This window comes from Lynx canadensis, chromosome A3 (genome assembly GCF_007474595.2).
Source record: "Lynx canadensis isolate LIC74 chromosome A3, mLynCan4.pri.v2, whole genome shotgun sequence".
Classification (NCBI taxonomy): domain Eukaryota; kingdom Metazoa; phylum Chordata; class Mammalia; order Carnivora; family Felidae; genus Lynx; species Lynx canadensis.
The window spans coordinates 132726553-132870731 of NC_044305.1; the positions used below are offsets into that span (position 1 = coordinate 132726553).

At 45.4% G+C, this 144179-nt stretch overlaps 1 protein-coding gene and 1 non-coding gene across 3 annotated transcripts; one reads left to right on the top strand and one right to left on the bottom strand.

Moving 5' to 3' along the window:
- Positions 1 to 8503: 8503 nt before the first annotated feature.
- On the bottom strand, positions 8504 to 82818 carry TAF1B (TATA-box binding protein associated factor, RNA polymerase I subunit B). Of its 2 annotated transcripts, none has more exons than XM_030311664.2 (15): positions 82766 to 82818; positions 81092 to 81190; positions 78000 to 78087; positions 74672 to 74769; positions 71724 to 71813; positions 66790 to 66943; positions 59806 to 59962; positions 53798 to 53897; positions 26271 to 26418; positions 24054 to 24231; positions 23440 to 23486; positions 20438 to 20528; positions 15831 to 15901; positions 14935 to 15157; positions 8504 to 8935 (listed from the first exon to the last, which is right to left on the bottom strand). In XM_030311664.2, exons 1-15 carry the CDS (start codon positions 82781 to 82783, stop codon positions 8731 to 8733), a joined length of 1767 nt encoding a protein of 588 aa, XP_030167524.1. In that variant the 5' UTR covers positions 82784 to 82818; the 3' UTR covers positions 8504 to 8730. The 2 variants fall into 2 exon arrangements, with proteins under 2 accessions (XP_030167524.1, XP_030167523.1); XM_030311663.1 differs by lacking the exon at positions 82766 to 82818 and adding an exon at positions 82018 to 82330 and having other exon boundaries at positions 8528 to 8935.
- TRNAQ-UUG lies at positions 55216 to 55300 on the top strand. The gene has a single exon. It is a non-coding gene; the product is annotated as a tRNA-Gln (tRNA).
- Positions 82819 to 144179: the final 61361 nt, after the last annotated feature.

Below are 144179 nucleotides of genomic sequence, written 5' to 3' on the forward strand. Positions count from 1 at the left end.
CTCGGGGTTCATGAGTTGGAGCCCCGAGTTGGGCTCTGTGCTGATAGCGCGGGGCCCGGAGCCTGCTTTGAGTTCTGTGTCTCCCTCTCTCTCTCTGCCCTTCCCTCTCTGTCTCTGTCTCTGTCTCTCTCTCTCTAAAATGAATACACATAAAAAAAAAAAAAAAGAACTTCTCAATGTCTTTATTTGTCGAATAACACAGTACTGCATCATGGGACCAGTCAGGGGATTAGTAGAGGTGGTTCGTGTAAATTGCTGAGACCACGGCCTGGAATATTCTGAGCACTCCAGAGATACGTGCTATCTGTGTGGTATGGCCACAGGTACACCTTGAGCAAAAGAGATGCCCGTTCTCCCCTTCTGTTTTAAAAATGCTTCGGGGGCACCTGGGTGGCTCCCCGGTTAAGTGTCTGACTCTTGATGTCGGCTCCGGTCATGATCTCATGGTGTGTGGGTTCGAGTCCCGTGTTGGGCCCCCGCCCCCACCCCGTGCCGGGCTCTGCTTGGGATTCTCTCCCTCTCTCCCTGCCCCTCCTGTGCTCTCTCTCTCAAAATAAATAACGAAACTCCTAAAAAAAATAAAAACACTTCTTTTTGGTTCCAAACCAACATTTGCAAGGCAGACAACCAGGTGCGATAGTGAAGCGGGGATCCTTGCGGTGCATAGCTGATGAGAAAGTAGGAAGGTTTTCGCGACCTTTTCCCTTTTTACCATCACTCCTTCCATCGGAGGCGTCTCCTGAACATCCGTGGAATGTAGGGTTCCAGACGGAGCATGAGAAATGGCCCCCAGTGTCAGAGGCTCACCGCCTGGCTCGGACAATAGGACACGTGCGGAAGTAGGTTTCAGACAGAGGACGTGCTGTGGGTCCCGAGGAGCAAGAAGACCCCTCCCTGACGCTGTGGAAGGACCCGAGGGCCCTTTCAGATGGAGGGAGGATGAAATCAGTCTGAGGGACAGAGCGAGCTGGGGGCTGGGAGGCGGGGACCAGGTGGGAGAACAGAGAGGGGGCCGGGGGGTGCCAGGTGATGAAAGGCAGGCTCTGGGGCCACCCCACCTGCTCTGACCCTCGGGCTGTGGTGGGGAGGGGGGCAGGCAGGGGAGTCGGGAAGGGTCTGAACTTGATCAGACGCAGATCCCTGGGCTGCCCTTGGAGAAACTCGGTGGGTAGACAGGGAGGCGTGGAGAGGGGGTGACATGTGCAAGGTGTTTTGACATCACGGCCAAGCGGTGAGTGGGGGGGGGAGACAGCGCCCAAGCAAGGTGACCGAGGACCCCAGGCGGAGGAGAACTTCCCTGGTGTGGATTTTGTCCCGGTGTGAATTTCTAAGGAGAGAAAGGTAAAAATAAGTGAACATGTTTACGATATTTTCTTCTCCTCCAACGTGGTAAAGAACACGTTTTTCCTACTTCTGGCCCTGGAGTTAAATTCAGAGACCACCTTTTTCATTTTAGGTAATGTTTAACTTCATCACTGAATCTGAATTAATGTAGACAACAATGGTGACAAAAGGTAATTACATTTAAGTGGCATTCTAACTTAAAAATTCTTTTGGAAATATCTGTGAGTCACCCAGTTCAACGCAAATATCCATAAAACATGCACTAATCGTTCTAGAAGGAAATAATTGTAGCAGAAGGGCAAAAGGCCAAGTGAGCTGAGAAATACCAGGTTCTTAATTTATAAAGTCAATAAAAGCACTCTTTTGTAAGTCCTCCTCAAGTCATGGCGCATTATCAGGTAAGTCTGGCACTAACATCACTTTATGCTTAAATACTTCACAAGGACACGGAACAAGGGAACGTACCCTGAGAGCTTCTCGAAAACATTTTGTGACAGACTTCATACGGTGTGAACTTACTCAGCTTTCAAGAATACAGAGGCACTGTAAATGGAAAAAAAAAAAATGTCACTGGCTATATGCCCAACATGAAAACACATGCTTTTAACTCGCGGTGTATAATAATTCACAGAGCTTTGGAAATTCTACTCAAAGTTTTCCTTAAGTCTTGGAAATAATGCGCCTTCTCCCCTATGCAATATAGCTTTCTGTGTAAATACAGGGTTGAATTCATAGTGCTTTTTTTTCTCGGCTTTGTGCCAATGGAGGAAAAAAAAAACAACAAAAAACAACCCAAAGAGCTAACAAAGAACTACACACTCTCCCCGGGGTGAACGTGCTGCCCCTGCTGGCCCCGGCCCTGGGCTCTCCTCCTTCCTCTGGGCTATAGAAGGCTCCATCCACTTTCTGTGTCTCACTCTCTCTTTGCCTTGTCCCTGCTAGCACTCTGTCCTCTCTCAAAATGAAATAAACATGACATTTTTTTTTAATTTTTTTAACGTTTATTTATTTTTGAGACAGAGAGAGACAGAGCATGAACGGGGGAGGGGCAGAGAGAGGGAGACACAGAATCGGAAGCAGGCTCCAGGCTCTGAGCCATCAGCCCAGAGCCCGACGCGGGGCTCGAACTCGCAGACCGCGAGATCGTGACCTGTGCTGAAGTCGGACGCTTAACCGACTGAGCCACCCAGGCGCCCCTACAGTTTTTTTTTAAATACCCAAACCAAGGGAGGGAGCATGGGCCAAATGGGTAAGGGGCATTAAGAAATCTACTCCTGAAATCATTATTGCACTATATGCTAACTAATTTGGATGTAAATAAAAGATAAAATTAAATTAAAAATAATAAAAAAACATTAAAAAATAAATAAATAAATATAAATAAATAACCCAAACCAAAAATGTATGTTCAAAATTTGTGATATCTTTGTAGATTAACAAAATATTTAGGTCAATGTTCTATATTCTCAGGAGAAAAGATCCTCATCGCACCTCCCTGAATTAATTTTTTAATTAAAAAACTTTAGAGGTTTTTTTTAATGTTAATCTTCTAGATCAGACTTTGAATCGCTACAGATATGGATGGATAGATTTATCTCAATATAGTAAATAAGAAAACAGGTGGGTAGGTGTGGAATAAACATACTCGCAGCTGTTTTCCACGATGTTCTGATGATCCAAGTTTGATACTCCAGACAACGAAGAACAGGAAATTCACTCAACTTCAGTACATATATGCTATATTTGCATGGCTATGAGCTCAGATGGATCACTGACAGACAAAACAGTTTAAAGACTTTTTTTTTTTTCTTTCCGGAAGTACCTATTACATTCTATTTTCACCCCCTGGAAGTGTCTGATTTCTCACTGTCACAATAGTTACTGGAGATGAGACCACGTGAAATTTTACTTGGTTTTATTTCCCTTTAGGGTGGTCACCTCATCTGCAAAATTATATTTCACTGGAGTGGTAAGGTATTTAATTTTTTAAAAAAAACATAAAATAAGTTTTGTTCGTAAAAGAGATTCCACCCAAATCAACAAGTATCACAAGTCTGTCTCCTGGCAAAATAATTTATTGCTTCCCCTGAAAGGAGGTGAAAAACCTGATTCCTGCTCCAGGTGGGGGAAGCCTGGGAACTGGGCACCCCTCCCTGGGCACCCAGCCCTTCCATGCTGCCCCTGCCAGCTCTGAGTTCCTCTATGCTCCTACTGGGCTCTATTTGAATTTTTTTTTTTTAATGTGTATTTATTTTTGCGACAGAGAGAGAGCATGAGTGGGGATGGGCAGAGAGAGAGGGAGACACAGAATCCGAAGCAGGCTCCAGGCTCCGAGCTGTCAGCACAGAGCCCAACGCGGGGCTCGAACCCACGAGCCGTGAGATCGTGACCTGAGCGGTAGTCAGACGCCCAACCGACTGAGCCACCCAGGCGCCCCTACTGGGCTCTATTACATCCATTATGGCACTTCGTCTACTTCTGCCTTATTTCATAACCGCGTACCTTTTTAGTTTAGAAATAGCTGAGGCAAGTATTCAAACAGAGCTAGGCCTTGAGGAGACCAGGGTGTCCTGTGCCCATGTGGGGGGACTGCAGCAGAGAAGTAATGGCCATCCACTCCAAGGGGCACCCACTGTACTAAGGCACGCCTGAGCGTGGAAGGGGTCCAGAGGCACCTTCGCTCTCCCCGCCAGAACATGGGAGGCAGCTGGGGGAGCTGGGGGCTGTCATTCCTCGTGGACACCCCGAGCCTGTGGGAGCTGAGCGGAGCGATCAGCACCCACGACCATCTGTATCAGAGAGCTGGCAAGGACCTTGAGGACACACGTAGGGTGAGGGCTCTTTCTCCATCTCACCCTTGAACCCAGAGGCCATCTAGGGAAGGAGACAGATTGGTAAAACAGCCCTGATCACTTTACTAAATATTTATCCCAAAGTGGTCGTTTTAACCCTGAAGAGACGAAGATGTCTTTAATTGGTAAGACTAAAGGTCCAAAGCTGTATCTTTGCTGCCCTCCAGCCCTACCCAACAGGATGGAGACGAGGGAAAAGTTACAGATAACAAAATCAAGGGACATAATTTTTGTGTATTGAATGTGGCCAAATACATTTTGACTCTGTTGGGGCGCCTGGCTGTCTCGGTGGGGCGCGTAACTTTTCATCTCAGGACGGTGAGTTCGAGTCCCATGTTGGGCATAGCGATTACCTAAAAATAAAAATCTTAATAAAAAAAATGAGGCTCTGCTAATACTGTAAGCTTTGGGGAGGCAAAAGCTGTTTAAGTCTCAGGAGAGACAGTGTAGTTCAGCAATTTATTCTAGACTGCCTGTGTGACTTTGGGCAAGGTATTCAACCTCCCCCATGTCTCAGGTTCCCCATCTGTAAAATGGAATAATAGTACCTACATCATGTAGTTGTTGTGAGGGATAAACTAATAACTCATTTATTAATTTAACTCCATTAACATATATGAAAAAATACGGAACATTTAGAAAAACATCTGGCACATAACAGACCTTATGCAAGCATTTACTATTAGGTCATTCTCTAAGACTAGAACAAAGCTGGATGCTAATAGTTATAAAGTATCTAACAGAATGTCCTGGTGGTAGACGATCAACAGGTGTTAGGAATTAGTTTACTCGTAATACCCTAGCATCATAGTTTGCACGTATAAGTTGTGAAGACTTTGAACTTGAGAGAAAAGACCGCAATGAGATATTGCTCATTGCCTGTCAACAGACGGTCCCCCCACCTTTCCCTGTTAATAGTACCCAAACTTTGCTCAAATGTTAAAGAAAGATCCTTAATCCTGGGGAAGGTAGGAATGCAACAGACAGCCCGCTCCCCCGACCTTTCTCTGTTAATAGTACCCTAATTTTGCTCAAGTATTAAAGAAAGACCCTTAATCCCAGGGAAGGTACGAATGCATCACGGTCATCTAAACCAGTCATGGTAATCCTATCCCCCTTTGCTAGTTATGGTGCAGTTCTGGCCAATGGAGGTAAAGAACACTCTACCAGGGGGCTTCTAGAAAAGGTTTTCTCCCCCAGAGAGATTCTTGAGAAAGTGTTTAGTCATATTCCCTCTTTGTACCAGGATTTGTCTGTGTGGAATTGTAGCATCCATCTTGTGACCCTGAAGTAGCAAGCTGGAGAACAAAAGGCCACCATGCTTCAAACCACCCGAGCACAAACAGTCTGGGTCCCTGATGGGATTGCTGGGCCCCTGAACCATATCTGGAACCACTTACTTCCAGAGCTTTCATGAGGTGTTAAAAGAAAAAACAAATTACCTCTGATTTAACAGTTAGGGATTCTGTTCATTGCAGCCTAAAAGCATTTGCTTACCTCCCATTCCCTGTCATTTATTTTTGAACTTTACCGATACGTGATACACCTGTGGTTCTCACATTAGTGTGCACAGAATCACCTGGAGGGCTCCACGCCGAGTTTACAAATCGGCAGATCAGGGATAGGGCCTGGACTTCTGCATTTCTAATAAGTTTCCAGGTGATGTCAATGTTGTTGGTCCAAGGATCCCACTTTGAGAACCACTGTGTAGATATGCGAGGCGTTTTTATTGAAATAAATGTACAGAAATATCCACGAATCTTCTTCCTGGCAGTGGAGAAAAGAAAGCTACTGAACAACATTTCCTATGAACACAGATGCAAAACCTCTTAATAGTTCAGCAAAATAAATTCAACAATATGTAAAATGGATGATAGATCATGACCAAGTAGGGTTTATACTAGGAACGCAAGGTTGGTTTCACATTTGAAACTCAATTGAACTTCAAATGTGAAACCACATTAACTGGCTAAGAGAAAATGGGGACGCCTGGGCGGCTCAGTCAGTTAAGCATCTGACTTTGGCTCAGGTCATGAGCTCACGGTTCGTGGGTTCAAGCCCCGTGTCAGGCTCCGTGCTTGTAGCACAGAGCCTGCTTGGGATTCTCTCTCTCCCTCTCTTTCTCTACCCCTCCCCCAAAATATATAAACCAAAAAAAAAAAAAAGAATCAAGTAGACAAAAAATAAAACAAGAATTAAAAAAAAAGAGAGAGAAAATGTACCATTATCTCAAAGTTGCAGGAAAAGCATCTGAAAAAAAAAAAAAAAAAAACAACCAACATGAATTCCCGATTAAAAAAAAAAAAAATTCTGCAATCTAGGAGTAGAAGGGAACTTGCTGAACTGCCAACAGCATATCCATGGAGAGCTCTATCTATACAAACCCTCTAGGAGATCCCATCTGGCCCCGCAATTTTTAAATATTACTTATATTCTGGTGTTTTCCTACATTGCCATGACCCCAGACCTCTGAACCACAGACCGCCCCCCAGCTTCGTCCTTTGACATGTCTCCAGTGTCTGATCAGCATCTCAAACTCAACGTGCCCCAAACGGAACAGATTTCCCGATCCCCCCTCTTCTGAGTTCCCCTGTGGTATGCAGCCTAAAATTAAGGCCCAATACCATGTGGTGTCCTGACGTCTGGTGAAACTGGGAGGGCCCCAAGTGGCCTAACGGCAACTTCCCCTCCCTACTCTGCTCCGTGGATCGGGTCCCCTAATCAAACACACCTCATGAAGAAGACCAAGGGGCTGCTGAGTACCAGGTTTGAGCTCCCCGCTGCCCATCGGATTATTCAAATAAGCCAATGACACCCTCGGGCAGGGACCAGGGGTCACTCCTTCCCCCTGATACTGCAGAGCCTGCCTCCCACGCTCCCTGGTTGTTCCCCGTTCCCAAGTGTGCCCGCCCCCCCTCCGCCTTGGCCCTATGTTGTGTGCTGCGTCCTCTCCCGGGTGGTTAAGTACCTACGATCCATAAACTGCTGTCAACCTCATGTATTCAATGTCAGGTACAGTGTGTTTGGCTAGTCCCACAACCTTCTAACCCAGCGGTTAACTTCCCTCACACACAGGGGGAACAGCAGGAAATTAAAGGAGCCCAGGAACCAGGACAGTAGGCTCTAATGAGGCCTCTACCTCTGCACCGTGTATTCACCACAGGGCAAAGCGGGCCTTCTAGGACACAGGCTTGATCACATCACTCTTTTGCTCAAAATTTTCTAATGGCTTCCTATGACACCTTTGGGATAAAACCCAAAGCCCTTACCGGGGCCTTGAATGCAAATTCTTCCATTTCGTGTGCTATTAATCTCCCTTTCAACCATAACATTCCAGCTGCCCCGGACCACATGGTATTCCTTGAATCCATCAAGCATACCCCTGCCTCAGAGCCTTTGCACGTTTCCTCTGCCTGGAATAACCTTCCCCTGGAAGGCTATTAAGCTCCATGGCTTAGGCCTTTGGTTGTACTTCACAGCAGTTGATCTCTGCTCAAGGTCACCTCCCAGGGGCCTTCCTCAATCTCCTTTGATAAAAAGGCCCACCCTGATCACCCTTGCCTTGCTTTTTCTTCATTGTATTTCCTTAGCCCAACTATTATATATTTGGTTACTACCTGCCCCCACCCAATTAGAGTAGAAGATCCTTCAAGGCAGGGACCTTGTTTAATGCTGTTATCTCCAGTGCCTGGAATGTGCCCGGAACACAGAAGTTGCTCAGCATTGCATGAATAACCTGTGAACAAGAATGCCTGACTTTCCAATATCCTCACCAGACAGTCGAAACCTTTACAAATCTTTGGCAATCTAACATGTGGGAAATAGTATCTATTTTAATTTGTATTTCTTTAATATGACCGAGGTGGAGTATCCTATCATTTTTTGGCTTGGCCTTTGTATTTCTTTTTTCCAGAAAGCTATCTTTTCATACCTCTTGCTCAGTTTGTCTTTTTTCTGTTGCTTTGCAAGAGCTATTGATACATTAAAGAAATTAGTCCTGTGTCCGTCATGTGCTGCAAATATATTTTCCTAACGTGCCATTTGCCTGTGGCTTTGTAGTCTTTCCCTTTTGGCTTCTGCTTTTGGGGCATGCTCAGAAAGTCCTTCTGCACTCCAAGATCACCCAGACAGCTATACTCGTTTACTTCTAACACTGTAACGTATATGTGGATGTAAAGGTTATGACGTTCAGATCTTTGATCCATCCGGGATTTCCTCTGGGGCATAACGAATAAGGAAGCGATCTAGTTCGGAAAGCAAATTTAGCTTTAAAATACAATGAATACAAATTTCCAGGTATTATTTATAAAACTTATTTTAATTTTGTCAAGGAACATTCATAATTTAAAAAATAATACAGAGTTCACTTGTTTTCCAATACATGTTTTTATAAGCACATTTGCTACATATGTGTGTCTATGTAAGCATGTATATGTGATAAAATTCTACTTTCCACGATTCTCTGGAATATTATAATTTGACATTATTGTCACTATTGAGATATTTTCCCAAGAGAGTTTCGATTTCATTTTTCTCAGTATTTTCTCCCTTTCCTGGATCTTGAAGATTTCTTTTTCGTTTTACTGTATTTTGTTTTGAAAAGTCTCTTTTCAATTAAGCTCACTTCTTCATGGAGAAAAGAGGTCTTTATTCTTAGCAGGAAGGCGAAGAGGTTTATTATAAACTGATAACTCAGAGAAAAATTTGATTCTTCATAGGTCGTCACATGTTTACAATAGCTAGAAAGGGAAGAAAAAGGAAGAGTTATCTTAAAATGGCCATTTGGAAATGTATGCACCTATCCCTGACACATCCACTAAACAACCTAGCAAATATATTCGGTTTGGCTTAAAACAGTACTCTGAGTTGGGAGGAAACTTGGAACACTGGCAAATCTCCTTAATTTTAGAGGACAAGAGGTCAGCACCACCCATAGCTACCAGGCCAGGGTACCGGACGCCCCAGAGCCAGGCCTCACAATTCCTCGCCCAGACGTCCTTCCGTCCCAGGTGGGCTGCTCTCCTTATCCCGCTCGAGGCAAACGACGGCACACAGGAAGGGATTCTGGGCATATTTTTTAAAATAAAAGAAAATAAATAATCCCTAATCCCCACCCAAAATAAGACACCAGCCTTGATAATGTAGCCCGCAATCTTGTGCCTATTACAGAAACAAGAGTGTACAAAGCAATTTCGCTGATCTTAAAAAGTAGTAGAACCTGAATCTGAGCAAATCTCCAACTACCACCAAATCTCTAATTACGGACCCCTAACTCACTCTAACTCTCCATCTCTAACTATACCAAGGTGTAGGCAATCCAGGGCACAGACGAACTAGTCTCAGGGGCTGTGATCAGCAAAATGCAGGCTATGGGAAATTACACAGAACAAAAGGCCTGGGTTCTTCAACAAGTAATTTTTCCCTGCAAGGGGTAAAAAAAAAAAAAAAAAAAAGACATACAAGGGGAATTTACGAACGAAAACACTCAAGGAACACCTTAGCTACTTGCAGTGTATAGGCCTTATTTGGATTGAATTCTATTAAAAATTTCGTAGCAATTGGAAAAATCTAAACATTGGCTGCATGTTTGATAGTATTGCAGAATTACTATTAGTTTTTAAATGTCTGATTAATGCTATTATGGTTTTGTTTTTAAAAATATTATGACATTTGAGATATGCTTCCAGATAATCTGGGGGTGGGGGTGAGGAGGGAGTCGGCGTGGGTGAAGCAAGTCCAGTCATGCTAACGGCAGTTAAAGCCGAGTGACAGGTACAGGGAGGAGGGTTCATTAAACTAGTCTCTCTATTTTTTAATATACTTGACATTTTCCATAATAAGAAGCTTAAAAAACAAGTAAACAACATACACAGGATATGCGCTTTTAGGATTTATCTAACATATATGATCCTCGGTTCCTGAAAGAAAGTTAATGTTTGCCCCACAAAACTCTGCCCCCATCAGTTGTGACTACGGACAACTATACTCGGTTCTCTGACCTGTAAAATAGGAAAAAATAACAGTGCCTGCCGCCGAGAGTAGACAAAAGCATTGAATGAGAACATATATTAAGCACTTAACCCTCTGGTTGGCACCTAGCAGGGGCTCGAAAATGCTCACTTCCACTATACTCCTTTAAAATTGATTTTTGTTTTCACTTAAAGTCTTAAGACTACTCGAATGATGATATACAACAAAGCCAACCTCCTACCATATTCACTAAGAGGAAATTTAAAAGCCTCAACTATTCATTGATTGGTTTAACAGAAATCAAATATAAGCCATTTACATGAATTCTCACAAAGTGGTGCCCTCTTTTCTTTTAAATTTCAGCTATTGTGAGAGAGATTCTTTCAGACAGTTACAACAAAAAGGGTTGTTACCTTGCGAGGCCCTACCTCTATACCAGAAAGATAACAAAAGGCATACAAATTATTTGCTCCCATAAGGGCTTTTATTTTTAAGCTGAATCCCTAGGAATACCTTCTAAGGATTATATTCTTTATCACAAACTCAGAAAACTATCCTAGAGTTATAAGCCATCAAACTGAATATAACATACAACAGTTTGTTATTGCCAAGTATTCTGCTGTGAGAAGAACATGGGCCAACTGATGTTCCTTGATCTCTGACACGGAAAATAAATGAGTGTGGCAAATGGATGCTATAAGAATATGCTTACACAAACAATTTTATGTGAAGGGATGAAGTATAGGTTTACATTTATTTTTTTTTTATTTTTTATTTTCTCAACGTTTTTATTTATTTTTGGGACAGAGAGAGACAGAGCATGAAAGGGGGAGGGGCAGAGAGAGAGGGAGACACAGAATCGGAAACAGGCTCCAGGCTCTGAGCCATCAGCCCAGAGCCCGACGCGGGGCTCGAACTCACGGACCGCGAGATCGTGACCTGGCTGAAGTCGGACGCTTAACCGACTGCGCCACCCAGGCGCCCCTAGGTTTACATTTAAAAGAGGGGGCAGTCAGTGTAAAGGTACATTTGAACTTCCTCACAAGAGCTTCCTTGAAAGAAGTTCAAACGTCTGCAAAAAGAATAGTTTCGCAAGTCTGTATACGTACAAAAATAAACCTGCTAACACGATTTAATGTTTTGGTGGTCTGAAATAGGTTCAAATTTGGCATGTGACATATTTGAGTACTTTTTTTTTTTTTACTATAGTTTAAAATACTAGTTAAAATTAAAATTTTTATATATTTTAAAAAGTTTTTTAAATATTTACTTATTTTTGAGAGAGAGAGAGACAGACAGACAGACAGGCAGACAGACACAGCGTGAAGGGGAGAGGGGCAGAGAGAGAGGGAGACACAGAATCTCTCGGGTCCAGGCTCTGAGCTGTCGGCACAGAACCTGATATGGGGCTTGAACTCATGAACTGTGAAGTCATGACCAAAGTTGGATGCTTAACTGAAACCCTAACCGGATGCCTCTAAAATAAAAAATTTTAAATTCAAATAAGACTTTTGTGGGAGCAAAAAAAAAAAAAAAAAAAAAAGTGGGTGTGTGTGGGTGTGTGGGGGTGTGGGTGTGCATCCAAAGCGTCTCCATTTCCCATGGGTGGCAACTTGAAATACCATGGCTGTTCCTCTTCCTGCGGAAGGGGAGAGGAACCACCGGCTCGTCTCGGGGAGGTCAAGGGGAGACACCTGATTAGCCAGTGCCTCCAACAGGCCTTCACACCGAGCTAACTGCCAGCGACTGGCCTACTTACAGACGGGCACTTGTGGCAACTGAGGAGTATGAAGGGCATTTTGATTCATGAAGACGGCTGGCTCCGCCTCAGGTAAGAAGGATAAACGGCCTCTCGTCGAGAGGTGCTCTTGTCCTCCTTGCCTAGTCCTCCAGGCCTGAGAGTTCGCACAAGATTTTACAGACGCGAGTCTTCCGTGTGACAAAATTCTCTACACAGCTGAAGATCTGCTCTCCTCAGCATCAGAACACTTCATTTTGACCATTTTGTACGGACACCTTTTAAAACTGAATGATTCGTGACTCGGTTATCTTAAACAGAGCACATTCAATATAATGTGTTTTAGCCTTTACAATTATATTGTTGCCGGCTGTCCATTTTTACTGTAAAAATACTAGAAAATACGGCTAAGAAAAACAAACGCAAAGAGAATGCACACGGCATGTGGGTCTTGCTCTGTGTTCAAGCGGAGACCCCATCAGGCTTATCTTGTGGCGAGGAGGGACCGGACCGTGTGTCATGAATGAGCTTCAGACCGCTGTAATGTGAATTCTTCTGTCTGCTTCTGCTTCTGCTTCTGATGCCGGCTCCTCTACCATTTACCGGGTGGGTGTCACTTACGTTTGCTGTCAAGATGATCATCAGCACAGCCCTTTTCGGTGTCCCTCCTACTTTGTTTCTTTTGACGATGCGGAGTTTGGAAATCAGACAACTCAGCCTGACAGAAATACACCCGAAGGCAGAGTAAGCAGGCTGTGAGCGAGGGGCCGAGGGGCTTTCTGAGAAAAGTGCATCAGCTCTAGTCCTGGACCCTGGGGCATTTTTATTGGTGCGCTGAAGCCTTTTTTGCTTACCCTCTGGTTCTAGGCTACGGTCGAAATAGGCAAGGTTGAGAGAGTTTTGGCGCATAAAGTCACAGTATCACTGATGCTTCGTCTATAGGTTATAATTTTTAGCCTTAACAGTTGACGCAGAGAGAAAAAAGACCTCCGCTGTTTCAACTCTGACTATACCAAGGTCTCTTTGTAACTGTCTTCTATCACCGTATGACATCTGTGAAGAACGTCTAGAAATACACTGACTGCGCCACGGGAAAAGCATAAAGGTACGATGAGCGCCTCCCTCCCTCACTCAGGACTGACCCTGCAGGTGGACGAGACAGAAGGGCGCCAGATCACCACTTCCTAACGTGCTGGTCTCACGCGGGGGCTCCTCACTGGCCGGGACGACGACCTTTCCTCTTCCTTTTGATGAAATCTGAAAACCTGAAAGAGTCGTTGCTCTGACCACTGCAAAGGAATGTATCACCTCAGACACGGAGCTGACCCGGGGGTCGGGATTCCAGCATTTCCCCGTTGCTGCTAAGACGGCGGCACCCCAGTCATTCTAGACTCTGCTCAGCCTTTCTTAAGTAGCGAATTTTAATGCAGATGACTTCATTTTGTTATTTACTTTTGGATTTTCTACAGTTTACTTACCTTTGATTGCTACTCAACTTAGGAAGAGAAACTCTTTAACGGAAAATTAGGTTTACTGAAAACAATGATCATAGTTATCATTTACTGAGATTTACTAGGTGCCAGACACCCAACATCTCATTTAATTCTCATCTCTATTTTCCATTCATTCATTCAACGAATAATTGGCGAGCACCCAGGCCCCATTTTAGCCTCTGGGAGTTTTCACTAATTCATTAAGACAGAGTCCCTGCACTCAAGGACCTTACAGTCTATTCCAGTGTGAGAAGGCAGGCAAGTAAGCAAATATAATAACAATCTAGTCAATAGTGACAGAAGCTATAAGAAAGAAAAAATAGGCAAGGGGAACAGGGGGTGATGAGGTGTGTGTGTGTATGTGTGTGTGTGGGGGGGTAGCTGGTGCTAGTTTAGACAGGATGGTGAAGGGAAACTGGAGCAAACACCTGACAGAAGTGAGCCCTTGAGGACACAGGGAGGAAGACCACTCCGGGCTGGGGGCTCAACAGGTGCAAAGGCCGGCGTGGGGAGGGTGCTTGGCCAGCTCGAGCCACGGCCAGGAGGCCGGCTTGAGCAAAGGCAGTGAACACGGAGAAAAGGAGGGAAGCAGGGAAGGTCAGAGAGCTCTGGAGGGTCTTCGGACTTTCCTGTGAGTGGGAGGGGAGCCCCTGGAGGTGTCGAGAAGAGGGCAAAGATCGGCATCACGCGCTGTTTGCGCCACGGGAAAAACAAAGGACGTGAGCCCCCCCCTCACTCGCGCAAACGCTGGTTTTGCAACTGGGGCCACAGAGCCGTAGAGCGGGAAGTGACCTGCTCGCTGTGGGCAGAGCGGAGCCGGGGGACGGACAGCCGGCTGCACTGGCACATCCTCTCTACGGGGAGACTGCCGGACAGACGGTTTCTATGCATCGAGACTGAGATTAGTATCGGATGAGCTTGGTGTAAAAATACAAAGTCACAACGAGAAAAGTCTTTATATCCTAAAACTCTTTTCAGCTTTGTTGAGATAGTATCGACACGACGTATGTTAAGTTCACGGCGTGCGACGTACATGTCGTGAAAGGATTATCGCAGTAAAGTGAGTTAACACCTCCACCCCTAAAACTCTTAAACGGGACTCAATGCATTAATTCCAATTTTCTTGATCTAAGCCCAACATCATCTTCTTCTTTTTTTTTTTTAATTTTTTAACGTTTATTCATTTTTCAGAGATGGAGAGAAACAGAGCATGAGCAGGGGAGGGGCAGAGAGAGGGGGAGACACAGAATCCGAAGCAGGTTCCAGGCTCTGAGCTGTCAGCACAGAGCCCGATGCGGGGCTCGAACCCACGGACCGTGAGATCATGACCTGAGCTGACATCGGAAGGTTAACCAACTGAGCCACCCAGGCGCCCCGCCCAACATCTTCCTAATTCCAACAAATGACCTATCTGGTCCTCACGACAGCTCTAATTTTAGGTGACTTTTTGAATTAGAAAAGAATACTGCTTCATGCCAAACGAGGGATTTCATGATTTTTTTTTTTTATCCTTTGATTTTTTAAAAGCATCACATACCTTCTACAGAATTTCTGTGTACTTAGCCAGTAGAGTGAGTTCTTGGTTGTCAGTGACTGGCCTTTGTTCTTCAGGATCCCCTGGAGGCTGTGTCCGTGGAAACAGGTTCTAGCCGCGTCTCCTTCAGCCCAGTTGAACTGAAAACTTGAAGGCTTTTTTCTTCCAACAGCTGGTGTTGAATCAACCAATGTGCTAAATTGTTTTTGTAGATCCACCACCATTTCTGGAAATGGGAGGAAAAAAGGAAAGGAATAAAATGAAAACTAATGTTAAATCACAGATACTGCCTGTAGTTTACTTGTTAGTAACATACTAACGTCGGTTTCTGAGTTTTGATAAACGCACCAAGATAATGAAAGGCGAAAACAATAAGGCAAACTGAGACTGGATGAGGGACACTGGGGAACTACTTAAAAAAGACTAAAATGGTAAATTTTATATTATGTATTTTTACCACAATTAGGGGGGGAAAAATTAACAAGACAACCTAAAGGCAATTCTCCAAAGCAAAGAGTTCTGAGTGTCATAGAAAGATAGGATTTCAGATTTTGGTGGGAACTTAAGTTCTGTTTTAAAAAATGCAACGTTCCTGAAATAGATTCCCATGGAGATTTCTTGCAGATGATGATGTTTCTTTGGATGTGTATTGAAACGCTTGTTGAAGAAGTAAAAAAAAGTTCCTTCGGCACTCACTTTTTTTTTTTTTAACTATTTTTATTTATTTAACGCAATCTCTACACCCAAAGTGGGGCTCAAACTCACGACCCCCATATCAAGAGTAGCACGCTCTTCTGACTGAGCCAGCCAGGCACCCCTAGGCACGCCCTTTTCAAGTCAAGATATTTAGCTTTTCTCCATGGTGATGCTACGGGGCATTAACAGAAACCGCAACTCACCTCTTCTTTTAAATGCCACTGCTCTGTCAATGGATGAGTGGTAGAGTGGCTTTTCGCTTTTCCACAGATACCTGCATAACACAGAAAAACATGCGGAGTACGATGGAGAAGAAATGGACCTAAACACAGTTCAGAAAAGTTTCTCTGAAGCGATCTCTGAAATTCCTGCTGTTCAGTGTCGTACCTCTGCCTTGGAATGACCTACTGACACGGGTCTGTAGCACTTATGTCATAGATGTAAGTGAGGAGCGCTGAAGGTGACAGCAAGCCAACAGAATGACGTGCTCATCCCCAAACTCTCCCAGGTGTCATAAGGTCCTGAAGAAGCTATGAATTATATAAAAATGTAGAAATGGTTTCTTTCACCATAAAATTCTCTTGCTGTCTGTTCTCATAAAGTGAAACCACCTAAGAAACCACTGTTCTTTGTGCCTTGGCCAACTGCCCTTTTGCTGAGGATTAAATCAGAGGTGTCCTGATTCTGGTAACTCATACGAGGTGAACAGTCAGCACCAAGCTTCTGATGTAGTGATGCAATCGATGCTGATAAGTGACAGTTTTCCTGAAAATTATGTACGAACTAAATTTTAGTGAACCATACATTTAAAATATATCCGAGAGCTTGTCATTGAAACTTATGGGAAACAAGTTTGTGATTCTTTCAAATATCTTTTTTGTTATTTATTTTCTTAAATAATAAGCGTTAACAATGTACTCAGGGGGGAAAATAATAAAGAAGTTCCCTAAATGCTTTAATCCCAATCAGTGGATAAACCCGCTATTAAAAATTCCTTGTGGGGGCGCCTGGGTGGCTCAGTAGGTTGAGCGTCTGACTTTGGCTCAGGTCACGATCTCACGGTTCGTGAGTTCGAGCCCTGCATCGGGCTCTGTGCTGATAGCTCAGAGCCTGGAGCCTGCTTCGGATGCTGTGTCTCCCTCTCTCTCTGCCCCTCTCCCCACCTAAAATAAATAAACATTAAAAAATTAAGAAAAAAATTCCTTGTGATACCTAATCTAGATAGATTTTCTTATGCATTTATAATAAATGCCTCTACAGGTAGCAATTGTGCTATAATCAAGAAGGCATTATTTCCTTGGGGTCATACGCCTAGAAAATGGGAAAAGCGATGTAAAATGACATTTTAACTGTCTAAACACTCCTTCTTTAAATTTGTACTTTGCTTACCTCTTCCCCAAACTGTAAAAGCTACAAAAAACAGAGGCACGTCACAAAGTCCTAATGTTTTCTGTAGGAATCCTATATGCTTCCCACCAGTCTTCCCATTCTATTTCCCAACTATTAAAACCTAAGGTATAATTTACACACCCCCCCCTCCCCCCCCCAGCTCAGTGTACAGGTCGGCCGGCTCAGACACACACACACAGTGGCGTAACGACCACCATGGTGAGTATACAGAGCAGGCCTGTCAACCCAAGGTCTCCCGTGCCTCTTCACAGACAACCCCTCCCCACGCTCCCACGTCCCTGATCTCAGGCCACTACTGATGTTTTTCCATCTCTCGAATTTAGCCTTTCCCAGAATGCCATATAAAGGGAATCATACCACATGTCACCTTTGGGGACTTTTATTCAGCATAATGCATTTCAGTCATTCGTATTGTGGATGCATCCGAAGTCTGTTCCTTTCACTGCTGAACAGTATCTCATTGTACAGACATATTCCGCTTGGTTTATCCATTCACCTGCTGGAGGGCATTTGGGTAGTTGCCACTTTTTGGCCATTGTGAATGGAGCCCGTACAAACATTCGAATGGTGATTTTTACGTGAAGTTGTCATTTCACTTGGGTAAATATGTAAGAGTGAAATTACTACATAGTGTTATTAATGTTTAAATGTATGTTTAACATTATGAGAAATGGTCAAACTTCCAAAATGGCTGAACCATTTTGAATTCCCACATTTGGTATGGTCTTTTTTGTTCATGTCGCTTTGTTTTTGGCCATTCTAACTGGTGTGTAATGATATCTTGTTGTGGTTTTAATTTGCATTTCCCTATTAACTGATGATATTGAGCATCATTTCATACATCTTTAAAAAATTTTTTTAAATAAGGTCAGCTGCTTCTTCTTTTTTTTAATGTTTATTTATTTATTTTTGAAAGTGTGAGAGAGAGCGAGAGAGAGACCCCGTGTGTGTGCATAGGGGGAAGGGGCAGAGACAGAGGGAGACAGAGAATCCCAAGCCGGCTCTTTGTTCTCAGTGCAGAGCCCAACACGGGGCTTGAACTCACGAACCATAAGATCATAACCTGAGCCAAAATGAAGAGTCAGAAGCTTAACTGATTAAGCCACCCAGGGGCCCCATACATCTTCTTTAGTGAAGTATTTAGTGAAATTCAAATCTTTTGTCCATTTAAAAAATTGGGTTTTTTTGTCTGTTTTCTTACTGTATGAGAATGCTTAATATAATTCTAGATACGAATCTTTTATCAGGTATGTGATGTGCACATATTTTCTCCCACTGTATCGCTTCTCATTCTCTTAACAGTGTCTTTTGAGGATAGATATTCTTTCTTCTGATGAAGTCCAACTTATAATTTCTTTCTTCTATAGATCACACTTCTGTTATCATATCTACAGAATTGTGCCTCACCCAAAAGGCTGCAAAGATTTTCTGCACATGCTTTTAAATTTTCCTCCATGTTCTTCCCAGCATCTTCCGTAATAACTGGAAGTCATGAAGACAAACTCTTAAGCTGTGATTAGGCTTTCAACTACTGTTTATTAATGTTTTTCATGATCTCATAGTGACCTATACTTAGCTACAGGAGACGCTTTAACATTCCTCTGACAACATGGAAGATGATGTTCAGAATAACGGGAGAAAAAATTACAAATTTACGTCAACAATAGGGGTGGGGTAGGGTGAAACAGACAGGTAACAGATTGCACACACAGGGGCTGTGTGCCCAAGCACTGGTCAGTAGTGATTCACTTAGCTCAAAGCACCTACCCTATGAAGAAGGATTTTGGTAACGGATCCCCTGGACAGTCTCTTCCCTGGGCGCTGTTCTCCCAGCCATTTTGAGGATGCCATTTTGAAAACAGACATCCTCTCTTTGGTCAGTAAATTCTCCCCTAGAGTAGCTAAAAGTCAGTAAGTCTTTGATGTGCAATTGAAGGCTGAAATATCAGTTGGGGTTCTAATAGCTATGTCTGAAGTGTGAGTCGGTGCCTGGTTTGAGCTAATAAATGCCTAGTTACCACCGAGACGCCAAGTGGCATGGCCCCTGAATACCTAGCCTCTCAGGATCGGTCAGGACAGCCCGCTGGCACCATAAAAGGCCCGACGTCTGGTTCTCCAACATAACCTGAGACAACGGAACCAACTCCTGTTCTTGCTGCTAGTATTTTACCTGCTGAGACCCAATGACTGAGGAGACCTTCCTTCTCTGACAAGGAAGAGGAAGGACCCAGTTTCCTGGGTCCCACAGGCTGTCAGAAGAAGTTCCCGCCCCACCTCTTCTCTTCCATCACTGTGTCAAACCTGAATCTCAAGAAACTGCTACACCTCTCCCCTTTCTGGCAAGGATCCTCCTCCCCACAGGGCCTCATTCAGCTCCACAAGTCTGTTTCTCTATTTAAAAGCTCTCTTAAATGTAGATGAAAAATTCTACCTATGAAAAATTCTACCTGTGAAAAGTGAAATTTAGGTCTTAGAGCACAAAGCAGGCATTATTATCCCTATTTCATTGATGAGGAACCTGGAGTTGAATGAATTCTCATTTTAACTCATTTGAGGAGCCTTTATTTTTCTCAAAGTATACAAAATTAGTTGATCAAATGAGGGTTATTCTAAATTTACATACAATACACAGACATTAATTTTTTCTTCAAAGTCTTGTAAAGACTCAAAGTTCTAAGAATCGATACAAAACTCTTCAAACCAGAGATCAATAGAAATGTACTCTATGTTATATAAAATATAATGTCTACGAAAATTTACAAGCGATCCAAATTTCAGTGCACCAAGGCTAACAAATTAAGTAACTTGCCCACAGTCCCACAACTAGTCTGTATGCAATCAGGATTCAAACCCAGCACTGTCCGTCTCTACGGCTATGCTCTTTCCACTCTATTGCAGTGAACCTACATCAGAACGAGGGTTCAAAGTCAAATGGCGAGACCGACTGAATTAAATATCTTCTCTTTCAGTTTTCTTCTGTTTTGCTTTTTGTGGGGATCTTTATTTGGGGGAATATTCCAACTGCCTGTGTCAGACTGATACTGGAAAGCAGATGAAAAAAGTTCAACTTCGAGAAAGGGGAAGAAGGAGGAATATTAGAAATGGAGGTGAGACTCATGCAAATTATAAAAAGTTAATAACTGAGTACCATGTGGTGCTCTGGATTGGATCCCAGGTTAGAAATAGGACATTAATGGAAACACTGGTGAAATCCAAATAAAATCTGGAGTCGAGTTAATAGGAACACAAAAAACAAAGTTGATTAGGATATATGGGCTAGTATTTCTAGAAAAAAGTCACAGTGCTGATGAGTCTAACTAATGAAACTTCAGCTTTCAAATAGAAGGTAACGGACTTGGAAATCAAGTAGGTAAATCTAGAACTAGAAGAGATAACATACTTTGCCCTGGCTTCCTCCCATTCTTGTTTTTTCTCATCAATAGATTTCTTCATAACTTGGTACCATTTTCTGAAATCAAACCATGGCTTATCTGAAAGAAATGAAATCCATGATTAGTAACCAAATAAGTCACATTATAACCACATACCTCGTTCATTTGAGTCTTCATTCATTGACACAAATAAACACTATGGAGTCAACATTTTGGGGATTAAGGAGTCACTGTCTCTGTACTCCCACATGATTCCTGAGCAATCCGTCACTAAGTTCCTACCTATATTGTGGCCCTAACTAGATTATACTAAAACCTGTATATGCCTGTTTCTCCTACATTTGACTATCATCTCCTTGAGAAGAGAGGACATATTTTAGCTGTCACTACAATCATGACTCTTCTTCCCAACCCAACACCCAGCATAGCGTCCGGCACACGGTGAGGCTCCGATATGTCTGCGAATACTTTTCAATTAAGGAACAAATGACTGATAAATGTGCAAAATGGCACTGTAATAGTTGACTCCGGACTTCCAGTTTCATCAGTTCCTATTCCTGTTCTTCCCAATCTGAATCCAAATCCAGAGAATCTAGAGATAAGTAAGAAAGGGGATTGTACTGAAGAGCTGGGATGAGTGTGTGCTCAAGATGTCGAGGTTAGAGAGACAACAGAATTGAATGTAGTCAAATATAAGAATTCACTCCTCACTCTTTTACTCAATCCACATGGGGGGATGGGATGATTTCAGAGGGGAAAAAAAATAAAATTAAAGGTAAATCAGAAAAGAGGACTGTAGAGTGAGGGAATCAGAAGAAAGGAAAGGAAGATTATTTTAGTGTCTCTAACACCCAACATGGGGCTCGAACTCACGACTTTGAGATCAAGAGTTGCATGTTCTTTTGACTGAGCCATCCAGGTGCCCCAAGGCTGAATTTGTTTATATATTTTCTAATGAAGACAGTCTCCTTCAATGTGTACCTAAGAATCTTTTCAAATGGCCAGTATCATCATCACTGAATTCAATATGGCATCATAGACCATATTGCCACAGAGGAGCAGGAATTACCAAAATAGCTACAAGGACAGGGAAAAACTATAGTGATTCATACAACACAAAGTTCTGTGAACTTAAATAAGCCACAACTTCGTTAAACCTCAAGTTCCTCATCAATAATGTGGGGAGGCAGGGGATGGTGGACAGCAGGGAAGCAGAGAGAGTGGGGACGGCGACACTCGCCCCGCTGACAGCAGGGATTTATCTGGAGCATCACAGGGCAGATGATATATCAGAGCCCTCTGTTTACTCTAAATGTCTACACAGTCTATGATGGCCCTGTAGCCTGAGAAGGGACATTAGAAGACATTTTGTTCAACCTTCCACTCTGTGTTGAAACTGACATGAAGCTGGGGCGCCTGGGTGGCTCAGTCGGTTAAGTGGCCTACTTCGGCTCAGGTCATGATCTCACGGTCCGTGAGTTCGAGCCCCGCGTCGGGCTCTGTGCTGACAGCTCAGAGCCTGGAGCCTGTTTCCACTTCTGTGTCTCCCTCTCTCTGACCCTCCCCCGTTCATGCTCTGTCTCTCTCTGTCTCAAAAATAAATAAAAACATTAAAAAAAAAAAAAAAAGAAACTGACATGAAGCAATGTACAGAAAGAAGTATTCTGCACATATTCTGGAAAGAACTCACAAACTGATTTCTACCGTTAAATCCAAGCTCCTAACAAATGTATGTGCAATATTGGGAGGGGAAAAAAAAGGTCAAACTCTTAGAAACAGAGTAGAAAAGTAGTTTCCAGGGGCTGGGGGTGGGAGATGGGGAGAGGTTGGTAAAAGGGTACGAAGTTTTGGCTCTAAGATAAATAAGGTCTGAAAATCTAATGTAAAACATGGTGAGTGTAGTTGATTACACTGTATTGCATCATGGAAATCTGTTAAGGCAATAGGACTTAAATGTTCTCTCTCTCTCTCTCTCTCTCTCTCTGTCACACACACACACATACACACACACACACACACACACACACACACACACACACACACAGGATTAAAATGTGAGGTGATACATGTATTAATTAACCAAATGAGAGAATCCATTCACAGTGCTAACAAATATCAAATCACCATGATACACACTTTAAATATCTTACAATCTTACATGTCAATTATAACCCAATAATAAAGCTGAATTTTTTTTTTTAAAAAAACCAATGAACATAAATCCTAGTGAGGGAACTAAGAAACTAGAATTGAATTTAAGAATTCATATATTTTCCAAACTTCACTGAATTGCTCCCAGGCCAGACACTGTGTTAGGCACTAAAGATACATTTAAAAAAAAGAAGAAAGAAAGACGTGGTCCCTCCCTCTGGGAGCTCACAATCTACCTCTCTATCTTTCTATCGTTTATGTTGTCCTGACTCTCTGCCAGCTTTTCTTAGCACTTTACAGGTCCTGGCCATCTACCAGGGCTAGACATACCTTGTCCACCAGCTCTAGTTCACTGTGCGAAACCTCCAACAGAAGTTTGTTCGGGAGCGGTTTGGCAGGAGTGGTAAGTTCTGATTTGGGGAGTGGTGAGGTCACGAGCGGGTGTGAAGGGAAGGTAGAATTTTGGAGAATAAAGGTGGCTTTGCCAAGGGTTGGGGGAGGAGGGGGGTAGGAAGGAAAACATTTCAGGTAGAAGGACCAGTGTGAGCAAAGGCTGAGGCGTTAGAACAGATGGCATAGTCCCAGAAGTGCCAGCATCTTCGCGGTCTAGTGAGGAGAAGCTGGGACTAAAAAAGCTGGCTGGTGTTTACACACAGTAGGAAATCACTGAAGTTTAGTAGCCTAGATGTATAATTAGATAATTATATGAAGAAATAATTCTGGCGTAAGGTACAATTTGTATACATGTGTGTGTATGTGTGTCTTTGTATATTTTTCAAAGTTTCTTCCTTGCGTCTATTGCTTCTTTTAATCCATCACTTGCAATCACTTTGAAGTTGAATGATAAAAAGTTAAGTACCTTCTTTGTTGTTTTCATTATATTTCTCAGCAGTATTAGACAAAGACCTGGAAACACCAATAAGCAAGTCAATTCATTGAGAAATCACTTCTTCGAAGACAGTTGCATTTTGAATTCTTCTTAAAGAAAAGAAAAGTGTAGAACAGTACTTGGCACCGATGCCAACTTTTAATGGAGAAGCAAATCCCTACACACCCTGCCATTGTTTACGGGCATTCGGGAGGGGTGACACTTCAAGATTCCTTTACTTTCCGAAATAATCTTTGAAGACACACAGTGCCAGGAGCCTGCAGGCATACAGATAAAGTGCTACAAGATTCTTTAGGATCTGTGTATGATGATTTAAACTCCAGAATCAGTGAAGCAATGAGAACATGTGTATCTACCTAAAAATAGCAAGAAAACGCAAGGCAAATAACTTCCTAAGGTAGAATTAAATCTCTGACAACTGGCTGAGTCAAAATTCTTGTAAGAAGTAATTGTTGCTACTAGCCCGTGTTCCACAACAACTGAGAGGCTCTATTTTCTGTGCAGATAATATATGGAATCCTTTACCTCTGATAATTAGGTAAAAACAGTACGATTTTTTCCTCATAAAATCGATATACACTTACCATTCTAAATTGTCATCCAATAAAAAGAGCAGTTTCAATACTACTACAATAACGGCGACAGCTTGTACATCATATTTGACAGTTTTTGCCATTTTAGCTATGGGGTCAAATGTCAGAAAATCCACTTCTCCTACTCCAGTCATTTTTACCACTTGGCAGGTTAAATCATTCATTTCATCTGTTGAAGAGCAAAACAGCAAAATGTGAAATAAATTCTTTGCCTAACTAGACCACGCTAAACTGTACCTCTGTAAGACAAGTTTTATCATCTTAAGACACGGTACGATGCTAGAACTCAGAGGCACACATTTTGTGAAGAAAAGAAACGCAAAAATGATATCTGTACAGAAACACTAATGGCAGGATCCTGGCAAGGCGTAGCTTTTCCTATTTGGGCTTCCTAAGACATCTACTATTTATAGGACACATTCTGGTACCTAACTCACAGCCACACACTAGTTTTCTATCGTTTCATACAGGTTTCTTGTCTGTGTTTCTACAGCAATTTGTCACTTACTTGAAACTAACTCCCTTATAAGACCAAGCGCTTCTCTACGAGTATACACTCACTCGCTGGCTGACACCCTGGCTAGCACGCTAGAAGGTTGGATGCATATTGAACTTGATGTACTGCTTTCCCAAAGACATTATATGTTCAGTTTAGCCTTCACCTATCATTCGAAGCTGAATAATGTGGCACTTGAAACCAGACGGCCTAGCTAGGGCCTATATATTTAGGCTTTCCGATCATTACCTTTGTGACTCTGGATTAGTCACTTCCTCATTTGTAAAATGGGTTATGGGAGGATAAACTGAGATTAAGTAAGATAGTACAAGTGCACATACTTTGAAAACACTAAGTTACTAAACAAATTTCTTTTTTTTTTTTTTTTTTAATTTTTTTTTTTTTCAACGTTTATTTATTTTTGGGACAGAGAGAGACAGAGCATGAACGGGGGAGGGGCAGAGAGAGAGGGAGACACAGAATCGGAAACAGGCTCCAGGCTCTGAGCCATCAGCCCAGAGCCTGACGCGGGGCTCGAACTCACGGACCGCGAGATCGTGACCTGGCTGAAGTCGGACACTTAACCAACTGCGCCACCCAGGCGCCCCACTAAACAAATTTCTTTACTCGCTAAGTACATAAGATATGCAACATTCTACTTTAACTAATTTAAGCAGAATAGCTATTATTTATAAGAGCATAATAAATCGCAATGAATTAAATTGCAATTTGATGCATGCATTCAGTCGCCATTTCCTCTTCACTTTATTTCCCTCTCTATCCAACAGCAAGCCCATGAACCAGACGCTTGCCATGAGCCGACCTGTGTCAGTTACATTTTGGTAAGCCCCTCTATTCCTTCTATTACCTGGTGTAACATTTGTGCATATATTATGTTATGACATATTTATATTTATTTTTACCGTGAAAATTACACTACACACTTTTGAATATTGCTTTGTTCATGAACATATGCATTTTCCTTCCCCATTTAAAAACTATATTCAATCACATTTTTTATACTGCTCAAGCAATAGGATAGGCACACCATGTTTGTATTTTCTCTTAAGAACATTAAGTTCTGAATTTCTCACATTTCTAGTTTAGCAAGAAATTCAGGAACGGATTCCATTGGCAGATTCCATCGAGCTACCTGTGTCTCGGTATATTGTGAACAAGGCCTACCGGGGCTGTCTCCACATTTGTGTTTCACTGCCTCAGAGAGTTCACTGGGATCCTACCAGACTGATCTCCGTTTGTTTTAGGGACTGGAAATAGCATCATGTTACCAAACACTAAAAACATTACCATAGGTGAGCTTCTGGGGTTTTTTAAATTAGAATTCATTGTGTAATAATCATGCTTCACGTAAATGACAAAGCACTGTCTTTTTTTTTCGGGAGGGGGGCACCTAGGTCATTAATAACACATATTGAAACGTTCGTTACTTTAATCGCACTCAGCAAACTTACTGTAAAACCAAGCATATCCCTCGTATCAAAACAGAACTCTTTAATTTCTGAACAATGTCCTTTTAACCTTGTTACGTGGACTGAAATACTTTAAGAAAGGATTGTGAAATTAAGCTTCATGTTACTATGGACCCTGTCAGGTGGCTCTAATAGTCAGTGATTTGAGAGGATTCCGTATTTTGTTCATTATAATTCTACAATTCGATAACAGCTTCCTCACCACATACCCCACACACTTACCAGGGAGATTGACTTCCATCAAGTATTTCATACACAAGATGTTTGGATGAAGATAGCAGTCTTCAGTTATGTCTGGAAAACGTGGCAAATCTAAGAATTTGGCAATTTCAATCATCTTTTTATAGATATCCTCATAGGTAGGCCAAGACTGAAATAAAAGATAATCAAGGTAGCAACTTTTGCAACATAAATTACTTTTAGAAAATATTTTCTGATTTTAAAAGTAATACGTATTCACTGAATAAAATTTGGAATGTGGAGAAAAGCATTAAGAGGAAAACACCCACAAATCCTTACTATCCTCTTAGCAGTTTAAAACAGTAATAACGCTAAATAAAAAGGCCACTAAAATTCCATTTGGCTCATAAAACTCCTACTGGCCTTCCCCATGACAGAGAGAAATCCTTACTTCTTGTCAGTCACAGAAGAACCTGGGGGAAGGGACAAAGCTGTGACCCAAACCGGAGTTACAGAGCCATCGTGTCTGCTCTGCTGCACGATCTCCCTCCCACACCTCCTCACCACACCCTCTCATTCACCTTCAAATTCATGGCCACCAAGCTTAGCTTACTGTTTCACTATGTTCACATGCTTCTGCGTGGGCGGTAATACCAAGGCTTAAATCTAATAGGTAAAAATGCACAACTCAACTTCTCCCATATAACTGCATGTAAGATTCTCTTATAGAATTCAGGAAAATCTATGAGCTATTATTAAGAAATGCATGCTGTTCACTTTCAGGTCACCCCCGTAGTTTAATTGGTATGCTATTTTTATTTTTGCCATTTATAAACATCTTTGAAATTAATACTACATATAATTTTGCCTCATTTACTCATCCATTCACATAAAAACTGTTAAATCTAGAGTCTATGCGAGGTACTTTGGGAAAGGTAAAGATGAATAAAACAATGCCTTCAAGGAGTTTATAACCCAGAAAGGTGTGTGAAAGGTGTGTGAAAATAACCACAGTATAAAAATAGAAAGTTATCAAGTAACTCAAGTAAGATTTTTTTTTTTTTTAAGGCTTATGGAATTTCAGAGAAACTAACATTTCTGATACGGTAGGACCCTGTTAAAATAGGGCCTAAAGACAAACATTTTGGCAACCTGGTTGGCAGTGTTAAAGTTGAACATGTGCACATTCTTTGGTGAAGCAACTCCACTCCTAGCCACATATCCCCGACAGAAATGTACATGATGTCCACATAAAGACACATGCCAGAACATTCTTAATAACGCTATTTTCAAAAGCCCTAAGCTGGAAACTACCCAAATACCATTAACGATAAGTAAATTTTGATATAGTCTCATAAAGGAGCACTTTGCAGCAAGGAAACGAACGCTCTGCCTGCAACGACATGGATGAATCTTCAAGACATCACGTTAAAAGAAAAAAGCCAGATGCAGTAGAGAACGATCCATGCATATAAAGTACAGAACCCAGCAACTCGGCACCGTGCTTCTACGGAGTGAGAAGTCAGGACAGTGATCACTCTGGAGTGGGGGCGGGGGGAACGACTAGAGTGAACACAAGGGTGGAGTTACAGAGGTGCGAGTAATGCTGTCGCTCCCTGTAGCAGTGTTGCCTTTTCCGTTTTTTTTCAAATGTTGAGATAGAGTGATTCTACTTGTACACTGAAATATTGTAGATTGTATTCTAATCTGTGAATTTAAAAGAGAAAAAAGGAAATCAAATCTCATTGACCTTCGAGATGAACTGGTCTTTTTTCTTTATAAAATTACTTCATTTAGAACAGTTGCTTCATTTTGCACAAGATTTGAAGTATCTTTTCAAGTTAAGACAATTTTAACATTACCGACAAGATTTATGGCAATTCTAATCCTTTTAAATAATGCAGGCAGGATGTATAATTAAGCATTTTTATCTGCAAACAAAATAAACACCAGAGCAGTGAATGTTCCCCTTAGAAAAAAAATCATCTCAAAAAACCAATTTGATGTATGATAAATTCATGACTAGTATCATGTACGATAAGTTCATGACTGTAAGGTCCTTAATGAAAAGCAATCTGGGAAGCTAAGAAGATCTAACATATTTTCAAATGTCAACGCTAAAAGCTGGTAGGTCAAACTAAATATCTGGTGACAAATAGGCTACCGTTCTTTCACCTATGAACAGAGGGTAAAATAATTATTAATAATGCAAATCTACAGATTTATATTATAGCTTACAATTGATTCTAGATTCTCCTAATCTCCATTCCATAGGGCAGACTTCACTTTCAAGTTTTTCATTTATTTTTAAACAGACTTTTTCTTTTTGACTAACACTGAAAAGCTTTTTTCAAAAGGCGGCTAGACGGTTTTCAGTATCCTTCCACTTAATGTTTACCAATCTTCTACAACTGTTACACACATAGGTTGTTTCTAATTTTTACACTACTGTAAATAATGCCATGAATGTATTCTAGTAACACTTAAATTTGATTATAAAAATAATACATGCTCATTACAGAAAAGTTATGAAATATAAAATACTATAATAAAGACAATAAAAAATGCTCATAACTTAGGGAAAGCCACTGTTAGGATGTTGGAGGACTTTTCTCTCAGCCCTTTGGGGCATATTCACATTTATAACACCGGGATTTCAATTCGACAGCGTCTTTGACAACTCCGCTTGAGTATCTTTCCACTGTGTCAAATGTACACGCTCCAAACTGAGTTATTTCTCTTCCATACCCCTACTTTTAGTCCTCCATTGGTATCCCTTACCAAGCCACAAAAACCCAACATTTGGAACTCGTCCTTGACAGTTCCATTTCTTTTTTTTTTTTTTTTTTTTATTATTTATTTTTGGGACAGAGAGAGGCAGAGCATGAACGGGGGAGGGGCAAAGAGAGAGGGAGACACAGAATCGGAAGCAGGCTCCAGGCTCTGGGCCATCATCAGCCCAGAGCCCGACGCGGGGCTCGAACTCCCGGACCGCGAGATCGTGACCTGGCTGAAGTCGGACGCTCAACCGACTGCGCCACCCAGGCGCCCCGACAGTTCCATTTCTTACACACCACATGCACACAGACTCTTTGCCTCAAGGCTGGGTCTGGAATGCTGCTCGTCCCCATCCCTTCCATAACCACTACCCTCCTCTAAGCCTCCATCACCCCAGTCTGGGCTCCCAACCAAACGGTATCTCCATATCCGCCTTTATCTCTTTGAAACTAGCAGCAAGAGTGATATTTCAAAATGAAATCTGACATGTCACTCCTCTACTAAAATCTAATGGTTTACCTTGCTCTCAGGCTAAGCCCCCATCTGTCTGAGAACCTTTGTACAGACCGAATTAGCTGTATAAGTTTTGCCTCCTAAATTTTCACCTAACGTTGTATTTTGTGTGTATTTTCTAATGTCATGAGATAGGCTTTGAAAACATCAATTTAAGTCATTGGAAAGTATTCCCCTGTGAATCCAACATTTCCTTATTAATGGACATCTATGTTAGATATACGTTCCATGCATACATATTAAGCAGCTATTAAAAAGCAGCTATTGATTCTGGGAAGATGGCGGCGTAGGAGGACGCTGGGCTCACCGCGCGTCCTGCTGATCACTTAGATTCCACCTACACCTGCCTAAATAACCCAGAAAACCGCCAGAGGATTAGCAGAACAGAGTCACCGGACCCAAGTGCAGACGAGAGGCCCACGGAAGAGGGTAGGAAGGGCGGCGAGGCGGTGCGCGCTCCACGGACTGGCGGGAGGGAGCCGGGGCGGAGGGGCGGCTCGCCGGCCAAGCAGAGCCCCCGAGTCCGGCTTGCAAAAGCGGAGGGGCCTGACGGACTGTGTTCAGACAGCAAGCGCGACTTAGCGTCTGGGAGGTCATAAGTTAACAGCTCTGCTCGGAAAGCGGGAAGGCTGGAGGACAAAGGGAGGGTGAGCTGCGGAGCCCCCGGACGACAGAGCTCAGTTTGGCCGGGAACAAAGGCGCTAGCCAGCGCCATCTCCCCCGCCCATCCCCCAGCCAAAATCCCAAAGGGAACCGGCTCCGGCCAGGGAAATTGCTTGCTCCGCGCGAACACCCAACTCTGTGCTTCTGCGGAGCCAAACCTCCGGCAGCGATTTGACTCCCTCCGGCTGCCACAGGGCCCCTCCTGAAGTGGATCACCTAAGGAGAAGCGAGCTAAGCCTGCCCCCCCTCCCGCCGTGCACCTTGCCTTCCCACCCCAGCTAATACGCCAGATCCCCAGCATCACAAGCCTGGCAGTGTGCAAGTAGCCCAGACGGGCCACGCCACCCCACAGTGAATCCCGCCCCTAGGAGAGGGGAAGAGAAGGCACACACCAGTCTGACTGTGGCCCCAGCGGTGGGCTGGGGGCAGACATCAGGTCGGACTGCGGCCCCGCCCACCAACTCCAGTTATACACCACAGCACAGGGGAAGTGCCCTGCAGGCCCTCACCACACCAGGGACTATCCAAAATGACCAAGCGGAAGAATTCCCCTCAGAAGAATCTCCAGGAAATAACAACAGCTAATGAGCTGATCAAAAAGGATTTAAATAATATAACAGAAAGTGAATTTAGAATAATAGTCATAAAATTAATCGCTGGGCTGGAAAACAGCATACAGGACAGCAGAGAATCTCTTGCTACAGACATCAGGGGACTAAGGAACAGTCACGAGGAGCTGAAAAACGCTTTAAAGGAAATGGAAAACAAAATGCAAACCACCACGGCTCGGATGGAAGAGGCAGAGGAGAGAATAGGTGAACTAGAAGATAAAGTTATGGAAAAAGAGGAAGCTGAGAAAAAGAGAGATAAAAAAATCCAGGAGTATGAGGGGAAAATTAGAGAACTAAGTGATACACTAAAAAGAAATAATATACGCATAATTGGTATCCCAGAGGAGGAAGAGAGAGGGAAAGGTGCTGAAGGGGTACTTGAAGAAATAATAGCTGAGAACTTCCCTGAACTGGGGAAGGAAAAAGGCATTGAAATCCAAGAGGCACAGAGAACTCCCTTCAGACGTAACTTGAATCGATCTTCTGCACGACATATCATAGTGAAACTGGCAAAATACAAGGATAAAGAGAAAATTCTGAAAGCAGCAAGGGGTAAACGTGCCCTCACATATAAAGGGAGACCTATAAGACTCGTGACTGATCTCTCTTTTGAAACTTGGCAGGCCAGAAAGAATTGGCACGAGATTTTCAGGGTGCTAGATAGCAAAAATATGCAGCCCAGAATCCTTTATCCAGCAAGTCTGTCATTTAGAATAGAAGGAGAGATAAAGGTCTTCCCAAACAAACAAAAACTGAAGGAATTTGTCACCACTAAACCAGCCCTACAAGAGATCCTAAGGGGGACCCTGTGAGACAAAGTACCAGAGACATCACTACAAGCATAAAACATACAGACATCACAATGACTCTAAACCCGTATCTTTCTATAATAACACTGAATGTAAACGGACTAAATGCGCCAACCAAAAGACATAGGGTATCAGAATGGATAAAAAAACAAGACCCATCTATTTGCTGTCTACAAGAGACTCATTTTAGACCTGAGGACACCTTTAGATTCAGAGTGAGGGGATGGAGAACTATTTATCATGCTACTGGAAGCCAGAAGAAAGCTGGAGTAGCCATACTTATATCAGACAAACTAGACTTTAAATTAAAGGCTGTAACAAGAGATGAAGAAGGACATTATATAATAGTTACAGGGTCTATCCATCAGGAAGAGCTAACAATTATAAATGTCTATGCGCCGAATACCGGAGCCCCCAAATATATAAAACAATTACTCATAAACAGAAGCAACCTTATTGATAAGAATGTGGTAATTGCAGGGGACTTTAACACCCCACTTACAGAAATGGATAGATCATCTAGACACACAGTCAATAAAGAAACAAGGGCCCTGAATGAGACACTGGATCAGATGGACTTGACAGATATATTTAGAACTCTGCATCCCAAAGCAACAGAATATACTTTCTTCTCGAGTGCACATGGAACATTCTCCAAGATAGATCATATACTGGGTCACAAAACAGCCCTTCATAAGTTTACAAGAATTGAAATTATACCATGCATACTTTCAGACCACAATGCTATGAAGCTTGAAATCAACCACAGGAAAAAGTCTGGAAAACCTCCAAAAGCATGGAGGTTAAAGAACACCCTACTAACGAATGAGTGGGTCAACCAGGCAATTAGAGAAGAAATCAAAAAATATATGGAAACAAACGAAAATGAAAATACAACAATCCAAACGCTTTGGGACGCAGCGAAGGCAGTCCTGAGAGGAAAATACATTGCAATCCAGGCCTATCTCAAGAAACAAGAAAAATCCCAAATACAAAATCTAACAGCACACCTAAAGGAAATAGAAGCAGAACAGCAAAGGCAGCCTAAACCCAGCAGAAGAAGAGAAATAATAAAGATCAGAGCAGAAATAAACAATATAGAATCTAAAAAAACTGTAGAGCAGATCAACGAAACCAAGAGTTGGTTTTTTGAAAAAATAAACAAAATTGACAAACCTCTAGCCAGGCTTCTCAAAAAGAAAAGGGAGATGACCCAAATAGATAAAATCATGAATGAAAATGGAATTATTACAACCAATCCCTCAGAGATACAAACAATTATCAGGGAATACTATGAAAAATTATATGCCAACAAATTGGACAACCTGGAAGAAATGGACAAATTCCTAAACACCCACACTCTTCCAAAACTCAATCAGGAGGAAATAGAAAGCTTGAACAGACCCATAACCAGCGAAGAAATTGAATCGGTTATCAAAAATCTCCCAACAAATAAGAGTCCAGGACCAGATGGCTTCCCAGGGGAGTTCTACCAGACGTTTAAAGCAGAGATAATACCTATCCTTCTCAAGCTATTCCAAGAAATAGAAAGGGAAGGAAAACTTCCAGACTCATTCTATGAAGCCAGTATTACTTTGATTCCTAAACCAGACAGAGACCCAGTAAAAAAAGAGAACTACAGGCCAATATCCCTGATGAATATGGATGCAAAAATTCTCAATAAGATACTAGCAAATCGAATTCAACAGCATATAAAAAGAATTATTCACCATGATCAAGTGGGATTCATTCCTGGGATGCAGGGCTGGTTCAACATTCGCAAATCAATCAACGTGATACATCACATTAACAAAAAAAAAAGAGAAGAACCATATGATCCTGTCAATCGATGCAGAAAAGGCCTTTGACAAAATCCAGCACCCTTTCTTAATAAAAACCCTTGAGAAAGTCGGGATAGAAGGAACATACTTAAAGATCATAAAAGCCATTTATGAAAAGCCCACAGCTAACATCATCCTCAACGGGGAAAAACTGAGAGCTTTTCCCCTGAGATCAGGAACACGACAGGGATGCCCACTCTCACCGTTGTTGTTTAACATAGTGCTGGAAGTTCTAGCATCAGCAATCAGACAACAAAAGGAAATCAAAGGCATCAAAATTGGCAAAGATGAAGTCAAGCTTTCGCTTTTTGCAGATGACATGATATTATACATGGAAAATCCGATAGACTCCACCAAAAGTCTGCTAGAACTGATACATGAATTCAGCAAAGTTGCAGGATACAAAATCAATGTCCAGAAATCAGTTGCATTCTTATACACTAACAATGAAGCAACAGAAAGACAAATAAAGAAACTGATCCCATTTACAATTGCACCAAGAAGCATAAAATACCTAGGAATAAATCTAACCAAAGATGTAAAGGATCTGTATGCTGAAAACTATAGAAAGCTTATGAAGGCAATTGAAGAAGATTTAAAGAAATGGAAAGACATTCCCTACTCATGGATTGGAAAAATAAATATTGTCAAAATGTCAATACTACCCAAAGCTATCTACACATTCAATGCAATCCCAATCAAAATTGCACCAGCATTCTTCTCGAAACTAGAACAAGCAATCCTAAAATTCATATGGAACCACAAAAGGCCCCGAATAGCCAAAGGAATTTTGAAGAAGAAGACCAAAGCAGGAGGCATCACAATCCCAGACTTCAGCCTCTACTACAAAGCTGTCATCATCAAGACAGCATGGTATTGGCACAAAAACAGACACACAGACCAATGGAATAGAATAGAAACCCCAGAACTAGACCCACAAACATATGGCCAACTCATCTTTGACAAAGCAGGAAAGAACATCCAATGGAAAAAAGACAGCCTCTTTAACAAATGGTGCTGGGAGAACTGGACAGCAACATGCAGAAGGTTGAAACTAGACCACTTTCTCACACCATTTACAAAAATAAACTCAAAATGGATAAAGGACCTAAATGTGAGACAGGAAACCATCAGAACCTTAGAGGAGAAAGCAGGAAAAGACCTCTCTGACCTCAGCCGTAGCAATCTCTTACTTGACACATCCCCAAAGGCAAGGGAATTAAAAGCAAAAGTGAATTACTGGGACCTTATGAAGATAAAAAGCTTCTGCACAGCAAAGGAAACAACCAACAAAACGAAAAGGCAACCAACGGAATGGGAAAAGATATTTGCAAATGACATATCGGACAAAGGGCTAATATCTAAAATCTATAAAGAGCTCACCAAACTCCACACCCGAAAAACAAATAACCCAGTGAAGAAATGGGCAGAAAACATGAATAGACACTTCTCTAAAGAAGACATCCAGATGGCCAACAGGCACATGAAAAGATGTTCAGCGTCGCTCCTTATCAGGGAAATACAAATCAAAACCATACTCAGGTATCACCTCACGCCAGTCAGAGTGGCCAAAATGAACAAATCAGGAGACTATAGATGCTGGAGAGGATGTGGAGAAATGGGAACCCTCTTGCACTGTTGGTGGGAATGCAAATTGGTGCAGCCGCTCTGGAAAGCAGTGTGGAGGTTCCTCAGAAAATTAAAAATAGACCTACCCTATGACCCAGCAATAGCACTGCTAGGAATTTATCCAAGGGATACAGGAGTACTGATGCATAGGGGCACTTGTACCCCAATGTTCATAGCAGCACTCTCAACAATAGCCAAATTATGGAAAGAGCCTAAATGTCCATCAACTGATGAATGGATAAAGAAATTGTGGTTTATATACACAATGGAATACTACGTGGCAATGAGAAAAAATGAAATATGGCCTTTTGTAGCAACGTGGATGGAACTGGAGAGTGTGATGCTAAGTGAAATAAGCCATACAGAGAAAGACAGATACCATATGGTTTCACTCTTATGTGGATCCTGAGAAACTTAACAGGAACCCATGGGGGAGGGGAAGGAAAAAAAAAAAAAAAAAAAAAAAGGACGTTAGAGTGGGAGAGAGCCAAAGCATAAGAGACTGTTAAAAACTGAGAACAAACTGAGGGTTGATGGGGGGTGGGAGGGAGGGGCGGGTGGGTGATGGGTATTGAGGAGGGCACCTTTTGGGATGAGCACTGGGTGTTGTATGGAAACCAATTTGTCAATAAACTTCATAAAAAAAAAAAAAAAAAAAAAAAAAAAAAAAAAAAAAAAAAAAAAGCAGCTATTAAAAAGGCTTTTTAAAAGCTTTTTTCATAGGCTGTTCCATGACTTAGGAAAATATTCACAGTGCAATACTGAGTTTAAAAAAGCAAGAAAGAAATTTGTATGTAGTCTTCAATCCTAATTTTGCAAATATGTTAATGCACATTAAATAAGACAACTAAAATATAAATGTTAATGGCATCCGTGAGAAATTGGATTGTGGGTGATTTTTATCGCCTTCTTTATACATTTCATTGTTTTCTACATTTCTTTTAATCATTCTGAATATATTTCTTTCATAAGAAAAAAATAAATATTCAAAAACATATTACAGTAGTCTAAAAAATTACACATAGAATTACCATATGATAACGGCAACTGCGTTTCTGTGTAGATGTCTCAAAAGAACTGAAAGCAGGGACTCTAACAGATATTCGCCGCTAACATTCACAGTAGCATTATTCACTACAGCCAAAGGTGAAAACAACTCAAACGTCCAAGGATGAATGGACAAACAAAATGTAATATTATTTAGCCTTAAAAAGCAGGACGCCTGGGTGGCTCACTCGGTTAAGAGTCCGACTTCGGCTCTGGTCATGATCTCACCATCCGGGAGTTCGAGCCCCACGTGGGGCTCTGTGATGACAGCTCAGAGCCTGGAGCCTGCTTCGGAGTCTGTGTCTCCTTCTCTCTCTACCCCTCCCCCACTCACGCTCTCAAAAATGAATACACGTTAAAAAATTAAGGGGAACCTGGTTGGCTCAGTCGGTTAAGTGTCCGCTTTCGGCTTAGGTCACGATCTCACGGTCTATGAGTTCGAGCCCCGCGTCGGGCTCTGTGCTGACAGCTCAGAGCCTGGAGCCGGTTTCAGATTCTGTGTCTCCCTCTCTCTCTGCCCCTCCCCTGCTCACGCTGTCTCTCTGTCTCAAAAATAAATAGAAACATTAAAAAAAATTTTTTTTAAAGAAATTTTCATCTCTGACACACGCTACCGCTTGGATATACCTTAAAAACATTCTCCCATGTGAAATAAGTCAAACATAAAAAGACAAATACTGTATTGCTTCACTTCCGTGCAGTACTAGAAGAGTCAAATCCAGAGAGGCAGAGTACAGAACAGTGGCTCTCTACCCACCCTAATTGGGGCTGGGGGGCAGGGTGCAGTGGGGAGCTGCAGTTTAATGGGGGCAGAGTTTCAGCTTGTAAAGATGAGAAAGGTCCGGAGACGGGGATGGTGGTGGTGAGTGTACTTCATTCCGCTGAACTGCACACTTAAAAATGGTTTAAATGGTAAGTTTTAAGTTATTGTTGCCACAATTGTATTTTTTTTTTATAATTTTGAAGTATTTTTTAACGTTTATTTATTTATTTTGAGAGCAAGAGACGGAGCACAAGTGAGGGAGGGGCAGAGAGAGAGAGAGAAAGAGAGAGAGAGAGAATCCCAAGCAGGTTCCACATTATTAATGCGGAGCCCAACACAGGGCTTGATCTCCCGAACTGTGAATTCATGACCTGAGCCGAAATTAAAAGTCAGATGCTTAACCAACTCAGCCACCCAGATGCCCCTACAATTTTTAAGAAGTATAAAAAAGGAACCTAACTAACATCTGTCTAAAGGGAAAAAAAAAAAAAAAAAAAAAACCACAACATATTAGAGAGGTCATAATTAGAATTAGAAAGTTGAAGATTAAAAAAATCTATATATATAAAATCTACATTCAAAATCTATTACTACTTGCTATTTTCTACCTTTATTTTAAAATACCTTAACAACAAAATACCTTAACAATAGAACCCTACATGGGTGAGTTTATGAAGCTGTAATTACTAGATGTGTAACACTAAGGTATGGGTCTGCCTTTCCCTGAAGACAAAATTTACAGAGCAAAAAGAAAATACGGTAGCAGAATCTCTAGCTAAAAATGATCACTTCACGGTTCTAGTAGAATACGGAAGGGGACGGTCTTCTCAGCGTCTCAAACGAGGGAAGGTTAGAACTGAACGTGGCCACTGCACGCCATTCCTGTCCCAGAGGACGCCATCAAAAGGATCAGAATGCTCCCCTTTGCCTCCAAAGACACACGAAGTGCCTGCAGGGCTGGGCCGTGGACTAGCCTCCCCATACAGCCGTCTGCTCCCACTGCAACTAAGGCCAGTTGGCGGGGCCTGCGCGGCTCGCTCAGCAAAGAACCTTAGGCGGAAGGCTGGAGGCCCGGCTCCACGGCCCTGGTTTAGAGAACGAGACCACAGTGAAACCTGTTTGTTCCCGTCCCACTGTCCTCAGCCCACAGAAGACTTAATGAATCGACCTCTGACATCCAAAGAATCTTGTGCTTTATTTTATTACCTTTTGTCAAGATTTTATTTTTTAGTAATCTGCACCCAACATGAAACTTGAACCTACAACCCCGAGATCAAGAGTCACGACGCTCCACCAACTGAGCCGGCCAGGCACCCCAAAGAATCTGTACTTTGCACAAGTTCGCCAGGATATTCTTAGGCACCTCCCCCCCCCCCCCCCCAATAATAAAATGCAGTGGTTTTCCACCCTGATCCTTCTTGCAGCCTGGAAGAGTGCCTCGGATGCCGTTCCCCCACAAGCTTGAAAAGAGCAGTGTGCCCACGAGTCCCAGGGCCGGTCAGGATATCGTGGGAGGTCAGGAACAAAAGAAAGCCTCCGCCGGCCTCGGTCCACGCTGTGTGGCAGCAGTGACTCTGGGAGGAGTGGGAGTGAGGGAAACCGAGAACACCTGTTCTTCTTACACTCCCCCGAGCCCTTCGGCTGCACTGAAACCCGCCAGATTCTTCTTCTAACAAAGATTGCACAAGCAATCCCGAGAGCTACCTGTGGCCTACAGAGCGGGGGGGGGGGGGGGGGGGGTGCGCGGAGCTAGGGGGAAGCTGGAAGACCCGAACGCCTGCATCTGGAGCCGCTCCAGGAGTGTCTGACAGCTCTGGGCGGTCCTTTCCCTCCTCCAACCAACGGGGACCTAGTCTCACAAAGGGTGTTAAGACAGCTCGGAGGCAGGATGAATCATCTTGGCAAAGTGCCACTCAGTGGGTCTGGCCGAACTCGCATTACATCTTTTCTTTCTACTCATTCAGTCAGAGAGAAGATCAGAATGTTGCTGATCAACATTCAAAATACTGGAGATGTACTTCAGAACGAATTTCCAGTTTCCTCCTTATCCCTTCTTGCTGAGCCTAGCGAGGGATGACGAAATGCCTAATTCTTGAGAGGATTTAGAAACACTGTCAAGGAGCACAGCAGAATAACATGGGTATGACATACTCTCTGTGTAGAAACCGGTCTGTGGGTTTAACATCTAGAAAAATAAGGAAAAGCAGTGCAGAAAAGATGGACCACCCTACTGTCTCCCAAGTCCTCTGCAGAATAAACAGTATAACAGAGACAGGTATGTCTAGGCCCAGCTCCAGTTCAAGCGGCGATCTGATTATTTGGGGCTCTGCATCGAGAGGGTGTCCCTGGAAGAGACTACAGTTTAGCTTATTCCACCGGGAGAACTGAGAGACTTTTTCTAGAAGTAAACAATGCTTTGAATCAGCACCGTGCTCCAGAAACGTAAGTCAAACATCCAGCAGAAGAGGCAGAAGCAGAAAAAGGAGGAGGAGGTTATCTCTAAATTTATTAAATAAATAAGAGGAAAAGCCTATCTACCTGGAGTTGGGAATCACAACTCAGCAAGAGGAGACGGTGTGAAACACTAAAACTTAACTCGCACACCTTAACCTCTTCTGAGCTTTGCTCTTCAGGGAGGGTGACGGCAGGAAGAGTCAGGTGCTCCAAGTCTCCGGCTCGGAGAAAGAAAACAAACCACATCGACGGTCTCTGGGTTCTGGATTCTGTTCCCCCTGGTTTGAGTTCTGCCAGATTTGTCATTGTGGGGACACAGGGGCCCACTTAAAGGCCAACGGAACAACTTAATGGAGAAAAAGAGGTCACCTAGGATGAAGGTTTAAGGGTCTTTAAAGCTCTTTTCGGGACTGGTGGTTTGTTTTTAAGGTGTGCTCAACTGTCTAGAATAACAAAAACAAAACAAAACCAAACACAGAAGAAGAAACAGTCCCGGCAGCCCACACACAAAACACTGGCATTATCTCCAACGCCATCTCCTAGAACAATCGCACCTTTTGTCGTTGCTGGTGGAGGTACAGCTGCCGAAGGAGCCAAGACTTACTGGAGAAAGCTAAGACGTGGAAGGACGAAGGTAAATGCTTCCTTTGTTAACCAAAAGCCATTTCCATTGAAAAGTTTCAACATACTATGGAACAGTGAATGCACTTTTGTGAGCAAAGGCAAAGCGTACAATGAAGAAAAGCTGTCCGTCAATTAAATAAACAGTCATCTGAAGACATCCCAAATCTGCCCCCTTTTTCTTGAAAAAGGAGGCGACAGGAGAGAGGGAATGCGACGTATTGCCAGATGTGGCTGAAGATGCATCTCAAAGGTATAGCAATTGTGCTACGTAGGGCTTCCAGAGGGATACAAATTCACTTAATTACAAGAATAAGAAATCGCAAGGTTAATATGTTTTTTAAAAGGCCACAAAGCTATTAGAAATTCTTCTAGCATGCACTAAAAACAAAGTGCTTGGGAAAGCATTTTATTAAATTTCACAAATATTCCAGTGAGTTTATTTTCCTTCATGAAGCAATGCCTCCAGACAGGTAAGGACAAGCTAGAGTTTCTGTTACCCAACAGCAGGCTCTGGTGATAAACCTGATTACAATACCCTGTCAGAGGTGAACTTCCTACTTAGCTATTTAAAAAAAAAAAAAAAAAGAGTACAGTGCCTCACCCTTACTTATTATGGTTGTTTTGAAGCAAAGATTCAGCCGAGAAAAAGCTAATGCTACATGCACCTGTTAATCCAAACTTAAAACAAGACTTTCCATTACAGAGAAACACTAATAAGAAATAAAAGTAATGCCAGAAGTAATGACAAACACAGGAACATATCGTTGAAGGAGGAAGGCTAAAATGATTTCCACGGGTAATATGATTCACAAAACGGTTCACTTTGCATTTTTAGTCTGCTAACTGGTTGTAAATCTACCATGTAGTAACGTAAAAGACTTTTTTCTGTTCAAAGTCTAGTCTGGAAGTTTGTGGTGAACACATTACTTTATGTGAAACAGGGTCTTGGTCTGGGGGATGAGACTATTTTAGAAATATGTCGTCAACTTGCACAAAGACAGGCCTCATGAACAAATACAAATTTATGAACTGATAACCAATGAGGACTCGGCAAGTAAATGGAAAATAGCAATCTGTTATGGGCCCAGGATGAGAGCAGGGGAAAACCTGTTGGAGTCCTCCTTCTTAAGATGTGTCTGTTCTCCAAATATTCTCCTGATTGTTGCAAAGCAGCTAATGTTCAAATTTCACATATGTGTACTAAAGAAGGTTAAAAAGCCAGTATTCTGAAAAGCAGAGGACCCCAAAATTATTTCAGTTTGATTCTGGAAGAGTTATGTGATTATTTCTACAGCAGACTGACCTTACACCCAACGTGTAAAACCTGGGTACCATTTCTCTTCTCCCGGGAACTAGCGACGAGGGGAGACCTGGGCCAAGCATGCTGGGTACCGGGGGTACTGGCCGAGGATCAAACTAAATCACAGATAATCCACGTAAGTCACTAGTTTCACACGGCAAATATGAAGGATGACTTTCCAAAAAGAAGGGTCCTCAGTGTAGCCTCACACATGTCTTTTCTGACCAAAGTAATTCATTATTGGTTTCAGTATATTGGTGAATAGTACGAATTAACTGGTAAGATTATTTATCTCACGCACTGGTTTTCATGAGTGATACTGACACACCCATAACTGGCATTTTCGATGTCCTTGTTTATACATCAGAGTTACGTCCGTCATACACTTATTGCTAAAACATTAGTAGAATGCTTTCTTATTTTTTTTTCACCAAATGCCACTATTTAATGGCCTCCTCATATTTTATGTAATAAATACACCTGAAAGTTTCCTACTTGGGTGGAAAAAACTCCCCAACAGATCAATTTGAAATCCCCTGAAAATAAAGTATTTAAACGTATTCTGGCTTTAGCTATTTCAAATCATTTAATCAATAAACAGAGACTGAATCCTTACCATGTATACGGAATTATATTAGGTCTTATGGATAAAAAATAATAGAAGCATTAAAGATGGCTCAAAGAATAGTCAGGGATGCAGGACACATACAAACAAACCCATGTATCCCATATTGCCTTTTATTCCTGTTTGAGAAATTCTATTTGGACAACCTTTAAAGTCTGAAAAATACAAAAGAATACATGTAACACATTTGTAATCTTGAAGCCTGATAATAAAAAGAACACCCATGAATCCACTACCTGACTTAAGAACTAGAAAATCCCCAACACCGTTGTACCTACCGGTATATTCCTTCCCTCCCCTTCCACTGCCTCCCCTCCCTCTAGAGGCATAACTAGTATCCTGAAGTTGCTCATCACAAACTTGCTTTTTTTTTTAAATTTTTTTTAAGCTTTATTTATTTTTGAGAGAGAGAGAGAGAGAGACAGAGCGAGTGGGGGAGGGGCAGAGAGAGAGGGAGACACAGAATCCGAAGCAGGCTCCAGGCTCTGAGATGTCAGCACAGAGCCCGATGCGGGGCTCGAACCCACAAACCGCGAGATCATGACCTGAGCCGAAGTCAGACGCCTAACTGACTGAGCCACCCAGGCGCCCCTCAAACTTCCTTTTTAAAAAAATAATATCATACACATAAACATACTTAAATAAATATATTTATTTTACCTTCTTTTTAACTTAGTGCAAATGGCATCGCACTATGTGTAGTTTTCTGAATCTTGCCTTTGATACTCAAGAGAATGTTTTTTACATTCATTCATGTTGCTTGTGGCTGTAGCTGTTTAATATACCAGTGTGTGACTGTCACTTTTTATCCATTTTCCTGTTGACATTTAGATTGTTACTAGTTTTGTTTGCTTTGTTTTTTTCATTACCTAGCTGCCTTCTTTAGCCTTTTAGCACCAAATACAAAACTCCCATCAATAAAGAACTAGCTAAGTACAGGGTGCTTGGGTGGCTTAGTTGGTTAAGCGTTTCTTGATTTTGGCTCAGGTCGTGATCACGCCGTGGGATTGAGCCCCACATCAGGTTCTGTGCTGACAGCACGGAGCCCGCTTGGGATTCTCTCTCTCAACCTCACTCTCTGCCCCTCCCCCTTTCATGCTTGCTCTCTCTTGCTCAAAAATAAACAAATAAATAAACATTAAAAAAAATTTTTTTTAAATAAAGAACTAGTGGGGTGCCTGGGTGGCTCAGTCAGTGAAACATCAGACTTCGGCTCAGGTCATGATCTCACTGCTTACGAGTTCGAGCCCCGCGTCGGGCTCTGTGCTGACAGCTTGGAGCCTGCAGCTTGCTTCACATTCTGTCTCTGTCTCTCTACCCTTCCCCTGCTCACACTCTCTCTTTAATATAAATAAACATTAAAAAAATTAAAAACAAATAAAAAATAAAAACAAATAAACCGTGACATATTGTCTGGTTCAGTTCTTAGAAAAATGAAGAGTTAACTAAATTGTAGTTATGTAAAAGAATATCTCTCTTCTTAGAAAATATACACTAAAATATTTAGGGCTAATGGGCCATGATAGATATAACTTACCCTCAATGATTCAGATATAAAATTGCATAGGTAGGTAGCTAGACAGACAGTGAGAACAGCACAAATGATAAAACAAGTGGGATAAAATGTTAACAGCAGTTGAGGATACATGGGTGTTCTTTGTACTATTTTTATTTTTGCAACTTTTCTGTAAATCTAAAATTCTTCCAAAATAAAAAGTTTTCCAAAAAAATGTTCTCAATAGGAGCAAAAAAGGCAAAGTACCATGGTTATTGCTACCAAGACATAATCTCATATTATTTTTATGTTTACACTTTCCACCAAAATCTCTAAGAAATTACTCCCCTATCTTACCCCGTCCCCTCACTCAAGAGTAACTTAAAAACAGTCAACAAAAGAGATTATTTCTAGGGCAAGTATTTTGTGTAAACAAAAGCCTATAACCATGACCTTCCAATAACACAGTCCAGCTGGGTAAAAATTTTTAAACAAAGATCATACTAGTCATAACATTCATGAATAGAAATTATAATTTTGTTTAAAAATCCAAGAATGAATGAGCAGTGAGATACTTTAGGCATTCAAGTAAGAATTTTTTTAGGTAATGCTCATATAAAACACATTTGACTACTGAGTCTACTTGTAAATGTCTACAAATTAGTATCTGGCATACTTCCATTTCCACTCACCAAGGATTAAATACAATGGGAATTGACTTTCCACCATAAACACGGAAGTAGAAAAATCCATGAAATAACAGTTTCAGACAATGGACACAGGAAGCATAGGACTATAATCCCTGAAAGAAGAGAAGTGAAAGGCCCAGTTCACTGCCTGGAGACGGTCTCCAAGCTGCGGTGCAGGGAGTGGGGAGTGAGACAGAGCCCTGTGGTCTTGCTGAGTTGAGGAGACAGAGACTGGTGCTCCCGAGAGCCGAGGTGGCTATAATTTGCAGGCAGAGTACCAGCGAGGATAAAACCACACACAGAGAGAACTCTGGAGATCTGCAAAGAGGTCCTCTCAAGTCTTTGGCCGAGTGCTGATTCATGCATGTGTGAGGAAAAACCCAAGGCTGGTGGGGCGGGAATGGGGGGGGGTGTGGGGGAGAAATCACTGGATTTTTTCCCAATGAATCCAAATAATTCCCAGAGCTCATACAAGACACCAGCTGCAGTAGAAAGACTTCATAATACTGGGGGTACTGGATAGAACTTTCTGAGGGAGTATACCACAGTAGCAGGGTTAGGTTAGTCCCAGAATAAAGGCCTTAGACCAGCAATGAAAAAGCTTAAAAACAAGCTTCTAAAGGATCAAACTGATCTCTAAATTACCTAATTATACACCAAAACAAAGATCCAGTATTCAACAACATAAAATTCACAATGTCTGCATCCAGTCAAAAGTTACCAGGCATGAAAAGAAGGAAAATATGACACATAATGAAGAGACAAACCAATCAATAGAAACAGACCCAGCAATAACAGAGACAACAGAATAAGTAGACAAGAACCTTAAAATATCTATTATAAATACTGGCAATATACTCAAGGACGTAAAAGAAAACAAGCATAACAAGGGAAATGGAAAAAATAAAACTAAAGTGAAATTTCTAGAAATGAAAATAAGAAGGTTCTGAAATCAGAGCCACATTCATTGGGTTTAACAGCAGATTAGACATTCAAGAAGTAAAGATCAGGGAATTTGAAGACATGACCATATCCAAAACAAACACACTGGGAAAGAAGATATAAAAACCGAACAAACAAATAGACCAAGAGCCAGAAGCCTTAGTGAGCTGTGGACAATATTAAGTGGTCTAACATGGAATTGGCATCCAAAAAAAAAAAAAATCAAGGGGAGGGCAGAAAAAAATACGTAAAGAAATAATGACGGAAAAATTTCCAAATTTGATGCAAACTATACACCCACAGATCTAAGGTCAATGAACCTCAAGCATAAGAAACATAAAGAAAACCATGCCAAGGCACATCGTAATCCAACTGATGAAAAAAAGTGATAAAAAGAAAATCTTAAAAAGCAGCTAGAGGAAAAAAGACACATTACATAAAGAATAGAAAAGACAAGAATCAGAAATCAGGCAGGCCTATATGTGACAAACCCACAGCTAACAGCATACTCAATGATGAAAAGCTAAAACCTTTTCCTCTAAGATCAGGAACAAGACAAGGATGCCCGCTCTCACCACTTTTATTTCACATTATAGTAGAAGTCCTGGCTAAAACAATTAGGCAGGAAAAAGAAAGAAATTGCATCAGATCAGAAAGGAAGAAGTAAAGCCATCTCTATTTGCAGATGACATGGTACTATATATAGAAAACCCTAAAGCTTCCACCAAAAAACTATTAGAACGAGTAAAGAAATTCAGTAAATTGCAGGATACAAAATCAATATATGAAAAACAGTTGTGTTTCTATACACTAACAGAAAACTATCAGAAAGAAACGAGTTCTGTACACTGAAAACTATAAGACACTGATGAAAGAAAGTGAAGACACAAGTAAATGGAAAGATATGCTGTGCAACTGGGGTAGAAGGATTACTACTGTCAAAATGTCCATATACCCAAAGCAATCTACAGATTTAATGCAATTCGTATCAAAATTCCAATGTCATTTTTCACTGAAATAGAAAAAAAAACAATCCTAAAATTTGTATGGAACCACACAAGATCCCAAATAGGCAAAAACAATCTTTAGAAATAAGAACAAAGCTGAAGGCATCACACGTTCTGATTTCAAACTATGTAACAAAACCATAGTAATCAAAACAGTATGGTATTAGCATAAAGACAGACACACAGATCAAAGGAACAGAATAGAGGGCCCAGAAATAAACCCGTGCATATATGGTCAATTAATTTACAACCAAGGAGCCAAGAATATCTATGGGGAAAGGACAGTGTCTTCAATAAATGGTGCTGGGAAAATTGGAAAGCCACATGCACAAGAAGGAAACTGGACCACTATTTAACATCATACACAAAACTCAACTCAAAATGGATGAAAGACTTAAATTTAAGACCTGAAATCATGAAACTCCTAGAAGAAAACATAAGGGGTAAGCTCTTTGACTTCAATCTTGGCAATGACTTTTTGGGGTTGACAACACCCCTCCAAAAAAAAAAAGGTGCAAAAATAAACAAGTAGGACTACATTAAACTAAGAAGCTTCTACACAACAAAGGGAATCACCAACAAAGTGAAAAGGCAAGCTATGGAATGGGGAAAAAATATTTGCAAATCTTGTATCTGATGAGGGGTTAATATCCAAAAAAAATATAAAGAACTCACATACCTTCATAGCATAAACAAAAAAATCTGATTAAAAAAGGAGCAGAGGAACTGAACAGACATTTTTCCAAAGAAGATATACCAGTGAACACCAGGTACATGAACAGGTGCTCAACATCACTAATCATCAGGGAAATACAAACTAAAACCACAAGGAGATGTCACCTCACACCTGTTAGAGTGGTTACTATCAAAAAGACAAGGTAACAAATGTTGGCGAGATTGTGGAAGAAAAGGGGACACTTGTGCACTGTTGGTGGGAATGTAATTTGGTGCAGCCACTAAGAAAAATAGTATGGAGGTTCCTCGAAAAACTAAAACTATAACTACCATACGATCCGTCAATTCCATTTCTGGGCATACACGCACAGGAAATGAAAACACGGGGGCGCCCGGGGGGTCTCAGCTGGTTAAGCAACCAACTCTTGGTTTTGGCTCAGGTCACGGTTCATGGGATCGAGCCCTGCATCGGGCTCTGTGCTGACAGTGCAGAGCCTGCTTGGGGTCCTCTCTCTCCCTCTCTCTCTCTCTGCCCCTCCAGCGCTCGCTCTCTCTCGACATAAATAAATAAACTTAAAATAAAAAAGTACACTGGACACCAGAGAATGGGAGCAGGGAAGTACAACACATGAGGTGGACTGTGAGAAGCTGAAGATGAATATTAGGAGCTCTGGAACAATCTCACACATACAAAGCCCACAGAGCTACAGTTAATACACTGATGGTGGAGAATAGAATCATAAAAAAAAAAAAAGTCAATTCAAAGAAGGCAAGAGAACAAGGAAAAAAATAAAAACTAGCCGGGACAAATAACAGCAAGGTGGTAGACGTAAACCCAATCATATTTATAATTACATTAAATGTCAACGGTCTAAACGTAGAATTATTTTAAAAACATGTAATTATAAGGCAGAGAATATGAGACTACATAAAAAAAAATCACGACCACCACATACTGTCTACCGGGAAGCCACTTTAATTTTTTTTTTTTTTAAAGCACCAGCAGGCATGAGCGTGCATGGGAGAGAGAGAGAGAGAGAGAGAGAGAGAGAGAGAGAGAGCGCGCGCGCACAAGCAGGGGAGGGGCAGCGGAAGAGGGAGGGAGAGACTCCTAACCAGGCCCCGAGCTCAGCACAGAGCCAGATGTAGGGCTCAATCCCACAACTGTGTGATCATGACCTGAGCCTGGATAAAGAGCTGCATGCCCAACCAAGTGACCCATCCAGGCACTCCCCAGGAAGCCACTTTATTTGTTTGTTTGTTTGTTTGTTTTTAATATTTATTTCTGAGAGAGAGAGAGAGAGAGAGAGAGACAGAGCGTGAACAGGGCAGGGGTAGAGACAGGGAGAGACAGAATCCAAAGCAGGCTCCAGGCTCCAAGCTGTCAGCGCAGAGACTGACACAGGGCTCAAACCCACAAACCACGCAAGATCGTGACCTGAGCCGAAGTCGGGTGCTTAACTGACTGAGCCACCCAGGTGCCCCAGAAGCCACTTTAAAAATAAAGATGTAGAGAGGTTAAAAAATTTGTTTAAGATATATTAGGCAAATAATTTTTTTAAAAAATTGAACTGGCTATATTAACACTGAACAAGGTAGATATGAGAGCAATTATTATCAGGGGTGGGAGGGGTGGGAGAAAGGACGTTACATAGTGAAGAGTCAATTCATCAAGGCAAAATATCCTAGTTGTTATGCACCTAGTACCTGAGCTCCAAAATACTTGAAGCAAAAACTGATAGAACGTGAAAGAAAAGGTGGTCATCATGGTTTTAGATTTAAATACGCCTCTCATGGTAACTGATAGGATGAGTAAAAATTAGTCTCAGAGTAAAAGTAAAACGTGCAAGTAAACATTAACTCATTTTGCTTCTTTTAAAAAAATTGTTTTAATGTTTATTTTTTTGAGAGAGAGAGAGAGAATGCGAGTGGGGGATGGGGAAGAGAGAGAGGGAGACACAGAATCTGAAGCAGGCTCCGGGCTCTGAGCTGTCAGCACAGAGTCGGACACGGGGCTCGAACCCACGAACCGTGAGATCACGACCTGAGCCTTAAGTTAGACCCTTAACCGAGTGAGCCACCCAGGAGCCCCTCATTTTGCTTCTTAATTTACAAAATATTTATTAAGTCTCAAATTCTAAAAACTTAGGGGGTGCAGAGAACAGCCTAGATTTGATACAATAGTGAGAACATAATATTTCAGGCTGAAAACCCGAATCACCAGCGGATATAAACGTGGCTCTAACAGTTGCAGGCCATCCTTCCCACACTGCCTATGAGGGCAAAGCCACTCTTAGCTAAAGGCTTAAGCCGGTCTTCTGGGAAACGTAAGCCACACTGGCTACGACAACAGCAGTTTCTTGATTGTGGGCCCTGTCACTCTTGCAGTCATTTACACATTTGGCAATAAGGGGATCTATCACTATCCGAAAGGACAAGGTATATATTTTTCAAAATAATTATTTTTTATGGAGTGAAGTTCGAGTGTCTCTGTGAGTATAAAGTGAAACCGAATTTCTAAATTCGAAAGGAAATTGCTGGTTAGCCACCAGTCCCAAGCATATAAACTCAGCCCAGGGAGCAACATCCTCTGCCAGAAGCTGCATTTACGGTAACCGAAATTAGAAAACACTATGCGGAAAAGCAAGAATCATATCCGTGAGCTTCCTGGCGCCTCCTTTCAGAAAACGTAGACATGTGCATATTCAAAGTGGGTTTTGTTTTATTTATTTTTAACAGAGTTTTAAGATGAAAATTTTAATTTCCAAAAATGATACATTTTTTCCATCCCAGTAGCGTGAGGATAACTCTTCATCTTCTCCTCAGAGGAAAAGCTTTTCCATCCTGAGACCTAGAAGGTGTGTCCATTTCAACGTCTGTGATTCATCTGCACTTTGTTTTTTTTTTAAATTTTTTTTTCAACGTTTTTATTTATTTTTGGGACAGAGAGAGACCGAGCATGAACGGGGGAGGGGCAGAGAGAGAGGGAGACACAGAATCGGAAACAGGCTCCAGGCTCTGAGCCATCAGCCCAGAGCCTGACGCGGGGCTCGAACTCCCAGACCGCGAGATCGTGACCTGGCTGAAGTCGGACGCTTAACCGACTGCGCCACCCAGGCGCCCCTCACCTGCACTTTGAATAGACCATGTCAAATGATCCTCACGAAAACCCTAATGAAGTAGGTGTTTACTTATTCCCAAATCACATCTTTTCTTAGGCCTGTTTCCTTATTGAAAAACTAAGAAAAGTGGACTAAGTGATCTATAAATTTTCCTCCAGTTTTAATATTTCATGATCCATATAAAAGATCCCAGTGTCCATTTCTAAGAAGCTTACGATGTGGTTAGGGAGTTAAATACAAGTAAATAATTTTAGGCACTAGCAAAAAGTACAAATAACCTCAACCAAGCAAAATTATCGACATAACTTGAGTGGTGAATGGTTCTGAGAAATCAGGTTAAAGCCCAGTCAGTTAGGATGTAAGACACAGAACATACTGAAGATTAAGGAAGACAAGACAGAAAGGGAGAGGAGACGGAAAGAGGGGAGAAGCGGGGGGTAGGTGGAAAGAAGGGAGGGAAAGAGAAAGAGAATTTTTTATTACCCAAGACTACACTGAGGTGATTAATGCAAAAATGCTGAGTTCCATTGGTCCCTCTAGAAAAACCACACAAATATAAAGACACAGACTGAGAATTACCAAGCTAAATGTCTTTTCCTTTCAGTGGAACACTTGAACAAGGCTCAGAAAACTAACCATGAACAATTTTTTAGCAGTTAAATTTGAAATTACTAATTAATGAATTACACAGATTTTCAAATCAATTATTTTTTTGAGGTTTATTTATTTACTTTTGAGTGAGAGACAGAGAGAACAAGCAGGGGAGGGGCACAGAGACACAGAATCCAAAGCAGGCTCTGACAGCTCAGAGCCTGACACGGGGCTCAAACCCACGAACTGTGAGATCATGACCTGAGGTTTGTGGGTTCGAGTCCCACGCCGGGCTCTGTGCTGACAGCTCGGATTCTGTCTCCCTCCCTCTCTGCCCCTCCCCTGCTTCCTGCTTGTGTTCTCTCTCTCTCAAAAATAAATAAACGTTAACAACAACAACAACAACAAAAGATGAAAAACCCATCAACCTTGAGTGCAGGCTAGTTCTGAAACTAAAAACTTGAGACAAACAGGGCTCCTAAGGTGGTAGGAACATCTTCTACTTTGTAAATATCTCCTTGATTTTACTCAAGTTCAGTTCCTCCACCACACCTCTGGCAAATTAGCTGGGGTCCGGAGTGTGGACTGGAAAAACAGGATGTGTCCTCTTGTCCCCAGTCCTCTAAATAAATTACCACAACCCTCCAGTCACGGAATGAATAAGTCACAGGAAGAAACGTACAGCATAGGGACTACAGCCAGTGATATTGTAATAGTGCTGTAACGGGGCGCCCGGATGGCTCAGTCAGTTGGGCCTCTGACTTCGGCTCAGGTCATGGCCTCACGGTCCGTGGGTTCGAGCCCCGCGTCGGGCTCTGTGCTGACAGCTCGGAGCCTGGAGTCTGCTTCGGGTTCTGTGTCTCCCTCTCTCTCTGCCCCTCCCCCGCTCAAGCTCTGTCTCTGTCTCTCTCAAAAATAAACGTTAAAGAAAAATGTAATAGTGCTGTATGGTGACAGACGGCGGCTATGCTTGCGGTGAGCACCGCGAAATGGACAGACGTGCCAAATCACCACGCTGTATACCTGACACTAATGTCACACCGTATGTCAACTGTACTCAAATTTAAAATTTTTTTAAATTAAAAATAAAAATACGTGATCACAACCCCGCCCAATCGGAGAAACAGACTAACCTGCCTTTTCATAAAGACCTATCTCCCAGGAAGGCCACTCTGGCCGGCCAGCCTGTGCTTCGTGCCAGGACACATGACCCACACGGGCACTTCCAGCCCAGATCATCCTCCCGTCAGACCCCCTCTCCCCTGCCTTCCGGTTTCGGGTGCCATCTCCACCACAGGGCCACCTCTCGGTTTTGGTAACCAGTCCAGAGCTTCTTCGCTGCCTCAATGACCTACTTCCACTTCCTGTCCCCGCGTCTCATCCAATGCTCCCTGCGTGGCGGGGTCCCACATTTGTCTCGCTCCAAACTAAGGCTACCTTGGCCATGCTGGACTATGGTCAGAGTGAGAGTGCCAGGCAAGTTGCCTAATAGCTCTGTGCCTCAGTTTCCTCATCTGTAAAATCAGGGTAGTAATAATATGTACTTCACAGGATGGGCCTGAATAATCAAGGAGTTCATAAAATATGTAAAACGGGGCCTGGTACATAATAAGTGCTACCGCTATTATTATTTCTTCTTTGTCTCTTCCAGGTTCAGTGCTGGCTGCAACCATACCCTCCTTCCTTGTGCTGCCCGTGGACGCACACCACCGCAAGTCCAAGTGCACGAGGGACTCGTCTCCTCTCTCCTGGAGATGGAATAAACGGTGACGACACAGAGGCAGCACGGGGAACCCGCCTGCGAACTTGCTTCCTCTCTTTAAATCCACAGGACCTGCTCCTGCACAACTGGTGCTGAAAGTGGAGCCATTTCTGGTTTAAAACTCTAATGTTCCCTGCAGATCACTCGTAGTGACCAATATTCTAAATTCAATGCAGATGTAAAATGTTACGGTCTTGTGCAAGCTTGTTTATCTGCATTTCCAATCATCCATTCACTTCTGGCTCAATGCTTCAAAATCAGTACTTTACAGGGGCGCCTGGGTGGCGCAGTCGGTTAAGCGTCCGACTTCAGCCAGGTCACGATCTCCCGGTCCGGGAGTTCGAGCCCCGCATCAGGCTCTGGGCTGATGGCTCAGAGCCTGGAGCCTGTTTCTGATTCTGTGTCTCCCTCTCTCTCTGCCCCTCCCCCATTCATGCTCTGTCTCTCTCTGTCCCAAAAATAAATAAACGTTGAAAAAAAAAATTAAAAAAAAAAAAAATCAGTACTTTACATAATTGTGTTTTCATAGCACCTACTTCAGTGTTTCGAAGAACCAGTGTAAAAAGGAGGGCAGAGCGGCAGGCGAACAGAGCCCAAGATGACACAGTGAGGAAGAGGCTGCAAGTTCGGTAGCTCCAAGCCGGAGACTGCCGACTGTATGGCCTTGGCATTCGTTCTGTCTCCCCGAGCTGTTTGCTGAGATGTAAAATTGGGATGACAGTGAACCAGACTTATGCAGGGGTTTAGTAAGGATCACAAATGTCTCTTGAATGAAACCACAGACGATGTAAGGTGGTGAAGGTTGGGAAGGCTATAGCAATAATTCCTTAAGTGGGTAAACAGACGATAATAGTTATAGTTAGGATCCTGCAAACCTTCTGATGAAGAACAAAGAGAAGATAATCTGAGCACTATAAACAGTGATAAAGACTCCTAATTAAAGGGACAGAAGCCCTTCCACGGGAGACATCTGAAGACGGATCTAGAAAAAGACTAACAAGCAAAGGACTGAAAATTGCACCTCTTGAAACAAGATAACAGGGGCGCCTGGGTGGCGCAGTCGGTTGAGCGTCCGACTTCAGCCAGGTCACGATCTCGCGGTCCGTGAGTTCGAGCCCCGCGTCGGGCTCTGGGCTGATGGCTCAGAGCCTGGAGCCTGTTTCCGATTCTGTGTCTCCCTCTCTCTCTGCCCCTCCCCGTTCATGCTCTGTCTCTCTCTGTCCCAAAAATAAATAAACGTTGAAAAAAAAAATTAAAAAAAAAGAAACAAGATAATAACTTTCTTCTCTTTTTCTCAAAAGCAACATAGTATGCAAATAACAAAAAACATTTTTTTAACTTGAGATTACCTAAAGGTCTCTACATAACACTTCTAAAGTTCAGTCTTAACAATATACCTATTGGCAGTACGCACACCTCACACTATAGCTGTCTTTTCAGGATACCCTAAAGGATTAGAAGAAACCGCTCGAGGAAAATAAATTATGACAAACGGGCAGAACAAAAACTAGATGCCAGTTTTTAAAAAACTCCCGACACCAAAGAATAAGGCAGGAAAGGAATACAAATCACCATACTGTTTTTGTGTCTTATTAGTGACCATCAAGTAAAAAAAAGAAAATAACTTGCCTCTATAGCAAAGATTCCTTTGTCACGCCCATATAATTTCATCTCTTCTGGAAAATGCTGAAAAGCATTTATGTAAGGAATATGTCCCTCTTCAACAAATCTGTATTTTGGAAAAGAAAGCTTCAGTAAGGAGTATGTACTGATTTCGCAAAGTAGACAAAAGGGCCGAAAACATCGTATTTCAAAGACAAGGTAAGACTCAGTTGAGAACGTCGTTTCTGTCACAAGATGATCAATCTGAAAATGTCAACGATTCTCTGTGCCCACGTGTGGAGAAAGCATTTAGCCAATTCTCTAATGATATCTTAAGCTTCTAAATAGATTAAGTCTTTCTAAGAAGTATGTGTCCTACTTGTCAACTCACCACCAGGCTTGCAGACACGGCATCCTTCTACCCCTCGCTCCCCTCACAGGATTAGCATCTGCTCTTTTACGTTTTTTTTTTTTAATGTTTGTTTATTTTTGAGAGACAGAGGGAGACAGCATGAACGGGAGAAGGCAGAGAGAGAGGGAGGGAGACCCAGAATCGGAAGCAGGCTCCAGGCTCTGAACTGTCGGCACGGCGCGCAACACGGGGCTCGAACTCATGAGCTGTGAGATCATGACCTGAGCTGAAGTCGGACATTCAACCGACTGAGCCACCCGGGCGCCCCAGCATCTGCTCTTTTAAATCACTTCCTCAGGGAGACCTTCCTGGACCCATTTTCCTCATTAGAACAGCTCCCTTGTCTACCCTCCTGTCACCAGGACCTGCCACTGGAAATAATTAAGGGAAGGGACCTTGCCCATTTGCTTATCACTCCACCCCAATGTCCAGTACCCGGTAGCTGATCAAATATCTTGAGTAAATTATTGAGTTGAAGAAAATCGCACCTATATATGTATATAAATACACACACATATTTATTTACAATTCATTCATTAATTCAACAGAAATTTATCGAGAACTAAAACCCAGCACTATTCGAGGCTGTGGGCACATAGCAATGAACAAAACAGGAAAATACGCTTGTTCCCGAGGAGTTTTATGTCCCGTGAAAAGAGAGGACAAACAAAACAAACAAATGGGATCTACAGTCTGTCAAGTAGGAAAAGATGGTAAGGAGAAAACTAAAGCAGGGACGAGCGCAGAGTGAGGCCTGGGTTCTTGCAACCTGGGCCATATATACGTATGCACCTGTTAGACTTTTAAAATAGGAAAATGGTTAAGGAAAATAAGATAAAGACAGGAATAAATTAGTATACAAATGTTTTGGGTCAAAGTCTGCTGTTGCTAGAGCTAACCTGACATCTTTAGCCTTTTATGTGTTAAAGAATATTGATTCAACTTTAGTTTCAGATTAAAAATGTGATTTAACTTTTTAGTCTACTGAAAGTTGAGAATTAAGTAGTATGTAAAAACGGTGCTTTGTGGGGGTGCCCGGGTGGCTCAGTTGGTTGAGCGTCTGACTTTGGCTCAGGTCATGATCCCACGGTTCATGGGTTCGAGCCCCACGTCGGGCTCTGTGCTGACAGCTCGGAGCCTGCTTCGGATTCAATGTCTCCCCCTCTCTCTGCCCCTCCCCCACTCGTGTTCTCTTTCTTTCTCTCTCTCTCTCTCTCAAAAATAAATAAACATTTTAAAAAATGGTGTTTTGTGGAGTTTAATGATAAAGCAGGCTTCTTTGGAGCAGCTCTATAGGGAAAACCACCCTCACCTAGTGTTCCTTCATTTCTTTCATTTACAAAAAGTGTTTGTGCATAGTGATCGGTATTCAATTATTTTGGAACTACATTCTTGGTTTTTTATATACAGGGCATATTACATGCTTATCATTTTTATAACTATGTAGTATTCCATGATGTGAATATATTCTTAATTTATGTAGTCATCCCCGCTATGTGATAATACATTTACGACAGCCCCGGGTGAGGGTTAGTTCAGAGGGAATAAGACCTGAAGAGCCCCCACCATGGTCCTAGCAGGACAGACAGATGGCTGTGGATGAGCCAGTACGGACAGTGCCGCAGTGTCCTACAGAGGCACACGCTCAGTGCTGTAGGAGCACAGGAAGGAATATAAACCTGACCAGGGGAAACCGAGACATCCACACAGAGCAGGTTTTGGCCATCTGGGGTTTTAACAATCTTCACCATTTCTAAGAGTGCTGCTCATGACCTCTTTCCAAGTTTTGTGGGTTTTTAATTTTTTTTCTTTCAGAAAAATATAGAACTTTTCCAAAAAAAGAGTCTGAATCAATCCAGGAAGCTGACGGAGGAATTGCCAGAGACCCAAAGCCTCCCATATGCCCCTCCTGACCACGTTCGCTGAAAACAGAGTCTCTATTTATAGTTGGGAGGTGGTATTTTCCAAAAGTTTTAATCTGTGACAGGTTGGAAGTTTAACAAATTGGTTCTCCATCACAGATTATTTAAGAAGTAATGCATCGGCGTTAAGCCGGGTCCACCTGCAAAACATCCGGAGCCCATGCACCGTGTTCCATTTCTGTTGCCACCACCCTAATCCAAACCACTGTCTCTTGCTTGAAATACAGCAAAAGATCTCCCAGTCCCTCTGCTTCCACCTCTGCCTACCTAGAATCCATTTTCCTCAGAGCTGCCCGAACGGTCAGAAAACGTCTCCCCTGCTAAAATCTTCCAGGTGCTTGCTATCACACTTAAAAGCCAAATTCCTAATGAGTGTGGGGTTTCCTTCTAGAGTGACGATTATCCTCCGGAAATAGAGGTGATGGTTGCACAACCTTGTAAATATACTCAAAACCCCTGAATTGCACATTTAAAAGGGTGAACGTTATTGTATGTGAATAATACCTCAATTAAAAAGAAATCCCAAACTCCTACCCTGGCTTACAAAGATCTGGTCCCTGCTTATTATCTCCCTGTCTTCACCCTCCTACGACTCCTTCAAATTCTTACTCCCGTCACACGGGCCTCCTCTGCTCCTTAATCACACAGACCGTGCTCTTGCTTTGGGCCCTGGCACCGACGACCTCCCTCGACCTGGAGTTCTAGTATTTCTGATACTCACTGCTGCTCTACTCCCATTCAGAGCGCTTCTCAGTGAGGCCTTCCCTCACGGCCAGTCTACAGTAGCCATCATCTGACTGCAATCTTCCACACAGCACTTCACTCGTCATTTTTCATTTATTTCAATGCTCATCTATTTCCTCCTCTGGTCTCGAGCTTCACGAGAGCAGGGACTTGTTCTGTATGGCTCACAACTGTAATTCAAGGGTCTAGACTCTAGAATAACCCCTACGTCGAGTAGGCATTCAAGAAATATTTGTGGAATGAATGCATGTTGGCTATTTTTATTTATTACTATTGTTACCGCTGGGGGAGTAGGCAGGCTTCTTTAAAGGCTGCCTTAAGATTTATGAATTTATTCTAAGGACTACGGATGCTGCTAAAGGATTAAACCAAGCAGTGACACGTAGGACGAGTATCAGAAATATGGGTACTGGGGCCAGGCTAGTAATGTATTTCCTTCAAATCAATGTTCTTTAAATACTTTTCCAAGTTTGGCAGTAGTTCTCCAGCTTTAGCACCCATGAGACTCCCCAGGATGGCTTATTAAAACAGAGGCTACCAGGCCCTACCCCCAGAGTTTCTGATCCAGAAGGTTAGAATGGGTTAGAATTTGGTTAGAATTTGCATCCCTAACAAGTTCTCAGGTGATGCTGTTGCTGCCGGTCAAGGGACCACACTTTGAGAACCTGTGACTTGGAGCTCCTTCTCTGAGAAAAATAGAGAAAGAGGATCAGTGGCAGCTATCTCCTTTCCTGTTGCCCCAGGTAATTAGGCTCGGTTCCCAAATTTGTATGTCCCACAGAGCAAAATAAAAGCCCTCCAGCCAACTAGATCCAATCTCCTTGAAGGTACTTCAGAAATCTCCTTTAAGGGAGGGGAGGGAGGAGGGAGAATGAAGGAGGGAGAGGGAGAGAGACAAATGTGTAGGATCTTGCCCCCATCCTTCCAAACACATATAATATTCTCCCTAAGAAGAATTACCGGTGAGTACTATTTTCTACATCTTGTGAGATCTCTAGCAGTCTTGTTACTCCCTTATAGATTGCCCTGGGTAGCCGGACGGCCCCTTTACTCAACTGGGTAGCTGGACAGCCCCTTTATCCAACTGGGTAGTTGGACAGCTCCTTTACCCAAGGGGGTAGTTGGACAGCCCCTTCACCCAACTCTAGCGACGTGATTTGATTGTTGTTTCTGGGTTATCGAAAGGAAAATAGAGAGACTGTAGACACGGGACCCCCTTGGGAGGTTGCTAAGTAATCCAGGTGGATTCCAGAGGGGATGGGGAGAAATGTGGTTTCAAGTATGACTGACAGGATGTAATGACTGACTGCAGACGTGGAGAAAGGAAAGAGTCAAGGATTCTGAGGTTTCTGGATAGGAAGAAACGGAGTGCATGGTATTTACGAAGGAAGAAAACACGGAGAGAGAGCTGAATGAAAGACGAAACTCTTTCCGCCATGCTGATTTTGAGATACCGTAAAGACACCCCAGTAGTGTCCAACAGGCAACTGTATGTATGAACAGACGGGTCTGACCCTCGCTAGACAAGTCTGGGCTGCAGATATAAATTTGGGCGGTGGCATCATCATATAGATGGTAATTAAAGCCTTGAGAGAAGATGAGATCACCCAGTGAAGGCATATGGAGCAAGGTGAGGTTTTTAACTTAACAGTAAAATTCACTGAATAATGGACTATCTGCATGCAGAGTTAATCACCCCTGAGAAAAGCCTTGTTATTTGGTTGATGTGGCCAAACTCAAAGGCACTATCATCGTTTACTGGAGGCATTTTATTTAATCAAAGGGCCTAGTACCGATGATGGTGATGAAGACAACGAAACAATAATAACTAGCATTGAGTTCTTATTATGTGCCAGGCACTGTGGTGAGTGCTTTTCGTGGACTGCTCATTACTGGAAGTGGTTACAACTCTGTGAGGTAGATATTATTATTATTAGCTCCGTTTCACCAGTGATGAAACAGAGGCAAAGAAAATTTAATAATTTACTCAAGGTCACATATAAGCGGCATAGCCAGGATTCAAACCCAGGAGTCTGGTTCTAAACCTATGCTCTTAAAATCACTCTACACACGGATTAAACCTAGTGCTATTGTTTAGAATATATATATAGGGGGTGCCTGGGTGGCTCGGTCGGTTAAGCGTCAACTTCGGCTCAGGTCATGATCTCGTGGTCCGTGAGCTCCAACCCCGCATCGGGCTCTGTGTTGACAGCTCAGAGCCTGGAGCCTGCTTCGGATTCTGTGTCTCCCTCTCTCTCTGCCCCTCCCCTGCTCATGCTGTCTCTCTCTCCATCTCAAAACAAATAAATAAACATTAAAAAGAATAGAATATATATATAAAGCAAGAGAGATATTAACACGCTAATGATTTTCGCACATCCTCTATTTAATGAGAAAGGCTTACACACAATGCCCTAATTTACTCATTAACTATAAAACACTGTAAATTATCTTGAAAAATGTAAATACTGGCCATCTACTAACAGGTTTTCCTAGTAGTTTTGTTTTCAATTTATCTTATAAACACAGACAACCTATATTTTAGCTTTTGACGGCACCAATGTATGCGTTGGAGTAACTACTAGTAACCATATTCGCCAACGTAAAGGTCTTCTGCTCATCTTCTCTCTTAGAAATGCAAAATGCTTAATACCACTACTCAGGTACTGAAGTGTTACTTCTCATCTTCAAAGCATTCTACTCACAGTACATAATTAATTTTCCAACACACCGTGTAAGGTAAATACCATTATTTCACGTATATAAAGAAAGAAACGCAGGAGATGAGCCGCCGGCCCGGGGAGGGTTACAGTTCAGAATTGGAACCCAGGCTACCCAATCTTTCTGTTCTCTTCCTCAATTGAAGCCTCCTTGACAAATTCAAGATATCCAAAGGCTGTCCCCCCGTTCACACAGATAATCAGCAAAGACATCATCCTACGAGAGGCCCGGCTTACCTCAAAAGATCTGAGAGCGTAACTGTCTCTCTCTGCCACAGCAGTGACAGGTAGCAGAAGGCAAGTGTCCTCGGCACCGTCATCTTCACGATCCCCTTCTCCTTTCGCAGCGAATATTCCACTCCATCAAGAGATCCAGAACAGATGGATGCTGTTTCTTAAGAGATAAATGGAGATTTTTTTTTTTTTTTTAAAGAGCAAATAACTATTTGGACAGCCAAAGAAGAAAAACCACAAAAAAATCCGAAGGGGCATTTTCAATATCTTAAAATCAAATTATCATTGATACAATCTTTACAAAGAGCAACTGGCAAAAAAGAGCAATGATGGTTTAGAGAAAATTGGCTAAAAAGGTTAACAATTGTTGGTTCTTTATGGGAGTGGGATGGGCTGAGATTCTAAAGAGGGACTTGACCTGCTTGAATGTTTTCATAGTGAACTGGAACAATTTTTCAGATAAGTAAAAGGAAAAACAATTACAGAGCAAAGCAAAGCAAACACTGTATAAGTGCTTTGGTCCAGGCCCCAAGCTACGTGTCCCTTTTGTGTGAGGGGCTCTCCGAAACACCAGCCAGGACAGCACCTCCGCCCACTCCCATCCTCCAGGCACCCTTCCCCACAGGACGTTATCTGTCCTCGCTCCTTCCTTCAACACTCCCTCATCTCATTCTTTGTGCCCCTGTTCTAGGTCCGGGGAATGGACAGTGAACAGGGTCGCACATCGCTTGGAACTTAACATTCTGGCAACGGGAGATGGTTATTAAGGAGAAAAAAAAAACTGCAACTGACAGACGGTGGTAAGGGCCACACAGGAAAATGGCAATGCAGGGGCATACAAAGTGATGGGAAGACAAGAGACAGGTGCTACTTTACATGGATGATGAAAGAAACCTCTGGGGGAAGGTGGCATCTGAGCGGCGACGTGAATACATTCAGACAGGAAGTCTTGAGGAGCTCAGGAAGAACACTGTGTTCATCAGCAGGAGTGAACTCAAAGGAGCAGCAAGGAAGCCAGTGTGGCGAGAGCACCACGCGTGAAGGGAAAGTGGTAGGAAATGATAAGGAAGAAAGCGATAGGGGCGCCTGGGTGGCTCAGCTGGTGAAGTGCCTGACTCTTGATTTTGGCTCAGGTCATGATGATCTCACGGTTTTTGAGTTTGAGCCCCATATCGGGGTTCCACGCTGTCAGGAGCGGATTCTCTGTCTCCCTCTCTCTCTGCCCCTCCCCTGCTTGATCTCGCTCGCTCTCTCTCTCTCAAAATAAATAAATTTACACTTAAAAATATTTTTTTAAATATCACGCAGGGCTCGATAGGTCACGTTTTGTATTTTGGACATTATTCTGAGTATTATGAGGAGTTTCTGGAGAGTTTCAAACAGAGAAACCGCCTGATCCCATTCATGTCTCTAAAAAGCTCTCTCCGGCTGCCGCACGAAGAACGGAGCTGTCGGAGGGCAGGAGTGGACACAGGACACACCAGCCAGGACAGAGATGACGAGCACTTGGGCTGGGACAACAGCACTGCAGGTGGTGAGAAGTGGTGGGAATCTGGACATGTTTTGAAGGCAGAGTCAGAAGAATTTGTTGATGGACTGAACACGAAGTATGAGAGAAAAAGAGAAGACAAGGATGATTCTTAGAGTTCGGGCCTGAGCAACAGGAGAACGGAAATGCCATCTACTGAGACAAGGAAGGCGGCAGAAGTGCAAGTTTGACGAAAGAAAATTAAGGTTTCAGACTTACACGTGTTAAATGAAGGCCCTACTAACTGCACAAATGGAGATGTTGAGTAGGCAGATGAGTATAAAAATCTGTAGTTCAGAGAAGAACCTCGAGAGAGAAATTTCCGAGCCGTCATGATGCAGCTGGTGTTTAAAGCTGGAAGGAGGGTAAGTAGAAAGCGGGACTAAGAACGACCCCCCAAAACCCCACTTTCTTGGATAAAACTCTCCAAATTACTCCTCAAAATCCTTTTTTCCAACTCCTATAAATCCTCTCCTCATAGCATTTATCAGTAACTGAACTTTTTAATGAATGTGTGCATTTATTTCCAGCTCCTCCCACTACAATCTAAGCAGGTGGCTGACCTTGCTTGTCACCGGGTCCCCAGGGCCTCAAGCGGGCCCTAGCACAAAGGAGGAACCCAATAACTATTTGGTGGCAAACAGGCCAGCAGTTCAAGACTGTCATCCTAGTGAAATGATTTTTAGAACACGCAAAGACTCAAGGTCAGGGCACGTTGTGGCAGGACCGTCTATAATATGAAGCAAATTAAAAACCGCCTAAGTGACACGAATAGAAATTTAATTCCAGGCAATGGAATACTGCATGCCAATTTACTTAATGCTTCTGTCGATGGTTCTCAAAGTAGAGTCCCTAGACCAGCTGTTGGGCAGCTCAGTCAGTTAAGTGTTCGACTCTTGATTTCAGCCCAAGTCGTATCTCGCGGTTCATGAGTTCGAGCCCCGCCTCCGGTTCTGTGCTGACAGTGTGGTATCTGCTTGGGATGCGCGCTCTCTCTCTCTCTCTCTCCCCAACCCGTTGCTCTCGCTCTCAAAATAAAATAAACTTAAAAAAATATATATTTTTAATAAATAAAGTTTATTTAGTTTTGAGAGAGAAAAAGAGCTCGTGAGCGGGGGAGAGGTCGAGAGAGAGAATCCCAAGTGGACTCTGCACCGTCAGCATGGAGCCCGATGTGGGGCTCGAACTCATGAACCATGAGACCATGACCTGAGCCAAAGTTAAGAGTCAGACGCTTAACCGACTGAGCCACCTAGATGCCCCAGAAATAAAATTGTAAAAGCTGGAAAGCATATGGACAGGTGATTACTGCCCTGGCAGCGTCGAGAAAGCTGGATTCGAAACCAGCGATAGGGAGAACCATAAACCGATGTAACTTTTCCCTGGGGACCTCTAAAGAAAGCTCCAGAATCGGTTAAATCTTGGAAACCGGGTGAAGGTGGGTCTAACACCAGAAAGATTACTTGAAAGTCTGATTGAGAAGCAGTCAGACACTCAGAGTCATATGCCAACCCCATCTGGCAAATGCCTGCGCCTTCCCAATCTGGGCAGAAAATTGTTAAGTTTCTTCTCTGGAAAGAGTAAAATGAAGGGTCTCTGGAACAGGGCATATATCAGTCATACATACAGTTGAGAGCAGGATATTATGAAAAACAGCAGGATGAAGTGCAAGTGTACATACTGAGTACTGAGACAGCCCCCACCCCCACCCCACATTCCTCTCAGGCCTTCTTCCCACCCAGTTCCTAGAACAGCCAGGATCACACCCTCCAAACAGATGACTCAAAGAGATTTCTTTTGAAAATCCTATCAGCTCAGGGGGAAAAGATTTAAAGATGATAATGCTGGAGGCCTGCTAAGAAAATAATCCAGCTAGATCATGCACAGTGCAACTAGCAAAACTCACTATGGATACGAGGCTTTCACTCAATTTTTCAGTCTCTTTAAAAAAATTTTTTTTAATGTTTTTATTTATTATTTGAGAGAGAGAGAAAGAGAGCAAGCAGGGGAGGGGCAGAGAGAGAGAGAGAGAGAGAGATACAGAATCTGAAGCAGGCTCCAAGCTTTGACTGTCAGCACAGAGCCCAATGTGGGGCTCGAACTCATGAACCGTGAGATCATAACCTGAGACAAAGCCGGGTACTTAACCGACTGAGCCACCCAGGCGCCCCTTTCAGTCTCCATTCTTAAGAAGACCAGCCATATTAGCCTCATAAATATTTGAAGAAAACCTCTAATACAAGAAGCAGAGGACAAAACAAGTCGAGGTCAAATATTATCACTTATCATATCAATATCCTCAGGAAAATAAGAAAAGATGCTCCACAAAAACCAGGGAGTAAACCAGGAAAGATGAAATAGGGTCAAGGAAGTAAGGAACTTAACAAAAGGTAAGAGCATCTTCAGGATGGTGGTAAAGAGATCCCAAAGACAGCCTTGCATACGTTTAGGGATATTTCATTGTAGATTAGGGTGGGTCAGAAGCTCCACCAAGACTTCTTCTGAAGATGAAATTGGTAGAATATCTAAGAAATTGAGAGATTTTCAGAACTTGGAGGAAGTGTGGAGATACACTAATAATAAATTATAGATTAGTAATAAGTAAATAGAAAACTAAGCAAGTGACGACAATTATCAACTCTGAGGAAACCAAATGATCTATGAAAAGTATAATCATAGCAAGTTACATAGCTCACACTAAATGCTGGGCTAGGAAAAAATTATAATCGTATTGGAAGACAGAGAAAAAGAAATGCACGATCGTGTGCTGGTGACTACATGGGGAAGGTACAGTGAGAAAGGTGTGAAAGAGCCAAGATTTATCTTCTGTAGTTGGAATTTAACAGCTAACGTCCAAAAGCAGAAATCAAGATGTCATACCATAAGCATATGCTATAGAGATATGGAGGTTACAGGGGCACCTGGGTGGCTCAGTCGATTAAGCATCTGACTTCGGCTCAGATCATAATTTCACGGTTGGTGAGTTCAAGCCCCCCATCGGGCTCTGTGCTGACAGCTCAAAGCCTGGAGCCTACTTCAAATTCTGTGACTCCCTCTCTCTCTGCCCCTCCCCTGCTCACGCACTCTCTCTCTCTCAAAAATAAACTTTTTTTTTTTTTTTTTTGCGATATGGAGGTTGCAGAAGAGCTGAAAATGAATGTCTCTTGGGAACAGCATATTTAGGGGAAAAACAGACTACAATTTTTTTCATATCAAGCATTATAAATCTATTTGAATTACATGCATATAGAATTTTGATTAAAAATTTAAAGAATGTAGAAATAGTTTACATTTTCGCAAAAACAAAATACTACGTCTCCCTTTCTCTCTATGTATACATGAATAAAAAACTTTCTGGAATGATCTACAGCAAAGTAGTTTGGTTTTGGATGGCACAATAACTGATGATTTTCTTTGTGACGCTCCGTATTTTATAGTTGTGAAATAAAGGTTGTATTAGTAGTCACTTTACATGTAGAAACTAAAATAAAGCTCTAAGGATCACCATTTACTAAAAGCAAACACCAAAACAAAAACTCTTAACATAGAGAAATAATCTGGGGCACCTAGGTGGCTCAGTCGGTTAAACGTCCTACTTCAGCTCGGGTCATGATCTCACAGTTCGTAAGTTCGAGCCCCACATCGGGCTCTGTGCTGACAGCTCAGAGCCTGGAGCCTGCTTCACATTCTGTATCTCCCTCTCTCTCTGCCCCTCCCCTGCTCGTGCTCTGTCTCTCTCTCAAAAGTAAATAATGAACATTAAAAAAATTGTTTTTTAAATAAAAAAGACATAGGGAAACAATCATGGTACTCTAAAAGGCTTGGATGACTTCAGACCTAGTCCTGGGGACAGTGGAGTGCAGGCCCACCTGAAAACGTGGAAAGGAAACTCCAGAGATCCACCGCGGCCCAATTATTCTATGATTCTAACTTCTTTACTTCTTTGGACACAAAAAATAACTTGTCTGAGATCTGTGTCACTGTGCAGTCCAGCAAGTAATGCAGATATGCTGATAAAAGGAATTTGCTCTTTAGGGGGAACAGACTTGCAAAGAAGCAGTCCACACAAGAAATGCTTTGTTAAAAACCATATGTAATCATATAACCCAGACTTCCACAATCCCTAACACCAGACGATTTGGAAGCAATCTCCCAAAGAACTCTGTCAGCACACATCAAGATTCTAGTAATCTATAATAAGAGCCTGGTCCGTTCTCTGAGGTCTGTTTTCCACCATGTTTATTTTATTATTATTATTATTATTTTTAGTGTAGTGTAGAAACAATTAAAATCATGAATAAATGTGTTGGGGAAGGTCTACACCTGTTACCTTAAATATACTCCTTATCTATTTTAAATTATGGAATTAAATCAGAAAGTGAAACTCACACACAATACGATAAATTTTGCTTCAGTCTATGATTAGAAGTCGGATATATCATCTTTGACTCTTACCAATCTTATCATTTCACTAAGACCTATCATTTCTCTGCTGCAACTTTTCTTTGGAAACTCTGAGCCCACACGTACATGATCTTTATTGAGGTTCGTTCTTTCCGGATCCACTTATTGTTCAACACCCTTTAAAAATGACACAAAGGGGCGCCTGGGTGGCTCAGGCGTCCTACTCTTAATTTCGGCTCAGGTCACGATCTCATAGTTTTGTGAGTTCGACCCCTGCATCAGGCTCTGCGCTGACACTGAGGCGCCTGCTTAAGATTTTCCCTCTCTCTCTGCCCCTACCCCACTCGTGCTCTGTCTCTCTCAAAATAAATAAATAAACTTAAAAATTTTTAATAAATAAAAATCACATAAAAATACTCATGTGGAGACAATGTACCTTTTAAAAAAACTGCCCTAGGATTTCATTTAATTTACCTTTCTCCTAGCCATATGATTTACCAAGTCATTGCTTCTTGCTAGGCCACATTCCTTTTCTTGAAATACGAAAAGATTGGACTAAATTATTTTTTTAAGTTTTATTTTATTTTGAGAGAGAGAGTGAGAGAGCGAGAGAGCGAGAGCAGGGGAGTGAAAGACAGAGAGAGGGAGAAAGAATCCCAAGCAGACTCTGCACTGTCAGCACGGAGCTCGACTGGGGGCTTGAACTCACGAACTGTGAGATCATGACCTGAACCGAAGTGGGATGCTTAACTGACTGAGCCACCCAGGTGCCCCTGGACTAAAATTTTTTTTTATATTTATTTATTTTTGAGAGAGAGAGTGCGAGCGAGCTAGGGAGGGGCAGAAGGAGGGGGAGACACAGAATCTGAAGCAAGCTGCAGGCTCTGAGCTGTCAACACAGAGCCCTACACGGGGCTTGAACTCACGGACTGTGAGATCATGACCTGAGCTGAAGTCGGAAGCTTAACTGAGCCACCCAGGTGCCCCTGAACTAAATTATTTTTAAGGTACATTACCAGCTTTAAAATTCTAGGTAGTCTGATTCTCACTTTTACCTGATTGTGATGCTTTGCTGATGGGGAAAGGCTTCTGAGCAAGGCCATCAGGCTGAGACTCTGTTCCACTTTCAACAAAAGAAGGGCAGCTGAAGTCACTCAGCAGCTCAGGCTCGCTATCCCAGTCTGAATGACTTTGGTTATCTTCTAATACCTATTTGCAAAATATACATAAAATTATTACACAGGAACTGAAAATGCAGTTAATTTCCACGAGCTTAACCAAGTCCTGCCCATCTGAAACACCATAAGGCAAACTACTCCAGAGAACTGCAACCATCTGCCAGGTTCCGAAGACCAAAAGACCTCCCTCCACCAGGTGTCCCCTAGCAGCTCGTGGCGGTGCTCCCGGAGAAGGGCTGCAGACAAGGCTAAGCAAGGAAAAAGGTTGCCAGCAGACACATCAGGCTTCCTTCTCCCTGTGACCAACATCTCCCTTGTAGCTCTAGCAGCTACACCAATGGGCACGTCGATAATGACCCCATGCACAATGCTGGCTTATCTTCACTGAGCCTACCTGGGAATTTTCGCTTTGGATCTACGATAATGCCATTTCTCCTCCCTGGACTATCTTTTCTTCTCTATCTCTCCAATCCGTTATTTACTCTATCATGCTGTCTCCCAACCAATTCTTCTTCCGAAGAGTTCTTGATTCCCTGAATTCCTGTGGCACTTTACTACTTATAACACTTAACCGACAAGGATATACTATCTCAGACTGTTGTTTAATTTTTCACACACGTATTGTTGAAATGTGGCTGGCTACATAAAGGCCTCATCAGCTGACATTACCTTGGGGAAACTGATCACACTCAAAAGGCCACATTATCAGTTGTGCAGACCAAGAGACTCAATCTTAGGAAGAAGACGTAAGACTCATGTTAAGGAAACTCACAAGAGAATAAAGTAAAATCAATCAATCAATCAATCAATCAGGGATGAGATGCTTGTGTCCTCTGTTATGCATTTCCCCTCTCTACAGGTAAGCATGAGACAAGGTACACAATAAAACTGGCCGATAAGCACGGACTCACTGAGAAAACCAAAGCAATCAGAAGACAATGTCCACAATCGTATGCAGGCGACCATCTGCCAGGAACTTGACTCTCTGTCGGATTCTTCTGGCAAACTATCCAAGCTCCCATCTAAAAAGGCAGCTTCTCCCTCTGGGCACCCAATTCCACCCCGTCTACTCAAAGATTATCCCTCACTTCTACTGTCTCTCTCTCCATTGAAAATTTCTTCTCTCCTGCATCATTCCTATCAGTACACAAATACGCTATCATTTATCCCACTTAAAAAAACACACACACAAAAAAAAACACCTTTCCTGGATTCCATCTACAACATAAATTCTTTATACTTTGCAGCTAAATGCCTTGGAAGAGTTATCCAGACTCACTGTCTCCAATTTCTCTCTTCCAAGTCTATCTTATACCCATTCTTGTCATTTTTAAACATCTTTTTCTTTGAGGGAGGGAGGGGCAGAGGGAAGAGGGAGAGAGAGTGGAGCCTGATGTGGGGCTCGATCCACGACCATGAGATCACGACCTGAGCAAAACCAAGCGTCTGCCACTTAACTTATTGAGCCACCCAGGCACCCCTTAAGATTTTATTTTTGAGTAATCTCTCCACCCAACGTGGTGCTTGAACTCACAACCCCAAGACCAAGAGCTGCATACTCCACAGACTGAGCCAGCCAGGAACCCCTTTTATACGTCATTCTAATCAAACTTGTGGTCCCGCTACTCTACTCATCAATTTTTAGCCCTCTTCCTTCCTGGCCAGGCAGCAGTATTTCTCACAGTTGATCACTCCCCTCTTCTTGAAACTCTTTGTTCTTTCGTTTCCAGAATGCCCCCTCACTCTCCAACCTTCCTCCTAATTTACCAGTTCGTCCTCAGACTTCTTTGTTGATGTTGCTTTTATCCCAAACATCTTAACCCTAGAGCGGGCCAGAGCTCAGTCCTTGGTTCCTTTCTCTGTCTTTACTCCTCGATGATATCATCTGGTCTTGTGGTTTTAAATACTACCTACTATATCGTTTTTGATTCCAAAATGCTCTTCCCTTCCCCATGTTTTAATATCCCTGGCATCAGGGTGTTTCTTACAACCAATGGCATGTCACAGTTTGATTTACAGAATTATTTTCTTTCTCGGGGATATGTAAAATAATGGTGCATCTTCCAAATAATGGCATTTTAGATTTGATGATTGTAATACATATTGAGAACGTCCAGGGGAACCTGGGTGGCTCAGTCGTTTGAGCGTCCGGCTTCGGCTCAGGTCATGATCTTGCAGTTTGTGAGTTTGAGCCCCGCGTCAGGCTCTGTGCTGACAGCTCGGAGCCTGGAGCCATCTTCAGATTCTGTGTTCCCCTCTCTCTCTACCCCACTCCTGCTTGTGCTGTGTCTCTCTCTGTCTTTCAAAAATGAATAAACATTAAAAAAAAGAGAGAGAGAGAGAGAGAACGTCCAAATTTATATCTCCAGCCTAGACCTCTCTTCTGAATTGAAGGCTTATAAATCTAACAGACCTGCAGTTTCCTCTTGGACGTCTAATAGGTGTTGCAAACGTCACATGTCCCCAACTGAACTACTGATTTTCCTGTTCCACCTGTAATTTCAGTTGACGGCAACTCCTTCCTTCCAACTGCTTAAGCTCCAAACTTAAGTCATCCTTGATGACTCTTCTCTTTCTCTCACACCCCACATCCAATCCAACAGGAAATTCGGTCGACTCTATTCCAGAGCTTATCTAGGATCTTACCACTTATCATTTCCATTGCTACAACCTGATCCCAGCCACCATCAGGTCTTAATCTGGAAGAGGGCTTTTCAAACCTTCGTGTGTGTAAGAAGCACCTAGGAACCGTGTTGAAACGCAGACTCTGACTCAGTAGGCCTGAGTCAGTCCTGAAATTCTGCATTTCTTCCCCTAGATATCCTCATGGCTCACTCTCACCTACGATTCCTCATCAGGGAGGCGTGGCCTTCCCCGATCACTCCATCTCGAATAGCACCCTTTCCTGCCACCCCCTTTGCTATTTCCCTTACCCTGATTTATGCAATTGCTTGTTTGCTTTTTCTGGAAGTTTTAAGTCGCTTATCTTGCCCAAGATCACACAAGTCACAAGTAGTGAAGCCAGGATTCAGATGCACTCCTCTTACTATTCTTGGCACAGTCACATTCAAAGCATGAAGCAATTACTGAATATTTGAGGAGACTAAGCTTCTAACTTAAAAGTACTTGGTCCTTTTTCCTTTCAAAATCGAGTATATTCAAAATAGGTATACTCTTCAGTAAAAATTATACACCAACTTGCATATCAGGTTAAAATTCTGCATACGCTTATTTACTCACCAAGAAGATTTTACTGTGATGAGAATATTACTTTAGACTTTAGACAGGTGTTTAGTCAAGTTAACAAAAGTTTTTACAATATCTATTTTTTTATGTTTGTTTATTTTTGAGAGGGAGAGAGCACAAGTGGGGGAGGGGCAGAGAAACCAAAGCAGGTTCTGTGCTATCAGCGCAAAGCCTGACGTGGGGTTTGAACCCACAAACCGTGAGATCATGACCTGAGCCGAGATCAAGAGTTGGGTGCCACCCAGGCACCCTAAACCTTTTTAAATACCTTAAGTTAAAGCAAACCGTAAGAGAGTCTTAAGGACTGAGAACCAACTAAGGTAGATGGGGGGTTGGGGGGAGGGGAAAGTGGGTGATGGGCAGGGAGGAGGGCACTTGTTGGGATGAGCACTGGGTGTCGTATGGAAACCAATTTGACAATAAATTGTATTTTAAAAAAATCAAGAATAAATAAATATCTTAAGTTCCCCTAAACATATTAAAATGTCAGACAGAATTCCAGGTTCTGATTCAAATTTTCTATGTGGTAGGTAAAACCCCAGTGTACAAATATAGCCAACAAATACTTTAGCTGTGTCATTCTAAAGATCGGGTTCTTAATAGTCTGGATGGGTCTTCCTTTTCTCTTTCAAAGTGTCACCGTAGAACCACATAGTATCTTTTGCTTTTCTTGAGAAGTATCTGCCTCCTGAATCAAGAGAACATAATGTTTCATAACTCTGTCATTAAAAAGTATTGTCTGGGGGCACCTGAGTGGCTCAGTTAGTTAAGCATCTGACTCTTGATCTCGGCTCAGGTCATGATGTGATGGTTCATGACTTCGAGCCCCACATCAGGCTCTGCTCTGACAGTGTGGAACATGTTTGGGATTCCCTCTCTTCCTCTCTCTCTGCCCCTCCCCTGCTCGTGCCCACTCCCCTCTCTCTCTCTCTCTCTCTCAAAAATAAATGACCATTAAAAAAAAAGTATTGTCTGTTCATGTCTCCTAAGGCAAGGGAAATAAAAGCAAAAATGAACTATTAGGACCTCATCAAGATAAAAAGCTTCTGCACAGCAAAGGAAATAATCAACAAAACTACAAGGCAACCTACAGAATGGGAGAAGATATTTGCAGGTGACGTATCAGATAAAGGGTTAGTATCCAAAATCTATAAAGAACTTACCAAACTCAACACCCAAAAAACAAATAATCCCATGAAGAAATGGGCAGAAGACATGAATAGACACTTTTCCAAAGAAGACATCCAGATGGCAAACAGACACATGAAAAGATGCCCAACATCGCTCATCATTAGGGAAATACAAATCAAATTTCTTAAAAGAAATTGCTTAAACTTCTACTTAGAACTTAACTACAAATTTCTTTGTTTCAACTAGTCAAATAAGAAATCCAAATTAATTCCAATGTCTAGATCAGTGACCTTGTCCTTCTGGACTATAACAGAAACATCTTCACTGACGATTCTCTGACAAACATCATAAATCCAGATGAGGCTCAACCTGTTTTCATCTCTACCTCAAACTAGAAATGACTTTTAATCCTGCGTTTCAGACTTGTGACTTACCGTAACTTTTCTTCTACAAACTGGGTTTTTACAATAGGCCTGCTTGCTCTTCTGAAGGTAGCGCTTCCAAAAATTATGTAAAACTTCATTCTAAGGTAGAAGGGAAGTGAGTGGTAATTCAGGTAACGCCAAACACACCGGTACATGTCTACCACATGTACTTTGCATACCGCCCTCCATTCAAACATGTTCTTACCTTCTTTACCTACTTTCTTGGAAAAGAATGATCATCACAAAATCTGTGTATCAGTATATGGCAGGTATACGGCAAACACTGAATAAATTCTCATTACCTTTGATCTTAGAGAAAGAAGAGACTAATTCTGTAAAGGTCACCTAGTTGACCCCTTCCTTTTGCAGGTTAAGTAAATTAAGAATCAGAGAGGGACACCTGGGAGGCCCAAGTTGGTTAAGCATCCGACTTTGGCTCAGGTCATGATCGCATGGTTCGTGGGTTCGAGCCCCGCATCGGGCTCTGTGCTGACAGCTCGGAGCCTGGAGCCTGCTTCCGATTCTGTGTCTCCCTCTCTCTCTGCCCCTCCCCACTCGCACTCTGACTCTCTCTCAAAAATAAACATTAAAAAAATTATAAAAGAAAAAAAGAATGAGAGAAAGCAAGCAACTTCTACATGACTACACTTCTGGTTAGAAGCAGAGCTGCTATCGGGTCCAGGCAGAAGTGAAATAAAACAGGACAAACAAAACAAAACAACTTCTCTATTATTCAGCACCTACTAGGCATGAGGCATCCGTTAGCTCTGATACAACACTGCAAGACAGCCATTATCTCCGTTTTACCCCTACAGAAACTGAGTAAATTGGCCAAAATGACCCAACCACTGAGTGGAAAAACCATGAATAGGATTTGGAGTCAGTTTTCATTCCAGAGCCTGTGTTCTTAGAGTAATGCCGTTCCTATGCCATTTAAATGGTCAGGTCTAACGGGTTATGCTCATTGGCTAATTTCAGACAAACTGTTTTCAGGATTAACCCCAATGAAGTGGGTAGAAAACTATATAGGAGTAAACCCTACTGTATCTATTTGGTATAACTTTATGCAACTATAAATTGAAAGCATTTATACAGAGGATGGCTTGAAAGAAACCAAATTCCCAAACCCCCAGACTACCAGCAATCTTCCCTAATAACCACCATGGATGCCATCTGGTCTCTCGTGTTTTTGGATTTTTAATTCCTATAATACTTTTCAGGGTAGGCCCAGGGTCCTTTTAGGCTACAAACTGATCTAGAGGGCATTCTTTTTGGCTTGCCTCAAACACTGGTTTGAACAGCAAAGGCTCCTCTACAAATCTTTCCTTGGTGACTTCAGTCCACATTGATCTTTCTCCCTTCTCTTTTTGCCCTTAATGTCATTTATGAGCACAGCATTCTATCGTTTCATTTTTTTTATGAACTATCTTTTTTTTTAAAGTTTATTTATTTTGAGAGAGAAAGAGAGTGCAAGCAGGGGAAGGGCAGAGACAGAGGGAGAGAGGGAATCCCAAGCAGGCTCAGAGCCCAAGGTGGGGCTTGATCTCACAAACCAAACCATGAGATCATGACCCAAGCTGAAATCAAGCAAGTCGGATGCTCAATCGACTGGGCCACCCAGGCGTCCCTCCACCATTTCATGTTTACTCATGCCACATGTGTGAAACGCTCTCTCCAACTAGGCTGCATCTCTTAGTACCTGGTTTCCAATAACGGGCACGAAGCAAGTGTATAATAACTGCTTGTTGCTAAATAACTGGCTTTTTAAAGAATTCCTGAAATGGCTTCAACCAGATGAAGAAACGTGAAATTCACATAACAGTAGGGATTGTGGTACTCTGGAGGAACAGCAAGTCCAAGTGTGGTCCCCGGACCATCAGTGTCACCTGGGAACTTGTAAGAAATGCAAATTCTGGGGGCACCTCGTGGGGTTCTGCACTTGGGATTCTCTCTCTCCCCCTCTCTGCCCTTCCCCCACTTGTGTGCACTCATTCTCTCTCTCTCTCAAAATAAATAAATAAACATTAAAAAAAAAAGAGAAAAGAAAAGAAAAGAAAAGAAAAGAAAAGAAAAGAAAAGAAAAGAAAAGAAAAGAAAAGAAAAGAAAAGAAAAGAAAAGAAAAGAAAAGAAATGCAAATTTTGGGCCTTACTCCAGACCTACTGAATTGGAAACGCTAGAATGAGGTTCGGCAATCTGTGTTTTAATCAGCCTTCCAGGTGATTCTGGTACGCATTCAAGTTTGAGAAGCACTGTTTTAATGTATCACTCCCCAGAGTGCATTCTGAAACTCAAGTCCTGATAGATACACACACTAGAGGATTTTCTCAGATTGTGAATGCCACAGACTACTTCCCCTTGGAAATTAAACAATCACGTTAACACAGAGAAGGCACCAAAAAGTCTGCAAGGTTATTTGTTTTACTTTATTTAACCCAATGTTTCCTAAATGCTGAAACTAAATATATTTATATTTACATATATTAATATTTAATATTGAAGACTAAAACCTTTCCTTTTAAGTTTATTTATTTGAGAGAGACAGAGACAGTGCAAGTGGGGGAGGGGCAGAGAGAGAGGGACAGAGAGAATCCCAAGCAAGCTCCGCACTGTCAGTGCAGAGCCCGACGTGGAGCTTGAACTCACAAAACCACGAGATCATGACCCGAGCCAAAACCAAGAGTCAGACGCTCGACTGACTGAGCCACCCAGGTGCCTCTGAAGACTAAAACCTTTTTTATTTTCTTTTGGATGCATTGCTTATTTATATTCTGTAGAGCACACTTTGGAAATTATTGGCCTAATAAAAAGATTAAAGAGAAAACATCAGAAAAAATGATTCTTTCAGTAGCCCTAGTGTCATTACTGATAGCCCTACTTTTCTCCTTAGTTTCCCTCCAAATCCTACTGGTATTCAAACAAAGCATCAAGCTAGCCTCTAGACGCAAATGGACTCACCTTTAGTTCTGGGCCCACTCCAAGGGTCTTTAAGGCTTCCGCTTGTTGATAAAGTATGTGCTGAAAACCTTCACACACATACCAATCCCAGCCTCTCTCTAAACAACAAATAACATGCTTCAGACATGTGCACTCCTATTTACTACAGGCTACCACATAATTACAACTAGGTTTTACACATTACAGCTGGAATTTTTTTGTATACCTGAGTAGGAATACTCTCTCTTGTTTCCAATCTGGCAAATACATACTAAATGCTAAAGCTAAACCCCGTTTTTATAATTCATCAGATTTTAAATATTTTAAGTTATCTACAATTTTTCTGAAATACTCATGGAAAAGGCAGAAAAATGAGTAGTCAACATATTAAAAAATGAAATACGCTTTAAAAGTACATACTGAACCCCAAAATGTACTGTACTGGACAATACCCGGCAGAATCCGAAAGGAAAGAATGTTCGACATTCAGCGTTGGCTTCTCCAGGCCTCTGTCCCGGTCACGAAGAAAGGGAACGGTGAGTATTTGGAGAATGAATGAACAAAAGCCAAGATGCAAAGGTCTAGGAGTGCAGAGAGTGCACTAAGAACATTCTAAGAAAATAAAGTGCTCGATGGCATTCTGCTTTTCTGGAGACAGTTACAGGTTGCAGGGAGAAAATGGAAGCAAGGAAACAAATACTTCCTGAACCCTGCCTTGGCACCAGGTATGTGCTGAATATTTGAAATATATTATTTTCTTTAATGCTCAAAACAACCCTAGGAGATTGTGAAGAAATCTGCCTCCACAGCAGACAGAGCTACATGTTTAAATAGAACTACCAGTTAAAGAAAATATTAAAATCGGTTAAGACCCTAATGTTTTACTCCTCTCTGCCGGACAAATATCCCAACTCTATGGAAAACATGTTATCGGCACCTTTTACACATAGTTTATGAAGTCTCTTACTAGGACTCCAGGCTCCCCTCTCCCCGCAGAATGTCACAGGACTCCTACTCCCCACCCTGTTGACTAACCCAATTTCTGGAAAGGGTCTTGGGTTGTATATGAGTAAGAGAGAAAGCCTCTAATTTTGATGCATTCTGAAACTGAGGGAGTTTAAGCTCTTAAAGCTGAACACGTGTGCATTCTTCTTGCACAACACCGGTCTTACAAAATGGTAAAGTCGTATTTAAATTCTGAGTTCCTATTTTATAGAACAAATGGTATTACCATTCTCATTTTACTGATGAAGAAACTATGTTGGGTCAACGAAGCTGAATATAAGACACTTGACACCTAATTTGAAGCATTTAAATCTCCTTCAGCAATTTAAGTTTAAACTATACATATTTTTTTTTTTAAGTAGGCTTCATGCCCAGCATAGAGCTCAGTGTGGGGCTTGAACTCACAACCCTGAGATCAAGACCTGAGCTGAGATCCAGAACCGGACCCTTAACTGACGGAGCCATCCAGGCACCCCTAAACTATACATTTTATCTACTTAAGTAAAATACAGATTAATCAAGTTTTATTGTAATAAAATTTAATTAAAATTAATCAGCTTTTAGCCTAATAAAAACAGTCACTATTAAAGGTAAAACAGAAACATGAGTTAGCATTTAGGCATTCTCTCTGTTATTCATCTAAGAATATCAATGTATTTCATATAGATGTTTCACGAATATTTATATATCTACATTTCATGCACGTGTGTCCTTAAAGCTACCTTACAACGGTGTACAAGAATCCACTGTTACCATTAGCCTGGTTTCAAGTTGGAGAATCTGGCCCTGGGTAGTCACAGAAATAAAAAGCATCAGACTTGGGGTGCTCAGTTTGTCAAGTGTCTGACTGTTGATTTCAGCTCAGGTCATGATCTCACAGTTGGTGGGATTCAGCCGCCTGTTGGGCTCTGTGCTGACAGTGTGGAGCCTGCTTGGGATTCTCTCTCTCCCTCTCTCTGCCCCTCCCCTGCTCGCAAGCGCACACACTCGCTCCCTCTCACTCTCTGTCTCAAAATAAATAGATAAATTCAAAAAAATTAAAGCATCAGACTTTACCTCAGATTCTTCTCAGTAATGGTTAATTATATATACTCACTAGATTAATGAAATAGGTCACCTTTCAATGCACACCTATGCTGAGACTACTTTAAGGAAAATGATGTTCCTATTTTAGAAGGGTGTGTTCAAAATTCAGTGTGAGAAATGGATTTCTAAAAGATGAATATTATGTTTAACTCACCTATCCTGACAATTTCATAGTTGAGTCATTTCAGAAAATAAGCATTTTTCTTTAAAAGCACAGAAAATCATATTCACAATACATGACATAACACAGAGAAACATATGCCAACAGATAAGAAGAAATATACTCCATTATCCTTTTTTGCACAATAGTTGCTCCACTGGTTACCCCTGTCAGAATGGCTACCATGAACAACTCAGGCAACAACAGATGTTGGCGAGGATGCGGAGAGAGAGGATCTCTTTTGCACTGTTGGTGGCAATGCAAGCTGGTGCAGCCACTCTGGAAAACAGGATGGAGGTTCCTCAAAAAACTAAAAATAGAACTGCCTTACGACCCAGCAATCGCACTACTAGGCATTTATCCAAGGGATACGGGTGTGCTGTTTCGAAGGGACACGTGCACCCCCATGTTTATAGCAGCACTATCCACAATAGCCAAAGTGTGGAAAGAGCCCAAATGTCCATCGATGGATGAATGGATAAAGAAGATGTGGTCTCTATATACAATGGAGTATGACTCGGCAATCAAAGAGGATGAAATCTTGCCATTTGCAACTACGTGGATGGAACTGGAGGGTATTACGCTGAGTGAAATTAGTCAGTCAGAGAAACACAAACATCATATGACCTCACTCATATGAGGACTTTAAGAGACAAAACAGAGGAACATAACGGAAGGGAAACAAAAATAATATAAAAACAGGGAGGGGGATAAAACGGAAGAGACTCATAAATATGGAGGACAAACTGAGGGTTGCTGGAGGGGTTGTGGGAGGGGGGATGGGCTAAATGGTAAGGGGCATTAAGGAACCTACTCCTGAAATCATTGCTTCACTATATGCTAACTAACTTGGATGTAAATTTTAAAAAATAAAAAATAAAGTTAAAAAAAATAGCTGCTCCACTGGAAAACCAACTCACAACAATAAGCAGGATAAAAACAGGATATGCTTTTAACACATTTACTTCCGATTTTACCATCAACAATTACCCACTTTAATTCCACTTTGGATGAGCCATTTACAACTCTGGCAACTTGTCTAAAATCCATTTAAAATTCCATCCCACATCTCCAAGCACATATGAAGAAAGGGCTTACCAAGTTTTCTTTTTCTTTTAAGTCCCCGGTTGATGGCTTGTATTTTTGTATTAGGAATAGCCCCAGTGTTTATGACTTCCTTTGATCTCTGCAGGAAACAGACAGACGATGAAAAAGATGGTTTTACATCTCCCTAAATGTATTTCCAAGCATCTCTGGGACGCATAATGAACCAAACTGGGAGTGCCAGGACCAAGGACAGTAACATTTCGGGAAAATTATATCAACTGTAAGATTTTGGTTAACCTTTATGTGGCTTTTTCATTCCAGATTTTTTCACTACTTAAAACAGTACCCGGAACACAATAAACGCTAAATAAAAGTCTGTCAAATTAATAAACTTTTATTTTAAATCACTTTCTAATTTTTTCAAATGAAACCTAAAGTCAAACTTCCTTTTCTCCTCCATCCAAACACGCTCTGGAATGAAGAGGGCTGTATTTGTTGTAACCAGCAATGCCTACACTGCATACAGATTTGTTTCATCCTGCTTTTCTACGTATTTGAATAATACAGCTTTCATTTCTGAAATTATAAAAGTACTACTTTTTATTTTTACTCAAACCTACAGAATTTTAGCGTGATAAATAGTGAGTAGCATAAATGGTGAGTATAACTCATCCCATAGTCTTCAACTCCAAGTGCTCTCAAGGGCTGGTACCTAAGATTCTGCCTTTCTCACAACCAAAACATAAAAGCATTAAGTCTTAATGATGGGAGAAAGGTGAAGATTTTTAACCAAAAGGCAACATTTATATATGTCTCTAAACTTAGAGATTGGAATGAAGTTTATCGGCAGCCTTCACGAAGAGTAAAAGAAACACCTTTAGCGATAGGATTTGGGGAATGTATTTCCTGTAGCCAGAGAAACCACATTCAAAGCAATATTAGTGGACTGGGTTGGCCACACTGAAAACAAAGATCCATCAGAATACATACCAAAGCAGTTACCCTACAAAGACAGGTACAACTTCTAAGGAGTAGGCAGGGAGGAGCGCCTGGGTCGCTTGGTCTGTTAAGGGTAAGTGTCTGACTTAAGCTCAGGTCATATTCTCATGGTTAGTGAGTTTGAGCCCCGCCCATGTCAAGCTCTGTGTTGACAGCTCGGAGCCTGGAGCCTGCTTCGGATTCTGTGTCTCCCTCTCTCTCTGCCCCTCACCCGCTCATGCTCTGTCTCTCTCTCAAATAAACATTAAAAAAAAAAAAAAAAAAGAATGCTACATTCTTGACAAGTTACTCTACACAGGTTGTCTTTCAAATGTGGAACTAGATGGTGTAGTGGTATTAGGATCTTTCAAGTTAAAGTAACTACAGTAGGTTTTATCAGACAGAATCAAATAGGAACATTATTAAAGACAGAAATAAAAGACGCAATTAGTTAATGGAGTTTAATTTCTACGAAAATAGCACGCTGACTTCATCTGCCAATGACGAACTGTCCAATTAGACACAATCTTCCTTTGCTGTGTTGACATTTGCACGGCCACTGCAGAAACAACGGTGAGTAAAACTGCTAGTGCCTTCCATGCACCCGAGCAAAGAGTATCACACCGCATCTATTTAAAGTGAATGAGTTGACGTGTGTACATCCGTATATGCATGTGTAACTACACGTAGAGATACACGTATAAACATCCTCACAAAACCATCGCCACCACCAAGATAATAACACATATCCACCCCCTCCCCAAATTTCACTGAGCTGGCATTTTTTTAGCTGTTCCATGTGACTTAAATGGGAAGCAGGCATAAGAACTTCAGCTGCATACTGGAAAACAATGATTGCTTCAAGAAAAGCTCTCGCGGGGGCGCCTGGGTGGTTCAGTTGGTTAAGCGTCGGACTCTTGGTTTCAGCTCAGGTCACGATCTCACGGTCTGTGGGTACGAGCCCTGCATCGGGCTCTGCACGGACAGTGCGGAGCCTACTTGGGATTCTCTCTCTTCCTCTCTCTCTGCTCCTCCCGTGCTTGCTCTCTCTCTCTCTCAAAATAAAAACATAAACTTAAAAAAAAGAAAAAGAAAAAAGAAAAGCTCTTGGGTGAGCTACAAGGTAAATTAGCCACTTTCCTCAAGGGAAAAAGTTTTTTTTAGTTGCTTTACATATTTTGCCCAAGTTTTTAGCTGTTTAAGGTAGGAAGATAAATCCGGTCCCTGTTACTCCATCTTGGCCCAAAGCAGAAGTCTATACAGTTACTTTTCTCGGTTTCAAATCTGCCTTTTTTAAGTCTATATGGTGAAGGTAACATTTGCTCCTCCCCAGCTCTGTGTACTTGGAGCAAATCTTCTTCCAGAGAGGAGTCCTGGCACGTTTGGCCTGTCCAGGGGCAGACTGCCCACACCTTTGATCATTTTGGTTACAGTGGCCCGAATGTGTGGTAACTAGAACAGGACGTTGCACTCACAGTGTGAAGAGGCCTCACTGACCAACGTTACACAGGACAGTATGACAGTCTCTAGCGTAAGAGGCAGGTGCGATGGGGTAAAAGGAACACTGTAGTCAGAAGACTCAGGTTCACGTCCGGGCTCAACACTTTAGACTTGTGCGACTTGGGCACACTCACTCAGCTCGTGAGCCCCACTTGCCCCATCAGGGACCATAATAGTATATCTCACAGGTGAAAATGAATATTAGGAGAAAATGAAATAGTGGATAAGAAAACACTTTGCAAATCTGTAAGGGATTAAACAGAGGTAAAATGAGAATGAAGCATATTCAATATTCCCAATGGTCCTCAATCTAACATTCCATCTTCCAAACCTCAAAGCTAGAACACATTAAACACTCTTACAGAAGTATTAAGAAGAAATGCATCACCTTCTAAGTACAATTTTAATTATTTTCCCTTACACAACACAGTCTGAGTCATGACATCACTTGTAAATGAGGCCCAACACCATTTCAAAAACCCATCCTAAATGTGATTTACACGTTCCTTAACTCATGTAGAAGCAGTGAAGATTAACATTCTTGGAATATGCCCACGGCAGGAGTGACAAAAATCGATCAATTACTTGGGCACTATGCCACATAACAGGCTAAAACTGCAATTTTCAAAACATTGGCAAATGCATAAATGATGTCTGTTACTTACTTCTGTAACGTTGTGGCAAGAAGTGCAGTAATATTTGCCTTCATCAGTAAGACCCCAAGAGACAGCAGCACACTGAGTGCATCTTTCTTTGAATTCTTTCTATAGGAGCAGATAGAAAAGGGGTTACTATCAAATCATATTCACCACATTGCATTTCTACAAAGAAGGTTCCCTGATTTTACCCTATAGATTAAAAAAATCATAGATGATAAAAAATATATCAGAGAGATTATAAGAAGAAAAGCCGTTCAGTCTTTTGGACAGTTTGAAATGGAATTACATTATTTTTAAAAGTTTCTAAAATATGCAGTGGGGGAGGGGAGAAAAAGAAGAAAAGGTGATGGGGTAAAATGTTAAAAAAGATGAGTAAATAAAACTCCTTGAAAGTGCTGCGAGGAAAAAAGACGACAAGATTTAAGAAAAGACTTTAAAAATAGAAATAGGGGCCCCTGGGTGGTTCAGTTGGTTGAGCGTGCCACTTCAGCTCAGGTCATGATCTCAGGGCTCATGAGTTCAAGCCCGTGGGGCTCTGTGCTGACAGCTCAGAGCCCGGAGCCTGCTCCTGATTCTGTGTCTCCTTCTCGCCCTCTGCCCCTCCCCCATTCGCGCACTGTCTCCCTCTGTCTCTCAAAAATAAATAAATGTAAAAAAAAAGAAGAAGAAGAAATAGCGGGCCATTTGCAACGTCCTCCGTGACACTAAAAACACAGATGACAAGAGAACCAGATTTTTATTGGGGTTGTTTCAAGTTTCGATTTATTCATCCAGCAATATAAGGAGTATTACCCATGCATGTCCTAGGCATTTAACTAGGTGCTGGGGATTCAGTGGTGAGCAAAACAGGATCCCTACTCATGGCAAATATAGGTTAGTGGTGAGTTATAATGATCAATTATAATGGTGAGTTAATGATCAATTTCATTCACCTGGCATTTACAGACGTTAACCATCCATCATTCAATAACCATTTGTTGAGCATCTATAGCGACTAAGCCCTTCTACCACATGGTGCTTCCGTCCATACATACACTGGCACTAAATTCCTGATTCCCAGCGTTTAGGTCTTTGACCTTGTCTTTGATCTAGCTACCGAATGCTCCTTCAATAGGGCCAAAGGGTGCAGCATTTCATGTAGCGTGTTAGAAATGAACGCCGAAATCATTTCAACAAGTCGGTAAAGTTTGCAATGACCCCGTACTGAAAAGCGGCATCACCTCGGCGCGGCCCGAACCCGAATTTGGAATCCCTCACCCAGCCGGCGGCGAGGATTCCCAGAGACACAGGCGGGGGTTACGGAGGAGCCGGCGGGTGCCAACCCCGACCCTTCCCACGCCCACCCCGCCAGCAAGGAGAACCCGTGGGTGGCCCCGCCGGCAGGGGACGCGCCACGTGGGTGGCCACCGCCACAAGTCCCACGGCTTCGGCCTCCCCCGGAAACACACCCCTACGGACTGACGCCCCGCCCTCCCTTCAGCCGCGACCTCACGGGGCCAGAAACGCCAGCCGCACCCCGGGCCCGCCAGCCCCATCCCTTGCCCCGCCCCGCAGCCTTCCGCCCGCCCTCCTCCGGCCAGCGGCCGCCCCCACGGCCGGTCGGCGTCCTCCAGCCGCTTCCCTCGGCCTTCCTCCCCTCCCTCCCCGCCGTCGCGCCCCCAGGGCGCCCGGCTCCCTCACCGCCTCCTCCAGGTCCATCGCGGCGCCGCGGGGCCCGTTACCCGGGCAGCGAGCGCAGCTTCCGGGAGCGCCGGGCGGAGCCCGCCGGGCGGAAACCGAGACCGCGGCTTTGCATTCCGGGCGCCTGGGGCCGCGGGGAGGTCCCCGCCGGCTCCGGGAGGGAAGCCCCGCCAGCCCCGCGGCCCCCTCCCAGACTGCAATCCTCTCCTAGTCGTCGTAACCCGAGCCGACCGGGAAGAAACGGGGCGGTGCCTCACACCGAGCCGATTCAGTTCCGTTCCGCTCGCTGCAGGGCCGTCTTCCCGCTGCGCGCGGCGAGGGAGGCGGTGGCGCGGCCGACGGTCCCCAGCGTGGACTCGGAGCGCTCCCGGGTCTCCACTCCGCGCTGGCTTTGCACGGGAGAGGCCTGGGGTTCTGGAGGGAAGAACACGTTTTCGCGGTAGACCCGGATTCAATCACCGTTTTCTGTGCCTCAGTTTCCTCCTCTGTAAGAGTTCGATACTAAGTGTTAGTCTGTATATTTTTTTAATGGTTATTTTTGAGACCGAGACAGAGCGCAAGCAGGGGAGGGGCAGAGATGGAGACAGAATCCCAAGCAGGCTCCAGGCTCTGAGGGCTCAGCACAGAGCCCCACGCGGGGCTCGAACTCACGAATCCTGAGGGCCTGACCTGAGCTGAAGACGGAGGCTTAACCAACGGAGCCACCCGAGCACCCCTACTAAGTATTAGCATTAAGCAAGCATTTTACTTGGAAGCTGTTGGAGGAGTTACGCGATCTGACTTAATGTTTGACAGATCAGTCTGAGCCTTTCGGGGAGAAGACACCGATGGGGGCAAAGGTAGAAGTTGAGAGGCAAGTCAGGAGAGTCTTAAAATAATCCAGACAAGAGAGGAGGGTAGCTTGGACCAGGTAAAAGCAGTGGAGACAGTGAGAAGTGCTAAAATTCTGGAAATACAGATTTTGAAGGTAGACCTAGGATATCTTGAAGGTCAGGAAGTGGGCGGTAACAGAAAGAAAAAAGTCAAGGGTGACTTCAAGACTTTTGACCTGCAACTAGAAGGGTGAAGTGATCATTGACTGAGTAGGGGCAGACTGTGGGTGGAACAGTTTGGGAGTGGGGTAGAAAGGAGCCCGGAGTTTGATTCGGGACCTATCGAGTTAGAGATGCCGGTAAGACATCCAGGGAAGATGAGAAGGTAGTTTGTAGCATTCACAGGCTACTCCTGGACTGGAGACATACACTCGGCAGTGCTCTCTGTCTAGATGGTATTTAAAGTCATGAGACCAGATGAGATCACTAAGCAGGTGGCTCTTTATTCACTCGCTCCTTACTTCCCTGTCAGTTCACTTATTTCACAGAGTTGTTAAACACCCACTAGCTGCCGGGCACTGGGCCAGCAATTGGGAAATAAGAGAAAAACAAGACAGACTCCTTGCCTTCAAGAGACTCCCAGGCCAGTGGCGCAGCCCATCTCGTTATTTTTTCATGGCACCGCACAAATGTTCTGTCCGGTTGTGTCACCCGTGGCATTTGCCAGGCTTGGCTCTGTGCAGCTTCAGACTCTTTCTGAAAAATCTTACCTATCGTTAGAGCATTAAGGGTGGTCGTATGAACAGCTAGATCATAAGCCTCTTATTTTCTAGATCAGCCCTGATTTCAAATGTTGAACTGTTAGAACAAGAGGGCAGCACCGAATGCCCAACTAAATAGTTAATGTATTGAACTAAATATGAGATCAGGAATCTTTGTCTTTTTGTTATTGCTGTGTATCCAGGGCCTAGAACAGTACTCAGCTCATAGAATGTGATCAATAAATATTTGTTGAATGGATGAATGATTTTGTAAGATTTTCATGTATACGCAAAGTAGTTTAAACAGATGACATATCTTGATTGGAGTCTTTGGGCGTGTGGTTGCACAGAAATGAGTCACAGATTTTTCCAGCCATTCCTTACCAGAAAATTGTTTTGAGCAAAGCCAGCCCTTTGGAAGATGTTTTCATAGACTGTAAGAATTAAAGGAGTGTTCGAACAGAGAAGCTTTAGTATGCAGTTCTTAAAACTCTGGCTCAGGTGCCCTATTTGCCTGTCAGATTGGCACAGATAATTTGAATGGACTCTGCCTTGTGCTGCAGGTGAGCGTGAATGTAGGTGTATTTCTGGAAAAAACGTTGAGCTACATACAGGTCATGTTGTGGGGCAACAATGAGGTAACCCCAAGAAGAGGAAACAGGGAAATAAAATTAGAATTGAGATAATAGACCTTTAAAGCGTCCAGGGAGTCTCTGGGCCAAGATTTGATTCAACATCTTGATGGAAGGTATTAACATATCTAAAGAAAGAATGTGTACATCAGAAAGAGATACATTTAGCCCACCTGGTAAAGGTGGACCTAAATTTCCGCAAGGACCCCAGCTGTGCTATTATGCACTGGCAGCTGCTATATGTGACATTCCACGTAAGTGACAGCCGGTGGAACCGACACTAACCGCTACTCAATTCTGCCAATAACTCTAGGCTAATAAATTTGCAATTTTGATGAGATGGAAAAATTCCTAGAAAAATACAAGTTACCAAAATGTCTGTAGAAGAAATAGGAAATCTGAACAAGTCTATATTTATTCAGGAAATAGGTATGCTGTATAAATAAAAAACCTCACACAGAAAACCCCAATCTCAAATGAGTTAAAGGTAGTAAATTTCTACCAAATGTTCAAGAAAGAAATAGCAGGGACGCCTGGGAGGCTCAGTCGGTTAAGTGTCTGACTCTTGATTTCAGCTCAGGTCATGATCGTGAGTTTGAGTCCTGTTTGAGGCCCTGTGCTGACAGAGCAGAGCATTCTTGGGATTCTCTCTCTCCCCATCTGTCCCTCCCCTGTGTACCCTTGCGCTATCTTTCTCTCTCTCTCTCTCAAAATAAATAAATAAAGTTTAAAAAAAAAAGAAAGTAGCACCCATCTCACACAGACTCTTCCAAATAATGGGAAAACCACATCTTATGAGGCTAGCATAACTCTGACATCAAAACACGGCAAGAATATTCAAAGAAAAGTAAAAATTGAAGTCCATTCTCTCTCAGTAACATAGGTGAAAAAATTCCAAACAAAATACCAGGAAATTGAATGCAAGTCCTTTGTTATATTGAGCAATATATATAAATAGTTTAATAAATCAAAACCAAGTGGAGTTTATTCTAGGAATGTAAAGTTGGTTTAAGTTAGAAAATACATAAGTCAAACAGTAGTGCAAGAATAGACCAAAAGAGGGGCGTCTGGGTGGCTCAGTCAGTTGAGTGGCCGACTTCGGCTCGGGTCATGATCTCACGGTTCGTGGGTTTGGGCCCCGCGTCGGGCTCTATGCTGACAGCTCAGAACCTGGAGCCTGCTTCAGATTCTGTGTCTCCCTCTCTCTTCCCCTCCCTCGCTCATGCTCTGTCTCTCTCCCTCTCTCTCTCTCAAAAATGAATAAACATTAAAAAAGAAAAAAAATAGACCAAAAGATCAATGGAAGAGAACAGAAAGTCCAGAAACTGACCCTCCCCCCCCCAAAAAGTAAGATAACCCGATTTACAACAAAGGTGCTACTAAAATTCAGTGGGAAAGCAGTTTTTCAATAAAAACTATGATCAGTTGAACTTTCGTATAAAAAAAAAATACCCCTACATCACACCCTATACAAAAAAATAATTTGAAGTGTATCATAGCCCCACGTGTAATGATTAAAGCCATAGAGGTTCTAGGAAAAAAACCAGAAGACATCTTTCTGACTTGAGAGAGATTTCCCAAAGAGCACAATCCTAAAAGCACTATCCGTAAAAGAAAAGATTGTTAAATTGGACTTGATTAAAATTAGGAACTTCAGTTCATCGAAAGACATTGTTGAAGCAAACCAAAGACTGAGAAAACGTGTTCTCAATGAATGAATTCAACAAAAGACACCTACAACAAATAAATTCCTACAAATCAGTAAAAAGTAAATAAGTAGACAACCCAATTAAAAAAAAGGTCAAAGACTTTCTCAACAATTTCAGGATAGTTAAGAGATCAGTAAATAAACAAAAAGGTGCTCAACATCATGACTCCTTAGAAAAATGCAAATGAGAACCACAGTGAGCTACTACAACTGGCTAAAGTTAGACAGTATCGAGATTTTGCAAAAACCTGGATAAATAGGCCTCTTCTACATTGCTGATGGGAGTATAAATTGGCAGCAATACTTTGGAAAATTGGTTGGAAGCAATGCTAAATATATGCTAAGACCCAGCAATTCCAGGGGCACGTGGGCGACTCAGTCCATGAAGCGTCCGACTTCAGCTCAGGTCATGATCTCACGGTTCTTGAATTCGAGCCCTGCGTCAGGCTCCGTGCTGACAGCTCGGGACCTGGAGCCCGCTTTGGATTCTGTGTCTCCCTCTCTCTCTGCCCCTCCCCTGCTTGCCCTCTGTCTCTTTCTTTCTCAAAAATAAATAAACATTAAGAAAATTAGGAAAAATAAAAGACTCAGCAATTCCACTCTTATATACCAAGAGTGCATAGATTCACCAGAAGATGTATACAAGTATTTTCATTAAGCATTCTTTATAATATCCCCGAATCACAAGCAACCAAATGTCCACCAAGAGGAGAATCGATAGCAAATTATGATGGCATCAGAACGTGGGATACTATACAGCAATAAGAATGAATACCTGCTACCTACGACAACGTGAATGAATCTCACAAAATAATGATGTGCAAAAGAAGACTGTGGTGGATTTCAGATGGGCTTCAGTTTTTTGCCACTCTTCCCATTAAAAGACCAAGGGGCACCTGGGTGGCTCAGTCGGTTGAGCGGCCGGCTTCGGCTCAGGTCATGATCTCACGGTCCGTGAGTTCGAGCCCCGCGTCGGGCTCTGTGCTGACAGCTCAGAGCCTGGAGCCTGTTTCAGACTCTCTGTCTCCCTCTCTCTGACCCTCCCCCGTTCATGCTCTGTCTCTCTCTGTCTCAAAAATAAATAAATGTTAAAAAAAAAAAAAAAAAAGATGAGATCCAACTCCCCGCTCCCCAAATCAGCAGTGGTCTCGTGGCCAGCTTTGAGCAATTAAGTACTGAGTCAATGATGTCGTATAAATTCCACACGATGTCTGTTCGGCTTTTGCTTTTCCTCAGATATGCTTTTCTGAAAGCCAGCGGCTGTGGCAAAAAGTCCAACTCACTTGAGACGGCCATGCTGTGAGGAAGCCCAAGCGAGCCACGTGTATTGGAGAAGTGTCAGACATGTGAGTGAAGCCTTCTTGGATCCCCCAGGCTAGCGGGGGTCGTTAGCTCTATGCAGCACCCCCGCCCCATGCCAGGTGGAACAGAAAACCACCCAGCCAAATTCCTGACTGACAGAATTCTGAGTCAACAAAAATGGTTGTTTTTAAGCCAGCAAATTCTAAGGTAGTTTGCTACACAGTAATAGATGAGCTACAGAAATTGGTACTCGAAGTAGAATGTTATGTAACAAGAACCGAAAACACATGTCCAGATCCTATCCTATCCAAACACCTCGTCCTCGAGACAGCAGCCTATCAGAAAATAATTTTGAGGAGCACCTGGGTGGCTCAGTTGGTTAAGCACCTGACTTGATTTCGGCTCAGGTCATGATCTCACGATTCATGGGATTGAGCCCTATGTTGGGCTCTGTGCTGATAGCACACAGCCTGCTTGGGATTCTCTCTCCCTCCCTCTCCTTTTGCCCCTCCCCCCTGCTCGAACACACTCTCTCTCTCACTCTCTCTCTCTCTCTCTCAAAATAAATAAACATTTAAAAAAAAAAGGATTTTGAACATTCAACGCTGTTATACAGATACATACTTGTGTATAAATTATATATATGCAGGACTGTTCTAGTGATGTACATTATAGGACACCCATAAATATCAAAATAAGCTAAAAATCTAAATTATTAATGTAAATAACTTCCCTTTCAATGAAAATATTGGTAATATTGTAATTAGAGTAATCTTGGCTTAACACTATGTGATACAGAGATTCGTAGTTCTTGTCCTAAATGCAGTTTACTTTAATACTTCTTTTTAATGGTGATCATAACAGAAACAGATGCCTCACAAAGATACAGAAACCAAGTATTTTTATACCAGTGGAAACATCTGCAAACATTTATTCTCAAAATGCAATCTCCGGGGGCGCCTGGGTGGCGCAGTCGGTTAAGCGTCCGACTTCAGCCAGGTCACGATCTCGCGGTCCGTGAGTTCGAGCCCCGCGTCGGGCTCTGGGCTGATGGCTCAGAGCCTGGAGCCTGTTTCCGATTCTGTGTCTCCCTCTCTCTCTGCCCCTCCCCCGTTCATGCTCTGTCTCTCTCTGTCCCAAAAATAAATAAACGTTGAAAAAAAAAAATTAAAAAAAAAAATGCAATCTCCGTAGCACATATGTCTTCCAAAAAAATGGTTACTTTTTCATGCCTTAAACGAAGGAGTGCCTAGCATGTGCCAAACAGTGTTTTAGGCACAGAGAATAAAGCAATGGACGGAAAGAACCTTTACCCCATGAAGCTTATGTTCTAGCTGGCAGAGTCACACAGCAAATACATATGTAAATCATTATGAAACCATAATAACATAAGTAAATATTTCAGGTGGCAAAAAAGTCTTCCATGAGGAAAAAGAAAGCAGAATATGAAAATAGACAGGCGGAAAGGTTGGAGATCAGAGTTGCTATTCTGGACAGTGGTGGGGAAGGCTTCTCAAATAAAAGTGACATTTGAGAGAAGATTTCAAACAAGTGGTGGGGGTGGGGCGGTGGAGCGCCTGGGTGGCTCAGTCAGTTAAGCATCCCACTTTTGGTTTCAGCTCAGGTCTTGACCTCACTGCTCATGAGTTCGAGCCCCATATCGATAACCTGTCCATGCGGAGCCTGCTTGGGATTCTGTCTCCCTCTCTCTCTGCCCCTCCCCGGCTCGCTCTCTCTGTCTGTCTCAAAATAAATAAATAAACTTTTTTTTTTAAAAGTTGAAAAGAAGTGGGGGGTGGGGGGTACTGAGCCATGCAGACACGTGGGGGATCAGCCCTTCAGGGGAAAAGACCTTGCGACAGTGAGGTGGCCTTGAGTAAGCAAGGAGATGTGTGGCAGAGGCCAAGAAGTTGGAGGCCAGATCATGGATGAGATCTTGTGGATTATAGGAAGGACATCGGATTTTATTCTCAGTGAGATGGAAAGCACGAGAGTGACAGCAGCTGATCCATAGTTTAGAAGGGTCCCTTGGGGGGGGGGTATGGACGATAGGTCATAAGAGGGCGAGGGTAGCAGGGAAATCACTTGGGAGGCCACTGAAATAGCCCACGTGTGGGCTAAGGGCAGGGCGAGGGTGCAGACACCGAGGAGAAACAGTCAACTTTGGGGTAGATTTCAAGGGCACAGTCTTCCTGATGGATCGGATGTGGGGAGCGAGAGAGAGAAAAGAGTGACTGCAAAGTTCTGGATCTGAACCCACGAAAGAATGCAGTTGCCATTTTTGGAGACCGGGCTTATGATAGAAAGTCCACGTATGGGCTTGTGATAGAACGTGGAGGAAAGAATCAGGAGTGTGCTGGGATCTTTAAGTTAGTGTTGCCTACTCAGTATCCAGGTGGGGGTGCTGACTACGCTGTTGAAAAGGTGAGTTTGATGTTCCAGAGAAAGCCAATCATTGGCAGTAGGAATCCGGGAGTCAGGAGCCTGGATAAAGTCATCAAGGGTTTGTGGATAGAAAAGTCCAAGGACAGAGACCCGACCACCCCAACACACTGAAGTAAGGAGCAAGAAGGAAGATCCAGAAAAGGAGGCTGAGGGTGAATGCCCTCGAAGTAGAAGAAAGTCAAGAGCATATGGTACCCTGGAAGCCAAGCTAAGAAAGTATGTCCAAAAGGTGGGAGCCATCAGCTTCGTCAAAGGCCCCTGAGAACCGCAGCAAGATGAAGACCGGATCTGACATGGGGTCATCAGTGCCCCTGACAAGAGTGGCTTGTGTTGGGGCTGAAACAGGATGGGTTCAGGACGAATGGCAGGAGCGTGCAGACCACCCTCGCGAGGCATTTCTTGGTGGAAGAAATGGCAGCAGAAGTGCCATTGCTGATAAGCAGTGTCAAGTCAGGGCAGATGTTTGCTTGGTTTCGTTCCTTTGCCTGCTTGTCTAAGATGTTGGGAGAGAGGGAACGATTTCAGGGGCTCCCCCTGAGCTGGGGAGAGGGATGGATCCGGAGCTCAGGCAGAGGGATTGGCCTTGGCATAGACGGTTGGTTCCTCTGTGTCAGGCCCATAAAGGAAAGGCCCGTGGCAGGCACTGGTGGGGACATGGGGGAAGAACCCTTCTGACTGTCCCTGGTGAAACGGGAAGGAGGTCGTGAGCTGAGTGTGACAGTCCAGGGTTGCTGGAGGTCCAAGGAGAGGCCAGAGGTGTAATACCTCGGGGGCATGGGAGTGCTGAATCGGGAATCTGGTAAAGCGTCAGGGGCCCCCTGGACGGCTGAGATTAAAATATGAGGATAAGGCCAGTCAGCACACCATTCAGCTGCTTACTTTGTGGAGACATCCCCTTTGCCCTGGAGGGACAAATTAAGTGTATTCACGATTTCAAAAACACCTGCCAGGCAGGTGACAGCCACTGGTCACTGCAGGAGTATTTGCCTTTTTGTTTAACAAGAGAAAAGATAACTCATCTGTGAGTCTGACAGGTCTCTTAAGTATTTTGCCACGAGATATACAACAGCCTTCCGTGTGGAACAAAGGTCTGGCGTGGATATTCGGCTCATTACAGGTTACGGTGAGGCTCCCATGACATCCGAGAGGTCCCGCGTTTATAGAATCATCTACGCCCTTGGCCTCCCACAGCAACGCTCACCAGTCTGCCTGCAGCCTTCGCTGCTGGAGAAGGGGGCGGTGGTGGATCTCCCACGGCGTCACCCCAGTTCTTCTGTCATTGTGGTCAAAGCAGCTGCTCCTTCAGGGGTTCCGTGGACACCGTTGGATGGCCAAGTAGCTCTCGAAGAAAAGACATGATTTACTGTGGAGAACATTCATTCTCTGAGGCATCTTCCCACAGACGGCCCCTCCCAGCGGTCCTTTCCACTTCCCATGACTGAAGTGGAATCCAGTGACTGCCATGAGCAAGGACTCATTAGAAACATATTTTGGGAGCCTGGGTGGCTCAGTTGGCTGAGCGCCCAACTTCGACTCCAGTCACGATCTCGCGGTTCGTGAGTTCGAGACCCGCATCAGGTCACTGCTGTCATCCCGTAGGGGCACAGCCTGCTTCAGATCCTTTGGTCTCCCTCTCTCTGCCCCAATCCCACTTGCGCTCACTCTCTCTCAAAATCAAAAAACAAAAACAAAACAAAACAAAACAAAAAACCCCACCTAAATAAAACATTTAAAAAAATAAACACTAATAAAAAAAAGAAATATCTCTACTTCATGCATCTGCCTAGCCAACCTTCAAATCGCAAACCTGTGTCATTCTAATTCTTGTCTCTTCTAAGTTTTCAGCCGTTTGTACGTCTTGCGACAGTATTTGTCATCTGCCATTTCTGCAATATCTATCATGGCCCGGTGATAGAAAACAGAGAAATACAAAGTGTAACTTTGGGGAGTGAAACGTGCTCGAAAGCCACGTAAGTATACAGGGTGACTGGGGTGGGGTGAGGTGAACAGAATTTTTATAGGGTCGCCAGGAAGTCTTCCGAGAAGAAGGGCCAGTTGATCGAAAATGGGAATGCAGAGACAGCCACGGAGATGTGGGGAAATACATCCCAGGGAGAGTGAAAAAGGCCCTGAGGCCGGACTAAGCTTGGTGTGTTTGAGAAACAAAAGGAAGCCAGTGTGGCCAGGACAATGGGTAAGAGGTAGAGCCTTAAGCCTCAGGCTGAGCACACTGGGCAGGGCCCTGACTGCCCACAGGTCTCCTGGACTCACAGTTTGGTATAGGCACTACAGCCACAGTCTGTCCGACACATGGTACCAGATGTCCCCAGTAATCCCACCTCCTGGCTACCATTGTTGGCTCCCACCAGGGAAGGGAGAAGGGGGAAGAGGGAAGGGACACCTTGGAGATCAACTGGGGGCGGTCAGCAGGTCGTGGCTGCCTTGTACTTCCCCCTTAACCCGCGCCTGCCTGTAGGGATGATGGCCTTCATGGAATTTTTGCTCAGAGAGAGCTGGGGATGGCCTGGGGCAGTAAAGTAGGGGTACTAGCCAGGCATTTGAGGCTTTGTTGGAATAGCAGTACTCCTTCAATAGGACAAGGCCGCGGAGGAAGGAAGGGGCGGAGGATTCCAGGGTGTAGCTCCCACTTTTCGCCATTCTTCCTGAATTTCACCCTCATTTGAGGGCATCCGTTTATTAAAACCCACCACACGCCTTCTAGTCAAGGGCATTAACAACGTGGTTTCCTTAGTAAATCGAGAGCTAATGCATATCTACCATTTTCTGAGCCAGACACCATTCTAAACATGTTAACTCGCCATCAGCCCCATTTTACAGACAAGAAAACTAAAATAGAGAGGTTATCGTGGTCTGAGCCAGGAGTCAAAACTGAGTAGCCTCGCGGAGGATGCAGTTTTGGCTGCGATGCTCTAAGCCTCTTAGGAAGGACTGGGCTCAACGTCATTAAACATGGCGCTCTGCAAAAGATTTCCATGACTTAGCCAATAATGAGATCCTGAATATGTAAGAATCTCTGGTAACCCTGTAAGGATCAGAAAACATTTCAATATAATTGTTCTTGGTTGTATAGCAGCTGAGAGACAATTCATTGCCACAAACAATATCGTTATTAAGAGAAATTCTCTGGCACAAAAACAGACACATAGACCAATGGAATAGAATAGAAACCCCAGAACTAGACCCACAAACGTATGGCCAACTCATCTTTGACAAAACAGGAAAGAACATCCAATGGAAAAAAGACAGTCTCTTTAACAAATGGTGCTGGGAGAACTGGACAGCAACATGCAGAAGGTTGAAACTAGACCACTTTCTCACACCATTCACAAAAATAAACTCAAAATGGATAAAGGACCTGAATGTGAGACAGGAAACCATCAAAACGTTAGAGGAGAAAGCAGGAAAAGACCTCTCTGACCTCAGCCGTAGCAATCTCTTACTCGACACATCCCCAAAGGCAAGGGAATTAAAAGCAAAAGTGAATTACTGGGACCTTATGAAGATAAAAAGCTTCTGCACAGCAAAGGAAACAACCAACAAAACTAAAAGGCAACCAACGGAATGGGAAAAGATATTTGCAAATGACATATCGGACAAAGGGCTAGTATCCAAAATCTATAAAGAGCTCACCAAACTCCACACCCGAAAAACAAATAACCCAGTGAAGAAATGGGCAGAAAACATGAATAGACACTTCTCTAAAGAAGACATCCGGATGGCCAACAGGCACATGAAAAGGTGTTCAATGTCGCTCCTCCTCAGAGAAATACAAATCAAAACCACACTCAGATATCACCTCACGCCAGTCAGAGTGGCCAAAATGAACAAATCAGGAGACTATAGATGCTGGAGAGGATGTGGAGAAACGGGAACCCTCTTGCACTGTTGGTGGGAATGCAAATTGGTGCAGCCGCTCTGGAAAGCAGTGTGGAGGTTCCTCAGAAAACTAAAAATAGACCTACCCTATGACCCAGCAGTAGCACTGCTAGGAATTTATCCAAGGGATACAGGAGTACTGATGCATAGGGGCACTTGTACCCCAATGTTTATAGCAGCACTCTCAACAATAGCCAAATTATGGGAAGAGCCTAAATGTCCATCAACTGATGAATGGATAAAGAAATTGTGGTTTATATACACAATGGAGTACTACGTGGCAATGAGAAAGAACGAAATATGGCCCTTTGTAGCAACGTGGATGGAACTGGAGAGTGTGATGCTAAGTGAAATAAGCCATACAGAGAAAGACAGATACCATATGGTTTCACTCTTATGTGGATCTTGAGAAACTTAACAGAAACCCATGGGGGAGGGGAAGGAAAAAAAAAGAGGTTAGAGTGGGAGAGAGCCAAAGCATAAGAGACTGTTAAAAACTGAGAACAAACTGAGGGTTGATGGGGGGGGGGAGGGAGGGGAGGGTGGGTGATGGGTATTGAGGAGGGCACCTTTTGGGATGAGCACTGGGTGTTGTATGGAAACCAATTTGACAATAAATTTCATATATTAAAAAAAATAAAATAAAATAAAATAAAATAAAATAAAATAAAATAAAATAAAAAAGAGAAATTCTCTGGGGCGCCTGGGTGGCTCAGTTGGTTAAGTATCTGACTCCTGATTTAGGCTCAGGTCATGATCTTACGGTCATGAGACTGAGCCCTGCATAGGGCCCCCTGCTGAGCATGGAGCCTGCTTGGGATTCTCTCTGCCTCTCTCTCTCTTTCTCAAAAATAAATAAATAAACAAACATTTTTTAAAAAGAGAGAGAAATTCTCTATTTGGGACTACAAGCCAACCTAGTGGCTACTGATTTATTAGGGACGTTATTAGAAAAGTTGGATGCACTTCCCTCTGTCAAATCATAGCTCCAATAGGGGTGTTATTTAATTAGTGAGAACACGTCAAAAGATCACGCCAGGAATTTCTGAAAACCAACAAATGACCTAGAAATTATTAGACTGATTCACTGAACGCTCTATGTTATAACTGACATCATTTTATTGGCAGTTTTGTTCTATAAACAGAAGTTTGACTTATTTAGAAAATAAAAGGGAATACACGTTTTTAAAGTTTATTCATTTAGTTTGAGAGAGGGAGGATGCACGAAGGGGGAAGGGGCAGAGAGAGAGGGAGAGAGAATCCCAAGCAGGCTCTGCACCATCAGCACTGGGCCACTGCGGGGCTCGATCTCACCGACTGTGAGATCATGACCTGAGCCAAAATCAAGATTCGGGCGCTCAACCAACTGTGCCACCCAGGCGCCACAAAAGAGAATACATTTTCAAATTTTGATTTATATGGACTTTTATATATGAATATATGATTGAAAATGAGTATATATATTATTATGGTATATGTATAATATATATCATTATGGGTATTAATAGTATATAGTAATATATATTATTACGGAGATTTTGAATATTCCTTCTGAAGCCATGCTTAGGCATTTCAATTTAATTCCAAGTGTGCCGAGAAGTCATTGAAGGGTCTTGAACAGAGGGGTGGCATGGTCTGATTTACTCTGAAGTGTTGTGCAGGCCTCCGCGGGGGCATGGACCTCAGAGGAGAAGGGGGAATGGAGGGGACTCGTCGGGAGGGTCAGCGCTTGGATTCGGGTGCCACAGTGGGCAAGGAGAACAGATACACTTCGAAGGTGGAGCCAACAAAGGACTGGGTGTAGTTGTGAGAAAAGGAGAGAAATCGATGATGAGGTCATGGTACAGCCCTTCACTGGGAAGGTTATGGGCAGATCAGTTTGTGGGTCGGCGGGGAGGAGTACCTAGAGTTGGGACATGTTCAGTGATATATCTGTAAGAAATACAAGAGGCGGGGCGCCTGGGTGGCTCAGTCAGTTAAGCATCTGACTTTGGCTCTCTCAGGCCATGACCTCATGGTTCGTGGGATGCAGCCCACAGTGCTTCAGATTTTCTCTCTCTCTCTCTCTCTCCCTCTCTGCCCCTCCCCTCCTCTCAAAAATAAATAAATAAATAAATAGCCTTTTTTTTTTTTTTTCAATTAAAAAAAAAGAAACACAGAGGCACCTGGGTGGCTCAGTTGGTCAAGCATCCAACTCTTCTCTTGATTTCAGCTCAGGTCATGATCTCACAGTTCATGGGGTCAAGCCCCACACCAGGCTCTGCACTGACAGCACAGAACCTGCTTGGGCTTCTGTCTCTCCTGCTCTCTCTGCCTCTCTCTCTGTCTTTTTTTTCTCTGTCTCAAAATAAATAAGTCAACATTAAAAATAAAAATAGTAATAATAATAAAAGAAATACAAGGGAGATATTGAATAGGAAGTCAGACAGAGGAGTCTGGAACTCAGGGGAGGTGTACTGGCTGGGGATGTGAACTTGGGAGCCATGGTGTAAACATGAGATTTAAAGCCCGGGACTAAATGCAGACACCTACGGAGTGAGTGTAGACAGTGGACGAGGGGAAAGGGGCCAGGGGCTGAGACAAGGGCCCCGCAGCAGGTAGAAGTCAGGCGGAACAGAACAATCCAGCAAAGGTGGTAGAGGGAGACCCAGTGGACGGTGGTGACCAGAGCCACATGGAAAGGGCTTCAAGAAAGAAGAACTGTCAAAGGCTATTAAGAGTTGGGTGAGCCTAGCTCGGGACCCAGCAAGAGAGTCGTCATGGACAAGACGATTTCAGGCAAGCGGGAAGGGTGGAAGTTTGGTTGGCATGGGTTCGAGGCAGGACAGAGAGGAAAGAGTAGACAGTAAAGAAAGACAAGGCCCATGGAAGTTTTGCTGAAAAGCAGAGCAGAGCATCGGGGGACCGTGCAGGGTGACACGGTGGTACTGACATGGGCACGTTTGCAGCATGTCTGTCTGCTAATGAAATCTCGGCTGGTGGGAGAGAGAGGGGAGCTTACAGGCAAAGTCCAAGCAAAGCCCTTGAGTGGGTGAGAGGGACAGATCTGGCCCCCGATGAGCCTGAGGGGCTGCAGAATTCTGTTCTGACAAGGCCGTGGGAATTCCGGGAATGTGACCACCACTCCACCAGACAGGGGCCCTGCTCTGGGGCCCTGGTGGCCACAATAGAGCTGGTCCCACCGCCTCACTCCCCACCCCGACTTCCTGATGCTTCTAACAGCCCAGGGATTGGGAGCCGGCACACATCAGCTGAAAGTTCAGTTAAGGAGGTTCCACTAAGTGCGGAAATAGCTAGGTACTATTTCTTCTTCTTTTTTTAATCTTTTTTCATGTTTATTTATTTTTGAGAGACAGAGCGTGAGCAGGGGAGGGGCAGAGAGGGAGACACGGGATCCGAAGCAGGCTCCAGGCTCTGAGCTGTCAGCGCAGAGCCCGACGCGGGGCTCGAACCCACAAACTGCGAGATCATGACCTGGGCAAGAGTCGGACGCTTAACCGACTGAGCCACCGAGGTGCCCCGCTAAATACTATTTTAAGGAGGCGACAGAGCAGAGACTGCAATAAGGAGAGTCCATTTGAATCCGGGCCCCGATCCTTACTGGGTTGTGTTGCGTCGTGACCTGGGCAGGTCGCTTCTCTGGGGCTCAGTTTTCTCATCCGCAGTATGGGGATAATAACTTCAGCAAAATACTAAATAATACTAAATACTGCTGAGATCGTAAAGTACAAATGAGATGGTGGAGGTTCAAAGGCTTTGTCAAGGCTTTGGACGTTGGAAAGTGAGAACAAATGCCATAAACTGTCATGAGGCTGCATTTACTAGATCATTCCCCCCGTCTGCCTCACTAAACAGGCGCAGCTGGTAGGCAGAGGCATTGCTGAGGACACATTCCTGTGTCACTCCTCTCTGTGGGTTTAATTTTCATAACTAGACTTCTAAGGTTTGTTTTGTGCTGTTTTTTAAGATAAGAGCAAGTCTTGGCTCCTCGTAGGAGCCTCCCAATTTCATCACAGACCTAAGTGTATCACTTGAGGATCGTTGGTTGAAAGGGAAGGGCGGAGACATATTATTAACTTCAAAGCTTTCTTGGAGCCTATTAAATGTTAATCACAAAGCACAGGGATAGTCCTGAAAGCAAACACTTCTCAGATGCCTGAGCCTTCCTCCTCGGGCTCCCATCAACACTTCTGCTGCAGGGAAGAGAAAATCTAGGACATCCCCCACGAACGGACCTTCTGGGGGCTCCAAGGCCTGGCTGTGGCCTGGTGTGTCCAACAGCCGAAGCCGAAGTCTTCTGCGGTTTGCCTGGCGCTGGGAAGAAGGCTGAAGGAATGAGCACCTGCTGGTCACATTGTGTGTCAGGTGCTGCACCAGGCCTACCACACAGGTCACCTCATCACTGAGCTGGGAGACCATCATTCGCTTCTCATCAAACAGGAAGAAAAACTGAGGCTCGGGAGGTCAAGTCGGGTCACGTGGCAGGAAGAGCGGGAATCTTAATTCAGTTCTGTCTGTTCCAAAGAGCTCACTCTTCCTGCTCACAGAGTGGGTGCGTTCTTCAGGGAATGAGTAGATGGATGAATAAAGTCCTCTGGATGCAAAATTGCCTTGTCAAAGGACATCAACAGCCAGAAGGCACAGCCCCAATTAAACAGAAGCAAAACAACGTTCTAAGATTATGTGAGGTACTCAGAGTTTGCCTTAAATAACTCAGGAGTTTCCCAGACTCTTGAGTGATAAGATCTCAGGTAAGTTGCAGAACCTGTTGGGGGCTGGCTTATCCATTTCTGGTCCTGGGGCCCTCCCCTCCATGCCCCTCCCTCCTTTTCAGGAAACCGACTCAACAGAGCCATAGCTCTGGCTGTGCTCTGGAAAATCCTTGAAAGGGTCCTGGCGGGTGACCATCCCGTGGCCTGATGACCTACATGATCCATGGGGCCCCACACAGAACGAAAACGTGCCGCCCCTCGTTCAAAAATTAATAAGAGTTTCAAGGTGGCCACAGCAGAGCATTAAACCAAGCTCAAGGCCCTTCAGAGTATGGGGTCCTGTGTGACTGCACAGGCCGCACCCCCCATGAAGCCAGCCTTGCTTGTAGCCATTGACTCGGGACAAGGGGAGAAGAAATCTTCAAAGGGGGTTGGTAGGACATCATGGGAGCACCATAAATAAGACAAACAACATAACTGTGAAGATTGGGTTCTGGTTTCTCGGAACATACAATTCCAGAATATAAAGTTTCTGAAATTCATCTAGAACTACTCTTCCATTTTATAGATGAGGAAATTGAGATCCAGACAGAAGCAGTGACTTGGGGAGTCATGGGATACCACAGAGAAGGAAACCCCTCTCTGAATTCCAGTCTCCTTATCACTGAAACAGCATAGGGCAGGCTGAACAATGCATTATCTGCTTTCTTTTCTCCCCAGCTCCCACTGAAATAACAGTCCCATAAAAGGGTTAAGTCCACAAGGACCAAGGAAATGGAAGAGAAGGCAGGGGTAATTAAAGAGGAATTTGAGAGTGGGTGGGTGGGGTAGGAGGAAGTACAGACTGGAAACAGGGGAACTGAGTGAAAATCTGAATACTGCCCTTAACCTCTTTTCCAGAATGTCAGTAGCAAGTTTTACATCTCCTCTGGCAGGAGATGAGAATCTTCTCTCAGTGTAAATTCCAGAGACTACCATTTGGTATTCTTCATAGTGAACTGGTTTGAACTCTGTCCTATCAGGCAGAAGCCCTAGGGCCTAAGTCTGGCTTATGTACAAAGAGCTTTCTAAGCTGCTAAGTGAGAAAGGACGGCCAGCCACCTCCACATGTGGGGGAAAGCTTCTAACTTGAAAGACAGAAAACCAAGAAGTGGTAAAAAGAATTGGGAGAAATCAGACAGCTTCAAACCTGACAGTCTCCCTGAAAAGTGTGAGGAGGATATTGTATCCATGAAACAACCAGAGGGCTTTAAAAAAAATCCTGAAAATAAGGAAAACCTCTGTAAAGTTAAATATATGAATCAAAATAAAAACTTAGTATTAAAAAAAGTCGGAGAACATTCCAGAAGATAAAACAAAAAGACTAAGAAAGAAAGAAAGAAAGAAAGAAAGAAAGAAAGAAAAGGAAAACAGCAGAAACAAGATAAAGCAAGAAGAAACATCTACAAGGTTCAAAACCAACTGCTAGAAATGCCAGAAAGAGAGCCCAGGGGATAAAATTAGCAGGGAAATGATATAAAGAAATGTCTCAGAACTAAAGCACGAATTTCCAACTCAAAATGGCTAGAACAAGGAGCAAAAAAGACTCAGAGTCAGGGACATCACTGTGAACTTTTTGAATATCAGGGATACAGAGAAGATGCTATAAATTTCTAGAGAGAAAAAGAAAAGAATCAGAATCTATGGACCTCTCGACAATACACTGGAATCTAGTGGACAATGGACCAATGCCTCCGGTATTCTAATCTACACCCTGCATTTCTATATTCAACCAAATTGTCTATCAAATAAGGGTAAAATATTTCAGACATGCAAGAACGAATATCATTTACTTCCCTCGTATCCTTTCATTGTAACTTTAGTAGAGTACTAGAGGTAATGATCCAATAAAACAAGGGAATAAACCAAGAAAGGAACCCATAGAATCTAAGAAGCAAGGGATCTAAAGCATAAGAGGCAATGTGAATCCCCACAACGATGGCGAATAGAAATTTCCAGATGACACCTGTACAATGTCCAGTCTAAACTGAAGAACGTGGAAGGAAGGCTCTGCTCTAGGAGTCGGATGCATATGACTTATCGGAGATTACGGGAAACATGATTGATAAAATGGAGGTCGATTTTACTGGGACATTAGGAAAAATCAGTGATGTGTAGAAAATCAGGCATGTGGGAAGAAAAGGAGGAAATGAGTAACTCGAGTAAAAGTGAAGGACTGAATAAGAAATTTGGTATGAATACAGTGTTAATTTGGTTCTCTAGTCAACGCCATTTGTGCAGTCATGATCAAGTATATATTGACTATCAATATAACTAAAATTGTTTTTTTTTAATATTTTTAATGTTTATTTATTTTTGAGACAGAGACAGAGCATGAACGGGGGAGGGGCAGAGAGAGAGGGAGACACAGAATCGGAAACAGGCTCCAGGCTTTGAGCCATCAGCCCAGAGCCCGACGCGGGGCTCGAACTCACGGACCGCGAGATCGTGACCTGGCTGAAGTCGGACGCTCAACCGACTGCGCCACCCAGGCGCCCCTAAAATTGTTTTATAACTATGTTGAAGGGATAGGGAAGGGGAAGAAGTAGGGATGTATAGGATATCTCAGACCTTAGTCATCATTTGGGAACTCAGGATAGTGTCTCAAAATTTAAGGAATAAAATAAGAAATATGGATAGTTCCAGTCCCGTGGTTTTAAATGTCATCTATAAGACTTCCAAGTTTAAGATGGTGAGGGGAAGGGGTGCCTGGGTGGCTCAGTCCGACTCTTGATTTCAACTCAGTTCATGATCCCAGGGTTGTTGGATGGACCCCCGAGTTAGACTCTGCACTGAGCACGGAGCCTGCTTGAGATTCTCTCTCTCCCTCTGCCCTTTCCCCACCCACCCCCACCCCACCCCCACACGTGTGTGCTCTTTCTCTAAAAAAAAAAAAAAAAAAAAAAAAGGTGAGAGATGATGAGGGGAATATTTTCTTACATTTTTTTCTCTCAAAATTACCTCAAAACAACAAGGAAAATAACAAATAGAAACACAAACTCTATCCTTGACGTTAGAAGACATTGCAATTCTGAACCCCTAAATATGAAGCTACTAAGTTGGCTGGAAGAATGACAAATGACAAAAAAAAGTAAACAAAGATGAATCCAAATGCCAGTAGAAGTATAATTTATTTATAATGAAATTCTCCAATTTTAAGTATACCTGAGCATACATGAGTATGCAACCACTATCAAAAATGCGATTTTTTTTTAATTTTTTTTAACGTTTATTTATTTTTGAGACAGAGAGAGACACAGCATGAACGGGGGAGGGGCAGAGAGAGAAGGAGACACAGAATTGGAAGCAAGCTCCAGGCTCTGAGCCATCAGCCCAGAGCCCGACGCGGAGCTCGAACTCGCAGACCGCGAGATCGTGACCTGAGCTGAAGTCGGACGCTTAACCGACTGAGCCACCCAGGCACCCCTCAAAAATGCGATTTAGAACATGGCAGTCAGTTCCCATCTCTAAGCCCCAAACCTCTAGCCATCACTGATCTGCTCTCATCACCATAGACTTGCATTTTCTAGGACTTTTCTTGAACTTCATATAAATACATACAGTGTGGAGTCATTTGTATCTGGCTTTTTTCACTTAGTAATGCTTTTGTGATTCATCTATGGTGTTGCATGTATCAGTAGTTCATGCCTATCAATTACTGAGTAGTATTCCATTTACATATAGAATTTTCTTTATTTATCAACTGATGGACTTTTGGATCGTTTCCAGTTTGGGGGCTACTCTGAACAAATCTGCCAGGAGCCTTCATGTACAAATCTTTGTGGCAGACATATGTTTTCATTTCACTTGAAAAATACCCAAGAGTAGAATTTCTGAGTCATATGGTAAGTGAATGTTTAACTTTGTAAGTGAATGCTAAAGTATTGCTTCACATTGTGGCCAAAACTCGGCCTTGTCAACATTTTAAGCGCTATCCATTTCAGTGGGTATGTAGTAGAATCTCCTTTTGGTTTAAATTGACATTTTCCTAATGATTAATGATGTTGAACATCTTTTCATGTGCTTGTTTGGCATCTGTATTTTTGGATAAAATGCCTACTCAAATCTTTTGCCTACTTTTAATTATCTTGTCTCATTATTGAGTTGTGGGAACTCCTTTATACCTTGTGAGCACAAGTCCTTTATTTTATGTATGGTTTGCAAACATAGTCTCCCAGTCTGTGGTTTGCTTTTGCATTTTCCTAATTGTGCTTTCAAAAAACACACATCTTTGGGGCTCTTGGGTGGCTCAGTCAGTTGAACATCTGACTCTTGATTTCAGTTTAGGTCATGATCCCAGGGTTGTCGGATCAAGCCCTGCATGGGGATCCATGCTGAGTGTGGAGCCTGCTTGGGATTCTCTCTCTCCCCCTCCTCCTCCTCCTCCTCTTCCTCCTCCTCCTCCTGTGCTCCTCTCCCCTGCTTATGCATGCTCTCTCTCCCAAATATTTTTTTTAAAAAGCACACATTTTTTATTTTGATGGTCCAAATTATTTATTTTTAAATGTGCCCTATTTAAAAAAAATTTTTGCCTAATGATGATTAAGACTTTCTGTTATTTTTTCAAAATAAAGTCTCTAGTTTTAGTTCATTTTTGTGCATGTAGCCAACCAGTTATTCCAGCACCTTTTCTTATAGACATTATCATTTTCCCTAATTTAATTGTCTTGGCATTTTTGCTAGAAAATCAGTTGACCATATTTTTGCAGGGGCCTATTTCTGGACTTTCTATTCTGTTCCATTGGTCTATATTATATATCAACCTTTACTTCAACACCATACTATCTTGATTACTGTTAGCTTTATGGTAGGTCTTGAAAATAGATTGTGTAAGTCCTCCAACTTTTCTCTTTTTCAGTATTGTTTTGGCTATTCTATACACTTCCCATTTTCACATACATTGAAAAATTTTTTTTAAAGTTTATTTATTTTGAGAGAGAGAGAAAGCACTAGTGGGGGAAGGTCAGAGAGAGAGAGAAAGAGAGAGAGAGAGAATCCCAAGCAGGCTCTGCACTTTCTCACTCACAAACCGTGATATCATGACCTGAGCCAAAGTCAGACGCTCAACTGACTGAGCCACCAGGTGTCTGTCCACATACATTTTAAATTTTGCTTACTGAATTTTAAGACAACCCTGCTAATATTTTAAATGTGACTGTGTTTAATCTACAGATCAATTGGTGGGAGAATTGGCATTGGTGGGAGGAGGGGGAAAATTGGCATTTTGACAATATTGGCTCTTCCGGTCCATGAATATGGTATATGTCACCATTTACATTCATCTTTAATTTCTCTCAGTAATGTTTTGTTGTTTTCAGAGTATGGTAATTGCAAATATTTGTTAAATTTATCCCTATTTCATAATTTTCTCTCCTTTTTCTCTCTCTATGTGTGTGTGTGTGTGTGTGTGTGTGTGTGTGTGTGTGTGTTTGAGAAAGAGGGAGGGAGAATGGGAGGGAGTTTTCTCTATGTTTCCCAAAGTTGAGCAAAAGAAAATTGGCTAATTAAGGATTGTGGTTAACTGAATTCCAGTTAAGTAAGATTTTACTGTATTTGGCATTCACACTAACACCTCTGATTGTGTCACACCCGTGTTCAAAAACCTTCATTGGGAAATAATTATGGGATATGCTCAAAGAATGTAGTATCAATTGACAAAGGGAGAAATTGGAAACAACTGAGCAGGCCGATTAACTAGATGATGCTGTATTCTTACCACGCAACCATAAAAATGACATTATGCAACAGTGGTTTTCAGAATGGGGTCAGGGTGTCTTATAGGGTCAAGTAGGCGTCAGGGCCTCCACTCATGTTCTGATCACAGTAGCCTTTTTTTTTTTTTTAAGTTTTTTTTTAAAGGTTTATTCATTTCTTCAGAGCCAGAGAGACAGAGCATGAGCAGGTGAGGGGCAGAGAGAGAGGGAGACGCAGAATCTGAAACAGGCTCCAGGCTCCCAGCTGTCAGCACAGAGCCCGAGGCGGGGCTCGAACCCACGAACTGTGAGATCACGACTTGAGCTGATGTCTGATGCCTAACCGACTGAGCCACCACTGTAGGTGCCCCTATAGTGTAATATTTTTTAAGGAGAATACAAATTCTTCAAGGCTCTCCACCATCTAACACTGAAGGTCTCTCTAGACTCTGCTACACTGCGACTCCACATAGAATCACCAGGTTAGCCTCGAAGAATTAACTTCCCATTTCCTGAATACGTCCTGCCTTTTCCTGTCCCACACCTTTTCCTCAGGTAAGTTCTTAGCACAGAATTCTCTAATCACACACCCTCACTTCCTACTGGAGTTCAACCTGTTCAAAATGTATGTGATAAAATATAAGGCAAAGAGAAAAACAATTCAAAACTATATCGAGAGCATGATTTCAACTAGTTAAAGAAAAAAACGGAAAGAAAGAACTGGAATGTGATTTACAGCAGCAGCAGCATCTATGTATTAGGATTATCGATCTTTTGTTCATTTAGATTGGTGGGGTTTTTTTGCATTTTATTACACTTTCCGAATCTATAATGATTTATTCACATAGTAGAAAAGGAGAAAAAATTCATACCCATTTTAAATGTGTATTTATTTTTGAGAGAGAGAGCATCAACAGGGGACAGGCAGGGAGAGAGGGAGACAGAGGATCCGAAGCAGTCTCTGCACTGAAAGCAGAGAGCCCCATGGGGGATCGAACTCACGAACCATGAGATCAGACGTTTACCTGACTGAGCCCGCCAGGCGCCCCGATACTCATTTTAAAACCTGTATCAAATGTTAGCACCTCCAAGAGCCTTTTATAAAGAATAACAATAAGGGGCGCCTGGGTGGCTCATGTGGTCGAGCATCTGACTTGGGCTCAGGTCCTGATCTCATGGCTCGTGAGTTCAAGCCCCACGTCGGGCTCCTCGCTGACAGCTCAGAGCCTGGAGCCTGCTTCAGATTCTGTGTCTCCCTGTCTCTGCCCCTTCCCCGCTCTCACCCTGTCTCTGTCTCTCTCAAAAATAAATAAAGCATTTTCTTAAAAATTAAAAAAATAATACTAATATATTTCTTAAACTCTCCGGCCTGTGCTTGGCGCATCACTTCACCTCTCTGAGCTTCTGATTCCTCCCAGGGCTCTAGCAACGATTAACGGAGACCACGTGACGATGCCCCGTCAACTATAAAGTGCTTTTCCGGTGTATGTCACATCTGATTCCCCTACGAGGCTGAGGCTCAGTCACCCCAAACTATCTACCAGAGGTGACACTCACCAAACGGCTATTGACTTAAATCTCCCAGCTGTTCCAAAAATGGAGCAAAAATCTCTTTGTATCCTGAAATGTCACCAGTAGACTGGGACTGGATAAAGGTCTGTCCTCCCGGGAGCCTATGATTTTCATCCAGATTTGATTTTCCGTTGCTGTTCCCCAGGACTCGGGGCCCTAATAAGCCATCTAGCACTGGGCTAGCAATCACTGGGCTCCAGCACAGCCCGAGGGTGCTCTTCTGTGTTATTAAAAACAGGAAATTACAGGCCAGAGCAACATTTACATGGAAGATGGCTCTGCAGCCTTGGCCTTTATCAACTGGATGGGTTGTGGGAGAGACGGAGGGAAGCCACCTGAGCGGTCCAGTCCAGCTTCTCGTTCCTCAGAGGGTTCTCGAAGCCCCCAGAGAGAAGTGGCTTGCCAAGGGCACATCCTAGTTAGCAACAACTAGTTAGCACTGGAACTAGAGCTTACATGGCTGTTATTTGATTCGGCTGAGATTGTTCTAAGAAAGCGGGAATCCCCACTCTACTCCACACCCCTCAGCACTAAGCAGAGCCTGGCCATCGCTGGTCCTCCATGAGTGTTCGGGAACACAGCATGAATCAGCACGTCTCTTTCCTTGACGTCCAGCTACTGACCTCAGAAGAGATTCTTTCCGGACTAAGAAAGACCGAGCCATCCATTTAGGACCAGGGCTCTCTAAGCTCTGGAGTGATTTACAAACATTGGCCATCATGGTTCTATTACAGGTAGAAGCAACCGTGGAAGTCGTAATGATGAGAACCGAGCGACAGACAGACCAAAGAAAGACCTGCTAAACAGAGAGAAGATTCCAGTCTTGCCAGAGCTTCCAGATTTTTTTTAAATTTTTTTTTTAGTGCTTATTTATTTTTGACAGAGAGAGAGAGACAGAGCCTGAGCCGGGGAGGGGCAGAGAGAGAGGAAGACACAGAATCTGAAGTAGGCTCCAGGCTCCTAGCCGTCAGCACAGAGCCTGACGTGGGGCTCGGACTCACGGACTGTGAGATCATGACCTGAGCCAACATCGGACGCTCAACCGGCTGAGCCACCCAGGCGCCCCCAGATTTTTTTTAAAAAAAACAAATCAGAAATTCTCACTTTTACAGAAGTCTCTGGACTTTAAGATGCTGACTTAAAATGTTTGAAGACAATCTGAGGCCAAACAAAATAATTTTGCACAAGGGGGCCCAGTGTGTCTGCTGCTTCCAGGATGGACGTTCGCCTGGCCAACGGCGAAGGAGTCTGGGTTCTCGAGGCCTCTGTGGTTGGGGGGAAAGACCCTTGGAAGTCAAGCACTACTGGCCGAGTGACTAATTCATCTGTCTAAGGCTTCAGGTCCTGATGATGGAAAGCATAACACATACCTCGTGGATTTGTTGAGAGAATTAAATAAGATCGTACAGGAAAAAGTACTTTGTAAATAGGCAACATACCAAAAGTGAATGTACAAATAATAGTAATATGTAATATAATCTCTTTAAGCCACCGAGATTAGGTGGTCCTGAGTTTAAGGCACATAACCAACCGCAGGCATTAACTCCTTGAACTGCATTCGAGACCCTAATCGAGAATACTACAGAGGGTGAAGCATTTGTGTGCCCGGAATGAATACATCTAGATCACAGTCAGCACCTCTTGGAATGTTCATTCCAGCGGCAAGATGTGGGAGAAAATACAGAGTTGCAAACCAGAATTCCGCCCCAGTGTTGCCACCAGAGCCCCGTGTCCCTGGGTAGGTTCCTTCTTCGCTCTGGGCCTCAGTTTCTCCATCAACAATGTGAACACACTAGACCAGTTTCCTTCCAGCTCCAGGGTTCTTAGATTTTAACATCCCCATCAGCGCTTTTAAGGATTGGGATGCCTGGGTGGCTCAGTCAGTTAAGAGTCCCGCTCGATCTCAGCTCGGGTGTTGATCTCAAGGTCACGAGTTCAAGCCCCGGGTAGGAATCTGCACTGGGTGTGGAGCCTACTTAAAAGAAAAACAAAAGACTAAACAGGATCGAGGCAATAGCTGCCAATGAGCTCCTTTCACGGCCCATTCTGATATTTCTGGATTTCTGGGAGGGAAGGAAAGAGGAGTCCCTGACTCCTACCACCTCAGCTTTCTGGTGCCCGAACCTTAACCTGCTGCGGGGGCTCTGCCTGCGGGGGCCCTGCCTGTGCCCCCCCTGCCTCTGTGACCTGGTGCTGTCACATCATAGCCAGATGTCAGGCAGGCCCTTAAGACCCACAAGGCCTATGTTCTAGAAACTTCTAAAAGTCTCAGATTCACAAACGCCAACAGAGTGGACAACTTCTCCTAACAACAGGTGCCAAACACTAGAATTGAAGACATTCACAGGCACAGCTTAGCTACAGAGGCCTGGGAGCCCCACAGCGACGCCGGGGTCACGGCGGGTTTGGGCACCTGTCCCCAGCTCTGTGTGCTCAGCCACCCAATAGTGTGTCAGGAAAATGGCACAGTACCGCGTGTGGTGGCTTCGGGACAGCTCACGTGAAACAGAGACTCTGAAAGCGGGACATCGCAGGGGAGCCTTTGGGTTCTGAAGAGTGAGAGTCCACGTTCCCCGCAGCCGGGAAGCCTTTTTCAATATTTTTCACAGTATTTCCGTTACTTCCCACATCTTTGAACTCTTCCCTGGAACACGCTGCAGATGACAAAAGACATTCTGGGGGTGCCTCACCAGCGCCATGTGAACGGGGGCGGAAAGGCAACAAGTGAGCTTGTCGCCGCACATGGAACCGAGAGCGCGGAACACGGGGAACAACGCAGCGGGCGCGACAGCCTGTCTTTTATTGGTGTCTGCGTCCCGCAGAAGAGGGAGATGCTTTGAGATGAAACGCCAACCGCCAGGCCTGGCTCTCTCACAGCTCAGTGCCTTCCGGTGTGACAAACACTTGTCACCTGCTTCTGTCCTCGCGACTGGGTGCAAAGTCCCTGGGGGAACCACCACGTGATCCTGGAGGGGGCTAAAAGTGGCTGGAATTACTGAGTAGCTGCTGGGTTCCCAGCCATGTTAGATGCTTTTCGTGTCAATGATATCATCGTCATGCCACCTTAACTTGATGTCATCGTCCTGCCACCTTAAGAGGCCGGTTATGGTCATTCCTGTTTTTCGGAATGAGACAATTAACACTGGATAAGAGGAAGCAGCTTGCCCAACATCATACCACTAAGAAAATGGGCAATCCAGAATTTTGACGCATTTCTATGTGTCTCTGAAGCCTGGGAATGAGTGAAAAGGAAAGGGTCATTTTCTGTAAGTGTAGAGAAAACACTAGAAAGGAAACACCAGCACGTTAACGATGCTTCTTTCTGGAGGGTGGGGCCACAGGAATTTTTTTGTGTATCCTTGTGCTTTTTCCCTCTTTACCTTTTCTCTTTCCTGGGCCTCAGGTGCAGAGGATGTGGCATTAATCCACTCCTCGGTCTGTGGTAGGCAGTCATCTGTAGTCTTTAAAATAGCCTCTCTAGGGGTGCCCGGGTGGCTCGGTCGGTTAAGCCTCCGACTTCGGCTCAGGTCATGATCTCGCGGTCTGTGGGTTCGCCGTGTCGGGCTCTGTGCTGACAGCTCGGAGCCTGGAGCCTGCTTCGGATTCTGTGTCTCCCTCTCTCTCTGGCCCTTCCTCTCTCGAGCTCTGTCTCTCTCTCTCTCAAAAATAAATAAACATTCAAAAAAATGTCTAAATAGCCTCTCTAGCATCATTTAGGATTCGAAATAAGTCAGAGAAAGCAAACACCACATGACTTCACTCATATGTGGGATTTAGGAAACAAAACAAATGATCAAAGGGAAAAGAAACAGAGAGAGAGGCAAATCAAGAAACAGATCTTAACTAAAGAGAAGAATCCCTCAACCAGAGGGGAGGGGGTGGGGATGGGTGAAATAGGTGGTGAGGACTAAGGAGGGCACTTGTCATCGTGATCACCGGGTGTACTGGATGTAGGTGTTGAATCCCTATATTATACACCTGAAGCTAATATTACACTGTATGTTAACTAACTGGGATTTAAATAAAAACTTTAAAAAAAAAAACCACTCGGGGCGCCTGGGTGGCTCAGTCGGTTAAGCGTCCGACTTCAGCCAGGTCACGATCTCGCGGTCCGTGAGTTCGAGCCCCGCGTCGGGCTCTGGGCTGATGGCTCAGAGCCTGGAGCCAGCTTCCGATTCTGTGTCTCCCTCTCTCTCTGCCCCTCCCCCGTTCATGCTCTGTCTCTCTCTGTCTCAAAAATAAATAAACGTTAAAAAAAATTAAAAAAAAAACCACTAAAACTAATTAATTCCCTTTTTCCTCATTTCCTACTGTTGCATGTTAGATGCTATCACTTTGTGCTCTTGTCAGATGTGTGCTGTTTTGAAGCACCTGGTGGCTCAGTTGGTTGAGCGTCCGACATCGGCTCCGGTCATGGTCTTGAAGGTTGTGCGTTCGGACCCCGCATGAGGCTTTCTGCTATCAGCACAGAGCCTGCTTTGGATCCTCTCTCTGCCCCTCCTCCACCCTCTCTCTCTCTCTCTCTCTCCCTCTCCCTCTCTCAAAAATAAATAAACATTGGGGCACCTGGGTGGCTCAATCAGTTAAGCATCCGACTTTGGCTCAGGTCATGATCTCACAGTTCATGGGTTCAAGCCCCGCGTCAGGCTCTGTGCTGACAGCTCAGAGCCTGGGGCCTGCTTCGCATTCTGTGTCTCCCTCTCTCTGCCCCTCCCCTGTTCGTGCTTTCTCTCTCTCTCTCTCTCTCTCTCTCTCTCTCTCTCAAAAATAAATAAACATTAAATAATAATAAATAAACATTAAAAAATTTCTAAATGTGCTGTTTTGTGTATATTTAACTTACCTGAGTGGGATCAGCAAAAAAAAAAAAAAAAAAAAAAAAAATTTAAAAAATCTCATTTTGCTTATTATCTTGAAAATACTCCGCATACAAAATTGTTTTTATTATAGGAATGTTTAGACTTTTACAAGTAGAATAATATAGCCCCGTACATGTCCATCACCCAGCTTCAGCGATTGCCAATACATGACCAATCCTATCTGTACCTCCTCCCACTTCTTTAACCCTCTGGATTATTTTGAACCAAATCACAGACATACCATTTCATCCCGGACATATCCCAGACATTATATTTCAGTATATGTCTTTAAAAGATAACTGCGTCTTAGAAAAAAATAAACTCTACACTATTGTGACACAGAAACAAAATAAAAAGCGATTCCTTAATGTTATTAAAAACCTAGTCAATGTACATAGTTCCCTGATTGACTTGAAATTTTTTTCTTTGTTAAATTGTTATTAAAGATTCCTACATTGTGATTACTTGCTATATTTTGTCGTCTCGTCTCATCTATTGCTGTCTCCTCTATTTTATTTTCCTTGTAATTTTTCGTGGAAGAAACCGGATCTTGTCAAATTTCCCACACTCTGGATTCTGCTAATTGCCTCCTGTGGTATTGGTTCACATGTCCCTCTGTCCCTTGGATTTCCTGCAAATTGCTGATTCGATCTAAAAGTTTTACAGACTCGGGGTTGTTTTGCTTTGTTTTCTTGTTTTTGTTAGTTTGGGGCAGACCATTTGGAGGTACACATACCTGGTTCTCTCTCTTTTGCGGTGTTATCAGCCATGATGGCCATTGCCCAGATCCGTTAATTCGTAAGAGTTGCAAAATACTGGGTGTATTAATTAGTCTTCTCAGGCTGCCATAATAGAATACCACAAACTGGGTCGCTTAAACAACTAAAATGTATTTTCTAAGGTTCTGGAGACTGGAAGTCCAAGATCAAGGTCCTGGCGAGGCTGGTTTCCGGTGAGACCTCTCTCCTTGGTTTATAGATGGCAGTTTTCTCACTGCGTCCCCACACAGCCCTCCCTCTCTGGGCATGATAAAAGAAAATTGGCTGGCGTCTCTTCCTCTCCTTGTTAGATGAGGGCCTCCCCTTGATGCCCTCATCTAACCTTAACGACCTCCCTTGAGGCCCTATCTCCACACGGGAGGATAGGGCTCCAACATGTGAATTTGGGGGCAGGCAAAATTCAGGCCACAACACAGATATTTTCATTTCTATCATTCCTTGTTCGTTTATTAGTTGGAATATGTATGTAAACAGAAACTTTCCTTCGTCACCTATTTGCTTTAACTCTGAGGTACGATTCATACCAGAAAAGCGGGAAACATACTTACTTCTCCTTATTTATCCACTTTCAGAATAATGCAGCGGTCTCCTAGTATCGTCTAAGGAGTAACCAATGCTGTTTTCTTCTTTGTTCTTTTGGTATCATTGCAAACTCATGAACATAAACACATCTGATTGTTTTCGTTAGTTGCAGTTATCAACCTTATCAATGCTCGGATTGCCTGATCTTTGGCCTGTAGAGGCGTCTTCAGGTTGGATGCTGTCCTTTAACATGACTGATTTCTTGAATTGCTTCCTTGTGAATCTGGTCTGACCTACCTAGACCTGAAATCAATCATGAGCTTCCCCGTGGAAGGCACCACAAACGAGGCCACAAAGAACATCCTTGTCCATGTGGAGGGGTGGAATCGCTGGGTCATATACTGGATTAATCTCATTTACAGTTAGGTTAAGGAGGAGCGCCTGGGTGGCTCAGTCGGTTAAGCATCTGACTTCGGCTCAGGTCATGATCTCGCGGTTCGTGAGTTCGAGCCCCGCGTCGGGCTCTGTGCTGACAGCTCAGAGCCTGGAGCCTGCTTTGGATTCTGTGTCTCCCTCTCTCTCTGCCCCTCTCCCACTTGTGCACTGTCTCTGCCTCAAAAATAAACATAAAAAAAAAAAAGAGAAATCTTAGAATTATTAGGTCAAGGAATTCAATTAAAAATTTCCAGATCACTCCAGAGGATGGCTGCACAAATTCACACTCTCACCACGCAGAATAAGGGGCCTTTCCCCACTTCCTGCCCCTTCCCGGCACCTGGTTTATTCAGCCCGGTGGTGTGGGAAACCAACATTTTGTTGTTCTGGTTTCCTTTTCTCTGATTACTGATGAATTTAGCAGAGTACGTTTGCCTGCCTTTCTGGGTTCTTTCTTGTAAAATGCCAGGCTCTCTTTAGAAAAGATTATATGGCGTTCGGTAAGAACCGGTTTTTTTCTCTGTATGAGGAGCCAATTTTCCCAATCCATTTACCTACATAGATAGATAGATAGATAGATAGATAGATAATCTTTTCCCTATTGATAATGATGCCAAATTCTTCTTTTAAGTTGCTAAATATTCAGGGGTCTGTCTGCCCCGTTCTTTTGCCTTGGTCTGTTGGTCTGTTTAGTGCTATTTTTATTAAAATGGCTTTAGGGGCGCCTGGGTGGCTCAGTTGGTCAAGCGTCCGACTTTGGCTCAGGTGATGATCTTGCGGTTCATGGGTTCGAGCCCCGCGTTGGGCTCTGTGCTGACAGCTCAGAGCCTGGAGCCTGCTTCGGATTCTGTGTCTCCGTCTCTCTCTGTCCCTTCCCCACTTGTGCTCTGTCTCTCTCTATCAAAAATAAATAAAATGTAAAAAAAATTTAACAAAAAAAATAATAAAATAAAATGGCTTTAGAGCCTGTCTTAATTTCTGGTAGGGTCAATCTTTCCTTTCAGTTTTAAAAGTTAACTTAGCTGTTCCAGGAGCTTTTATACTTCTAGGTAAATTTTAAAGTAAATTTATAAGCTGCTCTAAAAAAAAAAATCTCGTTCTCTTAACCTGGAAATGTTTCTCAGCTTTTATCTTTCATGACACCAACACATTGAAGGATACAGACCTGCTATTTTTGAGAATGTCTCTCAATTTGCATTTGTGGGATCGTTTCCTCAAGATTTGATTCAGATTACATTATTTTGGCAAAAATGCTGCCTGACTGACATTGTGTTCTCCAGGCCTTACACCAGGAGGCACGTCACGTCAGACCGTCCTGCTGTATTCATGTTTACTTCAAGCACTTGGTGAAGGTGGTGCCCTCCAGATTTCTCCATGGCCAAGATCATGGTGTTTGTCTCTTTGTAATTACTGAGTAATCTCTGGGGAGATACTTTGAGACTGTAAATATCTGGTATCCAACACTCTTTCACTCCATGGTTTTAGAATCCTTGTTCAAATCAGTTATTCAGTGATGGCTGTGAAACGTTTCTTTTCGAGCTCCCGTGTGTCTGCATCTGTCGTCTTTCTGCTGCAAAGAAAAGCTTTCCCATCTCCCCCAACTTATGTGTATGTTTCATTTTTTTAGAACTCGTGCGTTCTTGTGGATTCGATGTGCCATCGTCCATGGCTGTCGTCATCCTTCTTGAAGCTCAAGTTGTCCCAGGTTTGGCCAGGGACATCCTCTCCAAGCGGACGTGCTCACTGAGCTTGTGACATGTCCCCACCATTTGTACATCACTTCCTTTACTCTCAGGTGTAGCAAAAAGCTCCAGTCTCATCTTGTACTTTTCCTTTCTCGGCCCTGAAATCACCTACTTCCCCAAGAAATCCTGGTCCCTTTTAATGGAGAATGGTATTTAAGAACCAAGATCTGGACGTTGTGGTGCTTGGTGCTGCTGAGGTGACATAGAAGTTGAGCGTGGAAATGGATTTTTTTTTCTTGAAGCGTAAGTAAGCTCATTCTAACACTTCTACACAATGCCATGAAGTTTTTCATCACTGTTATGGGTTTATTTCCCCCCAAAAGATGCTTGAAGTGCCAAACCCCAGTAGTGAATGTGACGTTAGTTAGAAAGAGCCTCTTTGCAGATGATCAAGTTAGTGTGAAGTCACTAGGGTGGGCCCTAATCCAATATGGCTGGCGCCCTTATATAAAGGGGAAATGTCAACACAGACACAGAGAGAATACCGTGTGAAGAAAGGAATGCTTCCACAAGCCAAGGAATGTCACAATTGCCAGTACACCACCGGAAGCTGGGCTAGAGACCCGGAATAGTCTCCTGCTCTCAGCCCTCAGAAGGAACCAACCCAAGCTTGATCTTGGACTTCCAGCCTCCAGAACCGTGAAACAGTAGATGTGTGCTGTGTAAGCCCCTCAGTCTGTGGTACTTCGTTCGTGCCTGGGAAACAACCCACTGACCTTTCTCCAGTACTTACTTATGTCTCTCTTCTCCCACAGTGAAAACTGGTTCCTAATATCAACGTATGGACCCATTTTCTCCGTCTTAAGATACACAGAACTTGTTTCAAAATCATTCCACTCATGTCTCTACCAGCCACAAAATTATTAAGTAAAGTTCAAGATTTTCTTTTTTCCACTTCCTTTTGTGTTTAGACTGAGGATATAAAGTACTGTGTTCAAAGTTATTTGAATTAGTTCTTTTTCGTGTGTGGTTGTGTTACCCATTTGATACATAGTTTAGTTTTGTCGTTTAAGCTTTATTCAATTTTACAGATGACCTCCCCATTCATACTGACTAGACTTTATTTACTGAACATGTTACACGTGAACAAGGTTCCAAAGTTTGTCAAAACTATGCAAAAAAAGATGCAATCAGGGAAATACCATTCTCTCTCCTTTCCCTTTTAATCCATTCTCACCGACTCCTTTAGGTTGTTTTCTTAGTTTCTAGTTTACCTCTCCCGTGTTTCTTTTTTGCAAAAATAAGCAGATTTATGTATATCGTCTCATTTCTCTTACACAAAAGATAGCATGTCGTATATGCCCTTTGTTTTTTTTCTACTTAATATATTTTGGAAATCATTCCATAACAATTTTTAGGGCTCTTTCACAATTTTTTACAGCTGCCTACCACCCCCCATTTTATGGGTGTACCACTTCTAATTCATGCAGTCTCAGATTATGGGCACTGGGGCAGTTTCCAATAATTTGCTGTTACGTATAATATTACAATGAATATCCACGTACATACATATTTTCATGGTGTTGGAATCACATATTCGGGATAAATTCCTGGAAGTGGGATTGCTAGGGCAAGGGTTGGGCTAGGGGAATGCGTGTCTAATTTAGTCTGGTTTTGTCAAGTCCCCGTAGGGTTTTACCGTTGGATTTCCACTCACAAGGTACAAGAACGCCAATTCTTCCACAGCCTCTCCAATATGGTGTGTTGTCAAGCTTTGGAATTTTTGCCAATCTGATGGGTGACGGTGCTATCTTAGTGTTGTCACCATTTGTATTTCTCTATGAGCGAGCATGTTTTTCATACGTTTCCAGGCCATTTTCTTTCATTGTGAATTATATGTTTGTGGTCTTTTGGCCCAGGTCCCTATTGGAATTTTGGTCTGTCTTCCAAGTGTTAAAGAGTTCTTCAAATATCAATCATATCAGTCTTTCATCTTTGATGTATATTACAAATATTTTCCCTCAGCATGTCATGTCGACATTGAAAAGCTTCTTTTCTTTCTTTTTTAACTTTTATGTAGTTGGATTTCTGTTTTTAGTGTTGTCTATTTATTTATTTTTTATTTTAAAGAGAGTGTGCATGAGCCGAGGAGAGGGGCAAAGGGAGAGAGAGAGAGAGAGAGAGAGAGAGAGAGAGAGAGAGAGAGAGTCTTAAGCAGGTTCCATGCTCAGCACTGAGCCAACGCGGGGCTTGAACCCACAACCCTGGGATCATGACCTGAGCTAAAACCAAGAGTCAGACTCTGAACCAACTGAGCCACCCAGGCGCCCTAGATTTATCAGTTTTTAAAACTACATCTGGATTATGTTTGAAGTGTTCAATGGCTAAGCATTAACAGCATCCCAGTTAAATCCTTCACCAACAGAACACCGGCCTCACTAGATTTTGTCAAATGCCGGTAATTCTGGACTGAGCTAATCTGCTCCTCTTTCTGAAACTATTATGGCAAATAACAGTAAGACTTCTTCTTATAAAGGCAGATATATATACATGTATATATATATGCATAGATATATATACATGTGTATATGTGTATATACCATCGGTCTCAGAGCTAGACAGACACAGTTCTGAGCTGGCCGTCATGGTTTATCACAGAACCTTGTGTACCTGACTTCATCTCACTGAGCCACAAGATGGTCCCTGGCTCTGAGTTCAAACTGTAGCCACCTTCCAGTTTCAGTAAAGGGATCTGGGACAGGGCAGAGCTGAATGCTAATACCAGACCAGCCAGTCAACATACCGTCCCTGTGAATGAAGCAGGAGACGGCCTTGAGCACCAGAGAAAAGTCCCACGGTCAAAGGAAACTGATTTTACTGGTTATTACAATGGGCCTATTTCTCTGATATAATTTGAGGCACTTCATAAGGCTTCCCCCCCCCCCCCACATACTTGGTCATCTTCAAATATGGGCCTGCCATTCTGCCTGAAATTCACGATGGGTCACTGCTTTGGACTAGGACACTGAATCCAGGAGGTTCCTGTTAAAACCCCTACAGTCACCAGATAGTGCTGTGTGCACACACGTCACCTGCTAATACAATACTGGGGGCGCCTGGAAGGCTCAGTCAATTAAGCGCTGGACTTTGGCTCAGGTCATGACCTCACGGTTTGTGAGTTCAAGCCCCGCAGCCGGCTCTGTGCTGACAACTCCGAGCCTGGAGCCTGCTTCAGATTGTGTCTCCCTCTCTTTCTGCCCCTTCTCAGCTCACACTCTGTCTCTCTCCCTCTCTCAAACATAAATAAATGTTAACAAAAAAAATTTTTTTTTTTTACAATGGCACAGACTGACTGGCGGGCTTATCCGCTCTCTCTTAGCAGAGTTTTGAAAGAATGGGACATAAGGAGGATACACGTTGATAGGAAGACGGAGCCTGGGCTCAGGGCTGGTACAGGGCATTGATCTGGGAGGACGTGTCCTTGGGTGGCCATCCAGAAAAGGATGTGGAGCTAGATAGTGAAGGCACCGGGCAGACCAAAGGCTTCCGAAAAAGGGGCAGTGGTAGAGTCTCTACTAACTTCCTCTCTGCCCAGGGCCCTAGTTCAGAACACGGCCTCTTCCCTAGTCACCTACCTGCCTTTTCTTTCCATCCTTCCCTCACACGTAGCCTTTCCGTGGCTCCCTGTGTCTTCTGAGTCCTGAACAAACTCCTTATCCTGACTTTTAAGGCTTGACTCTTCAGAAACCTGTCCCTCCAGTTTCGCCCACAGACCTACCCGTATTCTCTGAACAACAATATTGGGCTGTGTGAAATGACAAGAACGAGGTATCGTGACAACTGGGGAACCGTGATTTAAAACTAAGATCCTTCCCACAAATCCAGGCTCGGGCCCAGCAGGGCTGGGGGCTGTCTGCAAGATGCACTTTCTCACCTGCCGGTGCTCACAGGGCTCCCTCCGCTTTAATGGCTCCTTCCGCATCCCGGGCTTCACTGAGGCGCGTTCTGGAAGGCTCCAGGAGACCCCAGTCTCGTGGAATTCCAGTGGGCTCGATTGGCCGTGGGGGAGGTGTGCGGGCGCCACCTCGTGGCCGCGAGCCCTCATGGCACCAAATGTAGACCCTTGACCCACCAATGGGCTGATCCTAAAGGTTGGCGGCCCAGGACCTTGGGTGGGAAGACCCACGCTGCCAGCCCTCCTGTCCCGACACCCCACCCCTGCCAGGACAGCCCATTGGGGGGTGCCCAGGGCCTCCTTCCAGGCAAAGACGGTTTTCGCCCTTGGAAGGGGAAGGTCCCGGTTGTCCTGTTCCTATATATTGTTATGTACGACTCTCCCTCCTCTTTCTCCCCACAGGGTCTCACTAACTCTGAGGCCACCCAGTGGAGCTGGGCAGAATGCTGCCCTGCTGGGATGCAGTGTGGTGTGGCGGATGAGGGTGAGCTTGGGGGCCACGGAGGCCTGAGGTGACCAAATCTGCCATCGTGGGCACACTGCTTGACCTCTTGGGGCCTCGGGTTTTCATCTTTTTAAAAAAGGAGATAATTGGGGCACCTGGGTGGCTCCGTCGGTTGAGCGTCCGGCTTCAGCTCAGGTCATGATCTCACAGTCCGTGAGTTCGAGCCCCGCGTCGGGCTCTGTGCTGACGGCTCGGAGCCTGGAGCCTGCTTCCGATTCTGTGTCTCCCCCTCTCTCTGCCCCTCCCCTGCTCATGCTCTGTCTCTCTCTCAAAAATAAATAAAAACATTTTAAAAAATAATTTGAAAGAAGAAGATAATTATGTGTGCCCTAAGAATTGGGGATATGGATGTAAACTCTGGGCACCTAATAGTTGCAAAAAATGGCAGCTGTTAACACTATGAACTTGAATGGCAGCCTTGCACCTTCTCCAAGGGGGCACCGCCCTCCGTGGGCGCCCTCATCACTGATGTGGTCGCCGCCCTTCCCAGCCGGGGAGATAGTCAGCGGCAGGTACAAGGTCACCTTCCACAGCGCCAGGCACCCGTCTGTGTCAGAGGCATGTCCCGCCACGGGAGCTGTTAGACCGGCACCAAACGGATGAGAAGTTCGCCTGCGGGTCTCCTAAGAGATGGTCAGTGAGTGCGGAAGTGGGGCGGCCGGGACTCCCCAGGAGGACTTGCGTGTTGAGGTGCCACCCAAGGGACCAGGGCACTGTACCGCCACTGGGAGACAACTCCAGGAAATCCCCCTGCATCCATGGAGTTCACCAGCTGGAGTCCACGAAGATTGGCCGGAAGGGCTCACGGGTCTGCGTGGGCTCCAGGCAAAAGTGACCGGGGATTCGTTCCAGAACAGTCTGGAAAAAAAGGAGACCTACTTCCAGTCTGCTCTCCGCATCTCTCCGAAGAGCCTTCTGCCTCCATCTGGAAGAGGAGGCAGTGTAGGGGGGTGGGGGGGACAGAAACCTGCTGTGTCACAGGGCTCTCCGGCCGCAAAGGCCATAGTAGTTTTACCACAGGGTTCACTGGGATGGCTGGGCCAAGCCAGGTCTCTGGAGAAAGGGGGTCCCTGGCGCGTGAGGCCACACGCCACCTTCGTCGTGGTACCTTTGCCATGGTGCCCAGACATTCCCGGGAAGCCTCGACAGGCCACTGGGCTGTGGCTTCAGACGCATCCTCGGGGCAGAGAGCGCAGTCTTTCCTACCAGGAGGAGGGCCACACGTGGCCAGCCTCCCTGGGGACGCTGCCCTCAGACTAAGGCCACTGGGAGACCACCACAGCGTGCGCCAGCTGCCTTGCCAAGCACCAGGCCGCCCAGATACCCTTTTCTGAGGGATCATTTCCAGAACCTTCCACGGGGCAAGAGTGAGGCCTCGTCTAGGCAGTAGCCATGGCAGCGTTGGGGGCACCGTCTCAGAGTGCCTCTGGGCCTCCATCAGGATGGGGTGGGGAAGGCCCTCGGCCCCCCCGCCCTTCGCCCCCCCCCCCCCCGACCCCCAGGCACTGCTCCTGCTGATGCCTGGATTGTTCCCACTTAGACTTCACTGGAACCATCCCTACAGGAGGAATTGCCTTCCCTTTCCTTCGCCCAAGCTTCATTCACCGCCACAAATATTCACCAGTCCCTGACTCCACGCTAGGCCCTGCGCTGAGGTACACTGACGATGGAGAACGCACACAAGTAAACAGACACCCTCCTTGGCTTGGCTGAACCCCACTTCCTCCAGAACACCTCCCCTGCCCACTCGTGTAGTTGGCTGGTTTGCGAACAGGGAGGCACCAGCACCCAGTGGCACCTACAGGTAGACTAGACATCTCACTGCCGCCTCCACGGGCAGGGCGCACGAGAAACTTCTCTGGGGTCTGATCCGAAGCCCCCTCCGCCGGTTTCCGTCCTGGTGGCTGAGGCAGGCGAAAGGCCCCGCGAGTGTGGTCAGTACCTTCTCTGAGCTCTTGGGCCATGAGATCCTTGCGGCCTCACTGCCAGGCACCTGAGGGAGAAGCCTGACCTGCCATCCCTCCCCCAGGACAAGCGGGAAGGGGATGACTTGCCACACTGAGGCCCAGCCACCACGTGAGGCCCCATCTGGATGCTGCCGTCACAGTTACAAACACTAACAGCGGGACAGGAGCAGCAAACATTAATAAGGACACAGGCAGAGCATCTGCCCCGAACAGGCCGGACACACACGAGACAGAAACTGAGCTCGGAGGGGTCAAATGACTTGCCCACGGTCACACGGCTGATGGGGGCCAACGCCTGGTTTCCTAATAGGTCTGCCCGCTCCCTCCGGCCAACCTCAGGGCTTCTCATATTTTTTGAAGTCGGGGGGGGGGGTGGTGTTAGTTTCCTGGAGCTACTGTCATAAGGTTCCACAGACCAGGCGGCTTAAAACAACAGAGATGTACCCCTTGCAGTCCTGGAGGCTGGACCACCCAAATCCAGGTGTCTGTCCGCCATGTTTCCTCGGAGACTGGGCAGAACCCCTTTTTTTTGCCTCTTGCCAGCTGCTGGCCGTCAATCCTTGGCACTCCGTGGCCTGTAACTGTGTCATTCCAGTCCCTGCCATTCTCCGTGTGTGTCACTGTCTTCACATGGCATTTTCTCTTCTTATAAGGCCACCAGTCATACTGGATTAAGGGCCCACCTTAACGGCCTTACCTTACTGGACTACATCTGCGAAGACCCTACTCTTCCGAATAAGGTCACATTCACAGGATAAGAACCTGTCTTTCAGGAGCAGGGGGGCACGACTCAACCCATAATAGGGAAGAAACTCTGCTGGGGTGAGATGGGGCCAGGAGTTCCAGATGTGGAGTTTCTTTGAAGCCACAGTTTTTAATCTTAAAAATTACTATCTGTTTAACACTATTCTCTGTTACAAATTCATGTTTGTTTTAATATGAAATAGTATTTCTTCAGATCTTTTGACCCTTTGGAGGGGGGACACGTTTATCCTATGGCTTCATGAGCCTTCAATACATTTCTGGAACTTTCTCAAGTGACTCTGTGGCCCAGTTGGAAACGTATAAACCAACCTAAATTCACTTAGTTCCCATAAGAACCCAGGGAGGCAGGTATATTTAACTGAAGAGGAAACTGGCTCATCGGTGGTTAATGAGCTGCCAAAGTCACACCCTAATAGATCGGGGGCCAGGACCAGAATTCGGTGCTTCTGGCTGCCTGATCAGCTTTGCAACTATAAACATGTGACCAAGGGGAGAAGAGGGAAAGAGAGAGAGAGCGCGTGTGCCCTCCCAACATTTGGGGAGGGGGATCTGGGTACCTGTTGTGAAAATCAATGACACGACTTCTGAGACATTCACACGGTTTTCTGCATGGAAAAACCCGTAACGTTTTCATTAAGACAGAAGAGAAAATCCACTCCCACCACATTCAAATGTTATATTCCTAAGTATTCACGTTAGACGTGCCCTTCAAGGTTTCTAGGGGAAAGGGAGGGGGCGAACTGATTTATTCTGCTTGTCACTTGGCGGTTGCTTAAAAGGTCATGAAGTGGGGCTCTTGGGAGGGGGGTCTCCGGTCACTACCAAGAGCGTCTCTAAGTAAAGTTCCTCATTAGAGCGGCGTCACCACTGCCTTAACCCAGCCCCCCCCCCAGCCCCCCGGGTCACCCAGTCACCCACCCCTCCGTCCACGCAGCAAGCCTCCTCTGGGCATCTAGCTGCACCAGGAGAGTCACCACTGAACGACGCACAGTCCTGCCGCTAGGAAGCGCATACACAGGGAAACCAGTGTCCTCGTGCCCTAGACAGGAGCGGCCGTGAACCCCGAGAGGCTCGGCAAACTGCGAAGTCAGCGTGTGGGTGAGGCTGCGCGTGCGTGTGCGCGCATGCGCGTGTGAGTGGGCGTGAGCCCCACCCCCGCCCCCACGCCCATTAGCCGCAGAGCGGCCTGTCTGCTCAGTTTCACAGTCGTGCCCGGCCGCTCCCATAATCCGCTTCCTTGGGGTGGGTGAAGCCAGGACACCTGCTGCGGACGTGAGCACCTGCCGGGTTGCCCTGCGCCTTTCCCAAGCCAGCCCCCCGGGGGAATCCGGGCTGGGACACCTGGACACCGCGTCCCCTCCCCCGGGGTTGGGCAGCCTAGTCTTCCTCAGCGTCGCCAAGCTGGGCCCCGGGGAGTCTGTGTCCATTTTTTCTTGGCTCCCAGAAGCCAGCGACCTTTGCCTGGGGGTTGTGTGAGCCCCTGGTTTTCACCCGCGGATCCTAAGGGTTGTCCAGGCAGGATTCGCTGGAGGAAGGAGATAGTTAAGGCGACCCCCATTCTGGGTGGATCAGGGTGAGTCTGTGGCCTGCGTGGGAGGCTTTTGTTTCTTAGTTACGCTGTTTCTTGGGTGAGGGAACATCGGCTACTGTTTCTGAGCATCTTTGTGCAAGGTGCTGTGTTCCTCACCACAGACCGCGTTGCTAATCCCCTGAACAAGAATTGCACGGCAGGAATTGCTTGTTTTATTTTGCAGAGAGGTTGAGTTCACTTGCTCAGTGTCTCCCAGCCAGGACGTGGCGGGGCAGGACTGCCTGCTGTATCCTGTGGCCTCTTGGTGACGTCAGCTCCTCGGTCCTGTCCTGGGAGAGGACCTCAGGAGGCAGAGCCGAGGGTCTCACGCAGCAGCCCGTGTCGTGTGTCAGTGAGAGAAACCACAAGGAAACCGCAGGGACCACAGTGCCCCAAAGTTCTCCCAGCTGCCTTGTCGGCGTTCCCGAGGCTTCTGCGCTTGAACCTCCTTGGAGGGCCCACCCTCCGGGCCCCCAGCGCTGGCACCAGAACTGGCACAGACCTGTCCCGTGTAGAAACAGCTTCCCTGGTCCAGGATCTCTGAGACCTCATCACTATTGTGACTCTGTGGTTCCCGGGGAGGGACCTGAGGCCCAGAGGGGATCCCAGAGCTGCCCAAGGTCACCCCACAAGTAAAGAGTGCATGTTTGAGGTGGACATGGGACGATGACAGGGACATTGGTGAGCGTCTGAAGTTGAGATGTCGCCTGCATGTCAGCCCCATGGCTGGTTGTCTGGGGTCACATCCCATCCGATGCCACCTGCGGGAGTGTGGCAACTGTTAGGGCAGGAGGAATAATAGAGCAGTAGTAAAAATCCCTGCCACTTTCAAGGGCCCCTCAGTGCGGTAGTTATGCTGAGCACTTAGCCTGTATGGATTATCTTTGATCTGCAGGATAACCCTGCAGGCAGGTGTTCTCATTTCCCAGTTGAGGACCTGATGGAGGCAGAGAGGTTATTGACCTGAAACCACACAGTGTGTGTGTGTGGGGGGGGGGGGGGTAGGACTGATCCTAAATTCAAACATTTTTGATGTTTATTTATTTTTGAGAGAGAGAGACAGAGCGCGAGCAGGGGAGGAACAGAGAGAGGGAGACACAGAATCGGAAGCAGGCTCCAGGCTCCGAGCTGTCAGCACAGAGCCCCACGCGAGACTTGAACCCACAAACCGTGAGCTCATGACCTGAGCCGAAGTCGGACGCCTAACCGACTGAGCCACCCAGGCGCCCCACTGGTCCCAAATTCAAGTCTTCCTGCCTGACCCCCAACGCTTTTCAGTAGCACCTCCTGACTTTCTAGAAGCTGGCCACGTGATTAGAAATGTGCTTTTAAATGTGATTATTTGTGTATTCTCTTCGACCAGACAATAGGCTGAGCCAAGGGAAGAGGTTTTCGCCCATGTCGGGCAGACAGGTAGCAGCAAGTGCTCGCCAGGCCGGGAATGGATGTGGGCTCGGGGCATGTGGGACGAGAAGGAGGCCCTGAGGGTGCAGGGCACTTACACAGTGAAGGATGGGGTGGGGAAGGTGTGCCATTGCGGTAACATTAGTGATCAGACCAACTTGGGCGATGCCCCGGAAGCCAGGGGGCACTGAGGTTAAAGGTCCCCAGAGATCAGGGAAACTAAGGTATGGTTCTTGTGAAACCCCAAAGGCAGCTTTCTACCCACGTATCTATGCACTCAACACATCATTCTAGAACGGCTACCTGTGCCAAGCACTGTGGCATGTTGTCTATATGCCTATCTTGCTGGGGGGCTGGGCTGGGACCTAGGAGATGGAGTGCGGTGTTCACTGGAGGCTTTTCCGAATGGGGACAGCAAGGAGGTGGGGACGGGCTGGACATACGGAGGGAAGCGAAGGGACAGTCTCGTGGAGAAGAGAAGCTGTAAAATGAGCTCCTAGTAAGGTGCTGCTGGGCTGTAACAGGGGCCAGAATAGATCATCTCACTGCTGTCAGAAGTAACCCAATTTAAAAGAGAAGATGGCCCCCTGAGAAGAGGAAGTGACATGTATAAAGAAGTAAGCATGTGGGATCAGGGATGATGGCCTTGGTGGCCATAGCTCTTGAGCCCTTAGGGAGCACTTCAGCTCTTTGAGATCCAAGCCACAGTGACGGGGTTGTGCTCATTCCAGCTGAGTTGGCTCAGAGGGAGGTTTCTGGATCACCTTGGCTAGTCACTGGCCAAGGGCCACCCTGGGGACTGAGCGAATGCCCATCAAGTGGCTTCGGGAGCCCATGGTCGGTGCTCCCAGGTGAGCTGCTGGGCAAGCCCTGGGAAGCGCAAGGAGCAGACGCCCGGGAGGGGCATCCAGAAGGAGTCCAAGGGACCCGGGGCATCTGTGTGGAACCTGGATGGCATCTGCTAGAGGGGGCGAAGCAGAGGGAGGGGCCAAGGGCTGGCCAGGTTGATCCTGGGACCTGGACGTGCTCCCAGTCTGTCCCCCCTCCCCCCTGTTGCCCTCCCAGCCCGTTTCCAAGCCTGGGCCTCTTGGGCTCAGTTTTCTCCAGAGACTCTTTCCATGGCCTCCCGTGGACGGGAGGGGATGTCTCCTCGCTACATGGCAGGGGATACTCACTGGGGGTCCAGCTCCCCGAATAAAGACTTTCCACCACTCCCCTCTTTCCCATACCAGGCTTCTGTGGTTCCACCCGCTCCAAGTGCTTTGAGAGTCGTCAGCTGTTCTGTGGAGTACCCTTGACCTTGTCGCTCCCGTCTTCCTCTGCAGGCCCTTATGTGAAACTTCGGTGCTATTACATCAGTCATCTTGCCTCCATTTGCTTCCAAACAGTCCGTGAACTCTCACTTGCTGTTGTCTCTTTGTCTTTGCGGCCCCGTCATCCTCCAGGGGCAGGGAAACCGTGGGTGATACAACGACCCAATCTGTCATTGCACGGGGAACCAGTGCTCCAGCTGTCCTCCCATCAGCCTGCCTGGGACCGATGCCCAGCCCGGTCATCGGAGGCAGGACTGGAGTTGGGCTTCGGAGCCAAGGTTCTGAGTCAAGCAGAGGCAGGGCTTGAGTGAGAAGTCAGGGTGCAGGGCAGAGCTCCAGGTGACTGCCAGGCCAGGCTGAGAAGTAGGTATGACAGGCTGGCCAGGACAGAGCACACAGAAACTGGGGCTCTGACGAGGGCAGGGTGAGCTGGTGGGGCTGCCCTCCGAGGCCAGGCCGCAGGCTGTCCGGTCAGGGCACATCCTGGATGAGCGAGCCTGAGGAAGCAGGAGGGAGGTAGTGAGTAGTGAAGCCAAGGTGAGGCTAAGCAAAGGTCCTGGGGTTGGGGAGGAGAGGCCGGTGGGCATAGGGTCATGTAACAGGAAGGAAAAGAGACAGACAGTCCAAGGCTCGAGGGAGTGTCACTCTGGAAGAAGCCACCCAGTGGCAAATGGTTAAAAATCATGGCGGCCTTTCCTCGGGGGAGCCTAGAGACCAGGGGGCTCTGTCCCTTGGGGGAGACTCTTGGAGGAGAGCCGATTTATTAAAAGTTCCATTAAGATTCATCTCTGACTGCACCGTAGCAGTAAGAGGCAGCTTTTGTGGCACATGCCTGGACCCTCTACAAAACCCATCTTTAAACTCATCCTGTGGTGGGAAGGAACATTCAGCGAAGAGCCAATGTGGGCGGGTCAGGGAGGGCCGGTGCCCAGCCGGAACAGACAGGCATGCTTCCCTCCCAGACAGGCTACTGCAGCGGCCAGGGTGCCAGTCTTGCGGGCTCAGAACCAGACTTGTCAACTTGCCAGGATGGACCCGTCTCCCCGAGAAGGAGTCATCCTGACCCAGTTCACATGACTGATGTATAAGATGTCAACATAGCCTTTCCTAGTGAGACACGAACGTCGTGAAGACCAACTTTCTGCCTAGGCGTGATTAGTGCATTTTTGTTTCTAGGAAACAGAAGTTCACTTGGTGAAAATGGAATCAGAATGTGCGAGTTGGACCACTTAGATATTTAATGGCATGAGGCTGTTACGGCCCATATCGTCACCTCCTTGATGGGATGCCTTTGCCAGCAGCCAGATAACCTCGATTTGCATTAACTAAGCTCCTTGGACTGTATTTGAGGGATGTCACCAGCCTTGGTTTCCATGCTCGAACAAGCTCGTAGCCCTACAGATGAGCACTTTTAAAAAAAAATAGCATTAAAAAAAAATTCCATCAGGGGTGCCTGGATGGGTCAGTCGGTTGAGTGTCTGACTTCAGCTCAGGTCATGATCTCACGGTCTGTGGGTTTGAGCCCCACGTCGGGCTCAGTGCTGACGGCTCAGAGCCTGGAGCCTGTTTCGGATTCTGTGTCTCCCTCTCTCTCTGACCCTCCCCCATTCATGCTGTCTCTCTCTGTCTCAAAAATAAATAAACGTTAAAAAAAACTCCATCAAAGGAGAAAAATCGCTCATTCTGTCGTATCAGGGGTTTTTTGATTACAAGAGGTGAAACTTAAGTTAACTTCAGCAAACGTTAATTTATCGGAAAGAAATGTGAGAGACGGTGTCTGGGTTCCCCGGAGACACAGAGACTGAGGCTGAGAGATTTATTTTAAGCAGTTGCCTCGGTGGCTGTGGGGGTTGGCAAGTTCAACATTTGCAGGGCGGGCTGGCAGCCTGGAGACTCAGGCAGGACTCCTATGTGGCAGTCTTGGGGAGGATGCCTTCAATATATCTGGTTCTTCTCACATTTTCAGTTCTGGAGGCCAGAAGTTCAAGGTCAGGGTGTCAGCAGGCCTGGTTCCTTCGGAGGGCTGTGAGGGTGAGTACGTTCCGGGTGTCTCTCCTTGGTTAATAGATGCTGTCTTCCTGTTCATGCGGGGTTCTCCCTATCTGTGTGCCCGTGTCCTCTGCCAGGGCCCCATTTCCAAATAAGCTCGTATCCTGAGGTACTGGGGGTTCGGACTTAAATACGTGAATTGGGGGGGAACGCAATTCAGCCCATAACAAGACTAAGTTCAGAGGCGAGGAGAGAACCAGGCTTGGGCGTGGCCAACAGCCAAGGCGGTTCTAGAGGCTTTGCAGCAGGAATTGCAGGATCTGACCCGGAGCCTGCGCGCTCGGGGCCGGCAGCTGCCTCTCAGCTTCCCCAGAGGACTGGCCCCCTACGTCCACTTGCTGTGTCTGTCCCTCATTCAAACTTCAAATTCTAGGGAGGAGCAGCTGACCGGCCCGCTTGAGTCACGAGCCTGTCCCTTAGCCAGGCAGTGGGGCGGAGGGGGAGGGGCAGGCCAGCTGTGGTCCCGCCGGGACGCGCCGTGGGAGGAGGGGTCACTCCGATCTTGCACGCTGGGGAGCTGTTAGGAAGAGGCAATGGAGGCAGATAGCACACAGGTCCAGCCCTATCTCTTTTCAGAGGCGGCCACCCCTCTGCTGAGGTCCGAGCGTACTGATTTCATGGCCTGATTCTCAGGTTTCACAGAGGTGGACTGTTGAGCCTCAGAGGCGTCCGAGATGCCTGTGGTTTGAGCTGGCCAGAGGCCTGGCCGGGAGCCAGGAGGCCCAGGTGTCCTGGATGTCCTCCGGTCAAGCCCTGGGCCCGGGCCAGCCCTCTCTTCCAGGAAACACTTGGCCAGGTGAGTTGTACGCACCCGGTCTGAATTCCTATACTTGCAGTGTGCGCGTGGAGAAAGCTCTGGGCTTGGCCTCCTGGGTTGCTATAGCTCGCGAGTCCCCCTTTCCTAATCTCCTCCTAAAAAACTGGTGTCGGGGAGGGAGCTGAGGCTGTATTTCAGGGCGGCTGGCACAGCGAATGCACCTGGCTGTCAGCGCTTGTCGGCCAGGACCCGGGAAGAACCCGCCGGCATCCCTTCCGGGTACGTGGGCCATCCACCTGCGGGCCCAGGCCAGGCCTCCTGTGAGGCCAGCCCCCTGTGCCGCCCAGACTCCCTTCCTGTCTTTGACGGGGAAACGCAGAGCTTTTCTGCACCCAGCCCACCACCACACGGACTTCGCCGGGGACAAGAGAGGGCTGTGCGGCACAGAGGTAAGGCCGAGGCCTCCCCCAGCCCTGGGCGTGCCCCTGCCCCCATCCCTACAGCCCAGCCTTTGCTCAGAGAGGACTCTGCCTGAGGCCAGCTTGCCATGCAGCATCTCTGGGCACAGCCACTGAAGCCCAGGGTCTGATGGGCCACAGGGCCTGGGACTGTCAGAGGAATCACAGAGGCAGAGGTGTCTGAGCTATAGGAAACGTCAGTTAGGAGATGAGGCTCAGAGAAGAGTCAGTACTTCTCAGCTGGCAGTAACCAGATGCCAGGCTGGTTCCCAGTCACTGACTTCTGCTGCCTGAATGTTTCTCAGACGGGGTCCCCCTGGGACCGTTTGGGTGCTCAAGAATTCTTTTTCTTTTTTTTTTAATGTTTATTTATTTTTGAGAAAGAGAGAGAGAGAGACAGAGCACGAGCAGGGGAGGGGCAGAGAGAGAAGGAGACACAGAATCCAAAGCAGGCTGCAGGCTCCAAGCCGCCAGCACAGAGCCCCACATGGGGCTCGAACCCGTGAACTGCGTGATCATGACCTGAGCCGAAGTCAGACGCTCAACCGACTGAGCCACCCAGGCGCCCCAAGAATTCTTTACGAAGAATCTTAACTGGAGCATTTGTAATCCAAGCAAAATCTGAAAAGAATTGTCACGGGCATGGTCTCGACCATCCCGACAAAGCTCTTATAACTGGGGACTGCCGTGGACTGTCGGGGCCCACCCTGCTTCATTCAAGGACACTAACCATGTGGGGCTGTTCGAACTACTGCAGGCTGATGAAGAACTGAGAGAAGAGCCAGATGACATCAGGGCCCAAGGGAGGCCAGCGGGGAGGGGAGGAGAGGGGCAGGGCCCTGCCGGAGGGGGGCGGGGGCTGTGGCTCTGGTGGCTCCGAGGCCTGTGGGTTCTGGACAGCCTCTGGTAGCTTCTGAGCATGTAGCTTCTCTGACACAACCCTATGACTCACGTCTCATCCTGGCTCAGCTACTGGAGCCCCAAGCCAGAGGCAGAATTTTCTAGGCTGTGTGGCAACAAGATCAGCTATCCTGAGAGAATTGGCCGGTGCTGAGGTTGGGGGCGGGGGTTGCAGCAGAAATGGGGAGGCTCTGAGTCATCCCAGGGCGGCAGGAGAGCTGGGGGCCTGGGACTGGAAGGGTCACAAAGAAGAAACTGCCCCCCCCCCCACACACACACACAGCACTCTCCATCCGGGTCCTTAAGATTTCTGTGCCTCCAAGTGGCTCGGTTGTGTATGAGCTACTCTCTCCCTACTCACGGAGAGGCACCTAACACAGGGTTCTTCATTCGCTCCCTGAGGACAGCCTCATGGGGAGGGGCTGAGCCAGGCAGGTGCCAGGACGCCCATGGCAGTCCTTTGTGCCCTGTGTGGAACTGGACTCCTCTGGGACAGGTGGATGTCCTCCCATGGTGCATTGGGTCTCTGCGATGTTGGTCATGGGTTGTGTTTGGGCCTCTGAGAAGCCACGCTCTGCCCTGCCCTGGAGGTGTTGACAGAGTGGCCTGGAAATCTGGGTCAGCAACGGGCAAGTCCCTACAGGTGGGCCCCAGTGCCAGGAGAGACAGGCCTGGCTCTAACAAAGCTATGAGCTCAGCTGGGGACCGAGAACCCACTGTTATGACACATCTCATTTCCGTGCCCGCCCAGAAACCCTTTCTGAGGAGGCAGCGTGGCAGAAGGAGAGGACGGGAGCTCGGTAGTCACGCAGGTTCTGGACCCGGCTTGCAAGTCTGACTGTGGGGCGTCACAGCCAGAGGGGACCCTACGATGCCCCCACTCCCTGGGGTTTGGATTGGGGCATCTTAGGGTCCCCTCTGGCTGACCCTTTGGCCGCTGATTTCCTCTGGAGCTGGCTGGCTGGTCCTGCAGCGGAACGGAGATGAAAGAATAAACCCTCACAGTTATCAAAATCCTTATCCCCAGCCTTCCCAGGACAGCCTAGACCAAGGCCACAGGTCCCCTAGGGTCACTGCTTCAAAAGGGGGACAGGCCCTCAGTCGGCTCCATTTGAAGCCAGGCTCCAAGAAGCTTAAGAAAGGGTTAGGTTCTGCAGGCAGTGGGTGTGAAAATTCCTTTGCTGCAGATGCTCTGAACAATTCATGAATTTTTCTCTCATTTATACATTTACCCATCCATTCATTTCTCCTGCTCATCCGTTCATGAACAGATCAGACTCAGCTGATGCCCTCGAGCGGCTGCAGCAGCTTCTAGGCTAGAGGAAGAGTGATGGTCCCAGTTCATCCAGTCCCAGGCAGCACCACAGACCTGGGCTTGAGGCATCATCCATGAGGGGGCAGGAGGCCTGATGGGGACAGAAGGACAGCCCTGCACTGAGGGTCCCAAATCCCCAGGGAGAGAAATGCACAAAAGCTGGGTATTACCATTATTTTCCCATTTCACAGATGGGAAAACTAAGACTTCGAGGGAAAGGTGGGTGGCCCAAAGTCACACAGAGTCCAGATTGACCCAGGAACCTGGAGAGAGTCAAGAGAGGAGGGCAGGAGCAGGGGAGCAGGGAGGGAAGGAAGAGAAAAGGAGGTCTCTGGAGCTCAGGCTGGAATGGGCAGGGGAAGTGCAGAGATGTTCCCCGCCCCAGACTGGCTCCACCTGGCCTTCCTCGGTCCCTTTGCCTGAGGCCTGGACCCTGGGCTCCCAGGCATCCACCCCTCCGGCCCCACCTTGTCCCTGCGGCACAGCCAGCGCTCCAGCTGCTGTGCACTCCTGCCCTCTGGTGGCAAGATCTGGAAACGTCACCACTGCACCCCTGGCCTGTCTCGTGGAAACTGGACGCAGGTCAGTTCAGCACCTTCTGTGCCCCAGACCCTGAGCTGGAGATCAGAGAAAAAGGGAAATGGCCTTGTTTCTGCGAGCGCATGGTTTAGGGGAGAGGCCAGAGGAGAAACAGACCCTGACCATACAATGAGGAAGGGACTTGGCGGGGAGGAGCTTGGGGTGTCACGTGATAGGACTGTTTTAAAACGAGGCAGTCCTGGGGCGCCTGGGTGGCTCAGTCGATTGAGCGTCTGACTTTGGCTCAGGGCGTGATCTTGTGGCTCGTGAGTTCGAGCCCCGCGTTGGGCTCTGTGCCGACAGTCTCTCTCTCTCTGGCCCTCCCTGCTACGCTGTCTCTCTCTCTCTCTCTCTCTCAAAAATAATTAAACATGAAAACAAACACAACAACAACAAAAAAATGAGAGAGCCCTAGATCTGTGAGTAGGGGCCTTTCCCAGTCGCAGCCCCCGCTCTGGAGGCCCTAGGCTGCCCCTCCGGGGTGGGAAGTGTGCTGCAATACTGGTCTGTCTGAAGCCAGAGTCCCAGAGCCACAGGGGACACCTGAGGGAGGTTTTCAGCCGTGTCTGCAGAGGAGCCTCAGGGGTTGTGGGGTGTGTGGGGTGTGTGGGATGGGTCCCACGGCTTCTCACTGTCCTCACCCGGCCTCACACTGGAGAGGCCAAGTAACAAGTCGGTTAAGTGCTGGGTTTTAGAGCCAGACCGCACAGGGCCTTACAGCATCATGTGACCTTGAACAGGTGTCTCGGGACCTCAGCGTCCCCATCGGATGCTGGTAGAAGACCGTGACCACCTCCGAGGGGTATCGTGAGGACTAAAGACGTGGGCACAGGAGAAGCACGTGGCACAGCGTTGGACACGTGGTGAGTGCTGTGTACTCCGGCCCTTCTTTCTTTTGCAAGGTGTTTCCTCGGTCACTGTCATGGCAGATGGTGCCCATGGGGGCAGAGGCCCAGGAAGAGGTGTCTCACCCGAGGACACTGTGGGAGCCGTGGCCGCACTGAGCCTGGAGCCCCGGAGCCGGGCACCGTCCGTTGAGATCACGCGGGAGCTGGTTGGACACGAAGACTCTCAGGCCCTGCCCCAGACCCACAGACTCGGAATCCGCACTGTAACAGAGCCTGGCTGATCTGTGTGCCCGTTACAGACGCGGGGTGAGCGTGTCTGGGCAACTGCACGGAGGTGGATGAGGAGCTGCGGGTGATGCCAGCCCCCCGGGGCAGCACCTGCGCCTGGCTCTGGAACTCTCGGGGCGTTGGCTCCTGCAGTCAGCCAGGCCTGCGCACGGTCACAGCCGCGCTGGCGAGTGAGTGCTGAGCTGGAAGCAGGCCCCAAGTCCCCTGTGAGCCTAAATCTCCCCGGGGGGAGTCAGGAATCTGAGCCAATACGTGAGGAGAAAACTGGAATTGGCCAGGCCGACCTGGGAGCAGCGGGTGGGGATTCCACCAAAGGGGGCGGCCTGTACCAATTCCTGAGCTGGTGTTTTCGGAGGACAGGGTTTTGCAGACTTTACCCGAACACTGTCAGGGCCCAGGGCAATTGGAAGCCCCCGTGCTCTGTATCTGCACATTCAAACGTTATAAACCAAAAACTCACAAACTATTAAATACACTCTGTTCTAGCCTCTTACCTTGATGAATAAGCTTCACCTAGAAGTTCAGGTTCAAATTTGGAATTTTTGGCCTCCTTGGAGTCCGGTTCCAAAACACGACGGTGTGGGGGCGCCTGGGTGGCTCAGTCGGTTGAGCGGCCGGCCAACTTCAGCTCAGGTCATGATCTCACGATTTGTGAGTTCAAGCCCGGCACCAGGCTCACTGCTTTCAGTGTGGAGCCTGCTTCAGATCTTCTGTCCCTTTCTCTCTGCCCCTCCCCAACTTATTCTCTCACGCTCTCTATCTCAAAAATAAATAAAAAGCGTTTTAAAAATTAAAAAAAAAAAAAAGACAAAACACAATGGTGTGGGCTGAGCCAGGTCCTGACCATACCGCACCCCACCAGGAGGACTCACACACTCGCAGTGGGCCCAATCGTCCCATACCACACCCCTCCCCCTACACACAGCTCTCCTTGGCATGTGCACAGGGGATGGGTGGGCCCCAGGATGAGAGACCCATGGAGTCCCTGGAGAGGGGAGCATGGTCTGAGAAGACTCACTCATCATAACCCTGTGAGGAGGGCCCCAGCTGAAGAGGCCTTGTGACAATTAAAGTGTGACATACCCTCAATGAGAAGATTCACTGATTTCAGGGATGTTAAAATGTGGAAAAAATATGCATCTTAGATTCTGCCCCCTGCCCGTGAGAATTTGTTTAAACTGAATGTCAATTTGCACAGTATTAACAATATTAACAATTTTCAATCGTAACAGTATTTAGTCTTCCACTCCATGGACATGGGATGTCTTTTCACTTATAACAATTTTCAATCGTAACAGTATTTAGTCTTCCACTCCATGGACATGGGATGTCTTTTCATTTATAACAATTTTCAATCGTGACAATATTTAGTCTTCCACTCCATGGACATGGGATGTCTTTTCACTTATAACAATTTTCAATCGTAACAATATTTAGTCTTCCACTCCATGGACATGGGATGTCTTTTCATTTATAACAATTTTCAATCGTAACAATATTTAGTCTTCCACTCCATGGACATGGGATGTCTTTTCACTTATAACAATTTTCAATCGTAACAGTATTTAGTCTTCCACTCCATGGACATGGGATGTCTTTTCATTTATAACAATTTTCAATCGTAACAATATTTAGTCTTCCACTACATGGACATGCGATGTCTTTTCATTTATAACAATTTTCAATCGTGACAATATTTAGTCTTCCACTCCATGGACATGGGATGTCTTTTCACTTATAACAATTTTCAATCGTAACAGTATTTAGTCTTCCACTCCATGGACATGGGATGTCTTTTCATTTATAACAATTTTCAATCGTAACAATATTTAGCCTTCCACTCCATGGACATGGGATGCCTTTTCATTTATAACAATTTTCAATCGTAACAATATTTAGCCTTCCAATCCATGGACATGGGATGTCTTTTCACTTATAACAATTTTCAATCGTAACAATATTTAGTCTTCCGATCCATGGACATGGGATGTCTTTTCATTTATTTAGGTCTTGAGTGTCATTAAATGATGTTTTATAGTTTTCCATGTAAAAGTCTTGCACTTCTTCACATGGTGTTTTTATATTCATTTCCTCTCTGAAGACCTGCAAACCCTCTGTGAAGTAGGCTTGGTGGTCATGATTAACTCCATTTTGTAGATGAAAGAAGCCTCAACCAATTAGTGGCAGAGCTGGGATTTGAACCTGTATCCCCTGTCCTCCGGCAGCGCTGGGGCTGGACTTGCTCTGGTCGTAGCTGCTTGTCCCAGCACCTCCCTGCACAGGAACAGGACGTCTCTCCCCCATCCCTGTGCGGGGGAAGCTGGCTGGCCGGGTGGCAGTCTCCTCTTCCCCGCTGACTTGGAGGGTGGGACAGGGGCAGGGCTGGAGCCACATGCTCAGGGTCAGGGAAGGAATGTCCAGGGGAAGGTTCTCCATGCAGGCCACAAGCAGGGAGGGAACCTGTTTGGTTTTAACGGTGCCCCCCGCCCTTGGCTGCAGTGAAAAATCACTGGAGTGCTTTAAAAATTCCCAGTGTCCAGGCTCCACATCAGACCATTTAAAGCCTGACTCCAGGGAGCAGGGTCCGGAATCTGTGATTTTAAACTGCCCCGGTGAGTCTGCAGCCCGGGCTGGGAACCACTGGGTTAGATGTTGAAGTGAGCTGTCAGTCCTGACCCATCACTCTGCCAAGGTGGTGGGGCAGAGGACTCCAGACTTCAGACCCACACAGACCAGGCCACCATCCCAGGTGTGGACCCTGGGTCTGTCTCACAAGTTCTATGTCCCTGGACCCTCCACCTCTCTGAACCTCGATCTGTTAATCCATAAGATGGGGACGATTACACCTACCTTGAGACGGGTAGTCTGTCTCTCTTCCCTTGAGTCTGGACGGGCCTGTGATGGCTTTGACCAGGAGGGTACAACAGAAGGGGCACTGTGCCGGCTCTGGGCCTAGACTTCCGCCTCCTCGGCCTCTTACGGGACTTTTCCGGTAAGGAGAACAAGACTGAGAGACAACTTGCCCCGGGGGGATGAGGGAAAGCAACCCCTCACTGCTTTCCTGGCTCTGAAGGAGGAAAAGGCAACATCTGGAACAACAGACTTGGCCGGGCTTTCCAAGTCTGAGTCCCTGTTTGGCCATTCCCCTGCTGTGTAACCTTGGGCTGGTTGATTACCCTCTCTGCACATATGCCTCCTCTTTTGTCATTATCACTTAGATAATAATGGCGCCCACCTCAGGGCTATTGCAGGGTTTAACTGAGAGTGGCACCTAGCACTATGAACCCTACATGTGGTAGCTGTTTGGCTCACTGACTTCCAACGGCCCCTATAGACACCAGGGGGCAGGGAAGCCTTCTCTGGGTGGGGGCCCCTTGGCTCTGTCCTGATGAAGTGGCTGCAGATTATTTTTAACTGGGAGGCCTGCCAGCCTTTGTGGCGAGGTTATTCGGGGTCCGGCCGCAGCTGTGCAGGTCTGGCGGCTTGTTTTCGAAGAGGAAGCCCGGAAGGGCCTGGGAAAACCCCCTGTTTCCCACTAGTCCCCTCGTTTTCCCTCTGGAAACAACAGAGCCATCCAGGGGGTCTCAGGGTGGGGCAGGATTTCCCCTCTTGGGGAAGGGCCCTCACTTCCGCCCCAGAGCTTGTGCATCAGAAATCAGGCGGGGCCGGCGGGGGCAGCAGATGTCCCATCCTCCTTGCCAAGCCAAGGGCACCAGGACCCCACCTTTGGTTGAGGTGTGATCCGGATGCCAAGTGGACCTCCCGGTCCCTGGAAGCATGGGGGCACATCCTCCGGGCTCCCCAGCAAATGGTCCTGCCCGAGTCGGCCCAATTTCCAGGAGCCTCAGGGCCCCTCCTGCCCCTCACAGTGGGTCTCAGCCCCTCCTCTGTGCTTCTCCCTGGTGAGGCTTCCTGAGCAGCTGAGACAGCTCGTGTGGGGAGCCCTTCCCCTCGCCACCCAGGCCCTTCTACCTTCTGGCTTCTGTGTCTCCTCTGTTCACCCTTCCTCCACCTCAGGGGGCTTCTTCCCCTCCCCCCACCTCAGGGGCTCTCCTCTCTTCCCTCCCCCACCTCAGGGGGCTCCCCTCTCCTGTTTTAGAATCTAAAATCTCAGATCTCCCCTTTGTCCTACTCAGAACAACATCCTGGGGCCTAGGGGTCCCTTGAGAGGAGGTCCTCTCAAGGTAAGTATTCGAATTTAACCTGCGTGCGTATGTGTTCCTTTGACGTCTGTCCTGTTTGGTGTGTGTGGAGACAAGAAATAGGAGAAGGGCTGCTCTCTAGTTTTGGGCAACAACGTCCCCCTTCCCCTGTCTCCCCACCGATGTTTCCACTGTGGGCTGAGGTCCTCGCCAGGTGCCCAGGACTTTGGCCTTCCCACAGAACACTGCGTCGCTCCAAAGGGCTCAGCAGAGCGCGGGGCCTCTGGGAGGACTGGGGAAGGAGCACGGCAGAGCAGACAGGGCAGAGGTCACGGCTCAGATGATGGGGACTTGGAGATGATCTGACCCAGCAATTGATCGGATCTTTTATTGTGGGACAATATAAATGGGGTTTGCCGTTTTAACTAAGCTTGAGTGAACTGTTCAGTGGTGACCGGTTTTCATGGCTGAAGTGACACTTGTTCGGATAAAATCTTAAGCAGAAGCCTGATGTGAAACCGTTAACGCACTGCTGCCCCGTGGAGGGCTGGGCCTCGGGCGGGGATGGGGGGGAGCGGGTGAGGTGCAGGGAGAGGAGGCTCCCCCCACCCCGCCCCCGCCGCTCCCCATCAGGCATTTGGCCCCCTCACCCCCTGCCCTCCGGGTCTGGTCCCACCCCCCAGCCCCATATCCGCTTGGGGATCTCCAGCCACGGGTAAAGGCACTTTGGACAGTGGCTCATGGCAGACAGTGGCTCAAGGTGACGGACAAGAAGGTGCGAGGCCTCAGCCTGCCACAGAGGAAACAGGTGCTTCTGGAGCATTGAGGGTGGCTGGTCCTGTGCGAGAAGGACTTGCTTCCTGGCAGAGCCCCACGGAGGCACATCTCTGAGGCCAGCGGGCATCCGTGGGGGCCGGGCGGTGAGCTCAAGATGCAGGCCCGTGGGCGAAGGAACCTGGCCACGGGTCACCCCCCGGGACCCTTGTCCAGGAACGTTTGGCCTGAATAGGGCAAACCGGCTCCGTGGAACATTCCTGGAGTGTTGCATTTGCCCATTTGGATGAACTCCTCCTGACTTCCTCTGAGTGGAAGGCGGGTCGTGAGTGAGTCCCACGGGGGAGACCCTCTGCCCCTGCCCGGAGGAGGTAGCGGGCGTGAACGAGGGAAGGGCCTGCAGGGAAGGAGGCCCCGTGGCCTTGGTGGGCAGGTTGGGCCTCCAGCTCCAGACAGAAGCTCTCGCTCAGGAGGAGCCTCAGGAGGGGATGTGGTCCCTCTGTCCTCCCTGCAGCGCACACGCCACACCCCCTGGCGTGCTCTCCAGCAGCACAGGGGACTTGGTGTGGCCCCGCTGGGGTCCATCGGTTTCCCGGAGAGCCAGCTGGGGCTAGAAGAGGCTGAGCCGAAGCAGGCCCTGCCCAGCCCACACACACCAGACACAGTGCGGGCTCTGGGCGGTGACCAGGACAAAGGCGGAGGGCCCTGTCTCGTAGAACCTGGTCTCCCCTCCCTTGGCCCACAGGGGTCTGTCCTGCTTTGGGCACTTTCTGGGTCAGAGGTAGAATATCCCTCAGGGTTCCTTGCGGTCGGTTGTGGCTGAGAGGACGCGGCAAACACAGACAAAGCCGCGGGGCCCTTTGGAGCCGAGGGGGGCCCGATGACAGCCCCCAAATCGCTTCCCGAGGGTCCTGGAGCCACTGTGCCGTGCTCTGCTGGTTTTCTTCGAAAACTTGAGACAGGCCCCGAGACTCTGGGCTTCCCTGGGAGTTTCTGGGGTGCAGTGCTGGGGTGGGTTTTATAGCAAAACAGCCAACATACTTGAAGGAGGGGAAAGAACCAGGCAGGAGGTTCTCTGCCCAAGTTGAAACCTGGTGAGGTTCAGGGGGACTGGCCGTCCGGAGCCTGCCCCCGGCCCCTGAAGCCACATACTCTGTGCTTGGCAGCAAGATGCCAACAGACACACTTCTTCACTTGACACAGTCACCTTTTGGGGGGGGGGGACAGAAAAGTGAGCCCCTGAGCCTTTGCTCCAGGGACTGGTCCTAGCTGCCTTGAAATGCATTGAAATCCCTCCTGTCCCAACTGCCAGACGTCAAAAGCATCCTAAAACCTCTCCAAAGAAGGTAGAACAACGTAGGAGGCAAATATTGGAGGTTTGGGTGAGAACGCTCATCTTTAGGAAAGCCATGGGATGGCCGGAGAGGGTTCGGGAAGAGAGGACACAGAGAGCTGCAGGTGACCCCTGGAGACAGGCTCTCTGAGGGGACGCAGGCTGAGGACATGTTTTCCTGTTCGCTTTGGAATGCTGTCAACCCAGAACCACACAGAGACAGTGAATTGGGAAAAGGAGACCAGAACCGTCGGCCCGAAGTTGGTTTGCAGAAACTCATCGACGCAGTCAGCTTGAGCGCTTCCTCCCAAAGGCTCGGAGGAGGAAAACGGAGCACAGGGTAAGTTCTGGGAACAAAGCGCTTACTTACAGCTCCACGAAAAGTCTCCACACGGAGTGAGCATATTTGCAGTCGGAAATCCCACAGCCGAGATTTCAAATCCTGCCTGGGCTTCACTAAGAACGCGTCACGGAGCTTCGCAGAACCGTAATCGAGGAGGGAACGTACTGCTCAGAAACGGAGGAGAAACTTCTCGTCCTGCGTGGAAACATCAGCACCAGTCACAAGTGGGACTCAGACAGGAAGATGAACAAAGACCTGGAGGGAGACCTGGAAAGAACCACCTCCTTCTATCAAAGCCTGTTGTCTCGAAAGAGGAGAAAGCTCCAGAAAAGTGGACAGCGGCCCCTCCCCAGAGAGAGGGCTCAGCGGGTAAGTGGAGACGGTCCCACAGACGCAAGCTGATGGAGGCAGAGTTAAGGTCCAGCTTTTCCCAAGTGGCCTCTGGCCCCCACTCAGCCCAGGACAGAGGCCAAGGGACCAGGGGTTCTGGGGCTCCTCACGTCCCCAGGGGAGGAGGCTGGCTGAACCACGAGGGCTCAGGGACCCAGGCCACACCTGGGTGCCACCCACAGCACCAGGCCCCCCACGTCCACACAGCACAACGCTTGCCCCATTTCTCTCTCTCCCTCTCTCTCTCTCTCAAAATAACTTTAAAAAAATTTTTAATTTAAAACATTTTTTTAATGTTTATTTTTGCAAGAGAGAGAGAGACAGAGTGAGAGCAGGGGAGGAGGAATAGAGAGAGAGGGAGACACAGAGTCCAAAGCAGGCTCCAGGCTCTGAGCTGTCAGCACAGAGCCCGACGCAGGGCTCAAACTCAGGAACCATGAGATCATGACCTGAGCCAAAGTCGGGAGCTTAACCCACTGAGCCACCCAGACACCCCAGACATTTAATTCTCTTGAGAGGGGTGCAGAGAGAGAGGGAGAGAGAATCCCAAGCAGGCTCCATGCTGACGGCAGCACTCAATCTTACAAACTTTGAGATCATGACCTGAGCCAAAATCAACAATCTGACCCTAAACTGACTGAGCCACCCAGGCACCCCTGCCCCATTTCTCTCTTAAGAGTAATTTTGATGAGTATTTTTAGTTGTTTGTTTTTATTTTAATTTTTTTAATGTTTTATTTATTTTTGAGAGAGAGAGCACGAGCCAGGGCGGGGGGTGCGGGGGGGCAGAGAGAGATACAGAATCTGAAGCAGACTCCAGACTCTGAGCTGTGAGCACAGAGCCCAATGGGGGACTCAAACTTGTGAACCACAAGATCATGACCTGAGCTCAACCACTGAGCCACCCAGGTGCCCCTATTTTTTTGCATTTTTAAATTTTAGAGAGAGAAAGAGAGCTCACTAGCAGGGGAGAGGGGCAGAGGGAGAAAGAGAGAGAGAGGGAAAGAATCCTAAGCAGGCTCGATGGGGCTCGATCCCATGACCCTGGGATCATGACCTGAGCCAAAATCAAGAGTTGGATGCTCAATTGACTGAGCCACCCAGGCGCACCAATATTTTTAGTTTAACTGCTGCTATTTAATTTTTTTTAATGTTTTTTATTTATTTTTGAAGGAGAGAGAGAGAGAGAGCATGAGCAGGGGGAGGAGCAGAGAGACAGGGAGACACAGAATCCAGAGCAGGCTCCAGGCTCTGAGCCGTCAGCACAGAGCCCGATGGGGGGCTCGAACCCACAAACTGTGAGATCATGACCTGAGCCGAAGCTGGACGCTCAACTGACTGAGCCACCCAGGTGCCCCCAGAGCTGCTATCTAATTGATGCTACATTTGCTTTTGCTGAGGTCCAATAGAATTGTACTTCCTAAGATAGCACTCTTCAAATAGAGATGATTTAATATAATTATTATGAATACGATATCTCTACTTCATTGGACTCTAGAATTGGATAGGGTAAGGATTGTATTTTGATTGAAACAAAAGTTCTGGCAAACAGCCTCTCCTTTGCTGTCCTGCTCACTGCTCCCTTGTATCCAATAAGCTTCTATCACCTCTAAAAGAAAGAAAGAAAAAAGAAAGAAAGAAAGAAAGAAAGAAAGAAAGAAAGAAGAGAAAGAAAGAAAGAAAAAGAAAGAAAGAAAGAAAGAAGAGAAAGAAAGAAAGAAAGAAAGAGAAAGAAAGAAAGAAAGAAAGAGAGAGAGAAAGAAAGAAGAAAGAAAAGGCCCACTATTACTTAAACCATAATGGAACTTGGACGTGCCCAGATGAAAATGTGTGAAATAATAAACACCATATGATACGCTCTGAACTGTTAGAAGAATTGCACAGAAGTAAATAGCTGCCTTCATAGATTCTGATTAGTTTTTTGCTCGTTTTTAAGTGGGCTTCACGCCCAGTGCAGAGCCCCCGCGCGGGGCCCAAACTCCCAACCCTGAGATCAAGACCCAAGCTGAGATCAAGAGTTGGACGTTTAACCAACTGAGCCACCCAGGTGCCCGATGCTGATTAGTGTCAAAAGCAGTGCCACGCGCCCCCCCCCCAAAACCCGATGACACCCCCAGCCGAACCTGTTAATAGTGTTAATGGTTTAGCTGTAAATTCGCAGACTAACTTGAGGGAATTAACACTTTACCATCATTAGTTTCTTGGTTTTGATTTTCTCTTCCCTCGCGTCATTCCACGTAGGGTACCCTTGGCTGCTTCTAGATTTCATGCAGCGAAAATAAAAGTGTTTCCCCTGGGCGAGGGAAAATGCAGTAGAGTCACCCTCACACTCCCAGTGCCTTCCGAGGGGCTTTTCCACGGATGCCTCCATCCCTCCGTGTTGCACCCGGGGAAACAGAGAGACAGCGGTGTCCCACCGCCGCGTGCGTGGCAGCGCAGGGCTGAGCACCCCGGCTCGTTCGTTTCCTGTCTGGATTTGAGCCGTGTGCCGCCCGCGGAGACGCAGCAGCCTTCTCAGCTCCCGCCTGTGATTCGAAGAAAATTTGATCAGCTTCCTGGTGATTTCCAGGGTAACTAAGAGCCGGCTTTTTCGACCCGTTTGCAGCGCGACCTGATGTGTCCTTGGCAACGCTGGTCAACAGGAATACGGTCTCCCCCGGGGCCCGGCGTGTCCTTTCGTACCAGAACTGCCATCCCACGCGAAGTCACGGACTTTGTTCGCCGCGGAGATGCATTCTGGGGCTGCCTGAGATACCTTCTCCGTTCTCCTGGCTCCCTGGTCTGCCAGCCATCAGCCAGACGCTGGAAACCCGACGCCTGCAGGGAACCGAGTAAAATGGGCTGGGTGGGGCCGGCGTCCCGCACCTGCCTGTCCCTGCGCGAGGTCTGAGCCTGGAGGCCACGAAGTCTGTCCTCTCCCAGCTCGGTCGGGGCCTGGGGTCTGTCCCGGTCCCGAGGCCCCTCCTGGACTTTCGCAGGCGCCTTCGACAGCCCCCGCGGTTGGGCTCTGCCCTCGTTGTGGGGGCGAGATTTTACCTCTCCCTTCTTAGGTCTTCAGCCGGGTCCGGAAACGAAATTGATCTCGAAGGAGGTGCACCTGGGCAGCTCCGTCGGTTGGTTCAGCATCCGACCTCGGCTCGGGTCATGATCTCACGGTGCGTGAGTTCAAGTCCCGCATCGGGCTCTCTGCTGTCGTCGCAGAGCCTGCTTCGGATCCTCTGCCTCCCTCTCTCTCTGCCCCTCCCCTGCTCATTCTGTCTCTCTCTCTCTCTGTGTGTCTCTCTTTCTCAAAAATAAATAAAATATAAAATAGAATGAACTGACCTAGAAGGATTCGTTGGAGGTGCACACAGATCTCTGTAGGTACTGGGGAGCTCCATGGGAAAATGAAGCCCCAAAGAAGTGACGAAACCTGGGTACTTACTTACATGTTGAGCAAAGCGGAGCGTCTGTGAGGGAGGAGCCAGCATATATGGGGAGACTAAAGGCAGCCAGCTGGCTGCCCGAGTTCTGCTGCACAGAGTCCTCCCGGCCTCAACTCCCCGTCTCCTCCTCCTGGAACAGGGAGGTGGGCTGGGCATCCCCACCCCCACGCCACCCCACTCTGACCTGTGGGCAGTGGGGACACCTCTGGGGGTTGGGGGCAGGCAACAGACCCGCGAAGATATCCACTCCCGGGGGACATGTTGAAATCAGCAGGGAAGTAAGTCTCCCGGCTGTGGACCCGGCTGTGCCCCAAGGGTGGGAGCTGCGGCTGGTCGCCCCGTCTGCCATCTGGGCCCCCCGTTTGCACACAACACTCGCCGGTCACTGAACCGCCTTCCCCTGACCTACAGCGGCCGCGTCTGCCTGGATGACTCTTTCGTGCCTTTAAAGACGCAGTTCAGACAGCGTGTCCCCTGCCGGC

Bases quoted from the DNA above. Each gene is read 5' to 3' on its own strand.
- TAF1B (XM_030311663.1), bottom strand. From the start codon at position 82,041: ATGGTTAACGTCTGTAAATGCCAG. The intron at 81,191-82,017 runs GTGAATGAAATT...CTGCTCCTATAG, and splicing joins TTAACGTCTGTAAATGCCAG to AAAGAATTCAAAGAAAGATG. The intron at 8,936-14,934 runs GTATGTGATGCT...TTCCCTTTCTAG, and splicing joins ACACAGAAATTCTGTAGAAG to CTATTGTAAACATGTGACGA.